At 45.9% G+C, this 143,791-nt stretch overlaps 4 protein-coding genes and 1 long non-coding RNA gene across 8 annotated transcripts in view; 2 read left to right on the top strand and 3 right to left on the bottom strand.

The window, feature by feature from the left end:
- The first annotated feature begins 12,846 nt into the window (after window positions 1-12,846).
- Window positions 12,847-16,048, top strand: SMIM34A (small integral membrane protein 34A). The gene is made up of 2 exons (XM_032302845.1): window positions 12,847-13,389; window positions 14,850-16,048. The coding sequence occupies exons 1-2, from the start codon at window positions 13,383-13,385 to the stop codon at window positions 15,260-15,262; spliced, it is 420 nt and encodes a 139-aa protein (XP_032158736.1). The 5' UTR covers window positions 12,847-13,382; the 3' UTR covers window positions 15,263-16,048.
- Window positions 16,049-34,443: 18,395 nt separating this feature from the next.
- On the top strand, window positions 34,444-35,415 carry FAM243A (family with sequence similarity 243 member A). Its single transcript, XM_032354320.1, has one exon. It carries the CDS (start codon window positions 34,467-34,469, stop codon window positions 35,220-35,222), a length of 756 nt encoding a protein of 251 aa, XP_032210211.1. The 5' UTR covers window positions 34,444-34,466; the 3' UTR covers window positions 35,223-35,415.
- An 8,669-nt stretch (window positions 35,416-44,084) lies between these two features.
- SMIM11A (small integral membrane protein 11A) lies at window positions 44,085-54,514 on the bottom strand. The gene is made up of 4 exons (XM_032354340.1): window positions 54,406-54,514; window positions 50,539-50,634; window positions 46,313-46,490; window positions 44,085-44,278 (listed from the first exon to the last, which is right to left on the bottom strand). The coding sequence occupies exons 2-3, from the start codon at window positions 50,548-50,550 to the stop codon at window positions 46,326-46,328; spliced, it is 177 nt and encodes a 58-aa protein (XP_032210231.1). The 5' UTR covers window positions 50,551-50,634; window positions 54,406-54,514; the 3' UTR covers window positions 44,085-44,278; window positions 46,313-46,325.
- Window positions 54,515-58,126: 3,612 nt separating this feature from the next.
- On the bottom strand, window positions 58,127-134,076 carry KCNE2 (potassium voltage-gated channel subfamily E regulatory subunit 2). Of its 4 annotated transcripts, none has more exons than XM_032354338.1 (2): window positions 134,002-134,076; window positions 58,127-58,804 (listed from the first exon to the last, which is right to left on the bottom strand). In XM_032354338.1, exon 2 carries the CDS (start codon window positions 58,790-58,792, stop codon window positions 58,421-58,423), a length of 372 nt encoding a protein of 123 aa, XP_032210229.1. In that variant the 5' UTR covers window positions 58,793-58,804; window positions 134,002-134,076; the 3' UTR covers window positions 58,127-58,420. The 4 variants fall into 4 exon arrangements, with proteins under 4 accessions (XP_032210229.1, XP_032210220.1, XP_032210218.1 ...); XM_032354329.1 differs by lacking the exon at window positions 134,002-134,076 and adding an exon at window positions 76,242-76,306; XM_032354327.1 differs by lacking the exon at window positions 134,002-134,076 and adding an exon at window positions 64,501-64,658.
- Window positions 134,077-143,290: 9,214 nt separating this feature from the next.
- LOC116597036 overlaps window positions 143,291-143,791 on the bottom strand; it is a 20,867-nt gene continuing 20,366 nt past the window's right edge. The window contains exon 3 of the long non-coding RNA XR_004288451.1: window positions 143,291-143,302. This is a non-coding gene — a long non-coding RNA (uncharacterized LOC116597036). The remainder of the gene's footprint in view (window positions 143,303-143,791) is intronic.

The raw sequence follows: 143,791 nt of genomic DNA, 5'->3' as shown, positions 1-143,791 counted from the left end.
ACTTGGAATGATAGAAATTTATTCTCTCACAGCTCTGGAAGCTAAAAATCTAAAATCTAGGAGCCAGCAAGGGCCGAACGCACTTCCTTGGATGGCTCACAGGGTTGGGGGGGGGGTCCTTCATGCCTCTTCCAGCCTCTGGTGACCCCAGGAACTCCTTGGCTAGTGGCTGCCTCCCTCAAGTCTCTGCGTCTGGCTTCCCTTGGCCTTCTCCGCTGTGTGTGTATTTTTCCTCTTCTTCCGAGGACACGAGTCCTTGGATTGAAGACCACATCCTAATTGAGGCTGATCCCCTGTATATCCTCACCTTAATTACATCTGAAGTGACCCTATTTCTAAATGAGGGCCCACTTGGAGATTCTGGGTGCACATGGATCCCACTCAATCCCCTACTGTGATTCTAGGCTGAGAGTTTAGAAAGGGCCTTTCCCAGAGTGAGTGCGGAATCCTCCGTCAGTGTTTCCTGTTCTCACCGAAGGAAGGTTGCTACTCGATACCCAGCTGTGATTTTTCTCAAGTGACATTTCCCCGGCACGTTCCCATCCAAGAGCAGACGTGCCTTATCACTTCCTCGGTAGCTATCAGTCAGGGTCTGCTCGGGAAAACAGAGGCCTGTTTATTCTGACAGAGAAATTAATGTGAAGCATTCGATATAAATATGAAGAAATGGATGTGAGAAAACAGAAGGGACAAAAAAGGGAACCAGAGATCCTAACTGCAGGGAGTGTGGCCTGCAAACAGGATGACAGGAAAAGGTGTGTGTGTGTGTTGGGGGTGGGGGTCTGGCTAACCCGCTACTGCTATGTAGCCCATTGCCCTGTAAATCCTACACCCCTGCCTGAGCAGGGGCTTGGAAGCAAGACTCTTTGTTTGGTACTGAAGTGTAAATGCACCCATGAGGGCTTACAGGCTGGATGCTGTCTTTGGAGGCGGCATGCGGGCACTCACTGGGTTGATGATCCTGCCTGTTCTACTTTAAGGAGTGGCCTTTCCTGGGGCACCTGGGGGGCTCAGTTGGCTAAACATTCAACTCTGGATTTCCGCTCAGGTCATGATCTCAGGGTCCTCAGATCAAGCCCTCTGCCAGGCTCCACACTCAGTGGGGATGTCTGCTTCCCCTCTCCCCCCCTCCCCCTGTTTGCTTGCCCACCCTCTGTCTCTCTCTTAAATCAATAAATATTTTAGTAACATAAAATAAAATAGGGTGGCCTTTCTGATATTGGGGCAAAAAAAAGAAAAGAAAAACTCCACAGGTTTCAGCTATTAAGGAAGTCCCCAAGAGCTGGGAGCACTGCATGTGGCCCAGTCAAGAATTTGTGATTTCGGGGAGCAGCTGCGTCACACACTCAAGGGCTGGCCCTGCACTGGAAGAGAAAAGGAAAGAGATCTTCATGTGGTCAAGTCAAAGGGAAGGAGAGAGGTCCACATGCACCTGGGAAAACTAAGAAACTGAACCCTCATTTAAAATGGAGTCTGGGGCACCTGGGTGGCTCAGTGGGTTAAGCCACTGCCTTCAGCTCAGGTCATGATCTCAGGGTCCTGGGATCGAGTCCCACATCGGGCTCTTTGCTCAGCAGGGAGCCTGCTTCCCTCTCTCTCTCTCTGCCTGCCTCTCTGCCTACTGTGATCTCTCTCTGTCAAATTAAAAAAAAAAAAATCTAAAATGGAGTCTGAAGGTGGGTAGGGGGACTCACATGCCATACCACTTATGACCAACAGCCAACTAAAGGGAAGACACACAGTTGGCATTCTCAGCACCAAGTCCATACTTCACTACCCCAATAGCAGGAAGAAGGATTTTCTCAGGTCCCAGCAACAGCCCAGCCAATAAGAGACAGACACAGCTCAGCCAATGAGAGATAAGCACAGCCCAGCCAATGAGAAGTCACTGCACTTCAACCTTGCATTTTCCCGCACCAAGGGCTTTGTGTTTACAACAACGTCGCCCAGCCCCATTTTCCTCTATAAAAGACCTCTCCTGTTTTCCAGACTTGTTTATGGTTTTGCCGAAGTTCACTTGCCCGACATTGTAATTCTATGTTATTCTTGAATAAACCCATCTTTTGCTGGTAAAATTGGTAGAGTTTTATTTTTAAGGTTAACGGAGCCATGAAGGTAAAGAGACAGAAGATGTATTTTTTTTGTGCACATGTGGTCCCAGGATCTTTGGGAGAAATTGAAGCAGATGTGTTTTGATGCAACCAAATGAGGATGAAGAGGTGATGACTACCGTTTTGGAGCTGACTTCTTGAGTCAAAGACGTTAGGGCCAACTTCAGCACTGAGGGATTCAAGGCGTTCTCTCCAACTCGCAAAGGTTATACCTTTACTCAGTCACCAGATGTCTGGACATACTGACCTTGGGACACACTCCAAATGGACACGTTAACTCAAAAGAGCAGTCACTTGTCCCACTGCTGAACTGCACTCAATTCTGGGACCGCGGACCGCAAAACATCACGCTGCCAATACGGTAACGTATCATTGGATTTTGAAGACATGGAGGAACATTCTAGACCAGAGTTTGGGCAACAATGGCCCACAGGCCAACTCACTCTGGCCTACTACCTCTTTTTATAAATAAACTTTTATTGGAAATATTTACACAGTGATTTACACATTGTCTAAGGCTGCACTGGTGCAACCGTCAGAGTTGAGTGCTTGTGACAGACACCGCATGGATCACAAATCCAAAATTATCGACTATCTGGCCCTTTAAAAAAAAAAAGTGTGCTTACCCCGTTCTAGAACCATCCTTAATATTTTGATTATGTGGCCCAACTTGGTAACTTTGGCAACATATGGCCCTGCGGATGCCCAGGTTAGAACATGCAACTTCAGGAGTCAAGGGAAGAGGCGCGGTGAGCGCTCTCCCAAGTCAAGCTGAGGCTGATCCGGGCTGAACATGCCCCACGGATCTGCCTAGCAGTTTTGTCTGTTAAGCATAGAATACCAGAATTTAGAATTAAAAAAAAAAAAAAAATCAGTGACTCATTAGGCCCAGAATAATGCACTTCGTAACTTTTTTTGAGTGCTTCTGTGTGTATTAAAGTCCACATATCTGACTATTGTGCTAAGAAAACACGCCCCGCTCCTGCACAGAAACCTGGTTGGTTTATTATCTGCGCCCTCCATTGAAAACCCTTGGACTGGACCCCCAGGGAATCATCGGGAGCAGCTTCTGGTTGTCATAGCAGCCGCTCGCCACGCGGGGGCAGACCATCCCCGGCTACCACCGAGCCCTGCTCCGCAAGAAACCCAGAGCCACAAAGTCTATGCCTTTGGGGCCCCCCCGGGAGAGAGGAGGTCTAGTGGGGTGAGCATCGGGGCAGCTGCCACTGAATTACTGGATCAGTAATTACCGGCGGCACTGAATCAGAGGCAGGATGAATTACTGAATTTCAAAGGGCTTTTTTGGTAAATGTCAGAGCAACCTGCGCGAACGGTTTCCATACTTCATTTGATTCTATTGTGAGGCAAGCTATTTCTCTTGCACAGGGGAAGGTTTCTACAAGAAGCAGCAAATGGAGCTTTAGAGGATCGGATTAAAAAATGTTTGAAAGCAAGTATTTTAAACATGCTGGCATGGAAACAGCTGATCTCCTGTAAAAAGCTAATGTGTTTATTGCAAACTCTTGGCTCTTAAAAAAATAGATTTGTCTTTTTAAAAGGTAAGAGACACACGGTAAAATAAATAGATAAATAAATCATTAAAAAGGATACTGCTTAGAAGCAATGCAAGGACTCTTTCGTCTCTTTTCAGAGACAGTCTGCTTTCATACATGAATAACCAGTTTTTGTGGACAAAGGGTGTTCAACACACCGATCTGCACCATGCTAATTTTTCCCTACTTAGTGATATATTGAAGATTGTTCCACATTAGTGCACGGACATCTTACTTCATTCCTTTGAATGCGCGAATGCTTCAATAGAAACCCGCTGAATGGATTTCCATGCGGCCCTTTTTTTTTTTTTTTTAATATTTTATTTATTTATTTGAGGGAAAGAAAGACGCGGTGGGGGGAGGAACAGAGTGAGAGGGACAAGCAGACTGTCCTGAGTGCGAAGCCTGATCTTAGGACCCTGAGATCATGACCTGAGCTGAAACGAAGAGAGGGTAGGAGGGTGCTGGTGGGGGAGGGGCAGAGGGCGAGGGAGAGAGAAGGAGTCTTAAGCAGGCTCTACGTCCAGTGCGGAGCCACGGTGGGGCTTGATCTCACCATCCTGAGATCATGATCCTGAGAACACAACCTGAGCCAAAACCAAAAGTCAGATGCTTAACAGACTGAGCCACCCAAGTGCCCCATTTCTGTGTTTAAGAGACAACTGTCCTTTTTCTTTGTGACAACTTGTTTACATCTTTTGACCATCTTTCTGTTGAGTTGCTGACCTGTTCATGTTAAAAGCCATGAATATTTAAAAAATGTGACACTATCATACAAGTTGCAGATGCTTGCCTGGTTTATCCTCTCTTGACTCTGCGAATGGTATTTCACTCTTACCCCAGAGAAAAAGTTAATTCTTAGGTAGTTCATTTTATCAGTCTTATCTTTTGTGATTCCTGACTCCGGTGTCATGCTTGGAAAGACTGCCACAATCTGCGATTATAAAAATAAACCTCCCATGTTTGTGCTCACACTTCCATGGCTATATTTTTAAAAATTATAACTTAGCTCCATCTGGAATTTATTTTGGTGTATTAAAGCAGAGATTCAATTTCACTCTTTCCCAGATGTCTCCGCAATTGTCCCATGGCTTCATGAGATAACCCAGCCTTTCTATGCTAATTTGAAACATCCTTTTTGTTTAATACTATTTTCCTGAATGTTTTTGAGTCTATTTTCGAACTTCATTCTATTCCATCGATCTGTCTGCTTGTTTGTATGCTGGATTCGAACCCTTTTAATTTCCGTGGGTTTGTAATACATTTTAATATCTCGCAGGGATGTTTCATTACCACTCCCCCTCCCCCGCAGAATTTTCTTAGCTATTCCTGCATGTTCCATTTCCCATATACTTTTCGACTAACTTGTCTATGTCAATTTGAATGAGGCCAGGCTCTCAAAGCCTTTGTTTTAAATAAGAAATCTAACAGATTTCTTACTTCATGCCTCCCGTCCCTTGAGGGAAGAGAGGAGCCAATGAAAGAAAGTTCACAAATGCTTAAACCTTTGGAAAAACAGAGGGATCGCTTTAAAATATTTCTGTTAGAGCCAACTTCATTATGTAAGAAGACTGGGTGGCATTAAAGCCTTTGGGGGAAGGTAAGGTTACCTCTCTCCGGGCAGAGCAGCAAACTTGAAAAACCAGGGAACTGGCCTACTCCTTTGTTGGAATAACGCTGCAAGGAGGGATGTTGATGCTGGAAAATGCTGTCTGCTCTCCTCTGTGGCTGCTGGGGGAAAGGATCGCTTTCTCCCTTCAATTCTATTGCACTTTTGTTGTGATTTTTCAAGCCTCCAAGCCGGAATTTTCTTCATTGGTACTGAGAGGGGGAAAAAAAAATGGGTCTGAAAAGCATAAAATACGGTCTTGGGAAGGAAAAGAGAGGAATAAGATCATTAATCAATAGAACGTGGGCCAGGATTATTTGACATTCAGTGTGTTTCTGAAATACAAAACAAAACCAGAATGGCGACAAAAACTAAATACTAAATCCACAGATTTATTTTGGGAAGAAATTGTCATCTTTACACAAGTGAGTCTTTCTAGCAAAGCGTAGGAAATTGTTGTATTTAGTCAAATCTTCCTTCTTTTCTGTCTTTTAGATTTTTCTTCGTGTGTGAATCGTATACATTTATTGTGCTCTTGGGTGTTTTATCTTTTTTGGTTCTTATTTTTTTTAAGATTTTATTTATTTATTTGAGAGAGAAAGAGCACGAGCAGGGGGAAGGGCAGAAGGAGAGGGAGAGAGACTCTCAAGCAGACACTTATCTGGCCGAGCCGCCAGGTGCCCCATTTTTGGTTCTTATTGTAAGTAGAATCTTTTGTTTAATTATATTTACAGAGTGTTGTGAATACAGATCCTTGTATATTGTTTTTACTATATATTTTGTACACACTCGGCTTATTGAATTATTCTACCGTTGCTCATGGCTTTGCCATTGACTCTCTGCATTTTTCTAAGCAAACAGTCAAGAATAATTTTTGCTTCCTCCTCTCCAGGCTTCATGCTTCTTGTCTGAGTCAGACGATTCCCCCAGCACCATGTTCAATGGCAGTGGCGGTGACGGGAGATTGCATCTCTCCCCTCAAGCACAAGTCTTGTTTCTGACGTGAGGTTTATTTAACTTGGCATTTTTAGAGACTTAGCTATCTTCTTACTTATCAAGACTTTAAAAATCAGGATGAAATTGGAATTTAACAAATACCTGTCATCTGTGAAGATGAGCGCATTTTCCTTGGACTTCCTCGTGTGGTGAGTCACATTCGTAGGTTCCCTGATATCGGACAACTCTTTGCAACTCTACCAACTGCACGTATTTGTCACATTTATTCTTTGAATGTGCTGTGGGATCTGTCGGCTAATGTTGTATTTGGAATATTTACATCTGTCTCCCTGAGTAAAGGTGGTCTGTGGTTTCCTTTTATCACGGTGGTTTTGTTGGGTTATTGTTGATCTGCTAGCTTCACCAGAAAAAACCTGGAAGCCGTCTTCTTTCTCCAGACTCCACCGCAGTTTAAAAACAGCATTCTCTTATCACTAAAGGTTTAGTAGGTTTCACGTGTTGTGCTGAGCCAGTTGCATCTCTGGATGGATGATTTTTTTTTTTTTAAGAGAGAGCATGTGCACAGGTGGGAGTGGGGCGTGGGGGTAGAGGGAGAGAGAGAATCTCAAGCAGGCTCCACCCCCAGCATGGGGCTCCATCTCATGACCCTGAGATAATGACCTGAGTCGAAATCAAGAGTCAGATGCTTAACCAATTGGGTGGGTGACTCCTTAGCAAGTTTTTTAGCGTAGTCTACGGTAACTGATAATTTCTGATTAAAAAAAAAAATCTTCTTTCAAAACCATTTTGGTTATTTATATTTTCCTAGATAAGCCATTCATTTGGTCAAGACTGTCAGACCGATTTGCACAGAACTGAGCAGAAAGGCATCATTTCTTTGATTTCCTCTATAGCTATGGTTGTTCCATTCACGATCTTTGTTTGGTGTGTTTGTGCTTTCTCCTTTCTTTCTTTATCAGGGTAAAGAATGGTTTCTCCATTTTATTCACTTATTTATTCTTCAAGGAGCCAACTCTTAGGTGCATTATTAGCATTATTGTTTTTTGGGGTTCTAAATTCTGCTCTTATTCCTTTTGATCTTTTTTCTCCCTGCTTTCTTTAGGCTCATTTCGTTATTCCTACCCGCACATCCGGAATTAGGTTACCGATTTAAAATTTAAAGCGACTTTATTGAGATATAAATTATATACCCTAAAATCTGCCCACTCGAAGGCTAATAGCTCGATGGCTCTTCCCACTCAGGCCTGCAAGGGGCAGAACTGCAGTGGGAAATGACCGCGGGCTGGTGATTTTGGCACTACTCCTCTGCTTCCACTCCAGTGACTCCTTAACTGTGCTGTGACTGCGCAACAGGCAAGTGTCTCTAGCTGAAGCTTTGTCTCCTGGGGACGCTCTTGAAACCTTTGAAGACGGCCCCAAGCCAGTGCTCAACAGCGACCCCCCATGGCACCTGGAGGCAACAGCAGCAGAGGGTTACTGGGCTGTCTTCCTACCCGCTCTGGACCAAATCCCAGAGTCCTGCTCAACCTGGAGGCCTTAAAGAGGGGAAATAAATATGAGATTTCCTGCTAGCCAGGCACTGGGAGCTCAGGTGGTTAGTTGGGAGAAGACATGAGGTGTGATTGTATTTGCATCTTGGATTTGTTGGGTGGTTCGTGTTATCACAATTTATTACCCTTGGTTTTTTTTTTTTTTAAGATATTATTTATTTCAATCTCAAGTAGGTGGATAGGCAGGCAGAGAGAGAGAGAGGAGGAGGAATCAGGCTCCCCACTGAGCAGAGAGCCCCATGCGGGGCTTGATCCCAGGACCCTGAGATCATGACCTGAGCCGAAGGCAGAGGTTTAACCCACTGAGCCATCCAGGTGCCCCTATTACCCTTGGTTTTAAAGCTGAGGTTTGGGGTGGGGAAGTGACTTGACCACAATCCTATAGTTAGAAAGTAAGAAAGCCCCAGATAGAACCTGGAACTGCCAATTCCAAAGGCTGGGAGTGTCCCTCTGCACCTCCCTGGAGACAGGATATGACATTAAATGTCCCTAAATGATGGAGACAATGACATTAAAAAGGAAAGGAAAGGGGCACGAGGGCGGGGCACTCAGTTAAGCAACTGACTCTTGGTTTTGTCTCAGGTGAGGATCTCCCGGTCCTGGGATCAAGCCCCACCTAGAACTCCATGCTCGGTTCTGAGTCTGCTTGAGACTCTCTCTGCTCCTCCCCACTGTGAGTGCACTCTCTCTCAAATAAATAAATAAACGTTTATTTATTTTTAAAGATTTTATTTATTTATTTGACAGAGAGAGAGAGAGAGAGCAAGCACAAGCAGGGGGAGTGGCAGGCAGAGGGAGAGGGAGAAGTGGGCAGGGAGCCCGATGCAGGACTCAATCCCAGGACTCCAGGATCATGACCTGCGCAGAAGGCAGACGCTTAACCTACTGAGTCGCCTAGCTAGGCACCCCTCAAATAAATAAATATTTAAAAAAAAATTTTTTTTTTAAAAAGGAAAGGCAAGAATGACGTATAAATTAAAGATTTTTAAAATACGCAAAACATCTTTTAAATGGCCTCTGGAAGTTTGTACATCCCACAAAGGAATCTACACTCCTGGTCGGGAGAGCCTGCAAGTGTGCATTGTCTGAGGCAAGACAAGGGAGAAGTTCGGTTGCCATCCACAGGACTCCCAAACTGTCATTTTTAATGTCCTTCTGCGCTGCAAGGAGTCAGAATTGGTTGGTGAGTTCTGCCTTCCCTAGAAAAATTCCTTAGAAAGAATGTCAAGGGTGGTTATGAGCATGTGTTTATTGACCTTTTCTTAAAAGTGCCAATTCTGACATCCTGAAAGGCGAAGACACTTTGCTTCTTTTCCCGGCTAGTCAAATTTAATCCTCACATCTTCTAAGCTGACTGGTTCTTTAGTAGAGAAACAAAAAGAAGAGAGGAAAAAAAAAAGGAAGGAAAGAAAGACAAGGGAAGGAAGGCGGATGGGAGGGAGAGAGAGAGAGAGAGACAAGCCGTGGTTCTCTGGAAGGGTTTCTTCTCTAATGTCATAGAGGCCAAAGGGTATGGGGGTCCCTTTCTCCCAGAACTGAAGCTCAGAGAAATATTTACCAGGTGAATGGCTTTGCTTGATTGCACTTTGTCTAGACTGAACCAGAAGGTCTGAAAAGACATACACAAATAGGAAGAAAATTCTTGGCCGTTGTGGTGGTACAGGCTGTTCCATTTCACTGTTATGTAAGCATTCGGGAATGACAATAGCGGGCGTCATCCACAAGGCATCATAAGGCAGGCAGCCGCCCCGTCCCTCGGACCGTGACCTCGACCACCCCCTCCCCAGCCCCAGGAAGGGCATTTTTCATCAGATGGTACCATGTGGTGACAGCCATGAGAGACTATAGAATTCTTTTTTTAAAAATAACATTTGTGTTTTCTACATAAACCTTAAACTTTATTTTCCCACGGTCTATCAGGGCTTCCCATGTGAAAGAAACAGGGTACGGTCTACATCGAAGTGAGACATGCATCCCGAAAAGTGAACCGGGCGCCAGTGGACAATTCTACGACCAAGCCCATGGAGTCTTCCTTCCGCTTCCTTTAGTTACTTGTCTTCAGCTGAAGGATACCCGCTCTCCCGACTTTTAACATCACGGTTTCATTTTGGCCAACAGGACGGGTTTCAAGGTCATGGATACGCCCCAGCAAGGACAGCCTGCTGTTCAAGCTGGGAAAATCCGTGGGACCCTGGGTCCAGCCTGCAGGTGACATTCAGGATTTGGGAGGAGAAAGCCTTTGGTTTCAGCGGTCTGCTCGCTGGAATCTGGGATCTGTGCGACACCAGGGCAAGTCACTTCTCTGAGCGTGACAGAATGTCCCTCCCCCCCTTTAAGGGGGAATAACACTGCTGCTTCCCAGGGTTAGAGAAGCCAAAACGGGGCTGAGAGCACCTTGCGCAGAGCTATGCGCGTCTTGTACGGTGGAGACCGGAGGCTGCCTTTCTTTGTCGCCCCCATTTTTCTGGAGCTTCTTGCTCCCCACACCCCATGCCATTGTCCTGCTGGGCCGCATGCTGAAACCTTCTGACCTCAACCTGACACACAGCCTTCCCCTTCAGACACCTCCACAGGGTGGGAGCGGCTCTTCCCCACGCCTCCCCAGGCTTCCTTCCTGCCTTCCTGGGACCAGAGGGGAGCAGGTCCCGCTGCTCCTCCCCGCACAGGCCAGGAAACCGGCTCCAGGCTAGGGAGGGTCTTGCCCAGCATCACAGGGGAGGGCACAGCTGGGACAGAGCCCTGACTCCTGACCCTGTTCTACCCTTTGCTCTCGGTCACCCGGGGTCCTCCTTTCTGCCCCTTCTCACCTCTGCAGGTCAAGGTGACAAATCCCTGTTTGTGTGACAGAGCCCCAAGTGTGGGTCCAGCCACCCCCACCCCCCCAAAAGAGAGAGATGGCAGGAGTCGAAATACAAGTTGAATGAAGAGTTGCGTTTAGTCCATGGATGTTTTCGCTATGCAACAGGGAGCGCACAGACATGGTTAAACTTCTTCAGATTCATAAAGATTATACAGGGAGAATTCTCCCCCGACTCCTGCCCTCCATCTACCGAATTCTCTTCTTCTCCGAGGAACTTCTGCTCTGATTTTCTCCGGCATCCTTAAAGCAGCTTTCCAATGCCTATACACGCAAACTAGGTCTGTGTGACTTCCCCCTACTCTTTTTTTTTTAAAAAAAAGATTGTATTTATTTATTTTAGAGACAGTGAGCTGGGTGGGGGGGTTAAGATGGGGGAGAAGCAGCAGGAGAGGTAGAGATAGTCTCAAGCAAACTCCACGCTAAGCGCAGAGCCCAAAGTGGGACTGGATCCCATCACCCTGAGATCAGGACCTGAGCTGGAATCAAGAGTTGGATGCGCAACCCACTGAGCCCCTAGGCACCCCTCCCCCTCCCCCTTACATGGAGGGTAACTTGCTGTCTTCTTTACAGTTTTCATTGACCCACGCACCAGCACACCAATAGCCTCTGCATTTCTTGGTCTGGGCTCCATAGTATTCCTTCGTACGCCTGTGTGACGTTATTGAAATGGAATCCATAGCCCATAAAGTTCACCCACCTAAAGTGCACAATTCAATGGCTTTTAGTGTATTCACTAAAGAAATGCTGTGGAACCAGCATCACAACAAATTGTTGAACCCTATTTCGTCCCTGAAGGAAACCTTGTACCCTTAGTTATCAGGTCTCAAGCACTACCCCAACTGGAGGAAACCACGAATCTACTTCCTGTCCTTCTAGATTTGTCTGTTCTGGACGTTTCCTACACAAGCAATCACGCACTAGACTGTTCTTTGTGACTGGCTTCCTTCACTTGGCTTAACATTTTCTTTCCTTTTCTTCTTAAGATTTTATTTATTTATTTGAGAGACAGAGAGCATGAAAGGAGAGAAGGAGCAGAGCGCCCGATGCGGGACTCGATCCCAGGACTCCGGATCATGACCTGAGCCGACAGCAGACGCTTAACCAAGTGAGCCTCCCAGGTGCGCCTGGCTTAACGTTTTCAAGCTCCATCCGTGTTGTAGCATGTGTCAGCACTCCATTCCTTTTCACTGTCAAGTAATACTCCATTCTAGGGATCGACGGCATTTTATTCACCCCTTTATCAAGACATCAAGACATTTGGACTGTTTTCTTGTTGTAGCCATGACTAATAGTACCATGAATATCCTTATGCAACTTTTTGTCTGGGTGTATGTGCCATTTCTCCTAGATTTGTGCCCAAGAGTGGAACAGCAGGATCATACGGCCTATTTGATAATTTACTTGTCTAGTCCCGTGTTGATGACAATTTTATTAAATTACATCTTACTTTTTTATTTTGTTAATTTTTAATTTTTATTTGTTTCTTAAAGATTTTATTTATGTATTTGACAGAGAGAGAGCACACACAAGCAAGGGGAGCCGCAGGGGCAGAGGGAGAGGGGGAAGCAGGGTCCCCACTGAGCAGGGAGCTCAATGTGGGGCTCAACCCCAGGACCCTGGGATCATGACCTGAGCTGAAGGCAGAGGCTTAGCTGACTGAGCCACCCAGGCTTAAAGATTTTATTTATTTATTTGAGACAGAAAGTGCGCATGCGAGGTTGGGGGAGTAGCAGAGAGAGACAGGGACAAGCAGACTCCACACTGAGCACGTGGCCCAATGCGGGGCTCGATCTCACAACCCCAAGATCATGAGCCAAGATGAAATCAAGAGTTGGATGTTCAACCGACTGCGCCACCCAGGCTCCCACCAAATTACATCTTAAAAGCCAACAACCCTTACAAGTTTGTCAGGGGCTAGTCTTGGTGAGGATTCAGGAGTGGGGCTGGGAACATTGGCTGCTCACAACCTGCCGAAGATCCCTGCTTTTCTTTTCTCTCAGCCTCTTATTATACTAGCACTTTCTGGTTAAAGGTACTTAGATTCCAGTGTGGGCTGTGACTCAGGAGTGTGGGGAAGGGAAGTGCCACTCGGCACAGCCAGGCCTATCGGCCCACTGATCCCTGAAGGGGTGTGTCCCACCGCCAACCCCATGCCTGTGCCTTCCTGGCTGGATTTCTTCATCCGGGAGACAGTCCAAGAGGAAGCTGGTGACTCCTGACCCTGGCGTTTCCTGACCCTATGACAACAGGTCTCTACCACACCTGACCATCTGGCACTCCCAGGACAGGGGCAGAAGAGCGGAGTTCAGGAACCAGGAACCATCCAGGCTATGAGCAGATGAGCCAGCCTCCAGCAAGCCTCCCAGCCCTGCAGGCCTGGATGGGACCCGGGAGAGCTGGAAACTCCTTGGTACCAGCATGTTTGTAAAAATTCTTTTGCTTTAGACCCTCTCAACACGTGTAAGCCAGGAAGTGTTTTGTATTCTGAGCCAAAAGCAGATAGATCAATTGTGATCCCCTGATGAACTAGAGAAAGATAGTCGGAGTCTTCTCTGCGAAGTTTCTCTTTGGTACTGCCTTAAAACGCTCTGGGTATCATGTTACTCCCTGCTCAGGAACCTCTGGGCAGCCGGGCTTCATTAGAACTGTGACCACCTGCAGGGAAGACTTCTCGTTTTATCCTCTCTGTCCACCGCAGCTGCTTAAATTTGCCTCCCCAAGAGTCAAGGAAAAGACCGCCTCATGGAACGTGAGTAATCGGCGTGGATACAGGGATGGGCTGTTCTAGAAGGTCTGCTGTATTTTCCATCAGTAAATTATTAAGTGCAAAATGCACGGAGGAAAATGTTTGTCTTTCTACAGGGTATGTCTATCCATTAAGATACAACCAACTTATTCTTATTTTTTTTTAAAAGAAAAGAGTAATGGACTGCAATAATTAATATAGTGAGATTCTTTCAAGTGGAAATGGACAGGTTTTAAAATAATGTCATGTCCTGTAGTTCTTGCGTGGGTGTATTCTCTATGTATTCGAACACATCACATCGTTCTATAACAACTCTCGAAAAGGTCTGGGTTTATAAACATGTGTTCTCTTGCTCTAATTGAGATTTATGATGTCCTTGTTGGGTTGACTTTTTTGTAGTTGTTGTTGTTAATAATGATGGGAATTTTCACTTGTCCATACTTCAAGTTGTCAAGCCCCTCCACCAACAGTGGTATAAAACTCCTCGTTATTGTATTGTTTGTTCTGGGTGACCAATTTTATACAATTAAATCTGCTCATGTAGGCTTTGTCACATATGGTTTATAGAGTTATTTTTAAACTGTTTCTCCCTTCATCTCAAAGTAATAAGATCATTCGCTCATTCCAGCAATTAATTGTAATAAAAAAAAAATACCAACCTCTCTGCATCTTGCATTAGTAAAATGAATTAGCAACAAACAAATGCCAGATAGATAGCATTTGTGGAGAAGCTGTGGCCCACGCAGCAGGCTCTGGGCTATATCCCATGACACATCTGAATGCCTCTGTGTTTGCAGAGGGCGAGAAACAGGGATTTGAGCCAGTGAAGTTCAATCAGAAAATGTCTCACAGTTTTATGTACTATTTCTGTGGCTTTCATTTCATGTGCACTGGCTCTTCGAGGAGAGAAAACAGTTTTGAATTAAACAGCAATTAAGATTTTAATCTTCTGGTCTCGGAAGGGCACACAGTGTCACTACCCAGGGGCACTTCTCCAAGGAGACCGAGAAAGTGTCCACTTGTATCGTTTCCTTTTTAAATCAGCTCCTTTTTGAAGATAAACATACATGGTACGAAATGTACACAAGGACGCCAGTGAAAAGTACGTCTCATCCTTCAATTCTCTTCCCCAAGAGCAACTATAGGTACGACTTCTTGTGTATTCTCGCAGAGATATTTTATGCATATATGGGCTTCGAGCAAATACCCTATCCTCCCTTCTTTTATGCACATGATTGCACACTATACCATGGTTAGCTCACTTTTTCATATATTCATATTTAGTATCCGTCCTCCCCCAAAACCTCTCTCTATATATGTGTTGTTAGACTCCTGCCCATTCAACAGAGAGAGCCCCTTGAAGCAGTACCCCCTCTCCCCCATGTTTCCCACTGATCATTGGCTTGGCCAGGCAGCCCTGAGCCCAGGATTCTGGGTCTCATCTGGATCTCTCTGTTTCTCAGTGACCAAGTGGACACCTCAGGGAATCCCCAACCAGACCCAGGCCAGCACTGGTCTCAGCTCCCTGCTGAGGGACCACATGGAGGGGAGGAGCAGCACCAACTCCACCAGGGCCCTGAAACTTCCAGATGGGACCAGCGCTGCCTGGTACATTCTCACCATCATTGGCATCTACGGAGTGATCTTCCTCTTCCGGTTGGCCAGCAACATCCTCAGAAAGAATGACAAATCTTTGGAAGATATTTACTACTCCAATCTGACCTCCGAACTCAAAAAGAAAGGTCTCCAGAGCAAGGTGGCCGAATGCTCTGCACTGACCATCAGCAACAGAGCTGTCCTGCAGCCCGGCCAGGCCAGCCTGGGGCCAAAATATAAAAACAGTGAGTGCCAAACTGAAATCCAGGGGATCCCTTGAAAGTCAAGGCACGCCAGACTCCACAGAAGAGGCCCAACCTTCCTACCAGGGGAGACAGCTTTGAGTTTACCTGTCACGTTGAGAGAGGAGTAAGGTACTTGAATGGGGCTGGAAGAGCATCCCTGGGGCACTTAGACCAGTGGGAGTGTGATCGGAGCCAGTGTCCCATTTCCTTCTCAGGCTTTGTGGCACTTTGAGACAGGACAGCAGGGGCGGCAGCTTCTGGTCATACCCTTCACCGGGAAAGCTTGCATTCTGGGGAAGGACTTGGAGCATTCAGTGTTCTCAGAGAATCTAGGAGATTCCTGAGGGTATATGTGAATGTAGCCTCTTGTCATGGAAAGAAGGCTGAATTTGGAATCGAGCACCCTGGATTCAAGTTTTCAACTTCCAGGGGGTCACATGAACTTTGAATGACTTGTGGCTCTCACCTGGAACACACAGCAGTGGGCTGTATGGTTTCAAAGAGCCATTCATTCTAGACGTTCTCACTTGACTATAGAACCAAGGTTGTTAATAACAGAAGTTAGAAGTTCTTCATTTTCATTGAGGTCATGGCATCTATTGAAAAAGAGCATTGGTTCTGGAGTCAGAAGAATCAAACTCTAGTTAAGGACACTTTGATGTCCTTGAACACACCATCTCATTTCTCTGGACCTTAGTCTGCACACAGATAAAATGAGAATAATAATGTCTGTTCTGCCAATCTTGTAAAATAGATAAGAGCTAATGAAATCATGCACATGAATATATTTTTCAAAGTAAAAATAAATATGTAAAATATAAGTCCTGTGTTCATAGTGGTGATGGTAGTTGATGCTGATGGTGGTATCAGTGTTAGTGGTAATCATAGCGATGGCTGATTCTAGTGGTATTGATGGTAGTGGTTAATGTTCATGGTGGTGTTGGTGGTAGTGCTGATGGTGGCAGTCAATGGTTGATGTTGATGATGGTCATGCTGGTGGTGGTTCATGTTGATGGTGGTGGTAGTGGTAGTGTAGTGGTGGTCAATGTGGATGATGGTGGTGGTGGTTGATGGTTGATTTTGATGGTGGTAGTGTTGGGTTGTGATTTGATAGTGGGGGCTGGTGGTTATACTATTGTGGAAAAGGACATGACTATTCCACTGGCAATTAGTCTGCAAGCAATGGCTACAGTACCTTGTTCTGTAAGAAAACCAATCTGCAAAACAGTTGATGACCTGAGCTCTGAATCAAATCCAGGAGATTGAAGTTTTACATGTAGACAAAACAAAGAGTTACTTTTAGGTTTTGTTATATTAGACATCATATGATTCAACTCAAATGTGTTATAAATATCTGTTACTTATATACTTGTCTCAGACTAAAAAGAGATAAGACCTTGCCTAAATGAGTAATTAATTTAGAGAGAGTGTGATTAGCCAAACTTCTGCAAATGGCTTTCAGCAGGCAAACTGATAAATTATATGTTATACCAACATCTATGAAGTTTATCCAGCTCCGTTTTTGGAGACATTCCCTGGACTACAACTAAAATAATTATTTTTTTCCTGTCTGAAAATAGTGGTCTGCAACCAGCGCCACAATATCATAAAAGTCAGACTTAAACCCCAAGCTTATGTTTTCAGAGGATAGGGTTGACTTCCAAGTATTTTTCTTTTTTACTTTTTTAGGTTATCCAACAAAAGTGTTGGCTTGTTTATATAGTTAGGGCTGGGCATCATCCATATGTTTGAGATGTTTATAGGGCAGGATGAAACAGAAGAAAGAAATAAAGACAAAAATGTAATCCACAGCAAATAGGAACATGGAATGTATTACAATAGGAGTGTAAAGTCAGAACTTCAGTAAATCTGGAGATTCCATCCTCTCCTGTTGGTTGTTTCTCCAGCAGGCATTTCCCCCTTCCTTAACCCAACCACCCTTGATTTGCATTTGGAGATCCATATGGCTGTGAGGAAGCTGAAACTACTCCGAGCTCAAGGGCTGAAATAAGAGACATAGGTTAGTCCAATCAGTACATTCCATTTCCTGGCTTCACTGATTGGGTCCAAGATGGACTCATGACTTAAGGGAGCTGGTCCACCCACTCAGAATGACTGGAAAGATTTTAAAGGGAGATCCTGGAACATTAAAGTTCTGTCTTGCTTAGGATAGTGTTAAATGCAGATCTGAGCCTGTAACTGCTGGAGCCTTTTTGCCAACGTTAGAAAAGCCAACTTGGGGGCAAAAGCTAACATAGGCAAGGAACTGAGAAAATCATAGAGACTAGAGTCCCAATCAAACTGTCCCGAAGCCTTAATTTGCCACAGGACTGTTTCAGTTTGTGAGCCAATAAATTTCCTTTATTAAGCTTTCTGACCCCTCTCAACCAAAAATATCCTATATGATACTACTGGATAAATAATTTCCTGAGGGAAGTGGGTCTTGGAATAGCATTTGAAAAGAGGGGCAATACGATGTGGTAAGTTGGAACCCCTTCTTTCACCAAGTTTTTTGTGTTTCTAGGATTTTTGTGTTTTAGGCAAAAGAAGATTTGGTATGCTTCTTATGTCAGCTCAATGATCACTTTTAAGACTTCACATCACTTGACCTCTCAAGGAGCATTCAATGTAATTCTATTCCATTTAATCCCCAACTCTTGACTCAAGTCCCCAAGGAGGACTTGTCAGGTTAGACATGTGATCAGGAACAGGTTCCTGTAGTGTTCCCTAAGGGGCAAAGCCACCATCTTCCCATTACCACTCAGATATCATTAGTTACATGAGATCCAAGGACATTTTCCCAGGATACCTAACTGTTTCTTGATCCAAATTAACCTGTTTTCTGGGGAGCTGGACTTACAGTTTGCATGGAAGATGTGTTCCTGGATGGGGACAACATCCATGAAGTCCCCATTTTAAGCAAGACTGGTGGGACACAAGTATTATGAATATTTTATGCAAAATGTCTTAAATCTAAAATGCTCAGGCTGAGAGAAGTCCACAACTATCTTGGCAAACCCCACGTAGTTGGACTAGTAAGAAAGGTACTAGGACCACCGTGTGTGGGTGTTCAGTTCAGCAAGTGGGGAAGAGATTTGCACATTCCATCAACCCTTGTGGAGACAGGAGTAGAGAAAGCTGATTCCCAACATTCCAGACACCTTTTCTTTCTTTGTCCCTATTGTAAGTTACCCCCAAGATTAGGGGATCAGGTCAGATAAAGACCTTCCTCTGAAATGGAAATTATTTAAAATCAATGCAGAATGGATCTGGTTAACAGTTTCCAGGAATGGTTCCTCTGGGGATTTGTGGCTGATGGTGCCATGATTTCTACCAAATCAAACCCAGATTACCAGAGTTTTCCTGTGTGTTTGGAACAGTTCTATTCTAAATAGAATTCTAATCAGCTCAGCTGCATTTTCATGTGCGATGTAATTATCACAACATTTTATTTTATTTTGTTTATTTTTTTAAGGTTCATTTTAGAGAGAAAGATACAGACAGTGGTGGGGAGGAGGAGGGACCAAGGGAGAGGGGAGAGAGAATTCCAAGCAGACTTCACACTGAGTACGGAGCCAGAGAGAGGGCTCAATCCTAGGACCCTGAGGTCATGACCTGAGGTGAAACCAAGAGGCAGGTGATTAACTATGCCAGCCAGGCACCCCATCACATTTTTAAAAATTAATTAAAAAATTAAAGACTAAATATTTGTCAGTATTTACCAGCTAGTGGCTGGTGGCTCTGATTCTTTTAACGGATTCTGATTGTCTAGATTTCCACTAGAGCAGAAGAATGTCAACTCACTCTTCAATTAAAGTTAAAGTTCTTCTCTTGGCAACAATAGAAACCGACTGCAGCCAACTTGTGACCTCTCCCCACAAAAAGAGGATTTGTGAGAAGGCAGCTGGGGTAGCTCCCAGAATCAAAAGGACAGCAGCATAACCAGGCCTTGGGAAGGAGAGATGTTAGTCTGCTCAGAGCCTTCCCTCAGAGGCCCCTGCTGGAGAACTGTGTTTCTAACCATGTCTCTATGGTCCTCCCAGAAGATGGCTCACTTTCCATTCTGCCTCTCTGTGCCTCTGCTCAAGTGTCAAATGTCAGAGAGAATATTGCTTTGGATCAGGTACAGTAGGTGTCTACCCCTTAGACCAATCACTGAGGGTGGGCCCAAGGAATAGAGAACTCTGGCTGAGGCCGAGTCATGTGCTCCCTCCTAAGGAAAAGTCTGTGGAGAAAAATACCAATAAAAAGACTGTTGCCCAGGTGTTACCTTCCTTGAAAACATCTTGACCCCTGAGGCAGAACTGGTGTCTCCTCCATGGCTGCTCTAACACTTCGTAAACACTTGGATGAGCCAAAGTAAAAATTTTATTTAACAGAATCTCTCCAAGGCTGGGAACTGCACTTGTTTGCCAAATGTTTGGTACAGGAAGTGAGACCCCAAGGGCTCATGAACGTGGGGGAACCGTTCTATAGGAGAGCAAGAGAAGAATTCCCTTCTCAAGGGAAGGAGAAAAGATACAGAGGGGTGAGTAGTTTAGGGACCTAGCAGTATGGCAGAACACATTGAGAAATGTCTTTCCAGTGACTTGCCCATCACCAGAGAAGGACAATCATAACTTAAGAATAAGGACAAGAGCGTGTGAGGGAGACCTGACTGTGACATCTGTCACCTCACTGATCACCAGGGTTGATTTGGCTGATCTGGCTGGCTAGGTGGGTGTCCCCTTCCTCCCTCCCCACTCCACGTGCCCCCCTCCCGAAGCTGCACACTGGGTCAAAGAGGACAACCTTCCCCGATGGAGGAGGACCATTCTTCGGTCAAGGGTATAGGAGTAGCTGCCCACTCGCCTCCTCAAACCTCAAGATGTCAAGCTCTCAAGATTAAGAGAGAGAATAATTTTGACATTACCAATTCCTTGCAAAACACAGAATCAATATTTGCTGAATGAAGAAGGATGCACTAGTGTGTCAGTTTCATTACTTACAATGAGAGCTATTTCCTTGGGAACAATAGGTCCTAACAATTTTCACTGGGCACTTCTTCTGGTGGAAATGTCCAGTCCCCAGACAAAATCTAATGAACATTGAATTTAAACAAGGAAATTCGTTGTTCTTAAGGAAGAAGGTAGTTCCAGCAAGCAAAAGTAATTGGATCACTATTGTTCACAATCTCTCTGTGCATTTACGAAGTACATTTATCTGTGTGTCTCACTTGGGTCCTTGTAGTGGCCTTAGGAGCCGGGTAAGCTTCCAGCCTTGGCCATAGTAGCTGCCCTGTTGCCCAGATGCCCCATTCATTCGTCTGTCTTCAAATCAGCTCAGATATCATTGCTTCCAGAAAGCCTTCTCCCCTTGCCCAGCCTCCTACAGAAGTGCTTTAAAAAAATAACAATACTCCTGTGAAAATAATAAAAGTTAAAATAAAAGGACTCAGTATGGACCAGGTACTAAGCGTCATTGTACCTTGATTGCTCCTTCTGTCTGTTACCCATCCTCTGTATCCCCACGTGCTGTGCCGCCTCCATGGTAATACCCACAAATAAAGCTGGAGACAAACCATACGGTCATGTGAACAGAGGAAGTTTCATTAAACAGACTATTCAACAATGATAAGAAACTATAAAAATATAAAAAGAACTCTAAAGCATATGGGAGGGCTGAGGGAGAGTGCCCAGAGAAGGACAAACTTGGAAGGGAGTCTCCTCCCCAAGGCTGGGGTTTAGACCCCATTGGTAAAGCTCTAGTTGCAGCCACTGGAGTGTGGAAAAGTTTGTGGGGTTGCCTGGACCTAAGCTGGGCCGTAGTCTCTGGGCAGCAGGAAACAATTTCTCAGGGGACAGGGGAGCCAATGCCGGTGGCCAGGTGCACAGAGAGCACTGGGATGTAGGAGGCCCCCTCACTGGCAGGAAGGCATCTAGTCACCCATGATGGAAGGCAGTGGTAACAGCTGTCCAGGACAGAGGCCAGTGGAGAATGGCACGTAAGGGAGTCAGGATGTTGATGGTGTCCCCTGGGCTGTGTGTCCCCTCCAAATGTGTATGTTGACATCCTAATCCCCATTGTAACGGTATTTAAAGATGTATTTATTTCTTTGAGAGAGAGAGTGTGTGCATGTGCAAGGAGGGGTACAGAGAGAGGGGGAGAGAATCTAAGCTGACTCCACGCCGCGCACAGAGCCTGATGTGGGTCTCCATCACACAACCTTGAGATCACAACCTAAGCTGAAACTAAGAGTTGGACCCTTAACTGACTGCGCCACCCAGGTGCTCCCCCGTCCATTATAGTGGTATTTAGAGGTGAGATCTGTGGGGGGTGTTGGGGTTAGACGAGGTTAAGAGGGTAGAGCCCCCATAATGGGTTTAGGGTCCTTATCTAAAGAAAAACACCAGGGCTCTCTTTCCATTGTGTGAAGCAATAAGGTGGCAATTTCCTCACCAGACACCGAATCTGCCGACACCTTGATCTTGGACTCCTAGACTCCAGAACTGTGGGAAGTAAAAGTCTGCTGTCTAAGCTCCCGGTCTGTGGTATTTTGTTATGGTCATCTGAGCTGACTAAGGCACAGTGTTAAAGAAAAAACAGCAGCAGACCCTTACTAAAGGCAGTAAGACAGATTACGTTAGGATGACCACAGAAGAAGGAGGAGACTGCCGGACAGACTGAGCTCCACTCCAACTGAGACAAAGCTGAAAACAAAAAAGGAGTAAGAAGGGACTGGAGCCAGGGGGACATGGAAGGCTCCAGAAGGGGGTAGGTGGAGGATTGCTGAAAACAGTCCGGCAAGTGGATCGTACACAGGATGCACCTTATGGGACCACGTACATGTTGTGCTTGGGCAGCACTGTGTTTTCTTGATCAAAGACTCAGCACGGGGCTGGGGTCACCTTTATAGAGAGAGCCTAGTGCGGGGGTTGGGGAGAAGCCAGTTTGGTCAAGTCTCTTAACACAGTATGTGGGTGAGTCCTTTGTGCCAGATGGAGTCCAAGGTTCACAGGAGCCCACTCAATGGCAGGGGGAACCTGGCCTGGGCGGTGGGGTGTGTGGCATCCCCATCGGAAGGGCCACAGGAAACACCACTGATGGTGGTGCCCAGCTCCCCTGCACCTGCCCACCAGACTCGGCTCTCTTGCTCCTGCGGAATCACATCCTGCTACTCAGAGACCACAGCTCCAACCCCGGGCCCTGCAGACTTCTCCTTACCCAGAGGCCACAATCCTCCAACGAGGTCTGAACCCCAGCCTGGGGAAGGGGACCCCCTCTCCTCCAAGTCTATCCTTCCCTGGGCACTCTTCTTCTTCAGCCTTGGCTCACCTTTCGAGTTCTCTTTCCATCCATAGAGCTTCTTCCCTGTTTCAGTTTTATAATTCTGTGCGTTAAACACCCACAGCTGATCATGCGACTTCTGTCTCCTGACTGCCCCCAGCAAGGTACAAGGTCTGAGCTGAAGAATGAAAGTTCACGGCCAAGCAAGCTTGACCAGTGGTGAATGAAATGAAGGCCAACAGGCTTCTGGGCCCTGAGGTTACAGGAAGCCTTTAATATAATCTCCAGTGTTACCCAGACAATGGACCACTTCTTCCATTGAAGCAAAAGGTGCCCTTCGACAGCATCGAATGAACTGTAAGATAGGGGATGGCAAGCACTCAGAGGTCAGGAAGGGACCAAATCCCATATTTAATTGCATTGAGGATGCTTCCCAAGGAACAACTTATAACCCATTTTTTCTTTCCCCCCCTCGCTCCTCTGCTCTCAACCTCATCTTTCTAAAGCACCCCCGTGTGACACTCACTGCGCAGGGTTCCGGCAGACCCCACGGGCTGAGAGCTTTGCCCCCGAGGACCGCCACTACTCCAGATACTAGTCGTTCCCAGGTGTCACCAGGGCGATCAGCGGGCTCCACATCCGGGGTTCTCACAAGACTTTCTCAGGCTCAGTAATGTGCTTGAACAGCAGCACTCAGCTTGAACAGAACTCGGGAAAATTCTTCATTACTAGCCTGTCAAGTTTAGACACACCCAGGAATAGCGGGATGGGAGAGTTTATGGGGAGAAGCGTGCAGAAAGGGGTGTGGAGCATCCAGGCTCTCTGAGAGGCAACCCCCCAGCCCCCACATTTATCTGTGTTCACCAATTCAAAAGCTTTCTGAATCCCGTTTTTAGGGGTCCCGATGCCAGCTTCATTAAAATTAAATCCGTCCCCACTGGTGATTTAACTCAATCTCCAGCCCACCTCCCCACCATGAGGCCCGGTGTCCGCCCTCTCGTCACACTAATGGTTCCTATGGCAACGGGCTCCCAACCTGCTAATGCTGGGCTCACCAAGGTCATCTTAGTAGCATAAACTCAGGTCCAGTTGACAGAGACTAGTTACCAACAATAAAAGATGTTTCTCTGACTCAGGATATTTGCAAGGGTTTTGGAAGCTCTGTGCTAGAGGGGCACCTGGGTGGCTGGGTCAACGGTGGGGCGTCAGACTCTTGGTTTCGGCTCAAGTCAGGATCTCAGGGTCCTGGGATGAGGCTCTGCACTCAGCAGGAAGTTCTGCTTGAGATTCTTTCCTTTTGCTCCCCTTGGTCCTCCCCCTAACCCCCTCTGCTTGCTTGCATGCTCTCTTTCTGTTTCTCTAAAATACATACATACATACATACATACATAAAATCTTAAGAAGAAGGAGGAAGAGGAGGAGGAAGAGAAGCTCTGTGCTTGGAACTGAAGCAAAGACCAAATATAGATTTCTTTTTTTTTTTTTTTAGATTTTGTTTATTTATTTGACAGACAGAGGTCACAAGTAGGCAGACAGGCAGGCAGAGAGAGAGGAGGAAGCAGGCTCCCCACTGAGCAGAGAGCCTGATGATGCGGGGCTCCATCCCAGGACCCCAAGATCATGACCTGAGCCGAAGGCAGAGGCTTTAACCTACTGAGCCACCCAGGCACCTCCCAAATACACATTTCTTATATGGCGGGCTGGCAAAGGGCCAGGAACTATGCTAGGAGCAGCAAGACAGAAAAACACAGTCTCCTGGAGAAGGTCAAGGGACCACACATGGCAACACAGTGAAAGCAAAGCTAGAGGAGAGCCAGGATCTTTGGGAGCAGGAAAGGGGCAGGTACCCTTGGTCAGAAATAATCTGTGCTGGGTGGAGGGGGGGATGATGTAAGAAAGGGCTCCGGGAGAAACGTTGCCTGGCGTGTAATAAATGTCTCTCCAGAGGGGCAGATGCTGTGCAGGAGTAAGAAGGTGTCATGGTCTCTCTTAGGTTCTGCATCCTATGGACCGCCGCCCACTTAGGCTCCTCCTCCCAGACCTGGTCAGGTGACCACAGCATCGTGTGACAGAAGGCAAGTTCTCCCCAGCTGGGAACTCTGTGTAAGAAGAGCACAGGCAAAGTGTTGGTGATTTGGGACGATACGTTACAACACGGCTGAGAAATTGTCCAGAAACCTCAGGTCAGGGCAGATTTATGTCCCCCACCATCGGCATAAACCCATATAATTTGACGCACTGGAAAATTCAATATAGTGAAGCCGACAAGCAGGATTGGGTCGATAAGTCTTCAATAAAAGTCGTAAATGTTATTTACGTAAAAGTCATTTCCATGACATGGATTTCTGGTTGCTCTCCCATGCGCACAAATGCTAATGTTCTTTGGAGAGTATTATTATTGTAATTAGTATTTGCCAGGGAGATGCTGAGCTGTCTGCTCTCCAGTCATGTCCTTCCTGCGTGGTTTGAAACCCTGATTATCTCGAAGGTTTTCTGCCCCAACTGTCACCAAGGCCCAGACAAGCACTTGCATGCACGCCCCTTCATTAGCCCGAGGTGTGGAGGAAGCTGTGGCCTCACCAAGCCAGGCGAGGACATTCATCCCACACTCCCTCCCTTGCAAACCCACTAGGCTTTGTTATATTAGGAAGTTTAATTAGCAGAAAACAAGTGGGGGTCCCAGCGGGAGCCCAGGCTGCATCCCTCACTGGGATTGGATGTGTTTGAACAAGTGTTGGGGAGGTTTTTTACATGGAGGACAGATCTATTCCTCGGGAAAGAGAGATGCAGGGAAGCAAGATGAGCCCTCTCTTGGAGCCTGAGTGCCCAGAAATCCAAGCAAGAATCGTGAGATTCCCTGGAGGCTGTTTCCGTCACAGCACAGCCTGAACCACGTGATGGCTGGGGAGTGGAATATGGGGGTTGGCTTGAGTCTGGAACAGGAGTTGTGGCGTCCTCAAGAAGAACCTGAGCTTCATGGGAGTTGGGTGAACTCCTGAATTAAACTCATGGTACTGTCAGGAGGGGGCGGGGGAAATGCAAGCAGGTGTACAAGCAGGTGCAAGAGGAAGAGAAGAAAACCAAGACTGCATGAATGTTACCAAATGCTAGGAGCCCTGATATAGACCCAGGCGGTCCTCTTCTAAATTCTGGAAGGTGGGAACTGAGGCTCAGAGAGATTTAGAATCCTGTCTGTCATTACACAGCTGGGAAGAGGTTCAAAGCTAGACTATCAGATTCAGAAGTCCATGTGATGTTTCTATCAAGTCTTTGTCCAAAATACACTTCTGTTTTCATTCAAGGTAAGGAGTTGTGGAGGCTACTTGTTTGGTTGAGGTTTATTTCTCTGTCTTGCCTCAGATGCACTGCAGGTCAGCTGGGACTCTACTCCCAGTTACTACTGTCTTTACTCTGAGTCCCAGGTTTCTGGAACAGTCCATCTCTGAGCTCTGCTGCTCTCGTTGCTGAAGGGAAGAGCTCAGGAGGGTCTCACCTGGACCATTGAAGGCTCCAGGCTGAAAGGACCCCCCATCATTTCTGCCCACCACTCCCTGGCGAGAATGAACCCATGGCTGCTCCTAACCATGGGGTGGGGGGGGCGGGGAATACTCCTACCTACCATGTGCCTGGAGGGCTAAGAGCCAAAGTCCAGGGAACAACTCTAATGAGCCCACAGAGTTGAACTAGATACGGAGTTCTTAAACCACGTGCTATGGACTGAATGTTTGTGCCCTCCAAAAATTCACGTTGAAATCCTAACCTCCACTGTGATGGTATTAGGAGGTAGAGCTTTGGGAAGGGTGATTGGGTCACAAGGATGGAGGCTGCCTGATGGGACTAGTGACCTCCTAAGAAGAGACGGGAGATCTTGCCATCTCTACTCTCCCCCATGTGGGGATACGATGAGAACCTGGTGGTCTGCACCTAGGGGTGGATCTTCACCAGACACAGGATCTACTGGGAAGTTGATCTCAGACTTCCAGCCCGAGCTGTGAGAAATAAAGGTCTGTTGTTTAAGCTCTTCCCACACCCTGCCACCGCAATCTGTGGTAACTTGTTATAGCAGCTGGAACGGACTAGGATACCGTGCACCATGGGGTTCCTCAGGCCACCAAAGGGAGCAAGGAGAAGCTCAAACCCATACCCTGTTTTCTCTCTTCTGCATTTATATAAAACAAATATTTCTATATTCAAAAGTCATTAAAGGGCACTTGGGTAGCTCAGTTGGTTAAGCATCTGCCTTCGGCTCAGGTCATGATCCCAGTGTCCTGGGATCAAGTTCCGCAAGGGGTTCCCTGCTCAACAGGTAGTCTGCTTCTCTCTCTGCCCCTCCCCCCACTTGTGCGCTCTCTCCTTCTCTCACAGAAATAAATAAAATCTTTTTTTTTTAAAGTCATTAAAAATGGTTCTTTTCCTTTCAAAATTAACCCTGTCAGCTCTAACATTCTGCACCCCCTGGGCTCCCCACTAGGCCCTAATTAAAACTTATTCTAAGACACGAGTTCTCACCTTGGCTTCACTTAAGAATCATGTAGACAGGGCGCCTGGATGGCTCCATCATTAAGCGTCTGCCTTTGGCTCAGCTCATGATCCCAGGGTCTTGGAATGAGTCCCGCATCAGGCTCCCTGCTCAGCAGGAAGCCTGCTTCTCCCTCTCCCACTCCCACTGCTTGTGCCCGCTCTTGCTGCCTCTCTGTCAAATAAATAAACAAAATCTTTAAAAAGAGAGAGAGAGAGAATCATGTAGACACTTGGAAAAATCTTTTTTTTTTTTTTTTAAAGACTTCTATTTATTTACTTGAGAGAGATAGAGTTTGAGCAGGGGGAAAGGCAGAAGTAGAGAGAGAATCTCAAGCAGACTCCTCACTGAGTGTGGAACCCAACATGGGGTTCAATCCCACGACCCTGAGATCATTACCTGAGCCAAAATCAAGAGTCACATGCTTAACTGACTGAGCCACCCAGGCACCCCCACTTGTAAAAATCTTGATGATGCCCAAACCTATCCTAGACCAATTCCATCAGGACCTCTGAGCTTGGGGCCCAGATGGAAACAATTTCATAGAGCTCCCCAGATGATTCTTCCATGTACCCATTGAAGACCAGGCAGACCCTGGAGGAAACTTTAAACTCAGGCAGCTGGTTCTTATCTGCCAGGTGAGGGCTCACAGAGAAGTTAGAAGTGGGAATTTTGTCTCAGCCAATGAGGCAGGAAGTGAGCTAAGGACAGTTGAAGAGAATTCAGTAGTTCCCCTGACTACTAGTTCCAGCTCCTTCCCAGCAGTGAGAACTGGGAATAACGTGGGAAGAGGGCTGTGGGAGGCGTGCACAGTGGGAAGCATTGTCACTCCAGGCCTGGCCTGAGTAAGGCATTCCCTGGGAGCTGGTCACTCAGTTGCCGAGAAAACAGGAAGCATATCCGGAGGTGGGCGTCCCGCACCGGGTCCGGGGTGATTAAAATTCACACACATGTATATACACATGCACACACACACACACTCATGTAAACACACCCCCCATCGACACACACACACACACACACACACACACACACACATATCTCCACACACATACACACACACACACACACACACATACTCTTACATCTACACTCACACACATCTTACATATTCACAAGAAAAACATCAAATTTTAGGGCAAACGAAACTCAGCCTTTGCCTGGTCCAATTCTCTCAATTTACATGTGAGGAAAAGAAGCCCCAGAGAGAATCAAGGAATTTGAGAAGCCCCTATGGACCTTCCCATCAACTCTCCTTAGCTCTCTGAAGAATCCATTTTGTAGGAAGAGAGGCAACTGAGAATTCTTCTCTGGGTCGGGAAGGCAAGGAGCAGGAGCCCCTTTGCCCTCTCTTCCTAAACACTTTGTCCTGACAATGAAGCAAGAATCCTTCCAACACCATGGGCTGCATGGAGGGCTCCCCATGGTGTTTTGCAGAGAGGGCCCAGGGCCGTTTCCAGAGCTCAGTGCCCACAAACATTATCGTTACCACCCCCAGTCACTGGCCAAGCAGGGGCTTTGTGACCTCCCACGCCAGAAGCATTTCACTGGGAGTATCTTCCCAAGAGCAAGCTTGGGGAGGAGGCAGGAAGTCTGACAGGTACCCACTCACACATGTACAGGGACAGATCGCTTGTGAGTTGCAAAGTTGGGTTCGTTCTCAGCCCTTTTCCTTTCCCGCTCTGCCTCCAGTAGGGGATGCCAGGCTCTAGGTCCTGGAGGAGTCTCAGGGGGCCTGGTCAGAGTCTGAGGGCAGCTGCTCCCCCTGTGTATGGGAGACTGTGTTACTGGCCCTGTGGAGGGACAGGCGGCCAGAGCAGAGACAATGGGGCAGAGCTATCCCCCAGCCCAGCCTAGAGCCTCTGTCTTAGGTGAGGGTTCTGGGGGTCTTCAACTTGCTCATTCTTGGTCCCCCTCTGAATGTGACTGGGCCTCCTGGGCAGTGGTTTAGGGCACACCTAGAGGTTCTCAGTCCCAGCAAATCTCCAGGGCCCAGGTGATGGGACCACAAGAATTGGATCTGAGTGTCTCCTGGGGTGCTCATAGCGAGCAGCGTGGATGGGTGACCTCAGTGCCCTGCCAGTGCTCTAAGCTTGGGAATGAGGGGTTAAGGAGCCCCAACAATGCCTGAGTCCAGTGTCATGGATCGAAATAAATAAACATGATGTTTCCTATGCAACTAAGGAAAAGTCAAACTAGCACACATACGCATATCTATTCATATGTGTGCCAACTGTTTTAGTTTTGTTTGTTTGTTTTGGGGTTTGGGGTTTTTTTTTTTTTTTTTTGGTTTTGTTTGTTTTTTGGTACAACCAGTTTCCAGATGTTTTCTTTTTCTTTCCTTCTACTTCTTCCTTTTTTTTAATCCTAAGCATGATTTGTGTCGGGCAGAAATCAATAAAACTATAGCAATCCTCACCAAGTTTAAGATGCCCCTACAACCCCTCCCCTTGTGAATTCGAGTTAGGACTCTGTCACTTTTTGTTTGAATCAAACACACTTGATTTTCCAATTATACGAAATTAATTTAAAGAAATGCACTACAGTGTTCTACCTTAGAATATCAGTTATCCAGGCTATAGGGAAGAAAGAAGAATTTTCTAGAAAAGCAAAGGGTAGTTACTATTAGGACTGAGGGAGAAAGCTGTGATTGGGAAGGGGCATGGGGTGCTTCTGGGGCTGGCAAGGACTCCTCTCCTGAGAGGTGATTATGGTGTTGCTTTTAAGTCATCATGGACACAGATCCAGACTGCCCCCTGGTGGTCCCTCCGTCACCGACCAACATCTCCAAAATGGAAGGTGACTGGTGTGGTCATATCCTCTCTCCCAGGCCCTCAGGAGCTCCCAGTGGAACCTACAGCCAAGGAGGGAAGCGGAGGAAGTGCAGAATCAAGGGAAGAGGAAAAATGGAAGGCTCTCGGGGTTTCTGTGGTTGTGTGTGGTGCAATGCTTTGCTTGATTCCAGGGCCCTTGGCCACCCGGTCAGGCTACTTCCTGGTCCTGCCCAGACACTGGCAAGGTCTCCACCTAGGCCAGTGAAGGTGGGGCACACAAGGATTCTCTGCCAGGGCTGCGGTGGCTTGGCTTTGCCTCCCTCTGTTGATCGCTCTGACTCCAGGACCCCCTCTCCAGTTACCTTCAAGGCCTGGTGGGCACCCCACTGGGAGTCCATCTGGGCCCAGCCCCATAACTCCTCCTTTGGCTGGTTCCTCCACACCCATGGCCCCTGTGCCCTCTCTAAAAATAACCCCTAAGGCCATCTAAATGTGTGTGTTTTGTTCCAAATTCCTCTTGTCATTTTTTTTTTTTTTTCTAAATTCTATGGCCAGGGGTGCCTGGGTGTCTCAGGGGGTTAAGCCTCTGCCTTTGGCTCAGGTCATGGTCTCAGGTCCTGGGATCGAGCCCCGCATCAGGCTCTCTGCTCAGCAGGGAGCCTGCTTCCCCCTCTCCCTCTGCCAGCCTCTCTGCCTACTTGTGATCTCTTTCTCTGTCAAATAAATAAATAAAATCTTTTAAAAAATTCTATGGCCAGATTTACTTATAATTAATGAAGTAAAATAGTGAAGTGCCCTTTTTGCCTATCAGATGGGCGAAAATTAAAGATTACTGATATCAAGTGGTGATAGCAATCCGAGGGGTCCAAACTGGTAGAAACTTTTTAGTGGATGATTTGGCAATATCTACCAATATTTAAACCATTAATGACTTTGAACTCTCCTTTTCCCTGCCATCTATAGATGCATATATCTACATCAGACCTTCGCAACTATGAGGAGATATTCGTCATAGCATTATTTGGGATAGCAAAGACCTTGAAGCTATCTAAATAACCACAAAATAGGGCATTTGCCAAATAGAGTGTGTCACATCCAAACAATGGAATACAATATAACTATTAAAAACAATGAGGTTTTCTATATTAATGACATGGGGAAATGTCTGTGATTTATTGTGAGGTTTACAAAAGCAAATTACAGAATATAGAGTATGATTCTTTTTTTTTTTTTTTTTTTAATCAAACGTCTGTGCCTGGATCTGTATCTATACTACTAAATCCATCTGTGAGACACAGAACAATTCCAACAGCATTCCGGCTGCTGAGTGAAGCAGGTGTGGATATAGTAGGAACGAGTGACTTCTGTGAGGCTGGAAATCATCTACAGTACCTATGCATTGTGTTTAAAAGTCAAAGGTAATAGAACTTTTTTTTTTTTTTTTAAAGAATGCTCCACGCCCAACATGAATCCCAGTGTGGCGCTTGAACTCTTAACCCTGAGATCAAGATCTGAGCTGAGATCAAGAGTCAGAGGCTTAACAGACTGAACCTTCCAGGTGCCCCAACAATTTTTTTTTTTTAATTTCAATTTTGACAGTTAACAGACCCTCCCTTCCCCAATGCCTGCTCTCTTCCCTGCCTCCCCACTTCCGGAAATAACAGGAAGTACTTTCACCTCACCAGTGGGGGTAAAGATTTAATCAACAGTCCACTTAGCAAGCAGGAAGTGTATAGACAAGGTATAAACAAAGAGTGTGCTTCCTAAATAGCCATTGGTCCCCTCCATGCCAATGAATTATATTTGCCTCAATACTCTGCCATAGGTAGTCTCCCATTTCATAGAGAGAGAAATTGAGGCTACTGAGAGTGGAGCTAAGATTTGACCAGTAGGTTTATCTGGTACCAGAGCCTTTGCCCATGACCCCAGTACTCAAATTTATTCCGTGTCCCTATACAGCTCAGTAGGGCCACATTCACACCCATCACCTTGATATGACATCCACTTGGTCTGGCCATCCTGTCATTTCCCAGTCTGAAATGGAATTCACACAAGAAAAGGCAAGATAAGCATTTGATTCTTCTATGTTCTAATTAGCAGAACAGTGTAGTAGTGCTCTGCAATGTCACCCCCAGGCAACTAACAGGTTTTTTGAATATATATTTTTTTAAATTGTCTGTGTGATTTGTTGTTTTGATTGTTTCGGTACTATAAGGTACTCAAAATTTTTTATACATTTATTCTACTTCAATTTCTTGGAGTCATTATTTATTTCCTTATTGACTGATGCTCAAATTCTTCCATTGTTGGTCATGGGAGGCTTTTTAAATGGACTCTTAGGTCCTTCCAACAGATCCTGGGAGTCTTTGATGGCTTCCGTGCTTTCAGGCTGGACAAGATGTCCCAAGCTCATCTTGTATATTTCCTTCCCTTCGAACAGAAGGACTTTTGGTTCCCCTAATAGGAGACAATATTAGCGACTGCAGTCTGAGGGGCAGAAGTACACATTCCAGCTGGATCGAGTGTTTTTGTTGATTGGGTGGGACTGGATTGGGTGTTTTGTTTTGTTACTGACATGATAAGTAGATTTATTCGTTTCAGATTTATTGCATATTTTTGTTTTATCTTTCCTTTTTAACTTTTGTTTTTTAAAAATGCCAAATATTTATATTCTCTGGTTAAAACAATAAAACGGGATATGTTCAGAAAAGTCTGTATTTCTATTCTACTCTGCCACCTGTAGGTAAGCAATTTTAACTCATCCTTGGTTCATTCTTCTGTTTTACCTAAATGAAAATATAAGAAAGTATGCATATTTATTTATTATTTAGTTATGTGTATATATTTACACAAAAGATAATATAACACTTTTTCTTCTATACTTCTGATCACATTTCTCATATCCATACCCAAACACTGGATGAAAGAAGCAAAGAACTGTTGTCTTAGAATTGACTTTATTGCTTTATATAGTGTTTCACACTGCCATTCCAGAGCCCAGGGGACCTTGGGACAGTGGGAAAGGGAATGGCTGAACAGGGTGACTCTGGGGCCACCATGACCACTTCAACCACAGTAGCCACACCTCTGTTCTACATCAAATTTGGTCTGAAAAATGGTCCCCACTATAAAAGAAATCCTAAGAGAAAATAGCCATAAGCTACTGACCAACCCAAACTCACTGATCCTGGCTTCTGAGAGGCTGTTCAGAGAACACATTCTTCATGTGAACCAGTCTGGGGAAATCTTACTGTCCAGGGTTGCCTAAGCTTGAGTCCCAAGAAAATCACGGTGGGAAGAGAAAGGCTCAGCCATTCAACAGTCAAGCGAAGGACCTGTCAAATCACTGACCTTCAAACAGTCCAGTCATCTGGTCCCATTGTCATATGAGGGAATCGGTTTTGCACACTTACGGAACATGTTTTTTGTTTTGTTTTGAAGATTTAATTTATTTACGTGTCAGAGAGAGAGAGCACAAGCAGGAGGAGAAGCAGGCTCCCTGCTGAGCAAGACCATACAGAACTTGATCCCAGGACCTTGAGATCATGACCTGAGTTGAAGGCAGACACTTAACCACCTGAACCACCCATGCCCCCCTATGAAGCATCTTTATCTCTAAGAACAAGAAAATACAAAGGCAATTGAAGAGCCTATTGGGATTTAAAAACAAAACAAGACAAAACTCTCTTTTGCCCGGGAGTATATATAATTAAAAGTGATTTCCAGATAGGTTACTGAATTAGCTCAAGATTTGGCAGTCCAATAAAAGGCATGCAGGCTGAATTCCTTATACTTTTTGTTACACCTTCCTCTGCCACCTGTGAACTCCACGCACGTGCAGACTTAAACCACACACCTGTGCAAGTCTCACTGGACATGTCATAGCTGTACCACTGGTGCCTGGAATAATGCCCAGTGCTTAGTATGTGCTCAATAAATGAATTTGGAATGGATGCATGAATGTAGATATTCTTCTTCATCCTCATGAACCAAATGAAAAGGGGTCATCAATGTAGCTCGTCGCTATTAAAAGATTGTTATGGTAGGTAGGATTGTGTCCCCCTCACCCAAATTATATGTCAAAGCCCTAACCCTGGCCCCAGTACCTCAGAATGTGACTCTATTTGGAAATAGGGTCTTTAAAGAGGTGATTGAAGTAAAATGAGATCCTATGGGGGGGGGGCCTAAACCAAGGTCTAATGACCGTAGGAAGAGATTAGGCTAGAGCCATAGGTACCCACAGAAGGAAGGCCATGTGAGGATACAGCAAGAAGGCAGCCACCTACAAGCCCAGGCGGGAGCCCTCAGAAGGAATCAAAAACCTGCTGACACTTTGATCTTAGACTTCCAGCCTCCAGAAACATGAGAAAATGAATTTGTTGTTTAAGCCACCAATCTGGTATTTTGCTATGACAGCCCTACCAAACTAATACAATTGCCAGTCCCAAACCATGGGAAAAGCGATGTCAAAGAAACATTTTTTACAGTTAGCATTTCCCATACCATATAAACCAGAAGAAAATTGTACTGAGTATGTGTTTCATGGTGCTTTGAAAGCCAAAGTGTATCTCTGTGACTGGGCTAGTTGTAAGAAAGCCCTTTGTGAGGTCATCATGCCACTTTTGCCAGATGGGCACAGAGAGAGACATGCAAGCTTTAAAAAACACTGGAGCAGACACCATGCCTCACTTTGCACACACTCTTTTAAGAAACATCATTACCAGAAATTCATTTGATAGCGTCAGGAGGAAGCAATGTCTCCAATACTTGAAAACCCTGAGAACGCTGCAGTATGATGGATTTAAGACCGTATATTTTGGAGAAACCGATATCGCTGAAAGTCTTGTAACTGGAGAAGACCTAAGTGATGGGTATTTCGTGCAAACTCCAACATGGTGTATTGTGCATGCTGGTGGTAGACACGGATGGGTGCCTTGGAAGTATCAGATGTTCCTAAGAGATGAGTTATGCATCAAACAGGAAGATAGCCTCTTCTTTGAGTTCTGTGATGTGGTGAAGAAGACCTATGGGAAGTGTGCCATTGTGGTCAAAGAGAGAAGGCAGCAGGACAAGATGAGGCCAAAAGAAGATGAAGAGCCAGAGGTCCAGGTCCATGCTCCATCTGTCATTAACTTAACGAGCATTGTGTGTTGCCCTGAGGTGGCCAAGTCCTGTGGCCATGAACTACTCTCTCTGCCTTCCCCTTATAATTACCTAAATCCTTTAGACTCAGCCTGGTCTTCTCTGAAATGGTTTATCATCAATAACAGAAAGGAGTTTTGTTTTCACTACATTGACAGTGTCTATTCTTACCAGTATATACTTCTCAGCGATTTAATTAGCAAAGGGATTGAAAGGATAAACCTAAGCAAATGGAAAACAATAACCAACAAAGTACGGAGATGGGAAAACTACTATCTTGGTACATTTTCTTAAGGGTGATTCCTCTCACAAGCGGTTGGAACCATGCTGTGGGCATAGTCTTTGCCAACTCTGCTGGGCTCGACTCTGGACCACGGCAGCCCAAGATGCTCCAACAGCAATCTCACAGAGATGCTGTGAGGACTGAGGTTTCTAAGGCTGTTGGCAAAGTGCTTTAGGTTAACCAGAGGTTCCATTAAAGCTTGTTGATAAATTAGGGATCTCGACTCCCATCTTGTTAAGGCCATCTTGAGAGCTATGTTAATGGGAGGATTCCAACTAACCCAGCCCAAAGGAGCTCAGTGGTGAGCAGGGGTGAGCAGAGCTAAGGGCTGTGTAGTCAAAATTTAGGTCAGGGGCGCCTGGGTGGCTCAGTGGGTTGGGCCGCTGCCTTCGGCTCAGGTCATGATCTCAGGGTCCTGGGATCGAGGCCCGCATCGGGCTCTCTGCTCAGCAGGGAGCCTGCTTCCCTCTCTCTCTGCCTGCCTCTCTGCCTACTTGTGATCTCTCTCTGTCAAATAAATAAATAAAATCTTAAAAAAAAAATTAAAAAAAAAATTTAGGTCAGAACCAAGTGTGTGGTCACCAAAAGTTGAAAATAGTGTGTCAACCAGTTTCAGCCAACCAAAATAGTCTACAGGGAGACGGTTTGTCATGAGCAGGAGATATGGTCCAGACAGGGGCTGAGAAGGTTCATTGCTTCCCATTGCTTTTCAGAGGCTGAGTGAGAGACATCTGAGGAGAAACTCCATCTAGGTGCTCAAGGCAAGTTGGTGGTCCCAGTAAGGCACCTGGAATGCTGTAGCCATTGGTTGATTCAACTGGGACTTGGTAGGTGAACAGGTGAAGTGATTGGGGGTCTGTGGATCCCACTTATCTAATATTTCATCCCAACTCCAAGAATCCCACCAGGAAGTTGTTAGACTTTGCCACGGAGTTGCATCTTGGGACCCTGAGAGCTGAGACACCTGTGGTTGGTATGGCACACCTGACTCAAGTTTAAGGCCATTGCTAATGCAGGTTGTAGGGAATTGTGGTAGTATGTTTCACCTTTATTGAGTTAGGTATGAAAATCTCTACCTAACTCCTAACAGAAATACCCATATGTAAGATTGTAAGGCCAGGTTCCTGATAGCCAACTGCAGAAAACATCAGATGATTTGCTTGTCTTCCTGCCCTATTTCCTTCCAGGTCCTCCCTGAATTATTCAGAAATAGGTGGTCTGACGAGACTCGATGTTCAATGCTTTTTAGCAGTCAAGTAGCAGACTTCTGCACCATTTTGTGGTCATGCATTTTATCTGGGGATGAACCTGTTGCACCCGCAACCACCAAACCCCCAGAAACAGGCAATCTCAGTTGTTATATTGCCCACTTCCCAGCCAGTGAACTGTGTTTGTCTCCTGTGGCTGCTGTAACAAATACCACAAATTTGGTGGCCCCAAACAACAGACACTGTCTCCCAGTTCTGGAAGCCAGAAGTTTGAAATCAGTTCCACTTCATCAAAATCAAGGTGTGGGCAGGGCCATCCTCCCTCTAGAGGCTCTGAGAACCAGTTCCTTTTCTTCTGGCTTCTGGTGGCTGCTGGCCTTCCTTGGCTGGTGGCCACAAGAATCCAATCCCTGCTTCTCGTGGCCACATTATTTTCTCCACTTCTGAGTCTAATTTCCCCTCTGCCTCCCTCTTGTAAGGACACTCGTGATGGCACATGGGGCCCATCCACATGGAGATGGGAAAACTACTACCTCAAAATCGTTAATGGAACCCCATCAGCAGAGATGCTTTTTCCATATAAGGTAACGTTTCAGTTTCCAAGGATTAGGAGTTTGATACCTTTGGGGACCATTATTTAGTTGGCCACAGATGCTGATGCAAGTTTTCTGCAAACTGGTATACGGCATTGCCCATCAGTGATTAACCTGGTGAAACAGCTCTGATCCTGTGCTACGTTTCTGGGGTCTTCTCCACTATCTGTTTCATGTAAGTTTTAGAATTTAGGTTCCTTGAGAGCAGGGAATACGACTCAAACCTCCTTGGTGACTTCAATGCACTGGCATATGCCAGCTACCCCCGTGTAGCTGACCTGGGTTTGGGGGTATGAGTATGCTTTGTCCCTACTTCACACTTATTATACATCTGCCCAAAATTCTGCATAGTCATAAGCACTGACAGCTATACATCCTCAACTCACTTAGTCCTCCAAACAGACCGCGATGAAGGAACCACTGTTCTCTCAGTGTAAACGGAGTCATAGAGCGATTACGTAACTCACTCCAGTGTAAAGGAGCTAAAGTTCACACCCAGAATCCACACACACGGCCATTTTTCACGCTTCCTCTCTACTAATGGGTAAGCTCATCTGACCCCAGAACTACCCCATCGTGGAGGTTCTCTCACTTCCCCACGTTACAGGTGAGGAAACTGAGATGTTGAGAGATCACGCAAGCCAGTGACCTAAAGACGCTAAAGCCCGTGTGCCTAAGCACCATGCTTGGCTTTGTGGCTGGAGCCCAGCGTTTTGTTCTTTCCCACAGCTCACGTGCCACAAGAGTTGCCTCTGGCAGCCGACGAAGTGGCCATCTCCAAGAGGACCCCACAACAAAGAGAGATTTCAATGCAGAATTGAGCAAGAGGCAGAGCGCCTTGCAAAGACATTATTTTGCAGGGAGGGCTAAGACATGGAAGGTTTTTAAGGTTCTCAGACAAAAAAGCTAAACCAAGAGGAGCTATTTTTGTTTGAAAACCAAAATGTAAGAAGTTTAAGGTTCTTTTCCCTTGGGACCTTGTTTCATCTTTAGGAAGGCAAGGAGGGGAAAGAGATGTCAGGACAACCAGAGAGATCAAAAGGACCTCCTTTAATGTGTGATTTTGTTACATAATACTGTATGCATAATTAAGAAATGCTGCTTAACACTAAACATGGGAACTTCCAGCAGAAAGTAATGGAAAGTACACTGGGCTTTGGGAATCCAGTAGACCTTGCTGGAATCTCAAGTTTCCAACTTATTAACTATGAGACTTTGGCCAAGTTACTTCACTGCCCTGAGGTTCAGTTGACTCATTAGTAAACTAGGGTTGAGGACTTTTTTTTTTTAAGGATTTTTAAAATTTTTCATTAGAGAGTGCACACAAGCAGGGAGAGGGGCAGAATGAGAGGGAGCAGCAGACTCCCCACTAAGCAGGGAGTCCGATGTGGGGTTCAATCCCAGGACCCTGAAATCATGACCTGAGCCAAAGGCAGATGCTTAACAAACTGAGCCACCCAGGTGCCCCGGGATGAGGACTTTAAGACACTTCTCATAAGCTACGCCACTAAACAACATTCGGCACCTTCTGGGTGTCCCATACACTCAAGCTTCTGATGTTATAGTCCAGGCTGAGGGCCAGCAAGTGTGCCCACACTCATACTGATGTCGCTGACCTCATCTCCTTTTCACTCTCTTGGGGAAATTCTTGCTGCTTTTTATCACCAGGACCTAATGTGAGCAGACACATTTTAAGATACTTTGATCAAAGGAACTTTGATCAAACTCTGGCATTTCTTTTAAGACCATCTGTGACAGGTCAGGCAGCTAATGAGAATAAGTTTTGTCTGGTGGGGTGACAGGGAGGATGGTGAGCAGAGCCAAGACTCTTCAAGAGCAAACTTGTGTTGCGTTTATATGAACTGAAGAGTAAGTAATAAGGCACAGCAGTCTTGCATGTGCGGACAAGTCCCCTGGAAGAGCTTTCATGATGTTGGTGGGGCTGTTGTCCTTCTGAAGTTGGCTGATGAGACACCGCACCCTCTCTGGCCCTTTACCTACCAACAACCATATCCTCACTTCCTCTCCATGCACATGGAGTCTCCCAAGTAGGTGGTGTGTCGGAATGATCTGTCCCGAAATGACCTAAAAGTAAATGGGCAAATGGAGCTGGATGCTCAGTGGATCCCACCTTGTCTACCCAAGGAAGGTCCAAGCTCCGCTGGGTTGAAGGAGCTGCACCTGGCCAGTCGGGGGGCTCAGTTGCCTACCCAGGCAGTATTTGTGATTGTTTTATACATATAAACTGATTGTACATACTTGACCTCATTCAGTTTAGACCATCAGTCTGTACACAGGCAGGGCAATGATCATGGAGGTCATTTATAAATGAAGGCAAGTCCAGGCAAGTCACTGACTCACCTGGGGCATGCACAACTGTAGTGATAGGAAGGCCAGAACCAGAAGCCACATCTTCTTCTCAAGGAGTCCTCACACCTGTCTCTAGTCGGCTTCATGGGTTGGTTAGGATCAGGTCAAGCTGTGAGTAGTGGCGACCCAACCACCGAGTTAAGAAGGTAGCCCACCTCCACCGCTACAATCAAGAAGCACTAAAGGGGCAGTTCGAGGCTAATAGGATGGATCAATGGTCATCAGGAATTCAGAGTCCTCTTTTTACTCCAGTGTCCTAATCTGGTCCCTTCTTCATAGTCCCAAATGGCTGCTGAGTTCAAGCCATTGCATTAGCACTCCAGGCAGCAAAGGAGAAAGGAAGGGAGAAGAGTTCATTTCTCCCCTTTTTAAGGGGACTTCCCAGAAGTTCCACATAACACTTCCACTTGAATCTCATTGGCAAGACTTAGTTGCAAGGGAAGCTGGGAAATGTCTTCTGTTTGGGGAGGCAATATGGACAGCTAAAATCATGATTCTATTAGTAGGGAGAAGAGGAGGAATACTGAGGTAGGCAACTGGCAGTCTTGGCCACATTCCCTGCTCCCCTTCCTTTTGGTGTTACCGTCATCCACTCATCAACATTCCAACACCTTCTGAGAAAGAAATACCAAAGAAAATAAGTCCGGGCCCTCAAGACATTCAGAGTCATGGCTTCCAAGGCCTTCAGGGCCGGTCCCTAGATGGCCCCCCAGACCCCCTCCCACTTCCTCCCGCAGCAGGTCACCCTTCCTCTGTGTGTCCTTCAGCCTTGACCATGCCCCAGCTTTCTCCTTCTAGAAAAGCCTTTCCTTCAATCCTGCCTTCCCCGATGGCTACCAAGGTCTCTCTCCGCAGCTCCTTGCAAAGTTGGGAATCACGTGACACTTCTTTCCCAGTTTTCAAGTTCTCAGCTCTGTGTTTCCAGGGGAAGTATCTCCAAATTTAATCTGATGGGCAAACTGAGAATCTGAAAAAAGCACAATCTATACATTAGAGAGGGTCCTAAACATCGGGAAACACACGGAAAATACTGAGCTGGTGATTTGAAAACTAACCAGTTATTTGTAATGAACACATTGTGCAGAAACCTTTCTTTCCTGGCTTTGCAGACACCACACACAGGTGTGTGAGCGCGCGCACACACACACACACACACACACACACGCTTGAAATAACAATGCCAACAGCCCCGTTTCTACTCCCTCGCACCCTCCCTCCTGCTCTGCCGCTCACCTTAGTCTGGCCTCTGTCCCTGCCTTGTTGCTCACACCGTCGCCCAGCGCACTGGCCAACCTACAGCTCCTTCCCACTTCCCCTTCCGCTGTGCAGGAATGAAGGGGGCTGACCCCTGTCTCTGCCTCTGGCCAGCTGGGGGCCTTAGATGGGGCTATTAACCCCTCCATGCCTCTGTTTCCTTATCTGAGAAGGGGATAATGACAGCTGGTGGAGGTAACAGGGGTAAAGCAGGTGGGAGAGTTAGGGCTGAACAGGGAGTCACGCTGCCTCGCTGTCTCCAGATCTTCCTATCCTGGATACTCTCTCCCAGGCTTGGCTTCTGGGGCTCATCTCCCTGTCTAAAGCTCACGAGAAGGTCCAAGCACCACCCCCTTGCAATCCCCTGAGGCTGCTCCCTGCACAGATCCTGGAGTGGGTCTGGGGCCGAGCCCAGGAATCTGCATTTTAAAAGGCCACTCACGTGTGCTCACATTGGAGAATCCGTCCTCAGTTCTCTTTTCCCTCCAGAATCTCTCCATCATCCCCCGGCTTCACCCCAACACACAGGCAACCCACACGGGACAGTGCATGGCAAGGAGCCCCTGTGTCATTGACTCAGGTGTCAAGGCCAGAGATCTGGAAATCGTCAGACCGCGTCATTCAGACAGCTGTGTTTCCCTGGAGACCATCATCTGGACACTGTCTGGGGAGAGGGGACCCTTCCTAAAGCACCCGGGAATTTTTGTTTGTACTATTCGGTTCCTGAAATATGTTGTGTCTCTGCCTCGTGAAGCAGAGTACGTAAACACAGCTGAACCTTTCCTTAGCGACTAAGGTCATCGTTGTGATCATAACGTCCTAATGTGCGGCATTCCCCGTGTGGGGCTGTGACCGCCATGCAGTGAGTTCTCAGGCTGGGGCGGCTTCATAAGGACCACCTCTCTCGCTCTAAGGTATTTCAATATATCATCAGCTTGAAACCAATAAAGAGGTGTTAGGGTGTGGCTAGTTAAAGATTAAAGGGGATCTGTGTAAGGGGATCCTGGGGCTCCTCTGTGGCCAGAGAACGCAGATTGCAGCTGAAACATCTTTCAGCTACCCAGGGGCGGGCTCCTTCTTTGGGATTTGCTCACGACTGTGGTCCAGAGAGGGGCTGTCCAGCTGCAGTCCACGTGGAGTCCCGGTGTGGGCTTTCCCGAGCTCTCTCTCCACCTACATTCGCCCACGCATGCAGGCATCCCACCAATTCTTTAAACTCAAACTATACATCTACTGACTTCGGCATGTGCAGTGGAGCTGTTGAGCCGTTAACTCCGGAAGGAGCTCCTCATCTCCCCCTAGTGGTGGAAGGGAGTGTAAGAAAGGTGACGGGAGCCAAAAACAACGCTGTACCAAAAACCCCAGTGTGGTCAATGGTTTAAGTTCAATCCTTAGGTCACCCTCTACCAAATTTTCCAAGATGACCCCATGTTCCACAAATTCCAAAACCGAGTTTTAAGTCCCCCTAGGAAAGCGCCTGTATTTAAGATAAACGTGACCATCTAGGGCTTGGGCATATTTAGAATCTCCAGGAAAAGTCAACAGCCCCCGTCCTTGGGTTTCTGGGGTGCCCAGCAGGGAAGGGAGGGAAGGTCTGGGGTTGGAGGAGTGGATATGGTGTCGGGTGGCCGCCAAGCATGCTGGGAGCCAGGAACACCCTAGATCCACAGAGAGGGAAAGAACCATCCTAGATGAGGGCGGGCCGGTGGAGGGTCAGGCTGACCAGGGCCCCCTAACAAAGGCAGGATGGTTGGCCCTGGGCCCAGGGTCAGTTCTGAGCCCAATCCGAGCAAGTCAGGGAAGCACTGGGGTCGGAGGGCAGAAATCCTAGGGCATTCCACTTCCGTTCTGGTGTCTGTTCACGAGCCACGAGACCCAGGCCACACTGACTGGGGATTAGCAGCTTGTTGGGTCAAGCTACAGATGTAAACGCTGCCTTCTAAATTGTGATTAAGAGCTTCAGAAATCACAGTAAAATCTGAGAAAGAGAGAATTCCTTGTACATCTCATTTAAAATTCAAAGTTCCACCAACCTGGGCCGGAGTAGGGAGGACACGTTAATATACAGTTGGTCCTTCAACAACGCAGAGGTTAGGGGTGCCAAAGCCTTGGGCAGTCAAAAACCCACATGTTTTGGGGGTGCCTGGGTGGCTCAGTGGTTTAAGCCTCTGCCTTCGGCTCAGGTCATGATCTCAGGGTCCTGGGATCGAGCCCCGCATCGGGCTGTTTGGCGGGGAGCCTGCTTCTCCTTTTCTCTCTGCCTGCCTCTCTGCCTACTTCTGATCTAATAAATAAAATCTTAAAAAAAAAAAAATCCACGTGTTTTAACTTTTGGCTCCCCAAAACTTAATGGCCCTTTGTTGACTGGAAGTCTTACCAACTAACCTAGAATTGATTAACACATATTTGGTACATGTATTATGTGATATATTTTTAAAGTAAGCTAGAGAAGAAATTTAAGAAAATCATAAGGAAAACACAGTACAGTGCTGTACTGTCTTTATGGAAAAAGGCCTGCTTATGAGTAGAGTCCCGCAGTTCAAATCCAGGGGGGTCAAGGGCCAATTGAACACTCATGCAAATTTCCCAGGTGGCCACCAGCAAAGGGACCGGAGCAAACACTGCACCGTATGTTCGGCTTTGGTTCCCGCTTCCTCATCCCCGACCCACTCTGGTATCAACAGAAATGAGACAACAGGAATCTTTTAATAGATCTGAGGCTGTTAGGTGCTGAGTCAAAAAAAATCTTGGTATCACTTCTCTCAGATCTGGAAGTCTCCTTAGCTCAACTCCCTGCTCATCTCTCCTCAGCAAATCCCAACAGGCAAACGGGGGGAGAGGACAGCACACCGGCTTGTCTCACTCTCTCACGACAGGGCTCAGTGACAGGAGTCCTTCCGAGACTCCCACCCAGGGTGGCCGGTGAGTCTCACCCTGTAGCCCACCCCACGAGGACCCTCCTGGCTCAGCAGAGACGCCAGTGCTCCCTGGGGGAGTGAGCGTGCAGCTTCCCTCCACCCCAACAATGGAAACATGGCGGAAAGTGGGCAAGAGAGAGACTGCGGGAGGGCAGCCGCGAAGAGGGCTGAGGGGGACTGGGGAGAACAGGCGCTGAGGCTTCCACCCCTGGAGCATGTGCCACGTCTCCTGCAGACCAGTCCTGCGTCAAGAGCACCTGAGACCTGGCACCCAGAGCTGGGACGGGCTGGGAGGGGTGCGGGCTTGCAAAACACCCCCCGCTCATAACATGGTGGGCGTGTGTCTGTGTGAGACCAAAAGACTGGCTTATTCCAGAGACAGACACTCCCTTTTTTACAAAGCTGTTTTATTTTAATAAACAAAATACAGGTTCTTTTAAGAGCAAGTAGGCCGAGAGGCAGGCAGAGAGTGGGGCTGTGGGGGAGAAGCAGGCTCTCCACTGAGCAGAGAGCCTGATGCGGGACTCAATCCCAGGACCCCGAGACCATGGCCTGAGCTGAAGGCAGAGGCTTAACCCACTGAGCCACTCAGGTGCCCCAAAAGTTCATATAATTTTAAGTTAACCCTACAGGTTGGGAGTTTATCCTCTGACACATCATTCCGTAATTGTCTCCTCTTTCTTCTCGGCCAGAATCCACTCAGGCTGACATGTAAACGTAAATTCTAGAAAGGAAGATCAAAAGGATGAGTAAGAAACGTCTGAATGTTTTACTTGCTTGGCATTACCCCTCATGCTCGGCCATTTCAACTTAGCCAGCAGAAACCACTGAAGTCTATCTACTAAAGAATGTATTTTCACAAACTCCTGATTTTCTGCCCATCTAAAAATCCCCCTTCTTTAAAATGGGGCTTGATAATACATTAATATAAAAATAAAACATTTTAAAAAATAATAAATAAAAATAAACTTTAAAAAGGATGACATGGATGGAACTATGGGGTATTAATACATTAATAAAAAATTAAAAATTTAAAAATAAATAAATAAATAAATAAAATAAAACCGGACTCGAGGCTGGAGGGGAAAGGAAGGGTCAGGCCTGCTGCCACCAGCTCCCTTCACTGGAGCCCTCCGTGGACGCCTGTGGGAGGGGAGAGGCATGTATGACCCACGCCCCACCTTTCCCTTCCTCTTCTCGGTCTCACACACAAAAGGACGACTCTGCCCGGGGCAGAACTTCAACCTGCAACATTTCAGAGGACCGGCCTCCCTTGCCTGTTTTAATTTTGTTCTCCCTTGTGCCGGCTCCTGAGTTTCAGTCAGTAAAACACCTTTTCCCAAAAAAGGGAGGGTCCCTGACAGAAACTTCTTTGGCCTGGTAAAAGCCACCAGCCTGCCAAGGACCCACATGGTGCCAATAGAGGAGGGGGTTCCCGGCCGGGGGGTGAGGACCGGACAGCCACGTGGACTTCCCTGCGTTCGGGAAGGTGACGGGTCAGGGTGAGGCCCCGGGGGCACAGGTCTGACCTGGGTTCAGTTCTGACCCTGCTCTTCACTAAATAGTGTGCCAGCCCTTCCTCCGTCTGAACAGGCCTCACGGAGCCATCAGTAGGGGGACCGCCACCGTCTAAGAAACACTGAGCAGACACTAGGCCCCACAACGGTCGTTCAGCAGAAGTGTTGCTACGAGTGCTCGTTAGTGTGCTGTTCCCCTCCACACCTCTAGAAATCCTCCACGGGAATCCCACTGACAGAAGTGTGGCACCTCAGGGCAGAGAGGGCTTTTGGAGATCGCTGGCCCACTGCCTCCCAGAGCGACAGCAGACAGGGCCGCCTCAGGGTCCCCTCACATAGGATGTTTGCACCCAGCCAGGGGCTGGGGCCTGGAAATCTGCACTTCGACCAATTCTGATCATCAGCCCAGTGTGGGGACCACTGATCGAGAAACCCCTGACACCATTTCTGAATCCTCTAATTTTTAGAGAAGCACAGAATTCAACCTGATCCATGAAGAAATGAGATCAGTGCGGGAGAATGACCGTCATAAGCTCAACCTGTAATGGGGGCTTGAGCCCAGCAGACGTGTTCTGGGCGCCTCCCGTGGGTCCACGACGATGAGTAAGACTTCGTGCCCGGTGAAGACGCTGCGAGCATGGGCCCTCTGGGACTAAGCGGCAAAGGCCGAAGGGCATGAAAGTCTATCATAGCTGAAGAATGGCCTGCGGAGTGTGGGGAGGGGGCGCTAGAGGGGACAGATGGGACCCGGGTGAAGGACACATGTGGGGATTGTGATGCCATTCCTACAACTCAGACTTTATCCTGAAGATACAGCAGGATTTTTAATCTTAGGTGAGGGCATGGGTTTCAAAAGACCTGTGGCCACCACACCACCTCCGCACCCCCGTCTGACTGCCATTTTCTGTACAATGGTGGGTGATTCTAACACGCATCCTTCTGCTGGGAGAAGGTCCCCAGCTTTCATGAAATTCTCAGGAGCCCTGTGACCCAGAAGCGGTTAAGCACCAGGGTCCCTGACTAAGGTCGCCGCAGCACAGGCTTCGGGCAGGTGTGAAGAATGAGCCGTGTGGCCTGGCTGGTCCGCACCAGGGCGCAGGGTCAGGGTCTGCACGCCTCGCCTTCCACAGATGTTCTGCTTCAGACACCAGAGGAGCCCGAGGGCTGAGGGGTTCTCCGACTGCCTCATGTGGGGACCAGTCCAGCCCACCGGACGCTCCGCATGCGCCAAGTCCCCGTACCTCTGACTTCCCTTTAGTTCTCCTTCTTCTCCGACTGCTTCTTTTTCTCAGCTTCCAGTTGTTGCTGTTTTGCTTCCAACCTTTTCCTCTGGTATATTTTGACTCCGGCAAATGCTAGGCAGAGAATTAAGGTTTTGGCTGCCAAGATATACAGTAGCAGGGGCACGTGTTCCAGAACCTTAGAGAACAAAACAAGCATTCTCAATGTTCCATGATTGATAAGAAAGGTTTCTTCGAGTTCCTTCATCTAACAAACCTTTACTGTCCACCTCTTACGTAACAGGCACTAGGGGAGGTGCTGGGGCCGCACCAGTGTCCAGGACAGGCAAGGTCCCCGGCCCTGCGCCAGCCAGCCGAGGTCTACCTCTGCCCCCACTGTGCCCCCCATCACTCCCCCACTGCTGGCTGCACAAGAGAACTGCTCGTGGACTGCGGACCTAACTCTGGTCTCTCACAACCGGACCACATACTTTGCCAGTCCCCCAGGCCCTCTTCTCCTGAGGCAGCGCCACGGTCCAGGAGCCAGAGCTGGGGGCCTGGGTGACAACTCTGCTCTGCCCCCTGCTGACCACGTGACCAGTGCCAGTCACGTGACTTTCTGAGCTTCTGCCTCTTCAGGGGAGGCTGGACCGGACCTCCCTTCTGGATTCTCCAACTTTGGCATGCTACGCTTTCCTCTCGGTTGTGGCTACTCATTAGTTCCGGCACTTGAAGATAAAGTAAACATAAAAAAGAATAAAATTCAAAATACAAGGGGCGCCTGGCGGGGCTCAGTCGGTTAGGCATCTGCCTCTTGATCTCAGCTCAGGTCTGGATCTCAGGGTCGCAAGTTCAAGCCCCATGTTGGGCTCCACACAGCATGGAGCCTACTTAGAAAAAAAAAAAATTTCAGAACATGAAAACTTAGCTACCTATTAACTGTTCCTGTAATTTTCTGTAGGAGGGACGCTTTAGCCCATGGGCTAAAATGATACCCAGGGAACAGCTATGGATTTGAATTACTGTCTGTACTAGTACGGTACACTATTACGATAATCTCGGTAGTACAATAGCATCTCTGGGCAAACACAATACTCGTTTCAGAAACATGAGTAATGGGACCTGAATAACAACGATGAGCTTTTAGTGTGATTAAAAATTCCTTCCCAAATAAAAGCATGCTTTTTCTGAGTGATCACCATTCTAGAGGACTAGGCAGGATTTAGTCCGATGCAATCATTAAATCTCCAAACATCACTTATGCAATCCCTATACAATGGCTTCTAGCACAGGAAGAACGTTTGTCTCTGCTTGTAACACTTGAACTTGACCGGTCAGAGGAAACTTCAGCTGGGAACGACATGCTCACAGAGCTCGAGGCCCGGGGGAGATTTCACAGATGACTTAGTCCCCCACGTTGTTTCACAAACAAGGAGAGCGAAGCTCCTCGTCGGTGGGGAGAGGCCAACCCGAGTCACACAGTGAATAATTCATGAGGAGGCCAGACTCAGAAGGAAACGTTCTAACCTCTATGCCAGCCTTCTTCCCCCTGCGTCCTGATTTCCAAGGAAACGGAATTAACACAGTCATAAATTACGTGCATAGGTGTTCGTCCAGTTTTATTAAAATTCTCGATGACTGAGGCCTACACGCAGATTTCACACGCAGAAGACCGAGCATCAGTTAGGCCCACTGGGAGCTTACTGCGCTCAACGACTCCCCTACATTTTCCCCGGGATTCTCATCAGATCCCCGGGAGACAGGGACACTGCCCTAATTGTGTGGCTGAGAAAGTGTAAAGTCTGGAAAAGTGCTCTGACGGCTCCGAAGCGTGAACTCTCTTCATCATTACACAAAGCTGGAACATCTCCCACATTCTTCCCAGCCCTCCCCAGTTTTACACCTAAATTACGCAAAGAAATGAAGCCTTGGCTACGGAAATTTCCCAAAGGCAACCGGAATCACTCCCTCTGAAATCATTTAGCCAGTTACTTACGGAAATTTGAGGAAGGTTGCCATGTGATATAGCAGGAATGTACCAGAGAGCAAAAGAAGGAACCCGAACACTTAAAACGTCTGAATTTAACCAAAACGGTTAAGATTACAAGGACATGGCGTAACTGGATAATAGTTTCCAACCTCAAAGTCATTTTGAGAGAAAAAAATAAATATAACATACATGCTTCAGAAAGATCACTCTAGTAAGAGCATGAAAGATTAAAAAAAATTGCAGCAGTGAAACTTTTTCTCCTGACAAATATAAGCGGCTTAGAGCACAGACCTTCCGGGGCTCCTGGGTGGCTCAGTCAGTTAAGCATCTGACTCCTGATGGCAGCTCAGGTTGTGATCTCCGGGCTGTGGGATCGAGCCCCCAGGTGGGCGCTGTGCTGGGCGTGGAGTCTGCTTGGGATCCTCTCACTCCCTCCTCCTCCTCTGCCTGCCCCCACCCCCATGTGCATGCTCTCTAAAAAAAAAAAAGAAACTTAAAAAAGAAAATCAGTAAAATAAAAGCCTTCTCTGTGCCCTGCCTTCAACCTGTGTTAACCCCAAGACCTAAGTGGTCAGGAACTGGGGGTGGGCCCACAGCTTGTGTTCTGACAAGTCTTCAGCTGGTTCCGATGCACTGAGGTATGAGAGCCACTGCCTTGGACCATGACGCATAACACTCTGAGCCCTGCTGACGTGGCCCTTCGCACCAGTGACTGCCTTGGACCGTGGTCACCGCAGACTGTGGTCACTGCCCTAAATCCCACTGCCTGCTGCCTTCCGCTTCTTCCCCTCAGACGCCCTCACCACTTGGGCCTTCCGTCCCAGCCGTTCCGCTGTGAGCTCTAGAACCCCAGCGTACGCGCAACAAACATTCCTACGTTTTCGACCCCTTCAAGAAACCCTCACTCTGCCTCTTTTTTTCTTTTCTTTTTTTAATCTTATTTATTTGACAGAGTGAGAGAGAGATCACAAGCAGGCTGAGAGAGAGGGGAAACAGGCTCCCCGCTGAGCAGAGAGCCCGATGCGGGGCTCAATCCCAGGACCCTGAGATCATGACCTGAGCTGAAGGCAGAGGCTTAACCCACTGAGCCACCCAGGCACTCCTCTCACTCTGCCTGTTAACTTCAACCAGGCTCGTCCTGGAGAACAGTCCCCATGGCCTCCCTGCGTGGCCCCGAAACCCCTCCCTAAAGCTGCTGAGGAAGGAGAGGGGTTCTCTATCTCCCAGTTTCCGGGTCCTGCTTCCAGATCTTTCCAGCAAGCCTTGCAATGGAACGCTGGTGGGTGTTCTGAACTAGGAAATGTTCATAATTGAAAAAAAAAATACATACAATGAGATTGTTAAGTTTAAAAATATACACACTACACTTACATGTATGGAAAAAAGACTGGAAAAAAACACACCAAAATTGTTAATAGTAACTATTCCTGGAGGGTGAGATAACACAATTTTTACCGGATTTTAAACTTCCAAAGAATCGACAATAAAATATATTTTGGTGGCTGTTCTCTTAACCTTTAGTGCACCCCATGCACTTTAGGGATTTAACGTGATGACTCTCCTTTCCCTCTGTGAGCCCTGCTGACGGCTGCCCACGGCCCACTAAAGGCCCACAGCTTGCAGGCTACTGTGTGACTGCCCTCGGACCTGTGCTCCTGGAGGCTGAGTCTATCCTACAGAGGACAGCTGGGATTATTCCCCAACCAGTTGAAGTTGTACTTGATGTTATAATGGGTAATTTATCTAAATACAACACTTACGAAATATGGCTGTATCACACAAGGAAAAAATTGTTTCCATGAAAACTAAATTGAATGCTTTCAATGCATTTTCAAATTTGGGTTGGAAAAAAAAAAAAGGTGCTGTTGGCAACACAAATGTAAAAGATTAGGAAGAACATAAAAATCTGGAAATATCTTGTATGTAGACTGTTTCCTAAAATATGAACCCACTTTAAAGAAACCAAAATGTGAAACTGTAGGAAAACTTTAAAAGCATGATTTTTGCAAGACGAGTGAGGCAGATGTGAAGTCTGTAAAGCCAGTCAAAGAAAGGGCCTCGCCTTCCCCCAAAAGTCTGGGGAATAAATGTACTTTATATGTTTGAACTTAAAATAAACTATTAAGTATTATTAGGGTTCCTGCTTTAATCCACTTTTTTCTTTTTAATCAACCTGTATCTATAGAACTGTTATTCTGAATTTTTATAGTGAGGAGAAAGAAGAAACCCAAGCCATAATGGTGAACACTGCTCTCACCTTCCAGTTCATGTTGGGCGGATTCACTCTGGGTCACTGCAGGCCCCCTCAGACAAGCACATGAGGAGAGCAGCTCGAAGGGCAGGTCTTGCTGTTCTGGTGGGAAAGAGAAGAAACGGGTCACTCAGGGTTTTCTGGAGCGGATCACCATAGGAAGACCTCTTTGATGGAGAGAAAGGGTGCACTGAGCAAAGAGAGTGAGGGCTGCACACAGGAGGGGTCAGTGTCCCTAACAATGTGACCCAGAGCCTGATGGAAAGCAGATGGCCTGGCTTAGGGCTGGTGCAGGCCTGGGTCTCGGTGAGCAGAAACGTCCCCCTGGCTGCTCTCTGCCGGGGGTGGGAGCACAGCCCGGGAGCAGAGGTGGCAGTGCTGCTCCTAAGGGGACACACGTTCCCATCCCTTTCATCTGTGCATGTGACAGCGCAAATCCAAAGCTACTTCTCCCCCACCTCCTGGCCTGAGCAAGAGCTGGGTTGTGGATGAGTGTCTTTCTGTTCTTCAGGTCCTCTGAGTGTTAATGAAGCAACATTTGGTTCTTAAAAAATATCTGGAGGGGAGTAAATGATAGGGGGGAAAAACTGTCCTTCGAAAGCAATTCCTATCTAGAATTTCATCTCAGCTGTGAGGGAGACCTAGGGGAAGGCGAAGCAGGGGGTGGCAGGTCAGGGACACGGCCGGGGCGCAGTATGTGCACCAAGCCTGTATGTCACTATTTTTAGAATATGGCACATAGCCCCGAGTCAGAAGACGTGAGCTCTACATGAAGAACCTACACACTCTGGTAAGTGACTTCCCTCTCAGGGCCTTGGTCCCATCTGTCAATGAAGAAAGGGGTGTCAACTAGACGGGCCGCAGGGCCCCGATTTTTTCTGAAACTGGGCAGCTTAGAGCAGAATCACAGCTTCACTTCACGGTGCTGGGCAGCACGAGAGCACATCAGCTAGATAAACTCATGCAGCCCTAGGAGGCAGAGATTATGGTTCCATTTCAGAGATGAGGAGTTAATGGAACGTGTCCAGGGTCGGACGGGGACTGGGATTTGAACCCATCCAGTGTGACTCTCGAGTCTTATCCTGATGCGGGCAGAAAGCTTTGCATTCAAAAACCATGGAGATGCTTGTCTTGACATGTACTTAGAATTAAGAAAAGCCCGAGACAATGTCACAGGCCTTTAGAATGGGGATAATAAAATGGCTTCAGGGAAAAATATTTTACTAAAAAACTTTTACTTACAAAAACATTTAAATATAGAAAATTCAGACCTCATCTAGTCAAGGTCATAGTATCTGGAAAACAGGCTGGTGGTTGGCACAAGATAACCCAGTTTTCCCCATGACTTCTTTCAAAGCCAGGTAAGTTAATGATAGGAAGGTACACCATAAATCTGTTTAAGTGCGATAACGGCGATTCTCTTCATGGATTAAGGGCCTGTTTATCTTCTAGTAGCAGCAGATTCTGACTTGCACCACAGAAATTTGTTCCTAACAGGTTATAACCTATTGCTAGAATTTTCACTTTCAGGAATCTTGGATAGTCTCGGGGATTAGCCATATTGTAGCTTACAACGTTTAAGGTTATGTAAATTTTATTTTTACAACTCTTGCTCTAATTGAGTTGGGTACAAATATAGTAGGTGAGTTTAGCTGTTCCTAATTTTCTGAGGTCTTATTAATGTAATTAATATATTAATTACATGAATTAATCTAAGAATTAATGGCTTAATGTAAGACGCATTAATGGATTAATGTAAGATATTGATTCCCAAGGTCAAGGTTGACAAATAGGTCCAGAAAGCTTATAGGAGGAAATAAATTAAAAAGAACACCCAGTGGGGCGCCTGGTTGGCTCAGTCAGTAAAGCATGCCACTCTTGATCTTGGGGTGGTGAGTTCGAGCTCTGCATTGGGTGAGCAGATTATTTAAGGAAATTAAAAAACAACAACAACAACAACAACACAGGACATGGATTATGACTGGGGTGACCTTGGACAAGTTGGTTGGCCTCTCTGAGCCTCAGGTCCCTCATTTGTGAATTCTTCGGAGGCCTGATTGTAAACACAAAGCAAAGCACCATGCTCAATACACGAAAAACATTATATAAATACCGTTATTATCACGACAAATCTTTCTCTCTCTGCTAATGGACATGCCAAGCTTAGGAACCATGAACAAGAGGCAAGCAGGGCAAAATGCCAGCGATGCAAGACCGCAGGGCCCAAGAGGGCAGGACTCTATTTTTGGTGGCAGCTCTGGCAGGCATGTGACCTGGGGTAAGCCATTCACCTCCCTGAACCAAAATGTTCTCACTTTAAAAACCAGAATCCAAAGAACAACTCTGCAACTCTGGCATCCGTAAGTCAAATGGGATACCACAGAATCGGACTATGAAAATGTACTGGCAGTCTCCACAACTTCATAGAGAGAGGGAGAACATTCAAGCTCTTTAGAAACAGACATATTTAAAGTCAACCTGCAAACAAGGTAGTGGAAGGGAGGCAGGGAGAGAATGAGAGACAAGGCAGCTGATCAATCCAGCTCATTCCTACCCGCTGCCTCCAAATGCTAACTTTCCCCACCCCCCTGCACTAACATACTCCAACTCAGCCATTTCTGTAGCACCCCAGCAGGACTTCAGCAAATGAGAACAACTGAGAAAGCTAAAAATATCAGCAGGCTATTAACTCCAAGCCATAAGCACACACCTGCTGCAGGATCATGCACAGGAGTCAGCTGGTATCTGAGGGCTGAACGGCAAAAGCCAGTCAGATGGGGACACTTCTGAGATATAAAATCTGTGAAGTGCGGGAAGTTTTTAGACTTTCCCTAGGACTTTCCACAAACCTAGCTTAAATCTCAAAAATAACAATGGCTCCGACAGAAATGGTTCTGTCTCCTTTACTGGAAAAATAGTCTCATTTTTCCTTTGCCAGTTTTCTCCCAAAAACCAGAAAAGCTCTCCGCTTATTTGGGTTAGGTCAGTGAACGCAATATGGATGACATATTGTCCGCAACCTACGTTTTCTTCTAAGCACACCTAACTCTAGGACCGTCTGTCTCTTCGTGTCTACACTCTTGGAGCCGCTGAGTATGTCAGCCCGAACGTTCCGAACCTGTTCGCGTTCCCAGTCTCCACCCCTGTCACCCCAACTATTCCCCCCATCCTTGGAAGCTGGAAGGTGCAGGGAGGAGGGAGTTAGTTGCGGGTGGACCTTGGGCATCACTCCGTGGGCCACTGAGCCCCTGTCCTCTATTCCCCCCATCCTTGGAAGCTGGAAGGTGCAGGGAGGAGGGAGTTAGTTGCGGGTGGACCGTGGGCATCACTCCGTGGACCCCTGAGCCGTGTCCTCGGTCACCTGGGATTCCCAGGGCCAGAGACACTGGAGCTCGGTTCCTCCGTAACCGGGGCACCAGGCCAGGGTCCCCTCCGCCCCGACACCTGGGGAACAACACCTATCCCGCTCAGACCCGGAGATGGGGGCCACGGCGGCCGTTGCTTCCCCCACCCATCCACGGAACAGACGGTCCAGAGCACTCGCTCATCCGCCCTAACTCTGTGGCCAGAACAACTCTGGGCCTCGCGCGGACCTCTTGCCAGCTTAAACATTGCGCCCCCGGCGCCGGGTCGGGCGGATTCCGCGGCGACTGGACGCCGGAGCCAGGCAGGGGCGCTCCGCGGGTGGGGACCGCGACGGCCCTCCCCCTCCCGGTCCCGACCCGGAGAGCTGGCGCCGCGCGGCAGGGGGCCGGCTGGCGGACATCCTGGACAAAACGGGCCAACGGCGGGCCGTCCACCCGACTCCCCAGCGCCTCAAAGAGCTGTCGGGCTTCGGGTCAGGATCCCGCTGACCGGACGTCACCCACTTACAGCTCCAGGACGCGGAGGTTCCAGCGCCGGGACTGTACAGGAACCGCAACTCCCACAATGCTGCGGGCAAACTACAGGTCCCGAAATGCACCGCACCGCGCGCCGGCGCAGTGGGTCTGGGCCGCTTTTCAGCGGAGCTGAGCTGGGCGCGCCGGCGCAGTGAGCCACTGTGGGCCGGGCGTTGGGAGACTGCGCAGGGGTCAAGGGTCACGATGGGCCCGGGCGGGTGCGGCTGTCCAGGCCACGGTTCTGAATTCTCCTGGGCTGGGGGAGGAGGCGGCCGGAGTGCTGGGGCTCTCGCGTCCCCTGCTGTCTGCGACTGAGGATCTTTGGCTCCCCAGAAGTTTCCAGATGTGGAGTTCATGTCCTCTGACGACATGCGTGCATGTACATTTGGGAAAGCGCTTGCCCCCATCCTGGGTTCCCAGACTCCCTCGAGGAAGGCGCAGCACGGGCCTAGGGTCTGGGCACGCTCAGTCCCGACCCCACGGGAGGGCGCAAGCCGGACCCCAAACAAAGACGGGGTGACGACAGGGAATGTCCACGGAGTCCTTTCTGTGGACTGAGGAAGCCAGCAAGGGGAGAAGAAGTGGCTGGCGCCAGAAAACGCGCGACTTGGCAGGGGCAGAATCTGGATTCGAACCGAGGCCGACTGACTCCAGATCCCACTGGGACGTTCTGCGTCGATGAAGGACACGACGTTAGGACAGACCGAGGGGGGAGGGTTTAGTTGCGTCGACCAGCGACGTTTTCCCATAGGAAGGAACGAAGAGCGTTGTCCTGAGCGCTGTGAGGCTCTGGTTCGAGGAGGTCTCACCCCGCGCCTGTAGAAGGACGTAAAAGACCCAACGCACAGATGAAGAAGCGGAGAGCTGAGACTTTAAAGCGGTTTCCCAGAGTTTTAAAGCCGGAAAGTGCCCCAGCTGGGACCTGGCTCTCACTGGCGGATGTAAACTCCCATCGGGGCAGCAACGACCATGGGCTCCTTTTCCAACCACCTGTGAACTCTGCTTGTAAGAAGGAAGTGGGGTTCAGATCTTAGGGAGTCAGTCATCCAAGCAGATGGAGCTCTAAAAGCAAACCCCGTCGGGAGTGGCAGGGGGGTGAGCAGGGCGAGTTGTTTGAACAGTGGTCTTTGGTTGCCCAGTTGAAAGTGGCCAGCCTGGAATTTGGGGAATCAGTGCTGAAGTGGCAGGCAGGGGCAAGTGGTTTCAACAACTGTATACCCAACATGCTTCTAAACATCGGCCACTCCTCCCATCCCCCAAAAGTAAAGTTGGCTGATAACCATCTACCTTGACACTACTTTCAGCGGTGATAATAAAATGTACTTTCTTAGAAAAGTCTAAATTTCTTTCCCTTCATTTGGTTTCCTGTGTCAAAGATCAAGCCGGGCACCAGTGAAAGCCTTAAGCACAGACTCGACTTTATTCAGAAACTACTGCAGTAGAGAAGAGGGCCCAGTCTGTTTTGATTTATGTAGTGGTAACAGGGCGTTTTAAAGAAAAAATGAGGGGTAGATTCAGTGGAGCAGAATCAGGGATGTGGATATTTACAAAACCCAGGGGATTACTCATTCTAATCTTGTCAATAGGCACTTATCTGAAATAGAGACTGTCTTTAGACCAGAAGCAATGGTGCAGGTTAGAGCAAAGTCCCCTGAGTTGGTCGGGAGAGTTATCTCCTTGAATGCTGACATTTCAGAGACGAGACAGTTCTGGGTGGTAAAAGGTTTCTATCCCAAAGAGGAAGAGAAAAGATTTATAATTCCAAGTTTTCTAAAATGCCTGCTCTTAGAGGGGATTCAGGAAGCTGATCTGCTTCTCTCTAGGCTTTGGCTGGAACCAAGAGTTAATTCTCCTGGAAACTTGTTCAGTTTTCTCAGGCAGGCACTCCAAAGAGGTTTGGGGTCCTGTTAGGGATGAGACTTTGAGCTGTTAGAAGCTATGCTAGAGTTTGTTCAAGTCTCTTAGCGTGGAGAGGGGGACAAAATCATTTATGCCAAATGCCTGCACTGTTTGTAAGCCAAGGTTGAGGCCTCCTTGAGGGCCCAGAAGAGCCTGGCCAGAGGTTAGTGATGAAGATAGTCTTGGTCATGTGGTGGAAAGCTTGGATCTCTGCCTGGATCCAGACCCAAGGCCAGTATTTTGTAGCCAGGGTGCCTAGTCTGGGCATACTGGGACAAATGTTCTGTGTGCAGTTGCATTTCTGGGTTTCTGATCTGAGAAAGGAGGCCACTCTTGCCCCATCTGCTCTGGGAATATAAATGGCTTTCAGTAACATTCAAAGGAAGGCTTATGTTGGCGTAATTGCAGATTTGTTACTAGGAATCAGATACCTTGTAGATATCGCTCTCTGGAGATAGAATCCTTAGGGTCAATGGGAGACATCCTATAAGCATGCCTTGAAAAAGGGCTTCTTTCTTGAATTTTGTCTTAGTACCCTGACGCTTGAGGTCCTACTCACAATTTCTGTGTTTTGGCTGAGTAGATGGCGGAGGAGAAAGCCAAGCGGCAGGGGGTGGGGAGGGCACAAAGCCACAACTTCATACATCTATCCTGGCTCCGACTTCCTACTCTCAGTGACTCTGACGCTGTAGACTTAGGCCTGCCCTTCCAACTCTGCTCCAGCTCTGCCCGCTCTGTGCTGATCTCCTTTATAACCTGTCATGTTCTATCATCGCGATGTTTCTGTACCTGACCTTCTCTAATGAGTAGGTTGACTCCAGCTAAGGGAGTCTCATTCATCTCCACTCTCCTGGGGTCTGTGCCAGTGGCCCAAGTAGAGTAGACAGGTGCTAAATATTGCTTGATTTAATTAACAGATGAAGTCACCTAATCTGTGGACTGCATCTGTAATGCAATCTCTGGATGTAATGAACTGTTTAGTTTTTCAGCGGACACGGGTAGTTCACTTTCTGTACCGTCAGTCCCTTGAAACATAAGTGAAAACAAGTAATTATAAATGGAAGGAGATAAACAGAGTTGAAAGAATATGTTATTTATAAGGCAATGTTACAACTTTTCCTTATTTTTTCTAAGTAACAAAACAAAAATTTTTTCTAAGTAACAAAACTCTCTTTGGAGAGTTAGTTTTCTGGAAAACTTTAAGTGTTAATTTAAAAATAGGTTTCTGGGGTGTGGGTGGCTCAGCAGTTAAGTGTCTGTCTTTGGCTCAGGTCATGATCTCAGGGTCCTGGAATCCAGCCCTGCATCAGGCTCCCTGCTAAGCAGGACACCTCCTTCTCCCTCTCGCACTCACCCTGCTTGTGTTCCCTCTCTCTGTCAAATAAATAAATAAAATCTTTTTAAAAAAAATAAAAATAAAAATAGGTTTCTGTTGTATTGCGTAGTTCTTAAAGATGCTACGTCTCCGTTGGGGACGATTTGCCCTTGTGAAATGTTTGTTCTGTCTTCAGACTTCCAAAGAAGCAAAAATGTCAGGAAAACAATACCCATAAAGTAACCTGGTGTTTCTGTTCATTCATCACTTCAGACTCTGCATTCCTGAATTAATGAATAAACACTCTGATGTCAAGCCAGCGAGCGAGTGATGCGGTTTTGAACCACAGCTTCTGGATAACACAGCTGGGTTATTTATAAAGTGAATTTATCACATGCAAAGCCGTGTTTTGTAATAAAGAAGGTTTGTGATTTATTAGTCCCCCCCACGCCCCCTGCACTGCCATCACACAGGTCCTTCACTTCAAATTTGACTTTATTTTCACTAACTTGACAACATTTATCACAGTGGACATTGATTAAAATGCCATTAACATTGCCCAGAACTTAAAAGAGGTCTTCCACATAAAATATGGCTCCGATGAGCAAGTATAAATCACCGAGAGTAAAATGTCATCGATCTTGGTTGAGCGGCCATATGATCTCCGTGAAAGTTCTCCACAGCAAGCAAGGAACTGAGTGTCTCCTAACCAATGACAACTTGGGTTTGCTCCACAACAGGGCATCTCTTCAGACCCAGATATCAGATGTTGGCTTTGTGCCTATTCTGTTTCTCAAGGTCCCATTTTGAACCCTGCTGCACCCACGTTCTCGTGGAAGGTGGTCTTTGATTCTTCTAGAGTCAAGATTTGACTTTTGTACTTCTCTTGCCAGTCTTCCACGATGTACTGGTGGTAGGGGTCGTTGGAGTGCTCCCGCCGCTTGGACTTCACCGTGCTCACCAGGATGGCTACGATGATGAACGAGAACATTCCGATCATCACCATGAGGTACAGGATGACGTAGTAGAAGTTCTCAGCATCGAGTTTGGCTTGTAGGGCTTCTTGCTCAGCTGTTGTGTTCCTGCGCCAGTTATCCATATAAGTAATAAACACCCTTTTGAAGACATCTTCCAGGGTCTGTGTCAGATTGGATAAAGTAGGCATAGCTCCCTCCTGCTGCAATTTGAGTGATAAAATAGATGAGCAAGGTGGAGAACACTGACTCTTTCTGCATTTGGCTACTTTAGGGGATAAAGTGAGGGGGAATACAAAGGGAGAGGTAATATTTCTTCTTACCTAGCTGGTGATTGATAGATCGAGTGCATTTTGTTGTTGTTGTTGTTGTTCTTTAAGCATTGCGCATGCAAATTGATACATTTTTTGGATGCGGGTTACCTTACCATAAAAATTTGAGGGAAGGGGTGGCTGGGTGGCTCAGTGTGCTAAGCCTCTGCCTTCTGCTCAGGTCATGGTCTTGGGATCGAGCCAGCATTGGGCTCTCTGCTCAGCAGGGAACCTGCTCCCCCCCCCTCCCTCTGCCTGCCTCTCTGTCTACTTGTGATCTCTCGCTCTCTCTCTCTGTCAAATAAGTAAAATCTTTTAAAAAATTCAATGATCAGTTACTTTAAGAAAATTTAATGGAGGATAAAACTATATATATGTATATGTGTTAATTATGTGTGTGTATTGCTGGTGTGTGTGTGTAATTATTGGCTTAGGGTGTCATCTTTCCTACTCCACTGTCTTCTCCATGAGGACAGGACGCATATCTTCTTTGCCTGCCTTGGGACAGCTAATGTGGGCACAGAGCCCGACACATCAGAGACACGCAATGGATGCTGAATGAATAAATGGCTGTGCTGGGCACATGAGGGGCACTGGAAATGCAGAGATGATTAATGCATATGAGATTTCTGTCTGTGGAAGCTCAGGGTCACGGGAGAACTGCAAACAAACAGCAAGGAGAAGTAACAAAGAATTTTAAGAGGTCTGAACAAAGCAATAAGAGAGCTCAGAGAATGGAGCTGAACATGGTGCATTGATGGAGCAAACAGGTGCCAACACAAGTGGAAGGAATGTAGGCAGGAAGAGAACCTGGGATTATCCAGAACCTACAGGTTTGCCCAGTCAATAAAAGCCTGAACAACCCAATAGTGTGTTTGCCTAATGCCTTTCTGAAAACAATTCCCCTTCTCTTTAACAGTGCTTTTGTTTCCTCTTATGAGAAGAGAGGTTTCCGATCTCCCCACCTGTGGAAAGGGCACAAGTACATACCCAGGTCTTTCTCTGACGCCTTCCCAACATTTCATTCATTGAGAATTATGGTAACTAAGTTAATAGATTTTTTTCAATCGTTGTATTAGTCCTGTTATTCCAAGAGCTCCCAGGTCTTTCTCTCACTCTTCCCTCCACCCAAAGCCTAGAGAGTTGAAAGGAAACTTGACAAATGAATAAGATTGCCCCAAAGTACATGCCAAGCACATGTTCAAAGCAACGTAATAAAGACTGCTTTCTCCTCTCTTAAAATAAAACAGTTTGCTGTGAGGAGTATAGCTAAGGTAGCTTTAATCCTACTCAAGACATCACCGCTGGCTCCTTAACCCTCCCAGAGATGAGATCTGCTTCATTTTGGAGGCGTTCACACTTATTTCATCAATCAAAAGACAACCCACCCCTCTGTGCTATGTCGGGGCTGGTTTTACAGGGATGATTCCTTCACCTGTAAGCGTTCTCACCCTCTTTCTGCCAACCCTTCTCCACTTCTTCATCCAATAAAGAAACTTGTGATTTCACCAGCTTGTTTATCTCCCTGTTTCTGCACCATCTAGAGAAAATCCAGTTTCCTTTTGTGAAGCCAAATGGAAAACTCGACAGAACATAGAGACAAGTTTAAAAAAAAAAAAAAAAAAAACACAGAAGCGCTAAGTGTACAGAAGGAAGGGCTGGTGGAGGGGTGGAGAAGTCCCAGGAATGACTGATGAGGGAAATTTGGTCTGGGGGAGGCTGCTGAGCAGAGGCAGGCAGCAGAAAATTAGCCAGAATAAGGGGGAAATCCCCTTCTGGGCTGAGAATCAGCTCCCCTGCAATGTTTTTGCTAAGGTGCTGTCAAGATTGGAATTGTTCTAGTTATTTTTGCTCATCAGACAGCACTTTTTGGAAACTACTCCAGTAGCACTGGGCTGCACGGGGCCCAGCCTTGGATCCAAGTCTCTCCGCAAAGAGGTGACAGCATTGCAAACTCCTGAGTACTCTGAGCTCATCTTCCCACGCTGCCTCCCACATATCTCCTCTGCGGGCTGTGCCCTGTGCTCGGAATTCCACCAGTGATGACTCTGAACAGAGGAAGGGCAAGAGCAAAGGGCAGGCTCACTGCCAACCCCCTTCTGCAAATGTTTTCATCAAAGCAATGGTACCACCTGTGAAAAATCTAGGCCAGCGCCTGACGATAAGAGTGCTCCCTTGTGAGGCCCATGTCTTTTCAGGGCTCTGAGAGAATGGGGACCTACGAGAGCTGTGTTTCGAGTCTCGGCAAGGCCATCCAGGACAGGGTGCCTCAAGGGAAGCCTCGAGATTCCACAGCTAAAACAGGAATGAGCCACTTTCAGTAAGTATTGAGGGGAAGGGGAGATGGAGCCCAGAGGAGAGAGGAGAGGGCGTCGGAGTAACCTCTGTCTTCTAATGTCCCTGAGTCACCCTGCAGAGGAAGAAAGAAATGCAATTTCTACAGGACAAAGGAGCTGCGTCTCTCCAGGCTCACACATAAAAATGGCGGTACGTTCAAACCCTCCTACCCTGTCTGTGGTCACGTCACCCACGAGCTTTTCCCCCAGGCTTCTGTCTCAGCTGGAGATCCTTTTCTGTGCTGCTTCTGCAAACTGCCACGCTTGTCTATTTGCTTGTTTTCAATTACCCATGTATTGTGAATTATTCATGTGATACTCAAAACCACTCTACGACCCTGGGATTTTCACCTCCCTTTTACAGACCAGGAAACTGGCATTCAAAGAACTAAAGTCATTTGGATCACAATTATATGGGAACTTGAGCTGCTGGGGGGCAGGGATCTACGGTTTTACTCATCTTTGTATCCCAGGGCCCTGCATCGTGGTTGGTACATCGCAGATCTTCGCCAAATGGTGGTGAATCAATGACTGGTCCTCTCTCACGTACTATGGGTTTCGACTGGAAACTACTAGAACGGTGATTCTCAGCTTACTTGCAGGAGAGGAGGGGATTCACGAATTCCTTGAAAAATGAAATTCAACAAACCGATTCTATTCTTCTCCCCAAAAGTATGCATGTGCACATACAAAGCTCCACATTCAGTTTCAGGGGACTCCTGGTCCCCTAGAGCCCAACCGGGTATCCCCTGTGACAGAATATCTTTGAGTTGAGGGACCTCAGTGCCGGATTCCCCTGGAGCTCTTTGGATTTGTTTAAGGTATGAGCATAGCAGCATTTGGCAACTTGCTGCTGGAGCTACTACTGGTTATTTGTTCAGCTTTTCTAACATGGACGAAGGCTCATGGCAAAACTTCTCGGGGCCTCTGGGTGGCTCAGTCGGTTGATTTTAGCTCTGGTCATGATCTCAGGATCGTGGGATCTGGCTCTGGAGTTTCTCTCTCTTTCTTCCTCTCCCTCTGCCCCTACCCACTTACCTCTCTCTGTCTAAAGTAACGAATAAATCTTTTTTTAAAGATTTTATTTATTTATTTGACAGAGATCACAAGGAGGCAGAGAGAGAGGAGGAAGCAGGCTCCCTGCTGAGCAGAGAGCCCGATGCGGGGCTCGATCCCGGAACCCTGGGATCATGACCTGAGCCGAAGGCAGAGGCTTTAACCCACTGAGCCACCCAGGCGCCCCACGAATAAATTTTTTAAAGAGCAGATTGGGAGGTGCTTCTTGATAAGACTTACTTATAGAGTGAAAAGGGCTCAAGTAGATTAAGTACCTGGCCCCTGGTACCAGGGAGATGAAAAAAATTTTCAAAAAAAGTTGAGTCCAAGGGTGATTCATATTTTGAACACTGTTGCATGAGATATGGTTGAATAGTCCTTTGTTTGTTTGTTTCATAACAAAGGAGAAAGCGAATTGTTGTGTGAAAGCAGTTTTACTGATGGACATTATGCTGGACATTTCCAATAGGCTTAAATTCTTGATACTCAGAAAAACTACTTAACTGATAGATACTGATCATATTCGTTACACATAGTATCCCTCTCTGAGTAGAACACCATGGTAGGTGTTTAGTAATGTGAAGACCGTTACTTATGTTCTGTTGAACCATATGAAATTGCCATTTCTGCATGTTAAGTATGGGCAGTGTCGGCAATTTCATATGGTTCAAACTAACATAGGGGAACCTATATTTTTAGGCATTTTCAATAAATAATTCTTAGTCAAAGAACAGGATGGGCCTCTAGAGATTATTTAGGCTGGCCTCCTCATCTGGCAGTTGCCGTAAGTATAGCCCACAGAGCTTGTCACCTGTCGAGCATCACAGGACTTACATGTTGGCCACAGCTCTGGAACTAGAAACCCAAATCACCCAGGTTAGCACCCAGCACCTTCAGTGCCCTAGCAGAGGTCACACATTCCAGTAACGCCCCATTTCCATCGCCTGTGACCAGGCAGCTCAGCTGAGTTAAAGAAGTGAGACCGAGACCCCCGTTTCAGCTCCTGCACACCAAGTAGCTGTGCCCTATCTTCAGGACACAGAATGATCCCCTATTTCCAGCTGTGTTTGTCACAGGTGTGTGTCATTCACAACAGATACAATCTGGACACCGTGAGGAAGGTAACACCCACTTTATCCCAAACCCCAAAGTTCTGAGTTCTTGAAAGATGGTGGTGGGGACCTGGGGTGGGGCCGTCAGTTATGCGACCTGTTCTTGGTTTCAGCTCAGGTCGTGATCTCAGGGTCATGAGGTCAAGTTCCGCATCTCAGGCTCCGTGTTCAGCAGGGAGTCTGCTTAAGACTCTCTCCCTCTCTCTCTGCCCATACCCCCATCAAATAAAATAATAATAATAATAATAATAATAATAAATCTTCCAAAGGAAAGAAGGAAAGATGGTGTACCGTTAGCATCACCTGAGTCTAACAAGGAGCGAAGGCTTTTGTTGTTTATCTTTTTGTTTTTTTAGAGTTTCAGAGAGAGTGGGAGTGCATAGTAGCAGGGAGGGGCGGGGGGAGAGGGAGAGAGAGGATCTTAAGTTGGTTCCACATTCAGCACCAAACCAGACACAGGGCTCGATCCCATGACCCCAAGATACGATCTGAGCCAAAATCAAGAGTCAGACACTTAACCAACTGTACCCCCAAAGTCTTTCATTTTTTATATCAAGAATAGAAAAGGATGTGATTATCTGCATTTACCATGAACATTCCACCAAAATTTTTATCAGAGCGTGAAGAAATGAGGAAGGCAAACAACACCAAGAATTAGAACAAGAATGAGGGGATGAGGAGAAAAAGAAGAGGAAGTAGGAGCGCCTGGGCGGCTCAGTTGTAAGCGTCTGCCTCTGGCTGAGAACATGATCCCAGGGTTCTGGGATGGAGCCCCACATTGGGCTCCCTGCGCAGCAGAAAGTCTGCTTTTCCCCCTTCCGCTCCCCCTGCTTGTGTTTTCTCTCTCATTGTGTGTCTCTCTGTCAAATAAATAAATAAAATCTTAAAAAAAAAAAAAAGAAGAAGAAGAGGAAGTAGAATAAGAAGGAGTAGAAGGAAAAGAACAGAGAGAGAGAGAAAAAAGAAGAAGAGAAGCAAAGGCCATCTTGTACCAGGAAAATCACTCCTTTTATAATTTCTGGGAAGGGAAATCGATCGCTTTGTTACTTAATTTCTCAGAAACTAATTTGCTGTGGAAGCTTACCTAGGCAGTGCGTGGGCAGTACAAAATCCCCTGCTACAAAGCCAGGCTGTTCTAAACCTCCTGGTTGGTGTTGGCAAGCTCTCAGGAACTCTGCATAAATCTCAGCCTGCCAGGCCCCCCTCTGCTTGCAGCCAACCAAGCCTTTGTGAGCCGCGGTCTGCAATCTAGGCTTTTATGAACCCAAATATTTAATCTAATCTCACGTGGAAAATTAAATACAGGCCGGCCTTTGGGAATTAACCTTGGTGCCTGATGGGGTGTACCTACTTGGAGGCTGGCTTTGGGTAGAGGAAAATTCTCTCCTTGGGCCCCGTGATGCCAGCCCCAGCCAGGATACTGCCTGGCCACAGTGAGCCCCCCTCCTCAGGGAAAGGCTTGGTGCACAGCACTGTTCCCTGCAGGACTTGTGCCGAGGGCAAGCATCCCAGAGAGATGAGATAAACACGGCCAACTCTGGGGATGTGGGTTGAGGGGAAGGCCAGTATGCCTCCAGGCCAACACCCCTATTCTAACCACCTACTCATAAACCTAATTTTATTTGTTTTTAAAGTTTTTAAGTTTATTTTTATTGATTTGACAGAGAGAGAGACAGCAAGAGAGGGAACACAAGCAGGGGGAGTGGGAGAGGGAGAGACAGGCTTCCCACTGAGCAGGGAGCCCGATGCGGGGCTCAATCCCAGCAGCCTGGGATCACGACCTGAGCCAAAGGCAGATGCTTAACCGACTCAGCCACCCAGGTGCCCCAAACTTAATTTTCTTTAAATACCCACTCTTTGAGACCATTTTCATGTGGCTTTAGAGCAACATTGTTATCTTACACAATAGAAACTGGCCACAATAAGGGAACTGTACAAAGAACACGGAAGCAAGTCCAGGGAATTATGGAAAGACCCCCAAAAAGCTAAATGCTCTCTGCTTACCAAAAGATCCTTTTCTATCATGGTGGGAGTCCTTGGAATTAGGATGTTATCACGTGTCCGGTCCTTCTCAAATGCTTTCATTGTCTTAGGCTCATGCAGTCATAACAACACAATGTAAGGGACCCTGAGCTTTACAGCTAAGGAATCCAGGCACAAAGAGTTCCAGAGGTCGGGATGACATAGAGGTAGAGCCAGGATTTGAGCCTATCCCTGAATGGTGGCCACAGTAGTGACATACAACCAAAATCACGTCAAGGTCAGAGGGCTGCCCATCCCTCTGTCATATAGCTGTGCAAAGTAAGAGGACCTGTGTTTTACAATGGAATTTTGTCATCAAACGGTGCTCTGAGCGATGTGGTTTGAGGTGCACTGGGTGGCAGGAGAAAGGTGGGTGGGATCTCAAATGATCTACAATTCGTAGTAGTTAACATAGCGGGTGTGAGCTAAAGAAATGCAAGTTTCTCTGTAACTCCACGCCAGCCTCTCATGACGTCATATGTCCTCATAGATTGTCTTCACTGAACACAATTAGGCAACCGCAACCACACAAAAATGGTTGGATGGTCCAGCGGGGTGGAAAGCATCTCCATAGAAACGGAAGCCCTTCCAAGGGCTCCCAGGGACAGTCCACTGGGGCAACTCTGCCACCTGCTGGTGGAAGCGAGGAGCAGAGACCAAAGTCTCCCTCACTCCTGAACAGGTCTTGACCATTTAATTTGGTGTCTTGCCTTCTCCTAGGGCAAAGTTGAGGAGAATCAAAACGGCGTGCAAGTCTACACTTCAGTAATTTGAGGCCGAACTGGAAGGCAGTACATCACAGAGGCTGAGAGCTTGGCTTTGGAGGCTGACAAACCAGGTGAGCAAATTAGTTATATTCCCGATCTCTGGATTTTTTTTTTAGTGTTTTAGAAGTAGGACCTTCTGCTGTTATTTGTAAGAGAAGGATGCAGAAGGACATGGCAGTGAGAAGCAGAGCTTGAGCAGACCTCACCAAGGAAAAGAATATTCAAGCACTGTGTGAAGAGTAGCTCCGTAGTGGTTTATTTTTAGATAGCTCCTACTTGTGCCCTGATACTCAATTCACACAACTGGAATGAGATGAGCACTGACAAAGTGGTTGCAGAAACGGAGTATAAACACAACCCAAGCATCTGCTGCAGGCTGGGGAAGACAACGGGAGGAGGTCAGAGCTGTTTCATGTCTCCCCGTGAAAGGCTTCAGCCCACCTGGCCTCTGCAAAAGGTTCTCGGTAGATCCACTCTGCATTGTCTCCAACAGGAGAGCAAAGTGGTATCTGCCAGAAAGCGAGTTTCATAAAAGCAAATGTTCTCTTTGAAAATCAAATTACAACCCACACCTTTACAGAGCTCCTCTGCCTACATATGGCATATGTTTTTAAAGCCCAGAGAGTTGAGTCTGCTTTGGGTTTAAAATTGGATGTGACTCAGTTCCACATCCAGCACCAATAAACCCAAAATTCCTTCGAAAGATAAGAACAGTGGAAGACTGTCTAGAATTGAACCTGCCTTTCAAGCTACTAGTACTGTTTTTAGGGCACCACTATGATACAAATCAAAAGGCTAGCAACTGCTAGTGGCGAGTAACGGGGAATGTAGGAAGTCGAGTAATTGACTTTGGAGAATTTCAAGTCAGTCAGTGTCACTCTGCTCAAGCCGATCCTAGTAGGAGATAGCCCATGGAGGCTTTACCTACTGACCTACTATTACGATGGGTAACTCTATGTCCACAGCCTCTTAACTTCTCCACACCCTTCCAGTATATCACAATTTACAGTTAAATCTAAATTCAGACTGCATTTCTAAGGTGATGGAAATATTGTTCTTTGATGACCCAATCACCTCTCTCCTATACAAATTTTGGTTTTCAAGGAGTAAATTATGATTTTTTTTTCCTTTAAGCCCTACCCCTCAATGGCTCCCATTCAGTCTACTTTCTTCAAACCACCCTCCTCCCATTATGCACTGCCCAACCTACGCCACAGTACGTGGCATCCCTGCCCAACTCAGACTATAAAAAAGACAAGGAAAATAAAGTAGGGAGACTGGTGACAGATTGGGAGAGCAGGAAAACACCTGTCTGAGAAGATGTCATTTGAAGTGAAGAAGAAGTGATCCGTGTGAAGATCTGGGGAAGAGCATTCCAGGGAAAGGGAACAGCCGATGCCAAGGTGCTGTGGTCAGCTGGATAACGGCCCGTCGTAGATGTCCGCACCTTAATCCCTGGAACCTGTGAACACGTTTCCTTTGTGTGGTAAAAGGGACTTTGTGGTTGTGATTGAATAATAGTCTTGTGATGATGAGAAAATTACCCTGGACTGTCTGGGCAGGTCTAATACAATCACCAAGGTCCTCAGTAGAGGACCGTAGGAGTCAGTTAGAGGTGATGTGAAAGTAGAGGTGGGTGTGGTATGAAGAAGGGCCACCACCCTTTCCAAGGAACTAGGGCAGCCTAATTCCAGAAGAAGCAGGCTCTCCCTCCAGAGCCTCCAGAAGGAGCCATCCTACCCACACTTTGGACTTCTGACCACCGGAACTTCAAGAGAATAAATTTGTGTTGTTTAGGTTACTTAGTTTATGGTATTTTTTTACAGCAACAATCCGAAACTATTACAGATCCTATGGTGGAAATAGAAGAGCAGGGAGACAGGATCCGACTACAAGATGAAGAAGAGGTCAGAGAAGGGGACCAGGGCCTAGGTCCTCTATGGCATCAGGCATTCTGGACTTTATTCTGAAGAAGCTGGGAAACCAGTGGAGAGATTGATACAGGGACGAGCATGTGCTGATTTATGAGGTCCCTCTTAGAAGTGGATGAATGGGGACAAAGAGTGAAAAGTTGCTACACAAGGCAGTGTGGAGGGTCATCCAAAAAATTAAAACTAGAACTACAGTATGATCCAGGAACCGTAGGTCTGGGAATTTATCCCAAAGAACTGAAATCAGGATCTTGAAGGATATCTGTATCGCCATGTTCATTGCGACACTGTGCCCAGCAGCCAAGATATGGATTATCGATAGATAAATGAGTGAAGAACATGCGGTGTACACGTATGATGGAATATTAGTCCACCTTTAAAGAGGAAACTCCTCTGTGACAACACAGAGACACCCAGAGGGCATGATGCTGAGTGAAATCAGCCGGTCACAGAAAAACAAACACTGTCTGTTTGCACTTCTCTGAAATGTCTAAACTAGTTCAGAGAATCAGAGAGTAGAATGGTGGTTGCCGGGAACCAGCAGGACGTGGAGATGGGGAGCGACTGCCCAACAGGCACAAGGTTTCAGTCAGGCAAGATGAGAAATTTCCAGAGGTCTGCTGTCTATCATGGTCCCTGGAGTCAGCAATGCAGTGTCATGCACGTGAAGATCATTGAGAAGGTAGAGCATATGCTAAATGTTCTTACCACAGGAAAATAAAATAAAAAATGAAGGAATTCTCTTCCGGTTAGCAACGTTAAGGAGAAAACACAACTTGAGTATCCAGAAAAGGGATGGCTCAGGGGCACCTGCTGTCCAGTTCTGGAGAATTCCTGATGACCACTTTCTGTTGTATGGTCCTTCAAGCTTGATAGGTTCCCCTCCTCTAGGGCTAGAGAAACAGAGTCTACACCAGAGGCTGCCATGTTCAGAACAACCACACTGTGTCCCCACAATGCTGTCAAGCATGCGTGACTCATAAAGCTACTGAGTCCAGAGGTGTTCAGTTGTACAAAGCTGATAAAAACGGGCTTGTGCTGCTCTGGGTGGGAGAGCACTCCTCCCTGCCTGCCCTCACTGCCAACACCCCTCGGGAAGACTTTGGGTTGACCTCTTTTTTAATTTTGGTTTTAGAACATGATGAATACAACCATGCTATGTCTTTCTTGTTTATTATTTTTATTTTGAAATCATCATAGATTCGGAGGAAGTTGCAAAAATGCTGAGTCCCACCTGCCCTCCAGCCAGCCTTCCCCAGTGGTGACATCATACACAACCAGAATATAATATCAAAACCAGGAAACCAGGGGCCCCTGAGTGACTCAGTCAGTTAAGCCTCCTACTCTTGGGTTCTGCTCAGGTCGTGATCTCAGCATCGTGAGATCAAGCAGAGTCTGCTTAAGACACTCTCTTCCTCTGCCTCTACCCTCCATGTCACAAATAAATAAAGCTTAAAAAAAAAAACAAAACCTGGAAAACGGATATTGATACAGGGCTGTCAACTAGCCCACAGACCAAATCCAGATTTCACCATTTTTAACCTGCACTCATCTGAGTGTGCGCGTGTGTGTAGTTTGATGCGTCTTCAACTGTTACATCATCTGTGGAACCAACACCACCATCGGGGTAAAAGCTTCCCTCATCACCATTAAGAAACTAACCTTTCCATGTCCCCCTTTTCCACTTGCACCCCTTTCTTGTATCCCTATTCCCTGGTTGCCCTCTCTATAAATCTGCCACTTCTAGAATGTTCTATAATAAGTAGGACTGTACACTATAAAACCCTTTGAGATGGGCTTTTCGCCCACTCAGCGTGATTTCCGTGAGATCTGAGTGAGTTGGGTACATCCACGCTGCCCACTGACTTTTACTCCAGTCAACAGATGTTCAACACTCTTCTGCCGAAAGGTATTTGAGTTGTTTTCAGTTTTTTGCTATTGTGAATAGAGCTGCTGTGAACATTTATGTACAGATTTGGGCGTGAATGTAAGTTTTCATTGCTCTGGGGTTAACATTCAAGAGAGCGGTTGCGGGATCAGATCACAGAGGCATGTTTGGTTTGATAAGAAACTGCCGAATTAGTTTCCAGAGATCCTGCACCATTTTACATTCTGACCAGCAACGAATGAAAATTCTCATTGTTCTGTATTCTCACCAGCAAAGCTCTATGTTTTGTACCCAGAGTTATGAACTCTTGGGATTCTAGAAGATTAGAACTATAGGAGATTAGAACTATATTCTTGTGCAGTCTACTCCATTGATTCTGCTCAGGGAGGATCTAGATGTGGGGGAGGGATCTGACCATCCCTTGTCCCTTTGTCCAATTCTTCTGTTACTTGTACCGCCCTCCCTGAGTCCCAGGCTCGGGCAAAACTGCCTCCACTTTACGACATCTCTGGAAACTTGTGAAAGGTCCTGCTCTCAGGGCAGGACCCGAGAGCCTTGTTCAAGCCCCAGGGGGATGTCTTGCCCCGAAAACTTGACCTTGTGCTTTGCTGCCATTGAAGAAACCAGGCTCCGGCTGCACCTTCCAAAGCGCACACAGCTCTCAGTGCATCGTCTTCTTTCAGGAAATTACTAACAGCACCGAAGTTCAAATACAATCTGAAGTTACAGCCCACAGCCCACTTCCCCAGGCTCACCCGGCCTCCTGCCCAGCAGTCATGTCAAGACCCATTGCCTCTAGCTCAGCTACTTCCATCTGTGGCGCACCTTCTGTGTGTCAGGCAATGTGCGAGGCACTTTATGTTTTCCTTCACCCCAAGTCTGCAAGGCGGGGGCAATGAGCCCCATTCGACAGATGAGGAAAAATGGCTGGAAAAGTCATGACCAAACTCAAAAGTTTCAGAATACGAGACCAAGGTATAAGTCGTCATTATACACAGCGTGCATAAAATATTCTTTGGGGTGTAGGCGAAGTGGCCTTCCCCGTCATTGTCTGAGTTTCAATGCGCAGTGCACCTCTCCTTGGGTTCCATGCCTGAAACTCGCATAGCGGACACCAGGTGGCGCCAACGCTAAGCTTTCCCTCCGCGGGGACCAGTCTGACTTCCCTGAAGCCGCTGCTGATTCCATCGCCCGTGCGAGCTTCCAGCCCAACTCCAGCGTTTCTAGCACATTAACCTTTTTTTTTTTTTTTCATAGCAGACATCCTTAAAAATCAAATCATCACATAGTAACATCTGCACATCTTTCTGAAAGGCTTACATTTTACAGCAAAAAGCCAGGAAATGCAACCTCAAGGTGGAACATAGCACCTTCCCACTAAACATCAACTGTTTAAAACTGCTGGTTCTCCTAACTTCAACTTTTCCATATATGGATATTCTTGAGAAACAGATCACTGTTCCAGACCCTTCCTGAATTTTGAATGCTTAAAAGCTATGAATTTCCCTGCAGTTCTCTGCGGAGACAGAGTTCAGACCTATCTGCACTTTTGTTTACTACTGAGCTTGTTTGGGGATATTTTAAGAACTGAAGCCCTCTTGTTTTGCCTCCGATGCCCAGCTCCTTATAATCTCCTAATTGCCCTGTTTCTTCCTGTGTGGATGAATTACGTTCTGGTTCTTTGTTCTCCCGAACGAAAACACGCGGACGGGGCAAGGCGAGTGCTTCTTTCACACCGGCCTCTGGCCCCAGCGCCCCCTTATGTCCCTCCTCCAGAAGCTTCCTATTCAGGAGTTCTCCCTAATTCTCTTCTCTTTGCGGTTTCAACCAGCTGCCCCACTTGTACGGGTTCGTCTGGGCATTCTTTTCCAGTCTGCACCCACGAGAATCCCCTCGATCCCAGGCAAAGTGGGACCGTTTGCGATCCCGGCTGTCAGTTTGAGCAGAAGTGACCCTGCGCTGAATTTTAGGTTAAGATTTGACTTCAGTCCTGGTGACAGGCTTCCCTCTCCGCGGCGTTAGTTGTGACTCATTCATTTGCTCAGCAAATGGGTGCCCAGTAAACCTCAACACTCTGGCATCCCGGATCTCTCACAATGGGTCCTGACGTGCCACCTCTGCTGGACTATGAGGCCAACGATCCGTGTCATATCCCTTCTAAGACTTGCAGTGCCAGACGCAGCATCTAATCTGAACAGATACCTCAATAATGGTTATTAAATGAAAAGAAAAACAAATGAATGCCCCTCTCCCCCTCGAGGTTACTGCTTCTCTGTGGTTCCCAGAATGTCATTACTTTGGAAACTTACAAGCCCTTGCTTGGAGCCAAAGATGTCATGCGGGGTCTCGGCTATGAGAGGGACAGCAGTGTCCAGTAGTGTTCAGAACCTGCCTCCAATTCCAAATTCCTGGTTACCCTTCTGGGAATAAAATCTCCCCGAGTTTGTTTTCCGTGGGGTTTAGATTTAGGTTTATGAGAAGCTAGCATTTAGGAGGGACCCATAACTCAAGAGCCCTCTCCATTTTGCACCAGACCTCAAAATTTCAGAAGAGGAGGTAGTGGTTGCAGGAGTGGGAGAAAGGAATTTGCCGGAGAGATTGTCCTCTATTCCCAAATAAGTTCTGTCTCTCTTTCCCAGCCAGACTCTCTATAAAAGGGAAAACTGGACAACAGGCGGTGGGAAAGGAGCGCGTCCTGGCAACTAGCTTCAAGCCTCGTACACCACGCTGTTTACAAATTCCAGCAGCCAGCCCCGGGATCCAAATGTAGACAACTCTGTTTATGTAACTAAAATAGATGCTTATACCGTGTGATTAAGGTGGCTCGGGGAGCTGGGCCACTGCGAGGCGACGTTCGCTGCAGCCCCGGGCCAGAGGGAAGCACAGAATATGGGAGCCCTGGGACCCTGGCGGGTATGAGGTTGATTAGATTGGTGTTCTGGCCGAGCAGTCTCCCGGGGTAGGCACATGGCAGGTGCATGGGAGAGCAGAGGAGCCACAACCTGGCGTCTTTTGTTGCTGTCGGTCACAGAGGATGGAGTTGTCATCCAAGAGAGACCGGCACTGCACTGTCCCCTCTGGGCTGCCTCTTCTCCCTGCATGGGGTCTGGAATGAACCCCCGCTCCTGCCCCACCAGGAGAGGATTTGTTCCAACAGGCGGTTGCACTTCCTGGGTCCATAAAGAGGCTCAAGTGTTCTAGGGGCAGTAGATGTACAGCTCCGTGAAACGCTCCGTCCGCTCACCATGGCTTTCACATCTCTGCACCCTCCACTTTGTGACTGGGAGGCCTGTTCTTCTAGAAGCAGCGCAAGCTTCCCTTCTGGACATTCCCCAAACCCTCCCCGGCTGGAAGCGGTCACGGTGCCCTCCTCTGGGCACTGAGATCCCCCAGCCCTGGGTCCACCCACTGCACCCCCGGGAGAGCTCTTGGGGGTCAGGGTCTGCATCTTAACATCCTTATACCAGACTTGGCCCCAGCAGAGTGGCCGGTGTGGGCAATCAAGCTGACCAATGGCTTGGGTTATTGAGTCACGGGAAGACGCCATCCAGGGGCCAGGGGACTAGAGAGCAGGAGCAGAAGGGCCACAGGGGTGCTGATCACTGCGTGGACTCCCTGAGGCCCAGAGAGGCCCTCGTTCACACGGCTCCCTGGCTGGGTGTGGCTGCCCATGCTGGGCTCCTCATGGCTCTTCCTTCTCCAGCCTCCATGGTCTTCTCAGCTTTGGAAAGAGCCATGTAGCTTGGGGCCCTTTGCACACTCTTTCTTCTCCCGAGAATTGCTGTCCCACTGACCCAGATCCACTGTCCGACTCATCCTAATCACCGCAAATGCCAAGGGAGTTGAGGCCAACATCCTTGACAGCACCCCTGCTCGGTCTAGACTAAGTTCCCTCCTTATATGTTTGCCCCCCACACCAGGGGCTACTATAATGTCTGATGTGTGCTCACTGCCTTCCTGGGGGCAGGGTTTAATCCCTGGGACTCCCGCCGTGGCTCCCTGTACCTCCCCTCCTAGCATTGTTATGATGCTACTCGATCGTTGTGTAATCATTTGCTTACTGTCTATTTTCCGTCTGGAATCTGGAGGAGAGGAAACCCATCTTCCCTATCTCCCCATGCCCAGCCCAGTTACCTGGCTTCATAGAAGCAAATGAACTAATGAATGGATGAATTAATTAACCAACCAAAGGAGGCCTGGAAAAACTCAGGAGAGAGAACCTGGAGCAGTCAGATTCAAGGTCACCTTGAGCCAGGCAAGAGCAAGCTAGAACTTGGTGGCGGCCCACCACAGAAGGAGCTTCCAGGGAACAAAGGGGCAACTGTCCTCTGCCCCCAGTCAACAGGATCTTCCAAGGCAACATGTCCGAGGAGGAAAGGCAACAGAAAGACCCCACGGTTTTAAGCTGAGTGTCTTGTACTCTTTCTCTTTGGAAAAAAACAATAAAGGGTTCTTCTCGGAGTCCTTAAGGGGGTGGCTGAGGAAGGCAGAAGGAAAAAAAAAGTTCTGGACCGTCCACATCTCTGATCACAGATACAGAGTGAGGGGGAAGGAAGCCCCACTGAAGTCACACTTGGATGCCAGGCTCCCGGGGCAAGGGAGGGCACAGCGGCTGCCAGGCCCGGTGCGGGCACACACGGGGGTATTCACAGCCCAGGGCCTCTGCCGCTCCCGCCCGCCCTGCACAGCCCCCGGCAGCAAACAGAACTCTCTGTCTCGGTTCCCGAGTCAGGCCTGCACAGAATTAACTGTAATAATTGGCAGGTGTGCTGCTGGCTTCTGGGTTTCAATTCACCGGGGGCTCATGAAAACGGGATGTTCTGCAGCAGCCAGTGTTTAGCTTGGGCTCCGAGAAGCTTCAGCTTTCCATGACGAGAGACGAAGTGTGTGGCTGCAGCTGCCCTGGGCTAACGAGAGTTCCAGAACGGCCTTGGAGAAAGAGGCCCCTCTGGCCAGCAATCCAGTTCGCTCCTTGGGGAGAGAGGAGGAAATAGCCCTTGACCTGCCGCCCTTCTCAGGAGCACAAGATGATGGAGAAGAAAGGAGTCTTTCTGGCAGTTGCTTCCCCCCCCACCCCCACAACCGCCCCGGTGATCATCACCTCCAGAAATTTTCTAGCGACACAAATGCTCTTGGACTTCTTTCCGTGAACAACTAGGATGATAAGGAGGTTTATCGCAACCCGCAGCTGAGCCACCATTTCACAGGAGCCAGCCACCTCCGCGGCTATGTGCCCACTGCAGACCTCACTAATCAATCAAGAGCAGTTATCTTTCCTCCTGAGTCTGAGACACGGGCTCGGAATCCTTCTCAGCCCTGCACCCCAGGAAGCCATGACAATGAAGAGGTGTTGGCATGAGAGTATTGGCCACTTCTATTTTAGTGACTCAGAAGAGGCCAAAGTTAGAATCTCATCAGCGAGTTTTTTGCAAGGACAGGAGTCTAGGGACATCCTACCAGGGACTGTGGCTTTGATGCCAGTTACTGGCCAGAGACTCCTTATTGCTGCCCTCCAAAGAGCAGGCTCTGATGATCATCTTCAGAAGGGGGAACACTGTATGGGATTTCACTGGGGACCCAGGCATGGTGGCCCAGGGCTGGGACGGCCAATACCAAGGGTACATCCTTTCTGTTTATCATACCTTCACTTGAAGCTTGTCCTTCAACTGGAGTGCTGGCCACCAGTCTGTTATAGAAGGGACAGAGCTGGCCATCACCCTGAAGTCCTTTCAGGGGACAGCTGGCCATGCATGGTGGCTCCCCTGCCTCGTGTCACCCCCACCACTTTTTCTCAGCTGGCCTGCTTGGGCCCTTTTTTGTAGGAACTAATGTGTAGTGCTGGAGAGGAAGGACTCTGGCCTCCAGGGCTGGGAAACACTAAAGAAGCAGTAACCCTTGGGTTTAGCCCACATGTTCCATGGGGGAGGACCTCTGTTCACAATCCAAGTATCGCCATCTAGTCCTTCAAGGATGATTATCCTTGTGACCTCTGGCTTCCTCCCAGCAGGCTTTGGGAAGGTGTCTCCTTCCAGATGTCCTTTCCCATCGCTGTTTTACCTTTCATCAGAGACCAAAGCCTGAACAGGACCTCCTGATGCTCAGCCTGATGACGTGGGGAGGATCTTCCTCTGTTACCACAAGTTGGTGCTGTGTCCCAAGCTCTTAGCTGATGTCCTAAGGAGGAGGGAGGACTTAGAAGCCTTTCGCTCTTTCTTACCTTGCTGCTTGGGTTCCTGAGTCACACTCCCTGGGATTTGGGCAGTCCCATTAGTTCTGTAGATCTGCGTCCTCTCCTGCAAACAGGAATAATGACATCGCCTCCTAGGATTGCTATGAGGACCAAATTGAGAGAGTCTACACCAAGTACAAGCATGCCGTAAGCACCTAGTGGGTACAAGTTTTAATATGGGGTCAATATTCCATTTCATATAGGGTCAATGTTTAAAATGGGATTGGTATTTGATATGGGGTTGATATAAAGATACACATCATATAAAGTTTACTATTTTGAAGCATATAATTCTGTGGCATTAAATATCTTTACAATGTACAACCATCACCATGATCTCATGCCAGAACTTTCTAGAACCCCAAATGGAAACCCTATACGTACGAAGCAGTCCTTCTGCTTTTCTCCCTCCCTACAAGCCCCTGACAACCACGAATCCGCTTTCTCTGTCTGAGATTTGCCTAGTCTGGACATTTCAAATAAATAGAATCATGCAATATGTGGTCTTTTGTGTCTGGTTTCTTCCACTTAGTGTCATGTTTTCAAGGTTCTTCCATGTTCGAACATATATCAGTACTTCGTTCCTTTTTATGGCTAAATAACACTCTACACTGTGGATAAGACCATATTTCTTTGATGTATTCATCTGTTGATGAACAGCTGGGTTCTTTCAGCTTTTGGCTATTGTTAAAAATGTGCTATGAATACTTGTGAGCAACTATGTGCTTGAACACCTGTTCTCGGTTTTGAGGTGTATATATACCTAGGAGTGGAATTATTGGGTCAGATAGACTCTATGTTTAAGTTATTGAGAAATCACAAACACATTCGCACAGTGGACCTGCCATTTTACATTCCCATCAGCAACGTACAGGGGTTCAAATTTTTCCACAGCCTCAACAAAACTTAATGTTTTCCTTTTTTTTTTTTTTAATCTGGCCATCCTAACCCTCTTACACTGTTGGTGGGAATGCAAGCTGGTGCAGCCACTCTGGAAAACAGTATGGAGGTTCCTCAGAAAGTTGAACATAGAGCTACCCTATGAGCCAGCAACTGCACTACTGGGTATTTACACTAAAGATACCAATGTAGTGATCCGAAGGGGCACATGCACCCCAATGTTTATAGCAGCAGTGTCCACAATAGCCAAACTGTGGAAAGTGCCCAGATGTCCAATGACAGATGAATGGATAAAGAAGATGTGGTATATATACGTATATAGATACACATATACATATATATATACATATATGTATATATACATATATAGATACACATATACATACATGTATATACATGTACATACATGTATATGTGTATCTATATATGTATGTACATATATGTATATGTGTATATATGTGTGGTAAATACATGTACATACATATACATATATATGTATATGTGTATATATATATGGCAAATACACACACACAACAGAATATTATGCAGCCATTAAAAATGAAATCTTGCCATTTGGAATGATGTGGATGGGACTAGAGGGTATTAGGCCAAGTGAAATAAGTCAATCAGAGAAAGACAAGTATCACATGATCTCATACATATGTGGAATTTAAGAAACAAAACAGAGGATCATAGGGGAAGAGAGGAAAAAAATGAAACAAGATGAAATCTAAAGGGAAACAAATCGTAAGAGACTCTTAATCATAGGGAACAAATTGAGGGTTGCTGGAGGGGAGGGGTGGGAGGACGGAGTAGCTGGGTGATGGACATTAAGGAGGGCACGTGATGGAATCATCACTGGGTATTATATAAGACTGATAAATCACTGGATTCTGCCTCTGAAACTAATAATACACTGTATGTTAATTAATTAAATTTAAATTTTAAAAAAATTTTAAATCCGGCCATCCTGGTGGGTTTGAAGTGGTATCTCTTTGTGAGTTTGATTTGCATTTCTCTGATGACTAATGACACTGGACATCTTTTCATGTGTTTGTTAGACATTTGGAAAAATGTCTATTCAAGTCCTTTACTCACTTTTTAATTGGATTGTTTGCCTTCTTGTGGTTTCCCCTATAAATTTAAGGTCATCTTCTAACCAACGGGGTCAGAAAAAATCAAAAGACATAAAAGTGTGTGTGTGGGGGGGGTGGACGGGTGGGTGCACGCACGCGCGAAAGGTTTTCCAAACTCCTTGTATAACCTGGATGAGCAGGGAATAAAGCTAGTTCCTTTATGTTGTCTAGAACTTATTTGTCTTCCTTCTGGTCTTTACTCTGATAAGCTTTATTACCTAGATCCTAAATTTAAAAGGCCCTCTCAATTATGCTCAGTCTTTCTAGAAGAAAAAGAAAACAAAATAAACTCAAATTCTAAATCTCTGAGATTTCTCTTCCCTGGCCCCAAGGTGGTTATGGCCTCTGACAGTATAGGGTGGTGGTTGTGGTGTCGTAACCTTAAGGCAAAGGGGATATCTCATCATTCTTGGTGTGGTGACTTCTGTCTTCTCTAGACTCCTAGGCCATATTCCTTTTCTGCTGGCTGAGCTCACACCCTGGAAATGGAGGCCAAAGGCTGTAGCCATGTGGTCAGTCTCCTTGGCTCCATCAGAGGCCACCTGCTCCTGGGGATTGGTTTCCCCTTTGAGGTCTGGCTGTGAATTCCCCAGGGGTCTTCTTCTCAGCAATCCCACCTTGTCCCCTCCAGAACTTTGGCTCTTCCTGAGTCTCACCTTCAACACAGACAGGTAAACCAAGGACAGCTATAGCCTCAGGCCTTCCTGCCAAACTACCCAGCAACACTGTGTTTGTATGGATGAGCTGCTCCTCCAGGGAAGCACAGAATCCTCCCAGGGACTGGAAGAGGGAACAGGTGGAGTGACAGCATCCTGATGGCTGACAGGAGGGAGAATTCAGGATGTGGCAATCAAATAGATTCTTGAAAGACAGGGAGGTGTCTTGGGGTGGGAACTCTGCCCTCTGAGTCTCTTTCACTCATCAGAGCACCTGACAGTGTTAGAAAAAGAGGAGGTCCTCCAGCCACCAACTTCTTGAGCTGACTGTGACAGATGAAAGCCTTGGGAGATTGAAGGAATGACTTAGTGGCTAATTATTTTTGAATTAGAGGAGACATTGAAATGGCCACCCAAGCCCATCTCCATCACTGACCACAGACTCCCCTAACTTACTGCTCATAAAATGACAAAGGTACAAGGTCTATATTTATTTCCCTTCCCTGCCAGTCTTGCAGGTTAGAAGAAAGAATATTCCCCTCCTCTTGGAAGCTAATTCTTTTACCTGTGTTCGTAATTCCCAACCCACCATCTTCTTTAAGATCTAGACCTTAATCCCAGGAGCTCAAAGAGAGGATGCCCTTCTCAGATCTACAGATCAGTGGTTGACCAGTTGGTTTACAGCCGACTCCTGAAAGCAGAAACTGCTGAACCTCCCATTACCTGATTCTTCTGCCCCTGCTTGATAAATGTGTTTATCCTGATCTGCCTGCCAGTGGACTACAAAATCAGGAACACTTAAGGGTCTGTGATGAGAGGAAGAAAGATCAAGCCTCCAGCCCAAAGTCCCCTGTTGGAGGAGGACTGACAGAAAGGGATTGAAAAAACAAGTAATGAGAATGCTTAAGAGGACACTGTCTAAGAACAGGACTTCTAGGAACTAAAAGAAAATTATTTTTTATCTTAAAAACTTGGGAAATAAACTGAAAGAAAGACAATCCCTGCCTATCAGTGAATTAAAGATCTAGGGGATCAAGTAGAAGAAAATCCCATAATATGAAAACAAAAATTTGGAAAACAGAAGGAAACAGTAAGAGATTTGGAGGACAAAACAGGAGATAGGACGTTCAAATAATAGAAGTTCCAGAAGGAGAGAGAAAGCGAAGAACAGATGGAGGAGAAGTAATATTTAAACAAAAAACAGAAGAAAATTTCTGTGGTCTGATATAAGATTTAACACTGTGGGTTGAAAGGCCCAAGTCTTAGACAGGGTTATTTTTTTAAAGACACACACCTAAATATAACTTGGTGAAATCTTGGAATTCCAAGGACCAAAAAAAAAAAAAAAAATGCTTACCGAGATGAGAGAGAATGAAGAGACGTGAAGGGAGATACAACTTTTTCTTCCTACATCTTTGCATTGTGTCACTAGTAAAAACGAGTACCTGCTATGTTAAAATTGACAAAGAAAAATGTTTTATTTTATTTTTTTAAAGATTTTATTTATTTCTTTGACAGAGGGAGATCACAAGTAGGCAGAGAGGGAGGCAGAGAGAGAGGAGGAAGCCGATTTGCTGCTGAGCAGAGAGCCCAATGCAGGGCTTGATCCCAGGACCCTGGAATCATGACCTGAGCTGAAGGCAGAGGCTTTAACCCACTGAGCCACCCAGGCACTGCCCAAGAAAATTATTTTAATGGGTTTCTAGTGATTCTCATTTTTCTATGGACCTTCTTGACCCAATGTCTCAAGACATGCATGGCTTTGGACTCAATGCCCGATTGTCCTATTTTTCTGATTCTGCCTCTCACATCTGGGTCCTAACCAGCCTGAGCTCCTTCAGACCAACAAGCTCTTCTTGTGCCTTTATTTTGAGACTGGAACTGTGCTTGACATTGATATACAAAGATGGAGAAGCATAGTTCCTACACTCAAGGAGCCTACGTTGAGAGTGAGCTGAATGTGTTCATTGGGAGAGGCATCTTGTCCTTTGCTCTTGGCTGATTATCAGGGTAAGTGGTGACATATAAAAGGTCATGTCCATTTCTTCCATCAGCCTGCCTAGGAACTCCCCCTGACAAAGGAAGGGGGTGAATACGATAGTCCTGTGGTTTCCATCACAATCTCAGGATGGCATTAGCTGTGACACAGTTGTGGTTCTCCAAACTGGGTGGGTGACTTGGTCTTTCCCCACCTCTCCCAGCTCCTTTTCCTTCACTCTGCACCTACTTCCCACATCATCCCAGTAGCAATGTATGTTGGGATTCCCTTATTTCAGGAACACATTCTATTTTTGAAAGTCATCTCACCCCCTGGGTTTGCTTCCCAGGGGCAATGGAAAACAGTCCCCAAGGCAGGCCTCCTGAAGCAGTGTCACCCAGGGGGAACAAGGGACTGGTTGAAGTTAAGAACAAAAGAGAATTAAAAGAGGGGGCCCTCTGAATGGGAGGGCTCCTCCCTTCTTCTCTGGTCAGGGGAGCAAGATGAAGATATAAAAAGCTTAAGGGAAGCTAGCAGGAGAAACAGCAGGGAGTAGTTCTTCTCTATAGGAAGAACCATGGAGGGCCACCCCCCAAAAGAATGACCTCCAGAGCCAGGATCTGCTAAGGGCAGCTCAAGAGGGTTGTAAATGATACCCAATGAAACAGGAACACTGCCATATAGGACAAAGTAGGGTTCCCAGTCACTGCATGTGGCTGCAGAGCCAATGCATTTACATACCCAGGGATGCCTGGCTAGGTAAAGGGGTATGACTTCCCAGGTGTTTAGTGACTCCAAGTAACACCAGATGCATCTTCAGCACAGGTAGGTAATAAATTCACATTCCCTGCTTGTTGGCCATCACCCCTCCCCTTCTCACCATTCCAAAGCCTGCCTCTCTGATTCCCTCTACACCTTCTGGTCAGAAACCGGTCAAGACCCAGTGTTTGGGACTCCTCTTCATCCTAAAGCTTCTTCTCAACCCCAAAGGCCAAGAAAGAAGACCATGGTTACCCCTCCTTTCTTCTCCCTGAGATATGCAGCTTAGCTGGAACAAAGACCCCAGAGGCCCAAATGAGGAAATGTCAAGGCATCCCAGGGCAGCTCAAGGCCACGTTGCCAACCCTGGCCAAGGTCCGAGCCAAAGGACATAAAGAAATAGGCTTTCCATGGAGAGTATCTTCAAGGATTTGCACTCCTGCCCAGTTGACAAAAGCCCCAAAGTGTTGGCCCAGGGAGGGAGTGCCAGCTTTATGTTTAGTCTGGCACTGATCTCACAGGCCTGCAAGGATCAGCAAGCTGCGAGTGTGGGTTTCAAGGCCCCTGAGTACCCATGTTTATCTTCAGGCTCCGATCCAAGAGCTCAGAAATGTGTCCATTTCAAAATAATAATTACAATGGTCTGTCTTCAGTAAGATGCAGACCTTGGAATCCATGTCAAAGTACAGTGGGACAAAACAGCCTAAGGAAACGTGATTTGGGTGCTCGAAGAATGGAATTTAACATAAGAATTCTCAGAATTCATGCGGGCCTCACACACCTTAACAAGAAAAGGGTATGAAGACATTACAATTGGAAGAGATAATTAGGGGGAAAGACGGGAGCATGATGTTTTTGCAAAACTGGGTGTTTCAGCTGGTTCTGGTCATCGGACAATGGAAGGACCAGCATTTGGATATTCAATTACCTCCTGAAGCTGAGGACCAGTTGAATATATTTGGTTCCGGAAATGTCCCAATGAAGCAAGAGAAAAATGGAACAAAAGGCTTTGGCAGGGACCAAGCCATTCTCACAGCTGCAGAAATGGAAGACGGATCCCAGAACACCCTCCACCCCGCCCCAGGCCCAGCCCCCATATGGCCTAAGGGGAGCTCATGAGGCAGAGAGCCTTGCCATAGCTTGGCTCACCACAGCACAAGCCCCCCAGGAAGACTTCCTCTGGTGGCCCACCCAATCCCCAGGACACACCATCTCTGTCTCCGTGAGAATGAGAAATACTGAAATAACCTCTCTGACTGTTGGCCTCGCAGCCCCCAGGCACCCAGGCCCTTACCAGTTGGCCTCCCTGCCTCCTTAGAGAAAAATGCCAACTTCCCAACCACACACTGACATTCCTGGCAGAAAGAGCTTTATTATTCCACCTGAACCAACGAGAAACAAAGCCAGTCCAGAAATTTGCCTATTGGGAGTGCAGAGCTTTGAATGCCATCAGTCATGTGGAAAATGTTGAGCCGAGCCTGGCAGAGTCCTCCAAGGCCTTCATGCAAACAACAAAAGGCTGCAGAGAGCGTTCCGGCCCTCGTGGAGGAGGAATCACTAATCACAAAAGCAGGCCCTGGCCTCCTCCGATGGCCCTAATGAGGACCAGGTGACCACCGATGAATGCGACCACACTGCGTTTGCGTTTGTCAAATCTGACATGTCCACAAAGCCTGGAATGAATGAGCCTACAAACAAGAAAATCTCTCTGTCCGGGAGCTGGAAAGGATAGGATGTGGAAAAGGCAGGGGGGTGTCATCAATTACTTGTGGTTCTCGGAGAGCCAAGAATTATGCTTGGAAGTACAACTTCTGAGCATCTGGAGAAGTCTTTGGTCAGCATCCTAAGTCTTCTGGATAATATCAAAATCATTCCGACCATCCAAGCGAGGCCAGATGGAGGCAATATTGCGTAGTGTGCAAACTTGACTTGGGCGCCTCTCTGCCCTTCCCTTGCTTCTTGCCCATCTTCCTTGGGGTGCGGGGGGGCACACCCCCTCCTCCACCACCACCACCACCAAGAGCAGCTCAGGGTCTCCCCTTCTCACCTGCCAAAATCTGCTTCTAACAAAGGATCTGATACTCTTGCTCTGATCACAGGATAAGTATTAATGTGTTTACATTGTAATGGGAGTAAATGCCTTCAGATAAAGGGTCACAATTCTCACTGTGCAAACTGGGGAATTAGCTGACAGCAACAGGAGGCAGGGTTCACAGGGACAAAGCCAAAGAGGCTTTGGAGGAGGGAGGAGTGACACTCACTTCTTGTGGGGCCTTAGACACTGGCCTCTCTCTTGGTCTCAGTCTTCTTCTGTCTAAAAGGAGGGGTGTGGCTGTGGGCGCTTCCACCAGCACATACATTAAAATTGGAGCTATGCAGAGAAGACTAACATGGTCCCCTGCGCAAGGAGGGACAGGACTTCAGGCACTTGAACGTTCCTTCGATCTTGACCAGTTCAGGGACCGCCAGGTAGCAGGAGCTTTTGTGAGCCCCTGAGAAGTAGGGAGGCATGGTTATGGAGAAGGGGAGAGCCAAGAGGAGGTGCTACAGCATCCCTGTGGAATATTCCAGAAAGACGGCCCATGGGGTCCGCTGGGCCTGGGGGACAGAGCACCAGGGGGGACGCTCTCGGGGCCCATGGGAGCATTTGGGGGTCCTACTGATGGTGTGATAGGACTTGGGCTGGGGCTGCTCCTGAGTCCTCAGGAGGGCCCCTTACCCAGGTGTACCTGGATTTTACTCCCCTGCAGGGTTTCCACTCACACTGAGGCTTCGACAAAAGACTCAGCTCGGCCAGGGTAAAATTTCTACTGTCCCCGAGACCCTGCCACCTTCGTCATGCTTCCCTCTCCTCCCTCACAGCCAGAGCTCGTCCACCTCCTCGTTCTCTCTCTCCGCACATCACCCAGGAGGGCACATCACCCAGGAGGGCACCCCAAAGCACGGCAACATGATTGGACTAGAAGTCCGGGCCCCAGATGACCGTCTTCATTATTCATAAAGGTTGTGGGCTTTTTTTTTTTTTAATTTTTATCTTTTTTTTTTTTAAATGAGAGGTATTTGGGTGTCAGGGCAAGGGATTTTTAAATAACTTTTTACAGCTCATGAAGAATTTTTAAATATCCTTTAAAACAAAAGACCTCTTTGAAGCAGAGCAGGAACACAATGGATGCCCTGTTTACTTGCTACAAATTGTTTACTTTGCTGCAAATTGAATGCAGAGAGAGAGGGCTTTTTGTGCCTAGGGTTGCATACATGTCAGCCTCGAAAAGAATTCAAGTAACTTTAGCCCCATTCCACACACTCCACCTCAACTATGTGCTACGGAATGATGTTGTGTTTGGAGCAGCTTGCCATCGATCGGATTTGGCCCTGGAGTCGGGTGGGGGGTGGCCGGGTCTCTTATTACAACTCTGTATTTAGACCCTAGGGTGAAGAAAATGAATTCAGCAACTCGGTGTTTTTGACCTGTAGAGAAGCCTCAAGATTTCACTGGAGGGGGAAGGGGGGGCGTGCAGGAAGGAGGGAGGGAGAGGTAAGCTCTCCCCTCACACGTCCTTTTGGGGAGATATTCCTCACCCTCTGACCTCCCCCACACGCCCGGCCCACCTTCCGGGGTGGGAGGGTCCAATAGACTCTACAACCAGGCCAATCCCTTTGTTTCCGGTACTCCGTCCTACTTGCTATCTGCTTTGGGCAACATTGTGTCCTCCCCCTCCCCAAATTCATGCATAGAAGCCCTAACCCCCAGAATCTCAGAAGGTATTTGGCAATGGGCTTTGAAAGAGGCGATGAAGTCAAAGTGCTGCTGTGACCCTATCTGATGGGTGTCCTCGTAAGACGAGGAAATTTGGACAGAGACGCCAGGCTGCACATGCACAAAGGAAGGTCCGCGTGGGGACGCAGTGAGAGGATGGCCACCTACAAGCCAAGGAAAGAGGTCTCAGAAGAAACCAACCCCACCGGCACCTTGATCTTGGACATGTAGCTTCCAGAACTTGATTAAATACATTCTGATGTCTAAGCCATCCGGTCTGGGATCGTTTTTATGGAGCCTTCGTGATTTAAAACACTGTCAGAAGGACAAAGCCCCCGGAGCCTTCTTCAGCTTTTGTTCCTTCTCTTGCAGGACTCTTGTAAGAGTTAGGTTTGTAGAGGACAAGGCACCCGGGGACCTTTGCTACGTAATTGCGAATGCTAATATTGTTATTACTTCTAGAGACCAATCAAAGTTTCTATGTCTTTCCTAGAAGCTCTCTCTATTGATTTGATGATTTACTGCAAAAGAATTTAGTTTTGTTGGCCACCTGGAGATCCCCTACTCATTGCACATTTCCAGGGGGCCGAATGGCGGGGTCTGTCGCCCCTACACTAATCCCCTCTTCATGACTTTACCTTCTCACCGACTTCACAGAAAGTCAGTATTTCACAGTAACCATTGACAAGACAAAGGTTTGTTGAAGGTCTACACAATTTATATCCACAAATCTATTCACCTTCATGTCAAACTCTAAGAAATTAGTCAGGTGTGATTTTGCCCTGATATAATCTGTCTTCTTTCCCAAAGAAATAACTTTTTTTTTTTTTAAAGTACTGGTGATTCTGTCTCTGTCTTCTCTCCTACCTACGCTTTGTGACATGCAGGAGGCAAGGCTGGCACACTGAGCCTTCTGTGATGTAGGAGGGGGCTTCTGGGGACACTGTGACCACAGGTAATGATGGATTACATCCTTGACCAACAGTCTCAGCCATTGATCTACATTTAGCTTGCTTGTCTTTGGAAACACTGGACTTTGACCACCTTCGAATTTAAACCTTCAGTCTGATACATTAGCATCTCCCTCAGAGTTCTCCCACCCAACCCTGGCATGGATCCTGGCCGCACACCACTTCTCTCCCTTAATATCTCTAAATGAAAAGACCCTCTTAGCCCTCAGTGTCTGATGGCCATGGAGTCTTTGGGACTAATCTTTCTATAAACACTGCAAAGTTAGCTCACCATGGGAGCTATTTCGGCTTCCCCTCTAACTATGATGGGCACAACAACAACAACAACAAAAATTGGTCAACAGTGCCTGCAGAGATAAATGTACGGTATTTTGTTTAATTAATATTTTTCAACGGTTACGAGCTGCTCTCACTCCTGGCAGATAACGTCACCCTCAGGAGTATAGAGAAGGCGGTGACCATAAAAAGAGAGTGGTCTTCATTTACGGCAGCCTTAGCTCTGCGTCTTTGAGAACTACCTCCCTCTGGATCTGATGTCTCTTCCTTTCCACTGGGGCCCCAGGAAAGCAGTGCGCCCCTCTGCCCGGGGCCACTTCTCCTCCTAAACTCCTGTCTGGTGTCTGTCCTCACCTTCGAGAACCTTTCCATCACCCCTTGCTCGGCCTCTCCCTCCCCACACGCCAACTCCTTACTGACATCACAAAACCATCTTCTCCTGAGCCCCCGGTCTTCCCCAGCAGGCCATTTCTCACAGCCAACATTCTTTTTTAAAAACTTAATTTTTCGATTTGTATTGAGATAGAATAGAAGTGTCCCCTCGTGCAAATCTGAGGTGTGCAGCATGCTTGATTGATACATTTGTATATTGCAATAGGATTACCACCAGAGCGTTAGGTAGGGCTTCTCTTGTGCCATATAATTACCATTTCTCTTTGTGGTGAGAACATTTAAATACCTCCTCTCTCGGCAACTTTGAACTTGACTACACAGTATTGCTAACTATGATCTCTATGCTGTGCATTAGATTTCCAGGAGTTTTTTTATCTGCCACTTGCAAGGTCATACCCTGATACAACATTTCCCAGTTCCCTCCCCCTCCCACACCTACCCTCACTCCAGCCCCTGGTAACCACCATTCTACTCTCCGTTTTTACGAGTTCTGCTGTTTTTCGATTCCGTGTATAAGTGAGATCCTGCAGTTTATGTCTTTCTCTGCCGAATTTCACTTCACCGAATGCCCTCCAGGTCTAGCCATAACGCAAATGGCAAGATACCCTCGGTTCTCCCAGCTGGGTCATGTCCCATTGTATGTGTCTGCCACGTCTTTGTGGCCAAGGTTCCTAATTACAGGCTCATTACCCACCACCACTCCTCAGACCCACGCATTTGCTCCTGAATGTCTGAAACCTAAGGGCCCCATCCGACCATTCACCAAAGGAAACTCTCCCTGTCTCTGACAGCTTCCGCCACCCCGTGTCAGCCCGTCCCTCCGTGCCGGCCTGCCCGCACTCATCTGTCACCCACTCCCAGGCTGCCTCACCCCTCCCCAACCCCTTCCCACACCCATTGGAGACCCCAGAGCCCACTCTACACTGAGAGCCGCTGGGTCAATACTTAACACCCGCCAAGCCATTGCGTATTGTTCTGTCCTCACCGCAAACCTTCAGGTCACACACTGCTGCCGCCCTCCTTCCCATTGCACAGGTGAGAAAACTGGGTTCCAGAAAGACTTTTGAAAAGTAGCAGAGCTAGAACTCAGCTGCGAGGAGTCTGGCTCCCTGGAGCCCATCCTGCCTCATATCTGACTCTGCTTCCCTCTTAATCTGGGTCCTCTCAGTTGCATGGCCCTTGGGCAAAGAAAACTCCCCAACCCAAGGCAACCCTGGACCAGTGGGGCTGTCTTCCTCCAGGGAGCTCTGAGCAGTCTGGAGAAGACCTTGCTGTTGGCGGCTGACCCCTTACTCTTCCTCCTGGATTCGGCTCCAGCCCTACTTCCTCCCCACCCCCAACTCCAAACCAGCTCTGCTACACCCACTTTTCCTGCTGGGTTGCCACTATGGGAGAGTAACCCAATTTTGTCACCAAAATGCAGGAAAGAGGACAGTTATGTCACAGACGTCAAGTGGACTGCCCAGTTTCAACTCTGGCCCCTCAACTTATTTGCTGTGTGGCTTGGGACAAGTTATTGAACCTCTCTGTTCCTAGTACTCCGTGTCTGTAAAATGGGAATGATGATAGCACGTCCCACTCAAGGAGATTGTGAAGATGAAGCAGCGCGGTACGAACACTGAAAAAGCATTTGCTCTCATTGTTTGCACTAAAGGTCTTGGGAAATATCCCTTCTCTTAGAGATAATATTTTGGTGGGAGTCTCTTAAAGAGGGAAAACGCTCAAAGAGCTGGAGAAATACAGCTCTCACTGTAGAATTGCTGGCACCCTGGAAGGCCAAGCGTCCTTCCTTGCACCCCCCCCCCAAGTCATATCACCCCCATGCCCTGACTGTGCCCACAGTGCAGGTAATAACCACCAAGCCAGTTTGCCCAAAGGGGCCAATCGCCTCTTACCCAGCACTGACTCAAAGTTTGCATTTGTTTGATCCGTGCAGGGGAGGTGTCCGTGCTGTTTAAAAGAGCTCTGTGGAGGCCTCACCCCTGCAGGAGTGACCATTACTCCAGAAAGGCAATTGGGGGCACAGGGCCCAGCCCCCATCCACCCCCCTAGCTTGCTCAGCCTTGCATGAATTCTGTCCACAGAGTGGGAGGCTGGGCAGAGGGGACTGTGCAGAGGGAGAGTGAACAGCTCTGGAGCTCTCCCCTCCTTTTTTCTGCTGTGCACTTGGACCTGTTACTGGTCCTGATCACGACGCCTTGTTTATTGATTCCATGGGCTCAGGACCAGAGCATGACGAATATCACTTTTCCACTGGGGCTAAAGCCACAGGGCCAAAAGACTGAGGCAGTCATCCAGAAAACAAAATTGTTTTTGTCTGAATGTGCCGTTGGAGATACTCTGAAAAACAGGCTTTTCAGGTGATTATGGAACTTAAGCAAAGCCAGCCTCTTGCTTGAATTATCCTCATGATTGCCCTTGTCCTCCAGTGCGTCCGTGCAGATGCGACCTCGCAAATCTCCAGTCCTCTAAGGGAGCATCCGAAGTCAGGAAAGGATCCTAATGATGCCATTTTAATAAAGGAAGAGCTAGGCTCAGCCGAGCATCCCTCTGTAGCAACGGTCTGGTGTGTAAGGACTTAGGTATAAGGACTTCCTCTGGCCGAGGTTTGATGGAGGTTTTTATCACTGGTTGTCCACAATAATCCTGGAAGGTGTAGTTCCCACCTGGAGGATCATCTTGGTCCCTCAACGAGTTCATCATCTGGGATATCTTTCCCTGCTGGGAGAACCCCTGCTCCCCTGCTGCTGGGGGGAACACGGCAGGTGGTTCCTGAGGTCAGCCACCGGCACTGTATGGACCAAACTGGCAGCCATCTTGCAAAGTCTGTGTACTTCCTCTGACACGCCCTCCCCGTCCCTGCCTTTGGCTAGCTGGGCAGTTACCCAGCCCTGGGGCATCCAAACTATCCAAGTACATGATCACCCCCACCAAGGCCACAGCCAGGACCCCAACGGGGAAACAAGTCACCTGGCAAGACAGGATCATTCAGGGATGGGGATCATTACGAAGGTGTGGTCTGGCTGAGTGGCACCTCGAGAGGTAGTGCAGGAAGGCAGCGCTGGTGCTGTCTTGGCTCCTCATCCTCACCTGCCTGAACGAGGGAAGGAGCGGTCCTTAGAACATGGAACATGAGGGTCAGGAGGAACAGACCAGCTCGAGAAGAGCTATGGGGGACACATCCTGCCAAGACCACTTCAGTGAAGGGCCAGGGAAGTCAGACCAGGTGCCAGCCCACTGCCGGTCTCTGATCGAAGGTTGAGCGCCCTGCTAGCTGAACCCAGCTGGAAGGCAGAGTCTCCTCCATCGGTCTATGAGCCCATATACGTCAGGCCCTCAGGGCAGACAGCCGGGGTGCAGGAGGGTATAGGGTGGATGCAGCAAAGTATAGAGAGAGATTTTGCAAACATAGATATCAAAATTCCATCATAAAAAAGGAACCCAGTTTGGAAAATTTGGAATTGAATTCCCTTGGGTGTTGTAACCACACTCTTCCTCCCAACAAGGGTGAGTTGGTATAGAACGTAGAACCCTAGGCTAGGCTGAGAGGATACTTTGACTTTGATACAGAGAAATTACTATCTTGTACAGTCACTGAAATCTCAGCAATGGATCAAAATAAAAATAAGTAGAAAAATAATAAAGAAACAAAGAGTTCCATGATACTAGTACTTTTATCCTTGTTTTAAGTGTAACAAGGTATCACTATTATTGTAATAATATACAAATTTTTTGAGGTATGTAAAAGAAGTCAGTATAGTCGAATTATGATTTTTAATTGGATGATTAGGCAAATTTGATTAAAGAACTTTGTCATCAATGTTTAAATATCAGGGAATTTTTTCATTTGGATATTCCTAAGTTTTAGGTTATTGGTTGGGTAAGTAGTGTTTGGATCTTTAGAAGAACAATATTTAATAGGCTTATGAGGTTAATAAATTGTGCATTAGATTAAGCACACATAGTGTTGAGTGTTTCTCTTTATGCTTAAAGCCATTGGACGTTCACAAGGCTGTCCTCATGTGACTATGGACCTCGTCACATAAGGTCCTTTCATGTCTGTGACATGTTCATTGATTCTTCTAGGGATTTCTCGTCTCCTGATTCCTGAGCTACTACACCCTCTTTTTGGTCTCTGTTGTGTAACCTAATTCTTGCCCTCTTATTATGTGGGATATGTACTCCCCAACTAGACTGTAACCTCTGGGAAACAAGTCCTTCTCCAGAAGCAATCTTCATCATTTCTTTTCCTTTTTCCATTTATCCAAGCCCAGCTAGACACATATTAGGTACTCACTACATGTGTATTATTTGGTTGGTTGTTTTTAAGACATGTGTGGAATGATGTTATTATGCTACCGATACCCCAGTTAACAAAATCAAAGTTTTTGTCAAGGGAGGAGTTAATATAGAGGACCAAGATGTGGTTGGCTTGAGCATTTTTTTTGAAGATTTTATTTATTTATTTGACTGACAGAGATCACAAGTAGGCAGAGAGGCAGGCAGAGAGAGAGAGAGAGGAGGAAGCAGGCTCCCCGCTGAGCAGAGAGCCCGACTTGGGACTCGATCCCAGGATCCTGGGATCATGACCCGAGCCGAAGGCAGAGGCTTTAACCCACTGAGCCACCCAGGCGTCCCTGGCTTGAACATTTAATCATGAGAATGTTTTATTGGTATTTCCATAACTTCCATAAAAATACTTTGTCAGTTTCCATAAAAATACTTTCTCTGTATCCTTTCCCCACATCATCATCACCATCATGTACAAACACCCCCTCAGCACCATGGATTTTTTAGATTCTGGGGTTCCCTAAAGGTGTAAGGCACAACTTCTTTTTTTTTTTTTTTTTTTTTTGAGGATGCTCAAACATTGTTAGCAGAATTTATCTATTAAGAAAATGTCTGATGAGTATCTACTGTGTGTCTGGCACTGTGCTAGGTCCTGGGAATACAGCTGTGAAAGAGGCAGAGTCCTTGTCCCCTTAGAAAGTCATGATCTAGTCAATAGCTTACAAAATAATATCAAGCAGCCCATGTTTGGTGACATGTGGGTGACGATAAGTGCTCTAGGACTTGAGAACGAAGCCATGGCGGACTGACAAAGTAGTTGGGCAAGTTCCACAAAAGAGGTGGCAATGTGGTAGGGTAGAGCTTCGCAGATGGAGGGGATATGGAGGTGGGAGATGTCCTCTAACTCTACAGGGGTTAACAAGGTAATAAGCGAGGTAGAAGTGATTTTCATTCTGGCCATGCTACATTGGAGGCACCTTCGCCTCAGGGAAACCGCTGAGAGTGAAACTCCTCAGAAGTGATAAGAGCACACCAGAACTGACTGAGAGCCATCTTGGAAAGGATGTCAGGGGGTCAAGTCCCTGTCAAGGGTTGGGAGTAGATCTACGGGGAACCCAAGGACAGGGTGACGTGTTAAAAGCAGTGTTTTTAGTATCAGACACTCCTTTATGCTCACCAGCTCCGTAAATTGGATCATCCCAAAGTGAGGATTTGAAAACCTGACCCAGCCAAGGTGGGGGTGGGGTGTGGGGTAGGATGGGAAAGACAGAAACGCCCAATGCTTGGGGAATCGGTGAGCGAAGTGCCTTTTCTTTAGGGAGAATTATTTCCCGTGAACATTCCTGAAAGGGGGCAAAATGGGGGTGGGGTACCTCCACGCCAAACATGAGTTCCTGGAGAAGCAAAAGCTGGGTGGCACGTCACCAGACAAATGGCCCAGTCACATGTCACAGTTTCCCTGGATCTGAGTCTATGCCGAGAGTAGCTGGATGTTTCCCACGTGTCCCAGAGTAGCACAGAAGTAACAGAGAAGAGAGAGCGAGCCAACTCTGACAAGAGCTCAGGGGGACCCAGGAGGCCACTGTGGTGACATACATTGCTAAGGACAGGGACCTGACAGGAATGACAGAAGCCCCAGGGTGTGCCAGTGTGTGAGTGCCAGAGGAGACTGAGTGCGAACCGGATACACGCCCCCTCCACCCCGCCCGTCAGCATAAGAATCCCAGGGGAAGGGGAGACCAGCAGGGCCGAAGGATCTGAGATGACCCTGAGTTCACCGCAGTTCAGTTTCCACTCCCTGGCAAAATGAGAGCCTGAATAGAGTGCAAAAGGGGCTATTTTGAAAATTAAAATAATGAACATCTCTGAGTTTGTGATCTGAGGTCTGTGCCACACATTTAAGACCAAAAGGAAAAGTAGAGACACTGAAATAGACACCAGAAAGTAGGACAAAAACCAAAAGAGACAGTCGATGTCACAGAAGTCAGGAGAGGGAAGAGAGCCACCGACTCTGGGGTCAGTGTGAAGCACCTCAGGAGTGAATGCCTGAAGAGCGGGGGGTGGGTGGGGTGGGGGGTGGGGGGAGCCCCAATTTCCCTAAGTCTGTTGTGAGAAATGGGGAGTGAGCTTCCAGGGCACAGAGGCCACACATAGCATGCTTCTCCTGACTCTACCAGCTGTCTCCGTGTGCAGCAAGTCACACATCTTGACCTTGAGACCCCGTCGCTTGCGCACGTGCTCTCCCGCGGGGAGGTTCGCACACTCCTGCTCAGACCCGTTAGCCTTTATCTGAGCCTGATACAAATCTCACTGTGCGCGGGTTTGATCAGACTCAGACTACATATTGGAAAGCCACCATGAAGAGGATTAGGTCCAGTTTTAATGTCATAGAGAAGTTTCTAGACATCATGACATCTCATGACCAGGAGGAGTGGCTGCCCAAATATAAGGCTTCAGTGACAGGAGGCAAGGGGAGTCAGGTGAGCTTGGGACAACTGTTCACGATCCAACATTGTGACTGGGATTGGTCACTGTGTTGCAGGCCAGTGACTACGCTCAAGTCCAGTGTCAATGAGACTCCAGCTGCTTATTTGTGTAACTTTGAGCAAATCACTTACTTCTCTGGGTCTCACTCTCCTCCTTGTGAAAGAGCCATTCTGTATTCGCAGAGTTTTCCTCTGTTCTCCCCACCATTTTCAGTGTCTGGTTCTTGTCTACTGGCATATCATTGTTAAATGCAGAATACTACAGTTGTCACTTGGCCAAACTATAAGGACATGTTTTCCAGTTAGTGTGGATTTGGTGAAATGTGCACTCCTATACTCTGATGGTGAGAATACAATTCTAGAGCAGAATTTGACGATAATATAAAAAGTCTTGAAAAAAAAACCCAATTGTATCTGTGACTCAGCGATCACATTTCTAGACATTTATCCAGCAAATAATCATGGACATGGAAAAAGATATACAGGCAAAGACGGATGTTCATAGTTAAGAAAAAAAAAAATTGGAAACAAATGTCAAACAATAGAAGATGATTACCTAAATTGTGATACATTCACCAACAGAGTACAAAATATAAAATTATCCATAAAAATTATAATGTAGGTGAATATTTGGTAACAGGAGGAAATGTGTATGATATGATACAGGACAGGGGTTACCATAAGATCTGATCTTTGGAACATTATCTATTCCATTCATAAGAATAAAAAATGAAGAAGTGTGTATTCTCTAGGTGTGAGGGTCGAGGTGGTTTTGATTTTCTTCTTTGTGCTCTTCTGGGTTTCTCGAGTTTTCTGCAACGAATGTGAGCTATGTTTGTAATCAGGTTTTTAAAGACATCTTTTATAGAGGACATTTTTCACCCAGCTCCTCTTCATGTTCCAATGCCAATTAGTCTCAGAAATATGTCAGGCAATCCTTCCTCGACAAAGCGTCTTTGTCTCTGTTGGCTCTGAATCTTTTAGAGTGTGGTTTCTCTGGATGGCGGGGAAATTCAGGGGGGTTTTGGTCAGATGGTTGGGATGTTTTTGTAGAGAAAGGTGAGAGGAGTTGGAGGTGGTCCTAGTTGATTGAAGGACAGAGTTGAAAGAGTTCGGTCGTAACTCCTGTCTTGTCTCCGCCAGTCATGCGAACAGCTCGCTGCCAAGTCCAGCATAAGAACCTCCAGCTCTATAAACAGGGACCAGCGTGGGTGTCTGTCCATCAAGATTATGTAGCCAGTGATATTTTTGTAAACAAAATTAAAACGCATTATTTCTACATGCCAACCATGGAAGCAGTTGCCCTCTCTGGCAGACCGCCAGGTTTCCTAGCTTCAGAAATCCTGAAGCATCTCTCCCGCTGCCTTATATCAGTTGCAAGCAAATCACCAGTCAAAATCCAAAGAGGGAGGAATTAGACCCCATCTCTTGGTGACAGAGCGACATGGCCACATGACAGAAGAGTATGCAGGAGGTGACATCTCTAGCATCTCTCTGGTGCAAGGCCTCTGGAAAGGGACAGCTGATGCCTATGGCTATGAGCTTCTATGGGTCTGGCATTGCCAGGCCTTCTAATTTTTCAGGAGAAGCCTGCAAACATCTCGATTTTTAAATCTGAAATATTTATTTTTTATTTTCCCCTTATCTCCTCGTGAGAGCACCTGTCCTTCTTGAAGTGGTAGCACTTCTCTTTACCCTGATTAAAACAAAACAAAACAAAACAAAACAAAACAAGTTTTCAACTTTTGGGAGAAAAAGGAACAGAAAGAGAATGCTGCTTAGAAAGGGGATGGTGCTGAGGGTAAGAGAAAGATCCAGATGTAAATCCTGGACAGGAAACCAGGGAGGACCAGGCTTCTGGAGGAGAGATGGACAAGGCAGGTTGAGGTCTTCCTTGATGAAGAGAGAGGCCATGTCTTCTTTTCTGGAGGGAAGGAAGGAGGAAAAGAGGGGGAGGAGTCTTCCAAGTTGTTGCAGCACTTTGTGGAGTGCAGATGAAGTCCGAGGCATTGCTTGGGGACTCTTCCCAGGACCGGGGGCATCAGTGAGCCCAGTCATGGTCCTCTGTGGCACTTACCTTCTAGCAGGTGGCTCTGTCTTCCCTGTGGGGGCCAGGGATGTGCTGAGAATGTGGCGTGAGTGGGTGAGGATCTTGAGGGCCCAGAGAAACCCCAATGGTAAGAGGAGTCACTGTGGGCAGTGGACTGGGCGGCTCTCTGCTATCGCTCATTGGCCCTATCTTGAGCAAGACCTTGCAAGCAGGTACCCATGAACAGGGACCTTTTTGAAGCTTGGGAGTAGGGACACAGGAACACTTACCATGATTCTGGGTTGAAGATTAGGGCAGAAGAAGGCCAATGGGGTGAGGTATAAGTGGTTTTTATTATTTTTATCTTATTTTGTTTTCATGTTTATTTTATTTTTATTATTATTATATTTATGAGTGGCTTTTAAACAGTGGCCCCAGGAGATAACCAGTGGAGCCCAGGGTGAGGACATGCTCAGGACACAGGCTCCTCTCAAGGGCCTGTGGAAACAGCTATGACTGAGCCCAGAGGCCATGCCCACCTGCCGGTCTTCCAGCGGGCCGGCATTGCGCCTACACCCTTGGTTGGCTGGGTGATGAGACCCCCTGGTCAAAAGAACACATGGGCCTGTCCCTCTGGGAAAAAGTCAGGACCACAAGCAGTCAAATCCCACTTTAAGGAAGTGGTACAGTATTGATGATGCTAACTAGCTCTTCATTTAAAGAGAGAAATACAATATGTGACTTTTGTATTTATTTCAGTTATCAAGGGCCTGAAGGAAAATTAACAGCCGCAGCTTAACTGAGCAGAACACATGATTTGATGTTCCATCGCCATATAACAGGCAAGGACTTTATGGAAACTCCTGTTTTTTTAAGAGCCTGCTGTGAGAACCAGGCTTTGACAGGACATGCCAAGATTCACAGGGAAGACTATTAGGATGCATCAGGAAGTGAACAAAACAGGCTAACCGTATGCTAAAAAGCTGGAGAACAATTTTTCGGAGCCTACAGATACGAGATAATCCAATCATCTCTCAACTGGATACCTTATGTAAGAGTATTCAGGAAGTTGCTTAGTTTCTGTGAAATGAGGCATACCTACCCAAATTTCATTTCCAAACTTAAATTTGAACCTGGAATAAAATTTAATTCCTCAACCACCATGCTATGCATCTGTTGGAAGAAAATTTGAAACAAATTTTCTATTGTACAGCAAAATCAATGCCAACTCATCCTGGTGTTTCTAATCAGCATGTCTTATTTTCTTCTCTGTTCCCATAACTTATAATTATTTGTGGTACATTCCAAACAAACCCTTCTGTTCTTCTCCTTAGTGTCTCCTTCTGGCTTGCAATTTATATATGTGGAAGTCATTTGAGGCTGGAGAACACTGATCTATTACTAAGACATCTTGGGGGTCTTCAAGACCCCCAGCCATTTTAAAATATGAAGCTCTACCTCTTGGCTTTTCATAGTTCAGGTAGAATATCTTAGTGATTAAGTTTTTAATGAGAAGGTAAACATGGAGCCATACAGTTTCTCAACTTGGACTTTAAGAAAACAGATCATTGTCTTGGTGCCACTGCTGCTCCCTGTTAAAATAATTTTCACAAATGCTGGAGGACTAAAATATTTGATTCTTGCTCAGAAATCTCATCCAATAATTTGACATTGGCACCATCCCACCTGGGCCTTCAGCACAAGGCTGCCTCTTACCCAGCCCTGACATTCTCCCATTCTTAATCCCTTTGGGGTTGTTTAAAATATATAGGCATATTTTCAGCTTGAAAATATTAAAAACATTTCCAATACGTTTTTATAATTATTGAGGTTTGAATTTTGGAGAACAAACTTCTCAAGCAGGCATCAGACCAGGGAAGTTCTTGAGAAACTAGCCAGACCTCATGCACCTGAAATGCTGGGGGCAGAGTTGGGATTGACGCTGAAGTTTCTGTCCACAGCCATCCCAACCCCGAACCTTCCTGCTTGGTTTCATTTCTTCCTTAATCTAAACGATGCAAGTTCAAGGGAGTAGCAGCCCAAGAGCTAAGGAGCCAGGCACTCTCCCCTGCTTAATTTAGGCAGTTCAGTGGTTGAATCAAAAGACAACAGAAAGACCCAGAAGAACACTCACAGCAAGTTAATCCACTGCATATTAGTGACTGGGTTGGAATCTCTTTTTCTCTGGCTGTAATGGACGCAGGTGATGTGAACTGGTAATATATTTTCCCATTACAATTATTCCCAGTGCTGAGTGGAGAAATGTGATTTTGTGGTCTCTCAAGCCATTCAACACCACTGCCTTTTGGCAAAGAGAAAAATGCTTTCCTGCAGCACTTATTTCTATATCCCACTGGACTGAGTTTGCACAACTAAGGGGAAAAGCCCCACAAACTCGTGAGATGCTCACGGTGGTTAGGTTTTCATTGTCTTCAATCTTTCTCCACTGTATCTCCAAAAATGTCAAAGAGTGTTGTGAAATCTTCCAAACAAAACTGATTTTAATTCACTCTAGTCAAAAACAAATAAACATACAGCAATATGTGGGGTGTGGGGGTGGAGGAGACAGTAAGGGAAAGATTGTGAAATAATTGTTTTCCATTGTAGGTGGTCGCAACACCCCCAAAGTTGGGGACGCTGCCTGGGAACCACCATCTGAAGATTTATTTACCCGCTTGGACCGTGTCAGGATTAGAAAACAGACTTGAAACTGAAAGGAGGGGCTGATAGAATCTGGTAAGGAGAAAAGGAAGACTGCGAGGAAGAAGCTATATTGGAAAGAGCTCTGAGGTAAGATGGCAACAGGTGGAGGTGGGGACTGGGGTTTTAAGAAGACACCATCCTCCAAAGAGGGACCTATGACGGTGGGGAGCTGTTCAAGGATTCCTACACCTCTCTTTCAATTCAGGCCGCCCAAACACCTTTGAGAAGGATCGCCCTTTGTCAGTCATCTCACAATGGAGAAAAATTAAGCCATCCCTTCCCCATTCCGTCCTCCTTTATTTTCGTCTGCATTCAAAAATAAATTGATTTTTAAAGAGAAGTTTTAAAAAGAAGTGGTTTAATGCATCAAATACAACTTTAGAGAGATCAAATGTGAACTAAACCATTTTCTAAAACTAAGGCAACCCAGTTAGCTTTATGAGAGCAACGCTTCCTGGGTTTCGCCTTAGAAGCCTTAGAAAGGGCTTCTCCGAGCCTGATTGGTCAGAGCCACCGGCGGGCGGATATCCGGCCAGGAAGTACCCAAAATGCATAGCAACAAGAGTCTGTTTTGATTGGTTGATACCAGCCATTAAATATTTCTTCTTATTGCTACGGATGCCTTCCGTAGCTGCCTGAGAGTGGCGAGGTTTAAAACAAAACAAAGTGAAGGACATTTGAGTTCCGGGAAGCTGAGTTGAAACCCCTGTCGCTTTACTCGCAGCAGGAACTTGAGCTTCACGTTCCTTCCTTCCCCCGTCCTTCTGCCCACAAGGATACAGAACATCTCAGGAAACTCGAACAGCGTCAGCCAATAGCCTCTCAGACTGGAGTGCCAACAGCCTGTCCTGTCCATTGGTCACTTTTCAAGCTGGTGAAAAAGCAACTAACCAATAAACATCGATACAGGAGGGTCCATGTCTCCAGAGGCCTTTACCTTTAAGATAAACTTTCCTAAGTCAGTATTTGGATCCCTTTGTTAGCCCACTTTGGCACTGAAATTAGCAAGGCATAGCTCCTCTCTTATAAAATATACAATGCCATTAATAAGGAGATAATGTAGCTTCCTCTTATGTCTCTTGAGGTATCAGTTCGTAACCAGGCATCCGGTTCCCCTTTGTATCTTTGTCCTTTCAAGTCTGATAAGGATTGCTCATCAATTATGTACTTCTCCCTCCTGGGGTGGGGACTAGGGTTGGGGCGGGTGGGCTCCCTTGCCTTCAAGCCCAGAGAAAAACTCACTACCTGAGAGAGACTGAGCTGTCTGTGTTGTCAGGTTAGTTTCTTCCATATTATCAAAGAGAATTTTAAAAGCTCAATTTCACAGCCTGTTAGAGTTTTTTGGTGATGTCAACATGTGATGTTCACATGTTTGTGTTTGCATAAAAAGCCTTTTATATTTTTAGGTATAAAAAATTATAAATGCATGATAGCTTTCTTCATGTTTTGAAGGATATTCCTTGTAAAGGGGCACTGGATTTCATTTCTGTTGCTCCAGAAAGAGGAAATGGAACCAAGGAGTGGAGTCCGCAGGAACAGATATCTTCTCAAAATTAGGAAGCATTTTCCTTAATAGTTTGAGCTGTTGAAAAATGAATGGAACCACTTGCTTCAGAACAGGATGGCTAGTTACTGGTACTGGAAGAAGGCACCCTTACCACAATATTTTCAAGAGACTGGAGGCCATTCATAAGGGAAGTAAAAAAAGGGGGGTTCAGCAGCAAATGATCATTATGGTTCCTTCCACCTCAAAAACCAGTGGGCACTCCCAACTTTGAGGAGCTGGTTTATGCTATTGGGAAGCTGGCCCACTCTCTAGAACACAGCAAACTTACTGTAATACTTTTCTTCTTTTGTTCAAGTCTTCCCTTATTTCTTTTAATAGAGTTTTACAGTTTATGATTTTATTTATATAAATATTAGGTTCTTTGGTTTTGTTGATTTCTGCTTTCTAAATATAAAAGTTATAATAAAATTTAAAAATCACTTAAAATTCCATATTTCCACAACTGAGAATTAATAAATCTTAACTTTTTTTCCCTCTTTGCTTCTTGTCAGTTTTTTGGAGGAAAGAAGGAAGGAAAAAAGGAAGAAAAGTAGGGAAGGAGGGAGGAGAGAGGAAGGCAAGCCAAGGAGAGATAATGTTCCTTAAAACAACAACCCCCACCCATCCCTCTTCACATCCCCCTATAGACACAAATGTTCACGTGCTATTCCATTTCTTTGAAGTTTTTTTTCTAGATAGTTGTGCATCCATTAAAACACAAACACACAACACATGTACACACTGTATGGTTTGGTTTTTAAAAACAAGTACATTATCTATATATATACCTATCACTCTGCATCTTGCATTACATTCTACCTTGTTTTTGGCATCTACTAATGGAACTATATATCAATTTTAATTATTATTTTTAATTGTGGTATGGTAGTTCATCATAGAGAATACCACATTTTTAAAATTCTTATATTGAGGGATGTTTCAGTCAATCCTTTTTCTCCCTCAAATACAAAAAATGGTGCACCAGACACTGTTGTCTACAAAATGCTCATGAGTCCACGCAGAGGCCTGTCTAGTATGTATTCCAAAGTAGAATTTCTAGCACACGGGGTAAACACATTGTCCTACATACCACCATTTTTTTCTCCAAGATGCCTCTACCAATTCACATTTCCAGCAATGATTATCATTTCTTCTACAACAGTGCCAACCGTTGAGATAGCCTGACTATTAAATTGTGCAAATACAATGAGTGAGAAATAGTTTATCTTTATTGTTTCTATTTGCCTTCTTGGAGTCTGAGCATCTTTTTGTTTGTTTGTTTTCTTATTTGTTGAACATTCACATTTCCTTTTCAGACCATTAATTCATTTTTTCTACTTTATTATGTGTTTTGTGTACTAATTCCTAGTCTATTAAATATGTCTCCCAATCTGTTCTGTTTTTAATATTTTGCTGATAGATGTATGTTTTTCTCTACAGAATTTTAAAATTTGAAATAGTTAAATATATCTACCTTTTTCTTTATTGTTGGGGCTTTGCAAATTCTTATTTTTTTTTTTAAGGTTTCCTCTACTCTAAGATCTTGTAGCTATTGTCCTTTAGTTTTTTACCAGTTTTTGAAATGTATTTTCATGTGTAGATCTACAACTCATCTGGTGTATGTATAAAGTATATGGTGTGAAGTAGGGATCTAACTGCATTTGTAGAGCCCCCCTCCTCCAATGCCAACTTCCCAACTCCATGAGATTTTGGGGGGGATTTTTTTCCACCCCCTCAGAGCTGGCCTGTTATCGTCTTAGTTGAATGGTCTCTGCAACACATTTCCTTGTATGCCAGAAGATGACAAAGTGATACAGTTCCAATTGACTTATACCATGGTTCACTTACTTATACCAAAGTAGAAAGAATATGGAATTATTGTGAATTATCCTGACATGTCACTTCAATGTTATGCCTCAGCTGGCGTTGACTCTCTCCTACCTGTCCCTAGTGTAGACATTATGTGTTGAAATGTGTTCTTCCCCCCACCCCAATTCATATGTTGAAGCCCTAACCCCTAGGACCTAGCAAAGTTACCAGAAACCAGGCCCTTAAAAAGATTATTAAGTTCAAATTGTCCTTTGGTAATTTTAGGGTGGTCCCTAATCCCATATGACTGGTGTCCATAGAAGAGGGAATTTGGACACAGACATGGCAGGTACAGAGGAAAGATTGTGTGAGGACACAGCAGGAAGGCAGCCACATGCCAGCCAAGCCAAGAGGCCTCAGAAGAAACCAACCCTGCAGATACCTTGCTCTTGGATGTCCAGCCTCCAGAACTGTGAGAAAATAAATTGCTGTTGTTTAAGCTTGCAATCTGTGACACTTTGTACAGGCAGTACTAGAAAACTCATGCAGTAGGAAAATCCCCAACAGAGATGGATGAAGATGATTGTAATTAGACAGTAAGAGTTAAGGCTCTCAATAGGCATTTTTCACATAGCATATATATGTGAAAAATATGTGAGCAATCCTACTCTAAGCTCACCTAAACAAAAGAAGGCAGTCAAGAAAACTGTATGAAGATCCTCATGGACCCCAAAAAAATCATTCCTTTTTTAAGCTAGCAGGCATGATCTGACCATTCAAAATAGGTTGGATTAGTTGCTTTTTTTAAAAAAGATTTTATTTATTTATTTGACAGACAGAGATTACAAGTAGGCAGAGAGGCAGGCAGAGAGATGGGGGGAGGCAGGCTCCCCCTGAGCAGAGAACCCAATGCGGGGCTTGATCCCAGGACCCCGAGATCATGACTTGAGCTGAAGGCAGAGGCTTCCCACTGAACCACCCAGATGCAGCGGTTGTATTCATTTCTTATGGCTACAGAAACCAATTCATGTAAACTTAGTAGCTTAAAACAAATTTATTATCTTACAGTGGTGGGGAGGGGGCAAAAAATCCCAAAATAGAAGTGTTGGCAAGGCTGTGTTCCACATTTCTAGAGGCTATAGAAGGAAACTCATTTCCTTGCCTTTTCCAAGTATCTAGAGGCCACCTGCATTCCTTGGCTTGTTGCCTCTTTCTCCATATTTATAGATAGCTCCCCAACCTTTGACACTGCCCTCACATCTCCTTTTTTAGATTCTGACCCTCTTGCCTCCCTCTTTGGAGGACCTTTGTAATTCATTGGGCCCACCTGAATAAAATAGGATAATCTCCTCATTTTAAATTCTTAAACTGAAACACAGCTGATTTTTGCTACGGTTGGTACCTTATTCACAGGTTCAAGGGATTAGGATATGAACATCCTTGGGGGCGTTATTCTGGCTGCCACAGGTGCAAAACCACTCTATAAAGTAATTTTATAAGGAAATAATTCTATTGCGTTCAGAAGTCGAGAATTTTTAAAGAATGGAAACACTGAAAGTCTACCTGCTTCTTAACTCGACAGAAGAGTCTTTAAGTTAAATTTTTTGTTAAAATTATCTATGAGTCCCAGAAGCTTTTCGAACTCATTTTTCGGTCCTTGCTAAACTTGAAAGGTGTTGTTTGGTGAGTTTTTGTTTGTTTTGAACCCTCTGTTGAGCTTTTTTCAACACTCAGTTGGATTCCATTTACCAATGTGCAAATGGGGCTGTTTCTACTTAGGACATCTTCCATGTGCAGCCTCGAGGCAGAAGTGTCCCAAACTCCCACTGATCTCTCCAGCTTATGCAACTCTGGGAGTCAGGCTCCAAGTTAGAGGGGCCAAGCTTTCGGGTCCGGAGGGGGACCAACGCTCCTCTGGCCCAACATGACTCCATTGTTTCACCACTCCTGTCACTGACCCTCTTGGGCAGCTGCTGGCAGCACGTTCTTGCCCCCACAGCCTAGCAGTGTCACATGAGGAAGTGAGTGTAATCAGCCGACCACGCTAAATTACAACCTGCCTGGGACATTGAAGATGTGTGCGTGGGAAAGCCGCCTGCAGGCAGACGGAGATGAACACACATGTACAATTGCCAGAAACCATCCTGGGAGTTTCGAATACAGATAGAGACCCACCACTTGCCGCTGACCGATGGAGGAGGGAGGGCTGATTGTTCTGGAAGGCTGTTGCCTTCTCAGGGGACATGTGTTAGAACAATTAACTCCCCAAGCTATCAAGAGACCATGTTTATCAGCAGCTACTGCTTGTATTCCAGAATGGCAAGCTGCCTTGATCATCTGGCTGTGTGTATCTGTAATAGACATGAACACACAATGTGTACGCACATGTATTTCTGCAAGCGGAGGCTGGGCTTGTGTGCATCAATATAGGTATGCCTGTCCATCTGTCTTCATCTGTGCATTCACTCTTGCACCTGTTAGTGTGTGCTGTGTCTAAGTCCTGCTTTTCACTAAGAAGCAAGAAAGACCAAAGGTGGGATCTTCCAGCTGCCCATCCAGCCTCACCTCACTCACTGGGATGCTCCCCGAGGTATGGATTTCTGCCCAACACACCAGCCTTCCCAGAAAGCACCGTGTCCATTCTTGGGAAGGCAGGAAATGCCCTATGGCCCGAGTTCCTTTCTTGTCCCCTCTCTGGACCACGTCCCAGGCTTGTAGGAGAAGATCCTCATTTCATCTTGCACTCTCCAAGCCCCAAGGAGTCATGGCTCATTGCTCCCTCTGGGCACCTGAGATCATGTCCCCAGCCTGACAGAGACACAGAGAGGAGAAGACACTCCGGCCAAGGCTCTGTGTATGGCTTCAGGTGGGGTTTTTTTTCTCAGAGGATAACAGCTACGTTGAAGAAACAGGCGAGGTACAAATGCATTCTGTTCTGCAGTTTCATTTTTACGTTTTTAACTATTTTTAGAGTGATTTTAAGTTCACAGCAAAACTGAGCAGAAAGTTCAGTGAATTTTCATATGCCCCCCATCCCTGCATAGGCACAGCCCCCTGCCCCCACTGCCATATCTGGCACCAGATAGGACACTTGTTACAATCAATGAACCTACATGGACACATCATCATCACCCAAAAGCAATGGTTTCCATTAGGGTTCACACTTGGTGTTACACACTCTATGAGTTTTGACAAATATATACATGTATTCCCCATTATAGTAGTTTCACTGCCCTAAAAATCCTCAGTGCTCCCCTATTCATCCCCTCCCTGATCCAAGCCCTGGCATCCCCTGATCTTTTTCCAGTCTCCATAGTTTTCCTTCTCCAGAACATCATATTGTTGGAATCATACAGTACATAGCCTTTTGAGACTGGCTTCTTTCATGTAATAGTATGCATCTAAGTTTCCTCCATGCCTTTTCATGGCTTAATATGGATCATTTCTTTTTATTGCTGAATAATATTCCATTGTCTGGATGTGCCATAGTTTATCCATTCACCTACTGAAGAACATCATAGTTTGGGCAATTATGCATAAAGTTGCTATAAATCTTCACACGCAGATATGTGTCCAGACAGAAATTTTAACCTCATTCAGGTCAACACCAAGAAACTTGGTTGCTGGATCTGTATGTTAAGAGTATGTTTAGTTTTGGAATAAACTGCTGAAGTGTACAGATTCTTTTCAAACTTAGAATTTCTGCTTAACTTTATTTTCCACAAAGCTATTTATTAATATGCAATAGGCACTTGAAATCCTCATGGGATGGCACTCTTGCTTCTTCCAGAATTCCCCAACTCAAGAATGTGGAAAATTTGTACAGGCTCCTGGCGTCTTCCTGAATCACATTTCCATCAGGAGTTAAGGGTTTCCCGCACATCCAGGCACACCACAATCTAACTGCCTGTCGACTTTCACAAAACTTCTAGCTTTTACTTGGTGGCTACTTTTCACATACACAAAAATGATTTGTTGTTGCTTAGTAATTTCAACAGACTGACTTTGTAGTGTAAGTCAAGGAGAGGTGGTCAGCACACTGCCCTGGGATGAGGGGTGAGCTAGGCACCCCCATGAAGCCAAAAGTTTTGTACCCAGTGCAAATCTTATGTGTTGCTGGTTCATATTGATGCCTCAGCAAAAGGACAAATTACAGCCTGATGTGGACCTTCTGAATCACACAGGGAAACTCAGACATACAAATGGTAAGTGCACAAATTTCATACAGTACCTCCTAAAAAAAAATCTATGAAATAGATTCATATTGTTAACCTGGTCTGATCTGAGAAACGTTTCATTAGTCTGCCCACAGATTGCACAGTAGCATGAGAGCTACATAACCCTGAGAATTCATAGAACAATATAAAAATTACTGATTCATTCATTTTAAAAAATGCATTGAGTCCTGGTTCTGTTGATCTTTCCATGGAGAGATAAGGAAGTTACCTACTGATGTCTCTGGTAATATGATAACACCTTCCCTAACCAGGCCACTTAAAATGCTGGAGAGGATATTAACTAAAGTAATTATTTTAAAGCACTACTGAACCAGCATCAGAAGAAGGCCTTCCTAAGAGATCAGAAACTTTGAAAAAGTCTGAATCCAGAAAGGAGAACTAATGCCAGAGGCAGCATTTATCTATGGGAGGCATGGTCATTTCTTGGTGGACTAGCCTGGGCTTTAATGGGTCATGCAGGCACCAGGTACAGGAAAGGTAAGGAGGTGACTGGGAGACACCTCACAATAAAGCCAGGACCACCAAAGAGCGATACCCTAAACAACTGAACCAGAGAAAAAGAGCCAGACCCTCTGAGGTGCCCTTTGGGTGCAGCAGGAAAGAGAAAGTTTTCCTGAGAATTTTTCATGGGGAGACAAAATTCATACTAACTGACTAGTTCTTAAAGCCAGCTATTTATTTCATGTGAGAACCCACACACCTGGTAGAAACAAACAACAATGCCTCAAAGAATGATCACAAATAAGGTTTTAAGGACTATGATCTTAGGATCAAAATTCACCAAACTCATGAAGAAATAAGCCACCATTAGTGAAATTCAAGAAATATCATAAATCACAAAATCAGACCTGCAGAGGAAGCGGATGATGGAAATACCAACAGACAGTGTGAATTCAGTTTATGTAAAAATACTTAAAGAAAGGATTGAATGTATGATGAGGATATAATAGGCATCAAAACACATCAGGCGTATTTGATAAGGAGCCAAAAAGTATGGTCAGAAATGAAAAGCAGATGTGGATACTGTGGAGAGAAACAGAGGTAAACAATATAAACAGGGTTAAGAGGCATGGAGGATGAAGAGGGAAGGTCTGACATATTAACAGATAAGCGTGGCATGAAGAGATACGAGAAACAAAGTGGAAGAGGCAGTGTTTTAAAAGGTAATGTCCATGAATTTTATAGAACCAATGAGAGATGTCAGTCTCTAGATCCAGAAAGCTTGAGGAACACCAAATTGGACTTTTTTTTTTTTTTTTTTAAATCTCACTTAGTGGTCTGTAGTTCCTTGAGTACAGGTCTTTTACCTCTTTGGTTAGGTTTATTACCAGGTATCTTATGGTTCTTGGTGCTATAGTAAACGGAACCAATTCTCTAATTTCCCTTTCTATACTTTCATTGTTAGTATATAAGAAAGCAACTGATTTCTGTGCATTGGTTTTGTATCCTGTCACATTATTGAATTGCCGTATGAGTTCTAGTAGTTTGGGGGTGGAATCTTTTGGGTTTTCCATATAAAGTATCATGTCATCTGCAAAGAGAGACAGTTTGACTTCTTCTTTGCCAATTTGAATACCTTTTCTTTCTTTTTGTTGTCTGATTGCTGTTGTTAGGACTTCTAGTACTATGTTGAACAACAGTGGCAAGAGTGGGCATCTTTGTCATGTTCCTGATCTCAAAGGGAAGGCTGTAAGTTTTACCCCACTGAGAATGATATTCACTGTGAGTTTTTCATAGATAGATTCTATAAAGTTGAGGAATTGTCCTCTATCCCTATACTTTAAAGAGTTTTAATCAGGAACAAATGTGGTATTTTGTCAAATGCTTTTTCTGCATCAATTAAGAGGACCATGTGGTTCATCTCTCTTCTCTTACTGATTTGTTCTATCATGTTGATTGATTTATGAATGTTGAACCATACTTGCATCCCATGGATAAATCCCACCTGGTCATGGTGGATAATCTTTTTAATGTACTGCTGGATCCTATTAGCCAGGATCTTGTTGAGAATCTTGGCATCCATATTCATCAGGGATATTGGTCTGAAATTCTCCTTTTGATGGGGTTTTTGCCTGGTTTGGGGATCAAGGTAATGCTGGCTTCATAGAAAGAGACTAGAAGTTTTTCTTCTGTTTCTATATTTTGAAATAGCTTCAGGAGACTAGGTATTATTTCTTCTTTGAAAGTTTGGTAGAATTCCCCAGGGTATCTGTCAGATCCTGGACTCTTGTTTTTTGGGAGGTACAGAACATTCATGAAAGAAATTGAAGAAGACACAAGATGATGCAAAGCATTCCATGCTCATGGATCGGAATAAACCTTGTTAAAATGTCTATACTGCCCAGAGAAATCTATACTTTCAACACTATCCCCATCAAAATTCCACCGACATTTTTCAAAGTGCTGGAACAAACAATCCTAAAATTTGTATGGAACCAGAAAAGACCCCAAATTGCTAAGAAAATGTAGAAAAAGAGAAACAAAGCTGGGGGCATCACATTGCCTGATTTCAAGCTTTATTACAAAGCTGTGATCACCAAGACAGCATGGTACTGGCACAAAAACAGACATATAGACCAGTGAAACAGAGTAGAGAGTCCAGATATGGATCCTCAACTCTGTGGTCAAATAATCTTTGACAGAGTAGGAAAAAATATATAGTGGAAAAACACAGTCTCTTCAATAAATGGCTGATGGGAAAATTGGACAGTTGTGTATAGAAGAGTGAAACTCAACCATTCTCTTACACTATACAAAAAGATAAACTTGAAATGGATAAAAGACCTCAACATGAGGCAGGAATCCATCAGAATCATAGAGGAGAACATAGGCAGTAACCTCTTTGACATCGGCCACAGCAACTTCTTTCAAGACATGTCTCCAAAGGCAAAGGAAACAAGTGAAAATGAACTTTTGGGACTTCATCAAGATAAAAAGCTTCTGCACAGCAAAGGAAACAGTCAACAAAACAAAGAGGCAACCCACGGAATGGGAGAAGATATTCACAAACAACATTACAGACAAAGGGATGATATCCAAGATCTATAAAGAACTCCTCAAACCCAACACCAGAAAACAGATAATCATGTCAAAAAATGGGCAGAAGACATGAACAGACATTCCTTCAAAGAAGACATACAAACAGCTGACAGACACATGAAAAAATGCTCATCATCATTGATTAGCCATCAGGGAAATTCAAATCAAAACCACATTGAGATACCACTTTAGGCCAGTTAGAATGGCCAAAATCAACAAGACAGTAAACAACAAGTGTTGGAGAGGATGTGGAGAAAGGGGAACGCTCTTACACTGTTGGTGAGAATGTAGGTTGATGCAGCCACTTTGGAAAACAGTGTGGAGATTCCTTAAGAAATTAAAAATAGAGCTGCCCTATGACCTTGCAATTGCACTACTGGGTATTTACCCCAAAGATACAGATGTAGTGAAAAGAAAGGCCATATGTGCCCCAATGTTTAGTTGAGCAGGTAAACAGAAACCATATGGCTGAAAGAGCTAGAAATATTTATTATATGGTATGGCCCTTACCTGAAGATGCTTGCCTACCCCTGTTGTAGAACATCAAAGAGAAGACTATTAGTGATTATTCATATTTATCATGAATTGGCAGCATAGCTAGGATTTTCGCTTAGATCTCTTGACCAGTAGTTCTCAAACTTGGTCCCACTACAAGGACCAGCAGCCTCAGTATCACCTGACAGCTTATTAAAAATGCACCTTCCTGAGCCCACAGTCTTCCAAACAATTCAGATGCATGTTGAAGTTTGAGAACCATCACTCTTGACTATAGTACTAGACCAGAGGTTCTCAAAGCTGACTGTCTATTAAAAGCATATAGGGACCTTGTAAAAAAATGCCACTGTCTGGCCTCACCACCCCCTCTCACCTAACAGGTCTATAAGGAGCCTGGACATTGCTATTTTAACAATCTCCTCCCTCATTCAAGTGAGAACCACTGTGCCTTGTTTGATCACAGATATAGAGGAATGGAAAAAATCTGATGAACTATAAAAGCTTTATCCACATTGTGTACAATATTATTTTTTTTAAGATTTTATTTATTTATTTGACGGACAGAGATCACAAGTAGGCATAGAGGCAGGCAGAGAGAGAGAGAAGGAAGCAGACTCCCCACTGAGCAGAGAGCCCGATGCGGGGCTCGATCCCAGGACCCTGAGATCATGACCTGAGCTGAAGGCAGAGGCTTTAACCCACTAAGCCACCCAGGTGCCCTACAGTATTCTTGATTATGCAAACTAAATAAGAACAAGGGCCAGTTAGGCTGTGGGGTGACTGTTTTGTTGACTTATCTAAATTAGCCAAATAAGCCAAATCTAAGTCTTACCCTTCTTTGTCCCTTCCTCACCCTGTCTACCACTGTCTCTCTCTCTCTCCTACAAGAGGAACTAACTACTGAGGAGTTAAATAACCAAATGTCAGCCATTTAAAGGAGTGGAGAAGCAAGTTTTGTGAATAGTCAGTTTTGTTGCAAACAATTCTGGGGTAATGTGGGTTTTGGTAATGCCCACTACACCAACAGGGGAAGAAGGAACTAAGCAGAAGGAACTGAGACTTGTTAAGAAACCTTGGTCCAGAGACCTCTGCACAGCAGGTGCAAGGGACAGGGGCAAGCGGGGACAGAGCATTCATGCCAAAATTCTCCCAAATGTGGGGCACTAGAATAGGGGGGCTATATCTTCCCTATTCACCCCTGATGACATTGACCTCTGCTAAAGGACAAACCTTCTGGGAATACCTACCGAAGGTCTGCCCTACCTGCACCCACCCTCTGTACAGAGTAGCTCTCTTGGCAGTCAGGTCCACAACCTGAGAACCAAGTGACATCACATCACTACTGTCTTCTTAGCTTGTAGATGAAAGGGGTTATTTGGAGCCAAATGCTCCTTTGGCAGAGGGGAGTAAAATTCAGAGGGAGAGAGAGAAAGGGCCAAGAGAAGCCTGAGAACACCGCTTCTCAGGTTATAAATGTGCATGCAAGCCTCCTGGGGATCTTGTTAACCTGCTGATTCAGGCTCTGTGCATCTGTGTGGAACCCGAGATTCTGCATTTCTAACAATCTCCCAGGTGAAGCTGATATGACTGGTCTCCAGCCCACATTCTGAGTAGAAACAATCGGAGGTATGTTCCCAGGATCAGGAACCCTGAAAATCCTTCCCCATACAGTGTCTAGACTTCCTGCAGCCTCTATAGCTGCTAGCAACAAAAAGGTGCAGCAGTGGACAGCAAGAGGTACTCAAGAGAAGTTCTGTACAGTTTGTTCAAGTGTAGGGATTGACTGGTGTTCCCAAGCTTGGCAAAATTCCACTCCCATCAAACAGAATCCTGGTAATTTATCGAGTTTCTCACCTAAAATTTCAAAATAACATCATGTTGAACCATCATGAAAAAAAGTGGTTTTTATAATAGGAAAGCCCACAAAATGGCCACAGTAATTTACATCTTCATTGTTTATAGGCAAAAAGTCTTCAACTTGAGATGAGGGAGAAGTAAAATAAATAAAGATTTCTTTTTACCACTCACCAAGATACTTATGCACTTAAAAGACTGATGCTGGAAACCACATTCTCATCTACTCAGAGTTCCCACCCATTCCCTTGGAGCTGTCTCTGGTGGACGTTATTGTAATGCCACTCCGAATATTTGTTTAAAGCTCACCACACATTTATGGGGACCAGATTTGGTTCCCCGCGGAAACCTTACATGAGTCAAATGAGAAAAATAATTGTCACAAGCAAGGTTTGGGCAGCAGGGGGAATTAGAGGGTTGTAGACAATCGGAACTAGAAGACTGGCAGCTCCCCAGGGTCAGGGGACTCCCCACAAGGAGGCAAACTCAGGTCCAGAATTGAGGAACCCTGAGTCCAGAAAGCCTATCTGAATCTGAGTCTTTTTGTCTAAGGTAGAGCCCAAAACGGCTGCAGGAGATGTAGGGGTCACAGAGGGTGAGTACTCACTGGGTCAGGGCTGGGAAATGGTCACTGTGGGAAACAGGGTGAAGAGAAAAGGCATTAGGTGGGTGAGGAGGCCCCTTAAACAAGCCTGGTCAGGCAGAGTCTGGAGCTGATCCCCAAAGATCACTGATATCAGAGAAGGCCAGCTTCCCATCCCTGGGAAGCTAAGTGCTTCCTTTGACAACTCCACCAGGAGTCCATCCTCTCTGACCATCATGGTCATGGACCTGGAGTCTCCTAGGTTGTTCCTCAAGCACTGGTACACCCTCAAAGCATGTGATGAAGACCTAACAGGGAAGAAACAGAGGGAGCCTGGATGTGTCTGCCTGGTGGGTTGGACCAAGCAGTAAGCGTCATGGAGATGTGGCCCCTAGGGACTGGGAATTTAATTCTGGAAGTTCATTCCCTGGGAGGCTGGAGTACAAGGATCAGTGTTCTCACCCCTGGCCAGACAACGATTCCAGGGAGCTTTATAATAAAATCTCAATGCCGTGGCTACTGCCCAGAGATTCCGACTGAATTGGTCTTGGGAACATCCCTGGCACTGTATTTTTTAAACATTCTTGGGGTGATAATAAGACTCACTCAAGGCTGGCTTAGAGGAACGTGAAGAGGGGAGATAAGCGACTGTTTCCGCACTTGTCACCACCCCGCCTTCTATGGAAAGGTCATCCTATGAATGTTTAGTGTTTGACAGTTTGAGTTTTATTCATACTATCTCTTTGAAGAATAATAACCGTTGGGTTCATTTTTTTTCCCACTAAATTACTTTTAAATCCTAATTTTTAAAGAAGTCTTTCAAGTTATTTCACAATGACTAATCTCTATATACAAAGCACTGTTCTCCAAGGGAGAGGCACGAAGTGACGGGAGCTGACAGGAGGGGGAGGAGAAATGTTCCCGGCCCACGCGGGGATGTGTGTTCTCACCTGCCCACAGCTGGGCCCACCCTCACCCATGGTGCCGCCCCTCTGCTGGAGGTGGATGTCGCCCCCCCAGGGGACTGAGCTGCAGGCTAATAAGCCACAAGAAAGGGGCACCATCTGAAATGCTGTGGCTGGAGAGCCAAACTGGAACAGCAAAGCAAGGAATGCACAACACTGTCCAGGGCTTGAGCCTCTCCAAGAGACCTCCTTTCAGACCACTAGGTTGCAAACCAATGACTTTTCCTTTCCCAAGCAGCCATCCTCCCCTGATGTATTTGCTTTTTCAGAGACCACCAAGCACAGACCGAAATGTTTGTGATTTTTGTCTTCCACCAGGTGCTCCCAAACTGGGTCAGAATACAGCAGTGTTCCCACAATGACCTCTCCAGCTGGCAAACCTACGCTCACCATTACCAAGTCTTTGGGTTCCCTGAAGTCTTCTCTGTTGACCAGAGATAGCCACTGACTCCTAAGTCATGCTAAATGAAATAAGCCAGGCAGGGAGGACAACTACTGTATGATCTCACTTAGATGTGGAATCTAAAAGAGCCAATCCTGCAGAAAGAGAGAGTAGTATGGATGTTACCAGGAGTTGGGAGTTAGAGTGCATGAGCTTCTAGTTAGAAGATGACCAAGCTCTGGAAATTGAATGTACAGCATGGAATTAGTATTACCGTATTCTATACTGGAAAGTTGCTAAGAGAGAGATCTTAAATGGTCTAACGACCAAAATGTAATACTAATGATGTGCCATGATGGGAGTATTAATGCTATGGTGGCAATCATTTGCAATACACATGTATCAAATCAACTCATTGATACCTTAAATTTCCATAATGCTACCTGTCAAGAATATCTCAATAAACCTGGAAATAAATTTTTATTTTTAAAGATTTTATTTATTTTTATTTGAGAGAGAGACAGAGACAGAGAGACCAAGCATGAGCATGGGGGAGGAGCAGAGGGAGAAGCAGACCCCCCCACTGAGCAGGGAACCTTACATGGGGCTCAATCCCAGGACCTTGAGATCATGACTTGAGCCAAATGCAGACTCTTAACTGACTGAGCCACTCAGGTGCCCCTGGAAATAAATTTTTAAACTAAAAAGGTATGTTTTTGAAATACCAGGAAATATTCTTGAGAATGCTCCTATTGTGTGTTTCATCATACCTAGTATATTTGCTGTCATTCTGGTCCAGTTGTGAAGTTGGCTAGACCCTGTACATTTTTGTGTGCATCTTCTGACTTTCGAGTCAATTGGATATGCATTTTTATTTTTTTATTAGTGCAATTAAACCATAATAGGGTTGAAGAAATGAAATTATTTTTTATTCCTTGCATGGTTTTAAAATTTCTCATGTTTAACAGTTGGGGAAATAAGTACTAGTATGTGGTTTCAGTAGAAAATCTAGGATCAGGGAAATGAAAGAAGTCACCCAAGGTCACAGCTAGTCAGTGAAAAAGTTGCAGTTCAACCAAAGTTAATTTTGTTATTTATACATTAAGTCAATTTTTCTCTGTTTTGCTCAAAAGTAAGCCAAAATAAATATTTAACTGATTTGTTTTCTTTTATATTGAGTGCTGTATTCATTTTGTTAGTCTGTTCTTCCTTTTTGCTTTACAAAAAAAAAAAAAAAAATAGTTACTTGGGGAACTGGAACTCAAATTCCTGAACCTACCCATGTGATTGGCAAAATAATGGTCCCTCAAAGATGTCCACATCCTGATCCCAGGAACCTAAAAAAATGTTGCCTACATGGTAAAGGGGATTTGCATATGTGATTACATTGAGCATCTTACGATAGGGAGATTCTCCAAGGTAATATCAGTGAGCCCAATATGATCACAGAGATCCTAATAAGAGAAAGGTAGAAGGATCAGAATAGGAGAGAATATGTAAGGTTAGAAGCAGAGAAGAGGTGATAAATTTGAAAATTGAGAAGGGACCATGAGCCAAGGAATGTGGGTGGCCTCTAGAAGCTGGAAAGGGGAAGGAAACCAATTCTACCCTAGAGCCTGCAGAAGGAAACATAGCCCTGCCAACAGCTTGAGTTTAGTTTAGTGAAACTGACTTCAGAGTCTTGAACTCCAGAACTGGAAGGCAATATATTTATGTTCTGTTAAGCCACTGAGGTTGCAATAATTTGTTACAGCAGCAGTAGGAACCTAATACTCCCCACTCCCTGCACCGTTGATGGTTCTTACCCACAGTATTTTGCTCTAAGAGCAAACAGCTCCCCATTCCACCCCAGGCAACTGTTACTTGTAGGTGTGTAATCAGCTCACTTTTCCCCTGTATTTTTTCCCAGTGTCTTAGATCCTAAAAACAACAGTCTTGTTTTGAGCTGAATCCACATAGAGTGGACTAGGATGCTTTTGGGAATTCCCGGACTTGGGTTGAACTTGATGGATCAAGACAAGTTGTGTGTGTGTGTGTGGGGATGGTTCTCAACACTGGTGGATACTTGGAGATCTTTCTCCTCTTCTTCCCCTGCTCCAAGACACGCCACATACCCTGGCCAGCTGACTTACACTTGAGTGTCTGTGCCAAGTTCTGGAACACACATTACAGTTACAACCTCAGTTACAGAGGTTGCCAGGAGACTTCCCGGAGTCTTCCATCCCTGCCCTCATTCCATACTTTCTATTCATTCACTCCTTCATTCATTTGTTCATTCATTCACTTAACTGCCACTAATTAACTACCTCTTGGGACCAGATGCCATGCTAGGCACTGGGGATGAAACACTGAACAGACACAGACTGTCTCTGTGTAGCAGGACAATGGACAATGTGTTCTAATAGAGATGTGGGGTTGCAGAGGAGGGCAGGCCACTCTGCTGAAAGCTGGGAGGAGTTAGGTTCCAGAACAATCTCTGAGAGGATGGTGGTGACAATCTCTGAGAGGATGGTGTCCTTGAGATGGGTCTTGAGGCTTCAAGAAACAGGCAAGGAAGAAAGCAGAGCTTACTGGAGACAGTAAGTGCTGCAGCCATAGAGGCTGGATATCAGGAAGTGGCTTGGCCTAACTCAGCAGTGGAAATCGTTCGGTGTGACCACAGCAAAGGGTAGACAGTGAAATGGGAGAAAGTAGGTAGAGAGTGGGGCACAGACACTTGGGGTCTAACAGGAATGTCAAGGACAGAGTTTAAAAAACTGAAACCTATTTTCCTTCACATTTTACTTGCAAAACTGTGACCAGGAGTCTGGAAGCACTTTATCACTGAGAACCTCTATTGGCTGGTTTAGCTAAAATAAGTATTATATGGAGGGTTGTTGTGTTTAAAGGGGAAAGATGGATATATAGTAGTTAGATTGTGGACTTTGGAGTCCCACAAACATAGGCGATGAGTTTCCAGGTGCATGACTTTGGGCCAAGAGGGTCAATAGATAACACTCTCCGTGGACACTGAGGTTCACAGGTGGAAGTGAGGACTAATTTAACCCTGTAACTAAAGTGCTCAGCTCACTACATAGAACGCAATCAATGCTCATCAATCACAGTTGTTTATTATCATGGCCTTTTATGCCTATTTAACATGTCACCCTGTTCTGCTACCAGAGGAAGATAAGAGGGGAGCTGTCAACAGCTTCCAGATGGGATTTTAATAAGAAGCTGTGAGCAAAATGACAAAAGAACAAGGAAATACAAATCTCTAGATCATAAAAAGATTCAGGTTGAGAACAGAAGGGATTCATTGAACTGTTAGAAGATCCTTAATTAGTTGGGGCGAAGTTTCAAGATTCTAGAATGACAAACTGTTCTCTAGCTGCTCCCAGGAAATCTAGAGCACAGCAGAAGGAACTGGAAGAATATCTGGAGGAATCTACACTGAGAAAAGGCAGGTGGGGCAGAGTGGGGGGAAATGGGAAGTGGGAACGATGCTTAGTCACCAGCATGGTGGCAGGAATGTCGCATTTGGTCACCAGTGGAACCTGGATTCTCTGTTCTTTGAGGGCAAGGACACCGTTGTCAGAGGTGTCTTTGTACCTGCAGTGTCCGCCAGGTGGTAGAGAACTAAGAGATGTTGAATGGTTGAAGGCAACCCTGCTGAGTATTTCCCCTTAACCAGGTCATCTACCAACTCAAGCATTATTCAAGTGCTAATTCAGCACAGGTAAGCCAGTGGGTGCCTATTTTTAAACGACACCTTCTTATCTCGATTTGAGACCTATCTATCATTCAAACTCCTCAAATCACTCAGAAACCTTGTAATTGTTCTCAACCGGATGTCACCCGGGGAGTGATGCCAAGAAGATGTGTGGTTGCATCCTTGGAAGAATTCTATAAACTGAATTAAGCATTGCCCCTGGTCTCCCATAGAATATGGACCGATAATGAAAGCATACTCGAAAATAAATCTTTAATGAGAGAGAGGTGGGTAACATACCTTTTTAAAAATTTCTTTTCAGCATAACAGTATTCATTGTTTTTGCACCACACCCGGTGCTCCATGCAATCCGTGCCCTCTCTAATACCCACCACCTGGTTCCACCAACCTCCCACCCCTCCCCGCCCCTTCAAAACCCTCAGATTGTTTTTCAGAGTCCATAGTCTCTCATGGTTCACCTCCCCTTCCAATTTCCCTCAACTCCCTTCTCCTCTCCATCTCCCCTTGTCCTCCATGCTATTTGTTATGCTCCACAAATAAGTGAAACCATATGATAATTGACTCTCTCTGCTTGACTTAGTTCACTCAGCATAATCTCTTCCAGTCCCGTCCATGTTGCTACAGAAGTTGGGTATTCATCCTTTCTGATGGAGGCATAATACTCCATAGTGTATATGGACCACATCTTCCTTATCCATTCGTCCGTTGAAGGGCATCTTGGTTCTTTCCACAGTTTGGCGACCGTGACCATTGCTGCTATAAACATTGGGGTACAGATGGCCCTTCTTTTCACTACATCTATATCTTTGGGGTAAATACCCAGTAGTGCAATTGCAGGGTCATAGGGAAGCTCTATTTTTAATTTCTTGAGGAATCTCCACGCTGTTTTCCAAAGTGGCTGCACCAACTTGCATTCCCACCAACGGTGGAAGAGGGTTACCCTTTCTCCACATCCTCTCCAACACATGTTTTTTCCTGTCTTGCTAATTTTGGCCATTCTAACTGGTGTAAGGTGGTATCTCGATATGGTTTTAATTTGAATCTCCCTGATGGCTAGTGATGATGCACATTTCTTCATGTGTCTGATAGCCATTTGTATGTCTTCATTGGAGAAGTGTCTGTTCATATCTTCTGCCCATTTTTTTTTATATGATTGTCTGTTTTGTGTGTGTTATTTGAGGAGTACTTTATAGATCCTGGATATCAACCTTTTGTCTGTACTGTCATTTGCAAATATCTTCTCCCATTCTGTGGGTTGCCTCTTTGTTTTGTTGACTGTTTCCTTTGCTGTGCAGAAGCTTTTGATCTTGATGAAGTCCCAAAATACTTTGTTATTTTTGCAAGTCTTAGCTTTATACTTTGCGAAACAACAGAGCCTGTTTTTAGAGACAAGTGTCACTGTCTGGCATGGCTAAAAAAAGTTACTGCCCCAGTAGCAGAGAACCAAATAGAAGATGCCCGTGTGCAGTGTCCGGACACTCACTGTTCCATTCTTTCTACCAACCATGACGTTTTTCTTGAAATGGCACTAGGACGTTTCTTTTTTCCTCGTACCACCGAATTTTCTTGCAATCTAAACAGAAGGCATTGGCTCTTTAATATTTTTAACCAAGAGATTAAAAACTCACTAAAATACTTCCTCTGGAAGATTGTGGACCAGATTTTTTAAAAAGTTTCCATTATTAAAAAATGTGCAGATATTAGTTTTTATAGGTAACACATCATTTTTGACAACAATACTATGTAATCATGGAATATTTCCAAACATCTGTTTTCAAAATGCTTTCTCCGTAGCCTGATTTGCTCTTGAGAATCGGTAACTCTCTTGCTTGAAGGTAAAATATCATCTTTACCTTTGCAGATTACTTGGATTTATTACTTCAGAAATCTCTGCCAGCTAGCAAGACATGGACACCCAGGGGTAGCAGAAAGTATCTGAACTTGCAATACTAAACTTACTGTAAAAATAATGGATGCCTCCTCTTTAAGTGGGACAAATATTTTAAGTATTTTATAAAAGATAATCAGTAAACCTCTGCAGGATATCAAATGTGTTCATGATACTTCCCCTTCCATTACGGAATACTCTAGAGACCCACATAGTTTACAGGCTTTTTGGTATTTGTTTTATTGCAAAATTTTGTTTTGAAAATCAGCCTCGAGGCACCAAGGTGGCTCAGTCTTTGAGCCTTAAGCATCTGCCTTTTGTTCAGGTCATGATCCCAGAGTCCTGGGATCAAGTCCCGCATTGGGCTCCCTGCTCAGTGGGGAGCCTGCTTCTCCCTCTCCTTCTACCACTCCCTGTAGTTGTGTGTGCTCTCTCTCTCAAATAAATAAATAAATAAATTTTTAAAAAAGAAAAAAAATCAGCCTCATCAGTGTCGTCCTCTAGAACTCTGTATCTTCTAAAACAATCTCTTTGTAGCGCTAGCTTGCTTGAGAAGGAAGTAGTAAATGAAAATCACCTTTGGATCTGTCTCTGTAAGGCTACCCTGGGATTCCCTTTATGTTTGGGTCGAATTGGCTGCCACATCAAGGGTTACACTAATACTGTAGTCTCATAAAACATTGTTCTTATTACAGAAGTCACTTTGCATTAAAAATATCTTCCCCAGGCCACCTTTCTCTAGAGGTTCCCGAAGGAAGTCAGCCTGGATGCATTTCAACTGTACTTCAATCCAGCTGTATCGTAAGCCTCCCACACAGTCTAATTTCTTCTTGTACTTGTTTCTTTAAGGCTTCAGTGATGTTTCCAAGGCACCTTTGAACAGTGTGTGCCCATAAAGGAACACGTTTTCACTCAGTCACTGGATCTGTGTCTGCTGCCTTATTTTCCCCGCTGTTGGACCCACAACAGGATTAACAAGGGTCTCCTCCAGAGCATGTAGCTTTTCCCATTTGCTCTTGAGTAAGAAACTCACTATTAAATAAGAAATTTAAATAAGTCCTGAAGGTCTTCCAAACATTTATCATCAAATTAATCGTGATTTTTGTAAAGCACTGGATTGAGTGAGTAACTTTAAACATTAAAAAAATTGTAAATATTGACCTTGATATTCCAGATAATAAGTTTTTCAGTATTTTGCACATAAGTTTGGCTCCATAACCAAACATAGGTTTGGCAGCTTTAGCTGATACATCCATTACAATATCCACTTAGCTTGGGTTTCATTGTTAATGGTAGGTGACGTAAATCCTATTTCAAGCAGTTTTTGCAGCCATTTCAATTTTTTTTCTCTTTATTTCCTTTTTTTTTTTTTTTTTGAGGGGGGTCACTTGTTGCCAGAACTGACTACATTATCTTTGTTTTGCCTCCTGATGTGGCCAGCAAAGAGTCTGCATCAGAGGGTCGGCCTTGACGTTTTTCTAATGGTTCGCCACTGCTTTAGTTACTAGTATTCTCTGCAACCAGCAGTCTCTCTATAGGGACATTTAAAGCCGTTTGATCCCTTTGCAAGGGTTGATTTTGTTAAAAACAAGATAATATCAACCATAAACTCACTTGACGAAGCTCACATGATTAGCATTTGCCAAGTCTCCCTGAACTAAAATGAATGAATGAGTCTGCACACTGAGGATGCCGGCTCTCCCCTCAAGATGACTCACATGCTGGATGAGACATGGGAAGATCTGACCTAAAGACCAAATGTAGGCTCCGATGTTATCTCCTATGCCGAATGCTGGCAACCCGGAAGTTCTTTCTTATTATCTTAGATTTTTAAAAAGATGCTCTGATATATCTTTTATTGTGCCATTAGATCAGCTCGTACACCATGGAGCGTGTGTGTCCTACTTGGGAGATAATCATTCTTCACCCACTTCCCTGATAAATCAATAGCAACATATTACTTATTCCTTCCACAAATATACACTATTTAGCTATTCACCATCTCCATTTCCTCTCCTTTCTAGCACACGATGCTTCCATTTCTTATTTTCTTCATGGCTTCTTTGGCCATGAGACTGAGTTCTAGCCAGTGGAATATGTCACTTCCTGGCCCAAGCCATGAGAGCACCCCCATGTCATCTTTCTCCCTTTCTTCTCTGTTACTACATCTGCTCTCGGGCTGTCAATGCCCAAAGCAAAGCTGGAAGCCACATGTTGGAAAAGGAAGAGTCTCTTTCCGTTCGGGTTCCTGAATGACTGTATTGAGCAGAGCACCACTCTCACCCCTCCATCATCAACTACATTTTACAAGATTTAGAAATAAATGTTCTTTGTGTCAGGCCACCAATATCTGGAGAGTACCGATCACAGCAGCCAGTATGACCTTAATGAATACCCTTCCTTTGTGTACGACATTTTGACAGATGTTGTAGGGGTTGCAAAAATAAACAGACATAACCCTGACCTCAAGAATATAATAAGACAGGTAGGCAAATCATCATATTATAAATCACTTCAGACCACAAGCACCATGAGGGGGGCCCAAATTAAGCACAAGGTGAGTTCAAGCAAAGAGAACAACAGTTTCAGTGAGTGTGGTCAGAAATGTTCCATGGAGGGGATCACATTTGCACTGAACTTTGGAAAACAGAGATTTCAGTAAAAAGAGCTGAAAAGGAGAGAAGGAGAACCATAAAGCTCCAGGTGGGGCTAGAACTTTGAATAACAAGTGAATATGTTTGGACTTTATCCTGCAGGCAATGAAGAGCCAATAAGATACTGTCAGTTGCAGAAGATGCGGTCCTATTGGTGCATTAGGGAGATTGTTCTGGTAAGCGGTGAAGAAGGTAGACTAGAGGATGACCAGGAGGCCCTGTGTGTTTGAGACCAGTGAAGAAGCAACCACAGTTCTGAGCCTAGCATCACAGTTTAAAACTTAGACTATGGGGTCAGCAGACCTGCTTGTAAATCCTGACTCCTCCACTTGTCAGCTGTAAACAGCCATTACTATTTCTACGCCTGGGCTGACACAGTAGGGATCTGAACTGGGTTTGTCACAGTGATAATGGAAAAGAAGGGCTGAATGCAAGAGTTACACAAGGAAGGCAGATGAATAAAAAATGACTCCAAAATTTGGTCTCAGTTGCTTGGAAGAATCTTCTCCCACTGGAAGGATGGGCTGGTTTTGTAAAATACAAAATAACCACACTTTTAGACAAGCCAAGTTTAAGGTGTGAAGGGAAATCCAGAGACATTTGTAGACAAAGATGAGGAAGGCAGGCATGCTTGTGTGGCTCAGTTGGTTGAGCATCTGACTCTTGATTTGGCTCAGTCATGATCTCATGGGTGGTGGGATCAAGCCCCACCATATCAGGCTCTGTTCAGTGCAGTTTGCTTGAAGGTTCTCTTCCTCTGTCCCTTCCCCCACTCACATACTCTTAGTTGGTTTCTCTCAAATAAATAAATAAACAAACAAACAAATATTTTTAAGAATGAAGAAGGCAGCAGAGAAGGAGAATTTAAGAAGTAAAATAAACTGTTGGAGAAAGATTCCAAATAAGAAAGGAGTAAATGTGACTAAGACAGAACCTAGGGTCTCATGGGCAGAGAGATGAAGACATACACCCTTCTCACCTTCCTCTGAGATAAAAGAATGAGGGGAAGGGGGAAGGAAGGACAACTTTTGAAAAACCATGATACATGGAACAGAAAAGTTGATGTTGCTGGTGGTACATGGCGTAGGCTTTTTCTGAAAAGCTGGGAGTATAGTCTCTATGAGTGGCAGCAGGGACAGAGATCTCTGCACAGAAGCAAACCTCACTTACCACTCACCATCTGCAAATCCTGTTCATTGAAGATCCAAGCCCATAAGACCCCTGTCTTGGTGCTTTGGAGAGAGAATTTTAGAAAGACATTGCTCTTATGAGCAATGTCAAATGACCAGATTTTTTGGTCCTTCTGGAGGTTTACAAGGTTAGCTACAAGGTAACAAGAGCAAACACTCTCGCCATTTTAAAGCTAAATCAATTTTAAAGTTAAAGTTCCAAATCTACTTTCTTTGCTCTGATGTTGGGCAGCATCAACCCGAAGGTCATGGCACGTTACTGTGTTTGCCAACTGGGCCCATGCTGTAATTTGCTCTCAAGGATCCCAGGAAAGCCTTTGGGGATCTGGCAGGTGGTTAGCTTAACTGGGGCTAAAAACAATAGGAAGCTGGTGTGGGCACTCAGAGAGTAAGCTCCCACCTTCCTACCAACTGGCCAAGGCCTTTACGGGTTCCTCATCTTCCAGGCTCCCCAGATGCTCCCTTTAACCTGATTTCATCTTTGGACAATGTGATTGAGCAGAGAGTCAGATGCCCAGTGCACTAGATCCGCCACCCCCACCCCCCAGAGATGGCCCTATCTGGGAGCTAGAGCCAAGTTTCAGCCAAGTTGTCTCAGCAACTGAACTTGGAAGCTCATAATGTTGAAGACCACCAGAAGGTACCGGTCACGTGAGAAGCTTCCTAATGAAGTGAAGCCTTGTTTATTTTTCCCTGGCGGAGGTAATTGCATATGACATTTCTCTGAATCACATATTTATATTTTTTCTTCTTTTTTCAGCATGAGAAACTAAACAGATGGAGAAAGCTCGCTTAAAGGGTTTTCTTATTACTCCTGGCAGTCTTTGGCTCCAGACAACTGCTTAGCCTCTTTCCCTGGCTAGAAATAATGCCTGGAAGTGTTTCTGCTGCCTTCAGACTCACAGAGGGTGAGCAGGGACCACATTTTTCCCATTTGTTCCCTTCATCATTCCTTCATCAAAGTCTTCTTCTGAGCTCCAGCACAAAGATGTTTTACTGAGGCTCTGGACCCCACTCAGAAGCCTTTTTTGTTTAATTTAATTCTTGTTACCATTAGGACTGTATTTAAGCATGTCTCTGTCCCCACATTCTAGCCGGAATCCAGAGCTCCTTCTTGGAAGGTTGGACATGGAAGAAAACATGCATGATGGCGAACTCAGCTGGGAGCATGGACAAATGAGACGAGGATAGATGGGAAGGGGGTGGGCAGCAGAGGATAGAGTAGACTGTACCAGCACCTTTATAGGTAGGATCTTCAGAAAGATGGGCCTAAGGGACTGTCTTGGGGGCAGAGGCCAGGAGCCGTTGCTACTCCCAAAAGGAGTGGCTTCTTCAACCTGGCCTAAACCAGACAGAGCCCCCAAGATCCACCCCTTCTGAATATTTGTTCTCCTCTACCCAGGACACAGTTTACACCCAGAACACAGAGTTAGGAAGAGCGACAAATGAAGAGGAAAGAGGGTATAATTGGAGGGAGGAGGATCTGAGAGCTCCAGGCATGGGCTGAAATGTGGGGGAACCAGGACCTATAATGACGTACAAGTGGCACACCCAGCTCCATACCCCATAACCTAGCTTCTGTCTGCAAAACTGGGGTTCCCCCTTTTCTTCCCCACTATCTTCCATCCCCACTAGGAAGAAAAATAGTAGCTCAACAGCACATCACTCCTTGGGGCACCCTCTGTCACCCCTGATAACTACTAGAATTCTCTTATCCCATCTCTCACCCCAACCTAGGTGGAGTGCCCCTCTTTTCATGTTCCCATTGTACCCAACACTTTCCTGTCACTGTATTGGAATGGACCTGCATATGGGTCTCTCTCCCTCATTAGATTGCACACTCTACAATCAAAGACTATCTCTTGCTGATGGGTTTTTCCAGGAATTAGCACAATGTCAACTCATAGTTCAATAACTTTCAAAGGAATATGTAAGGGAACAAACAAATGCACTTTCTCATGTCAACTCATCCAACCCCACTTTAACACTGCCATTCAACACCACCAAACAAACATTGGGTGCTTGCTATGCACCCAACACTAGGCTGGGCCCTGGACCCACCACTGTGATAAGGGACTTTCATGTTGCACTCAGGCATAGGAAATAACAAATAGGAGAGCACTGGTGGTTGTCTTCTGTCTTTCCCTTCTTAATCAGGGATGCCAGTGTCTAGCTGGAAGCAGACATGGTCCCTTCAGCTGGGAGCATGGTGCACCCCATTGCTTCTCATCCCTTATCCTGGCAGTTGCTCTCCTTGGGCTGTTTGATTCTTCTCTCCTTCCCCCATAGTTCTCAATGGGTCAGAACCATTGGGAAAATCTGTATGGTATTTTTGTCTCAAGGAGCAGGGGTATCCTGCTGATATTTATTTGGTGGAAGCCAAGAATGCTCAACATTCTGCAAAGCCCGGGACAGTCCCCTGTTGTAAAGAGTTATCCCACATCCTGCCAACTTCCAAATGTTCCACCAGAGCTTCCCATAGATAAAAACTCTGTTTGCTTCACATTCAGCTACAAAGTACTTCTTGCAAGTTTAAAATACACTGAATTCCCCAGGAATGAGACTCCCATATAAATTGAGGGAAGACTGTACATTATAAAGAGTCAGCCCCTATTTTGGATACCATATTACCACTTCCAGTGCCCCATGGTGTCTGAGTTGCAGGTAGCAGGCTGCATTCTTATCTGCTGTTTTCATAGAGAGGCTGCACAGACCCAAATATCTGACTTGGGCATTACATTTTCTACCTCACTCCTGCCTGAGCATTTACCTTTGGAAACACACTATTTTGTTGTAAATTTCTTTTCATTTCTTTTTAGGTCAAAGCATTACCTTGATCCTTTAAACTATAATAATGCATGTATAGAGATTAGATTCATTTCCATTATGGGTTGAATTGTGTCACCTCCTCCTACAAGCATACAAATTCATATGTGGAAGTTCTAACCTTCAGCACCTCAGAATGCATATTATTTGGAAATAGGGTCTTTCCAGAAATAATCAAATTATAATTAGGTCATCAAGGTCAGTTCTAATCCCAATATGACCAGTGCCCTTATATTGGAAGCAGAAATTTGGACACAGTCTCACATAGAGGGAATAAAGAGTATAAATAAAGAGTATAAAGAGAAACAGAAGAAGGTGGCCATCTACAAGCCAAGGAGGAAGGCCTGGAATAGACCCACCCCTCGAGGTCCTCAGAAGGAGCCAACCATGCCAACATCTTGATCTTTGACTTCTAGTGTCCAGAACTGTGAGACAACACATTTCTGATATTTAAATTGTAAGATCTATGGTAACCCTAGCAAACTAATACAATTTCATTCCAGAAAGTTACAGAGTATGAGAGCTAGTACAAAAAGAGGGCATTGGATGTTATGGGTTGAAAATAACTGTTTGATTCAGACTCTCAAGCAGCACTGCTGAGTATGGCCCCAAACAGCAATAATAATATGAAAATTAGGCTTGGTTTGGCAAAGGCAAACCATGGGTAATTTCAGTGTCAGAAATAATCAAAGTATTAAATATCTAGCAAAAGAAAAGTAAACCTCTAACTATGGAGATTTCCTGCACTTGAGAGAAATTGACCACAAAGTAATTAAAGTAAAGCTAAAAAAGAAAGAAAACCTTCTATTTCATACTTGGAAAAAAGCTCTTGAAACTCTTCCTGCTATAGACAAATAACCCCACTTATATTTGTATGGTTTTTCAGGTTTTTTTAAAGTGCTTTGGGTGTTTTATTCCATTTAATAGTCCTGAGAGATAGGCACGGCAGATAAAATTATCTTCAATTTATAAATGAGAAATCTGTGGCTGTTAAAGTGATTTGTCCAAGATAAACACTAAATTCCTTTACTGATTAAAATTATTTTGGTTGCAAGAAATAGCCACCAATTTGAACAACTTAGACATAAAATAACTTGGTAGTAGAGATCCCCCAAGCCAAGGAAGCCATGAGCAACCAGCCATGGGAAGGCCAGGGCCCAGGTCCCTCCAGGGCCTTCCCTGCAGGGAGTTGAGGGTTTTCATCCACAAGGCTTCAGGAAGATTACTTGACAGCCAACCTCCAAGACTGAGTCTCTGATCTAATTTCAATTTCCCAAATGAGAGGATCTTTTTGGCCATTTGGGTATCTAATCCTATATCAACCAACTGGGGCCAGGATGACCTGGTCATGTAGTATCAGCAAGAAAAATGGAGACCCAATCTTACAGACCAGGGGGACATTTTGAGAAAGAAGGAGCTCATCAGGTCCCCAGAAGTTCCACACCTTGGCTGCCCAACACCAACACATACCCACTTTCCTGAGCATCCAGGTATGTTCCCCTGGGTAGCACAGAGCAGAACGCAGACACATAAGCATTCATCCACTGCCCAGGAGAAACAACCAAAAGTCATGTCCAGGCAACAGTTAGTAGATGGAGTAGCAGCTTCTCAAACTGGATTCCCTTCCTTTCTGGGCTCGCAGACTCACTCCATTCCCCAGCCTCCCTTGAAATAAGATGTGGCGTGTGACTCAGTTCTAGCCCGTTGATTGTGAGGAGGAGTGTTGGGCACCATTTCCAGGTTCGATCCTCCCCACTTTTCCCATTCCACTGACTTGTTGCAAATACTCAGTGACCTTGGCAAGCTTCTATAAATGGAATAGGGAAAAACCACAACATGGAAGGAGACTGGGTCCCTGAGTCACTACTTGGAGAAGAGGCACCAGCAGATCAGGAACATATTTAAGATTTTAGGAGAGCAAGAAAGAACTGTGTCTTATATGACACAGAAAGGGATGTTAAAGGTGCACTCTTCAGAGTGTTCCCAAACTCTAACTGATGTTCATCCCTCCCCTCCATTCCATCATGGTCATTTCTCCCAATCCCATACCCTGTGGACTCTGCTACCAACAATATACATTATATAAAGAAATGGGGAGAAGGAGAGAGGAAACAATATTAGATATGAGTCAGAAGACCAAGTTGCACCTTGGCTCAGTAATTCTGTCTTTTGCTCATGGTGAACTCTTCTCTCTGGGAACTCCAAGAATGGGCTATGGGCAGCCCTGTTTCTACTGCATGAACTTGCTTCCTTAGGGCTGACTAGGGCAGGGAACCCGTGTCTCCTCTAATTGAGCCAATCAGCTTCTTTCCTCTGGGAATCTGGACTTTGAATGAAGGCAATAGATACCAGGAGATAAGAACCATGCACATTAATAGCAAAGTTCTGGAGAGAAAAGGCCTATTAACTACTGAGGTTGACATCAGCTGAGCAAACTAGGTCCCATCTTCCTTGAGCTGACTTTTCAACCCCTCCCTGAATAACATGATGTGCCAAGTAACCTTCCAATAAATCTTCCTTTATGTTTAGACTTTAAAAAAAAAAAAAAAAAAGAACTCTAATAAAGAAGGAGGTTCCATAAGAAGGGGGTTCCAAAAAAAGGGATTTGCTGATCCCCTTAGTACTTAAACAAGGAATGCTTCAGCTATTCATTCATTTGCTTGCTCATTCATTTAAAGAGCTCCTACTATGTGCCAGGCATAATGTGTTACCTCCTGAGGATTCAATGACAAATCTGATAACTTCCCTCTTGACACTTACAGTCTAGAGGGGAAGGCATACTGGTAGGGTATCTTACTCATGAACATGCAGTTATAGAGATAGGGACCCTTAAGGAAAGATTCAGGTCTATGAAAGAGCATAGCAAAGGAACAAACCTTACTTCAACCAGGGGATTTGAAGAAATGACATTTGGGCTGAGTTCTGAATACAAGAAGGTATTAGCTTAGGGAGAAAATACTGCTAAACTAAGTATTTACATAACCTTCTGGTTGGCTATCAGACACATGAAAAAATATTCATCATCACTAGCCCTCAGGGAGATTCAAATTAAAACCACATTGAGATATCACCTTACACCAGTAGAATGGTGGGGGCTTAACTAGAAGTACACATTGAGTACCACAGAAGCTGGGAAAAAAATAGTATTTTAATTTCTTTGAAGGGAATGGAAAAGGATTCTCATAGTAGGTGACATTTCAGTTGAGTGCTCAAGTAAAGGGGGGGGCAGTTTGCCAAGAAGAAAAAGGAAGAACCCTCGATCCAGAAGTAAAAGAGGATGTGCAGAAGCATGAAGGCATTGAAAGGTGAGAGCAAGTAGTTCTCCACGGCCATAGCATTTAGGGTCAGGATATTTCTGAGGGCAACGGCCAGTGAGGAAGCCATAAAGGACCTCATCTTGGTCATGCTAATGGGGGTGGATTTTACTTGGAAATCAGTGGGCAGCTGAGACTCCAAGGAAGACTATTGCAGGGAAGTGTTCCAGTAAGATTTTGGCTTCTGAAGTTTATTCTAGATTTTATGAAGAACAGATTGAATCCCGCGGAGAATGGAAGCTGAGATGATTTGGAGCCATGAAATGCTTCTGTATTACCCATTATCATCTACTAAATGATCCACCAGAGGCCTGAGGCCTACAGGCCTACCATAACCTGAGCATTTACAGGAGAAGGATTAGTTTGAAGTGTCTTTCCAAAGCCCTGCATGGTCACCTGGCTCTGTGCTGCCTTCTTGGTTGGCCCTTGTTGCCTCTGTGGGGCTTGTTGTCATAGCAACAACCAGTCTCTCTCTCTCTCTCTCTCTCTCTTTCTTTCCATAGCCTGCCCCTCCGGTCCCTTCTCCACACTGCCAACTGGTCATCCTCTCAGGACTCACAATAGACAGCATCCTCCAGCTCAGAGTAACTCTTGGCCTGCAGGGTTATGCCATAGACATCTCTCCACCACCTCTAGCCTCCTCTCTCTGCTCATCACCAGTGGCTGTGTGCTTAGCTCTGTACCTACAATATCCTTTATTCCCACCTCACCCCAGGGTGAGCATCACTGTCCTCCTTTTACAGCCACAGAGAGGCCGGGTCACAGGTCACGGGTCTAGTGAACTGCGGAATCACATTTTGAGTTCAGGGATATCTAAACCCAAAGCCCACAACACTCCCCATTCAGGCATGTCAACTCAAAATCAAGTAGCCTGGGTTAGTTAGGCCCCAAACTAGACACCCCAGATTTGTACAACCTCAAGAACAAGGCCCAAGTGCTGCTCATGTCACATGGAAAAAAGGTCAATACTAGTCTTTTCCCAAACCATGGTAAAGAATTGAATTTTCCTAGGTGTCCTCTATAATAAAAAAATTTTTAAAAACCAACCAACAAAACAAACAAACAAAAAATACTTTAGTCCCTGCTTCCAATTCTGTGAATTAGAATTTCATCAAGAATAGTGACTCCGCACTAATTACTTAGTTATTTTAATTGATTCTGTCTCTTAAATAAGTTTGAAATCCACTGAGCTTGACTACACAGTAGGTAGAAGTGGGAAGCGAGGCCAGGAATTTTGCTGGTGCCTGTACATGGGAGGCTCTGAAAGCCTGACCCAGTAGCCTGTGCACAAGGCAATGGGCATTTTAAGTGGCTTTGAGTGGAGGAGGGGCCCAATGACAGTTAGGCCAAAGGAAGACCTCCCTGACCAAAGGGGCCACAAAAGTAAAAACAGAACTTCTCAAAACGTGGTCCCCTATGCACTGGATCAGAATCCCCCAGGAACATGTGTGAATGCATGTTAAGATTCCCAGGCCACGTCCCACACCCTCAGATAGACTTTCTAGGAAAGGGGCCCAGGAATAAACACTTCAACAACCTGCAAGATGTTCCTGTATACCGAATCCAAGAATCAGCAGATTCGGGGGAGAAATTAGAGACGCAGAAACCAGGGAGGCACTGCAGAGCGTCTCCAGAAGCAAGTCAGTAGGGAAGAAGCTAGAAGGGAGGAGAGGAAATAGGAGAGTGGGATCTGGAATGGGACAGTGGTTAAAGGAGATGGGGAATGGAGAGATGGGGGAGCTGCCCAGGGATTCTGAGCAGGCAGCCAGGAGGTTGGTGGGTCATTGATAGAGTGAGGGAATGCAGGAGAAAAAGCCACTGGGGAGAAGAGAATATATGTTCAAGTTTGGTGATGTTGAAATTGAGGTGCAGACAGGGCATTGTCGCTAGTGTGTGAAGAAACGTACCCCATGCAGATCTCTATGTGGCACTGAAAATCTCTGGCTGACTTGCATGTTTGGAAACCACAAGACACTAATGAGGCTCAGGTCAGGGGGAGAGTCTTCAGGGAGTCTCTTAGCTGTCATCGCTCATGGCCACAGACAACACCTCTTGCCCGCCAGCCGTCTGCAGATACAGGTAATAAGAGTCAAAGGTACAGGAAGGTGTGGGGGTGGGGAGAGGAGCATGAATGACCTGGCCTGGCTGTGTGGAGCCAGCTCCAGGCTCCTGTGCTACAGGGCTGCCTCATGACAGCGTCTTCCAAAGTGCACCCCCTTATCCTCCCTCTAGTGCTCTGGTTGGTGTCTGTATACGGGCCATCCTTGAGATCACTCACCAGCATGAACCCTCAAAGGCAAGCTTCAAAATCCGCAAAGCTATGCTCTAAACTCGGCCAATTAGATTTGACTGGGAGGTCAGTTGGGGCCAAAACCTGGGAGTAATTTCAAGGATACCTTTTAGGACCAAAAGAAGGCCTTTCAGACTTGACAGTTTCTGTAGATCCAAATCACACAGGGCCTTTCATCTGCACATTAACACGTGCAGAACTCCGGGCGGGGGCTTGTCTGAAACTCAAATCATCAGGTTTTCTGAAACCCACACATTTTCTTGTTTAGCTTCCAGTCCACCAAGGGGGTCATCTGGGGAATATCAGTGCCAGAAATGCATCTAGAGGCTTCCAATTAAAATAAATTGCCTCCATCTTTGCAACTGCAATCTTTGAAACTCGGTGTTGTCCTAGGACCACAAACCTCACTCTCAGCTGAGCTCGAGGCTGAGCTCCTACAGAAACCACCGACAGGAAAGAAGTATCAGTAAGATCCACTGCCTCCTCCCCCCAACCCCCACTCTTGGACCTCATGAATGGAGTCACAACGCCTGGTTCTCAGCCTCAGGAAGCTTTCAGCAGAAGCCTTGAGAAATGAACGCTGGTGATCAGCGCCCAGGGCTGCTTTCCTCCAGGGATGCCCAAGTTTTTCCCATCTGTGGGGACTCCTGAAGCTGTGCAGGTTTTGGTGGCCTCCCAGATGCCCTCGCTCTACCACCAGCCAAATCAGCTCATCTCAAGGACTAAATGGTCCAACATCCCCAGCACCGGCCAGTTCCAAGCCTCTCCTGGGCTCTGATCTTTGTCCTCAGTCAGGGTCTCCCAGGCACATAGAACAGGACCCCACACTAGATCAGAAACCCTTGGCGGTAGATGTCTTTTTGGGAATTCCCCTCCTGGCAGCCCAGCCTCCGGGAGGCCAGAAGGAGCGTGGGGTTGAGGCAAAAGGCACTTGTGTCTACAGACCTTTCAGGATGCAATTGTTGAAGACACTTGAGGATGGTTCACCTTGGCACACACATATGTCACTGTCTCCATCTTCTAGGGCTGCCCTAACAAAGTACCTTAGATAATGACAAAGTAGATTTTCACATGTTCTGGAGGGTGGAAGCCCAAGGTCAAGGTGCTGAAAAGATTGGTTTCTTCTGAGGCCTCACCCCTTGGCTTGTAGGCAGTTGTCTTCTGGTATCTTCGCCTAGTCTTCCCTCAGTGTTTCCAGGTCCCATTCTCCTCATAGAAGGACACCAGGCAGATCAGATCAGGGCCCCCCCCCCATAGGACCTCTTTACCTGAATCACCCCTTTTTTGGACTCGTCTCCAATACAGCCGCATTCTGAGGTCCTGATTGTTAGAACTTCCACATGTGACTTCTGGAGGAGATGTATATAGTCTAAAAAGCCACACAGCACAGAGGGCACCCAACACACATCTACCCTCCCATTCCCTGCCCATTAGCTAGGCTGTCCTTGCAAGCTGCTGTGTCTGGAGACAATGGAAGTCCAACAAAGTCAGCTGCTTCTGGGTCACAGTTGTGGCAGAAAGGTCATTTGGAGGAAGTGTCTGAAATGAATATTGGAGAGCTCCCTCTCCTCACCTGTGTAGACACACATCCCCCTTGGTCATGGGTGGTCACCAGGGGCCTCTCCCTGTGAGGGCAGATCAACTACTCTGGTTTGTAGCCAGGCCCCTCCACTCCACAGAGAAGATTCTTTCCCACAGGATTCACACACCCCAGGCCACAGATATCACCTTAATGCCTGTGGCACTCCAGTTTCTGGTAGGGGTCTACGCACCAGGCGCAGGCCAGTCCTAAGGGTCTCTGATTCCACAGGAGAGAGGAGGCCCAGTGGAGGCATCCACGTGGAGAAGGGTCAAGGCAGCAGCCAGAGCCTACAGGAGGCTTCACACAGCTGTTTGACACCAACTATTTTGATCCTCATCACAGGTGAGCTGAAACGTCACAGGAAATCTACTCTATAAGGACAAGGAGACACCAACATCTACAGAAGCACCCCTGTCTGAGACCAGACCCACAAGGCTGACAGGGGTCCAGTGCAGCTCGAGGAGGGGAAGGCCAGAGGCCTGGAGGGGGAAGGCCTGTGGAGAAGGCCAGCCTGGAAGGGAACACCTGCCCGACCGGGCTGAGAGCAGGCTGGAGGAAGGCCCCAGCTGCAGAGGGCACAGGCTAAAGCAGGCCCAGACAGACGCAGGTGGGAGCCAGCTGTGCCTCGGGTGGAGAGGGGAAGGCAGGGCCCCCTTCCCACCGGAGCAGAGGGCAGGCTTTCGAAATGCAGATATGGGGATGCTGCGTGAACAGGGTCCTTTCCAGAAAGAACAGGGAGCTGACAGCAGTGCCCGTGGCCGAAGGGGGCCTGCAGACAGCGGGAGAGGCCAGGCTGTTCTCAGACCCGGCACCTCTTCGGCCTCTAAACCGGAGCTGGGCTCCACTCTCTGGCAGGCCCCGCACTCGCTCTCCGCTGTCAGCATTATTGCTTTCCAGGAATCTCCTGTTTTTCAAAGTATTTTTGCCAAGATGTGATGTTTTGCAAGCCCCACGGCCCATCTCCCTCCTCCCCTGTCAAACTGATGAAACCATTCATCTCCCAGCCCCGCGCCGGCCGCCCCACCCCGCCCACGCTCCCCAGCTCACCCCAGGATCTGGCTGAGACCCAGGAGTCCCGGAGGCAGAAGACAGGCCCGTCTTGTCTGAGCCAGAGCTGGCGACACGGAGGGGCCATGGTATTCTCACTGCCCAGTCCAGACAACCGTGCTGGCAGGTTCTCCCAAAGGGCAGAAATATCTCCGAGGCAGCCCTTGAGTTTTGGCAAGAGACAGGGTAGGAGGGTTTCTGAATCTATTTTGACATGAATTAAGGGCAAGGGGCCCTTTCTAAAATATTAGCTTGAGGACTGGGTTTTACACTCATTCCACTGTTGAGTGACCCCTGTCCCACATAGACTAATCCATGCAGCAATCTGTTTCTTGAGATTCCCATTTATAAGGCCGGGAAAACATAAGTCCCCTCTGGAGAAGGTACATCAGGCTTGTCCATTCCCATACCAGGAAATCATTTTAGCCCAGCCTTGGAAATGAACACTGAATTCTACCAGCCCACCGCTATACTTCATCAACCTAGACAAAAACATCTTAAGGTTGGAGAATATGTTGTTAACATTTCTTGAGCTATGGATCAGGCACTGTTCTGAAAGTTTCATGTGTGTAAATGTACATAATCCAGGAAAAATCTAAATCCAACATTAAAACCACCTGTGACTCTTTATTCTTTGCATCCCTGGTGATATCCCACGGAAGTGCATTTCCGCCAGGAATTCTGAAAGGATAGCAAACTGTACCTTCAATCCCAGGCTTAAGGGCCAAATCCAGGTTGTTCTACCCCAGCTTTCTCAGGAGGCCTATTGCAAGCTTTCAACTAACCCGGGACTCCTTTTTCCTCACCTATATACTATCCTAGATACATACATTAGAGAGAATTTCCAGCTGCTGGAGGAGCTTTTGGTGAGGAGTCACCCTGGAAATGACCCTAGACCTTTCTGGAAGTGCAGCCAGGGTCTAGGAAGGCAAGCAGATGGACAGGCTATTTGACTCCCGAGCTAGTCCCGGGTTATGGACTCCCCAGCTCCCATCATGTGGCTTGGGGAGAACAGAAAAGTAACTCAGGAAGAAAACTCTTTAGGAGTTTCGAGGGGCAAAATGGCTGCCACAAGCTGTAAATAGCATTAGAGTGCTTTTCAGAGAAGCTACTCTGTCCATGACAGCTGGTGCACTGGAGACTCATAGAATCATAACGTGATACCATGTCGCAGATGGAAAAATATTGTAGAGGTTATGTCAGTTTGTGGTTTTAAAACTTTAAAATTGTTTTTCCTATGGAAACCTTCTCCAAACCCAGTGTTCCATGGAAATCCAGTATATCAAATCGCAACTAGAAGGCTCTCTCACCCTTCTCCCCAACCCCAGACACCGCTGGCATAGGGGAACCCTCTCGGTGGCCACCTTCGCCATGGCTTGACTCCCTGATGTCCCTCAAGTGCCAGCATTGGAAGTAGAGAGGAGGTCACCCAGCCTTCTAACATGGAAAGTCCATTGAAGAAAGGTGCCCTTGAAGTGGGAGTCTCACAGTGGCCCTCAACGACTAGACAGGAATCTCACCTGCCTGCAGCTGGGATTCACAGTGTCTTGAGTAAAGTGACCCTGCCTGGTCCCTCCGACTACTCCCCAGTCAGCCCCTTTGGCCAGGGCTTCCTTGGCAGGGTAGCCTGCTCCAAATGGTTGATACACATAGTGCAGTAAAAATCACACCAATTGCTCATGTAGGTTCAACAGTCATAACAAATGTGTCACCAACACCAAATATGTACTTTATTCCATTTTTGCATAACTATTATGTGTAAAGAAGATATGCAATAACAGAACTCTTCTCTCTTCACTGTGGCTTAGAGAGGGAATACGCCCTCATTAGGTGAGGCCTCTAGGAAGTAGCAAAGTCAAGCTACAAATTAGGGTGCCCCCTCAGTTTTTCCCCTTCCTCTGTCTTACATATTTACCAAGACTACCTCCCCAATCCCACTTCCCAACACCTATGTCCGTCCCTCTGTCTCTCGACACATTAATTCAATAATATTTCTTGATTACCAACTGTATGCCTGACTGGGCTCCAGTTGCTCATAGTTTAAGTAAACAAATAAACAAATAATGAAGTCACAGCTCATGATAATTGCAGTGAATGAAATAAGTAGGATGCCAGGATAGAAAATGACTGACTTCCCTCATATAATTTTAGGACCACACCCCAAACCTGAGACCATCAGACTCCTGATAGGTTTCTTGACAGCTGGAGCATTTGGCCCTGGTTTACTCCTCCTTCCAACCTCTGAGAAGAGATGTCCATGCTCCATGGAGGCCCTTGGTCCAACCACCCATCCAGCCATGTGGAGTGGGACAAAAGACAATGGTAGACCTGTCCAGAGGAAGTGTGGATGGGAAACAGGAAGTGCCTAACAGGAAAAGAAGTCCAAGAAACAGGAAGTATAGATCTCATGGACCCTCAAGTCTTTAGCTAGTAAAGGCTTGACTCTCAAATCCTCTGAGTGTTAACTAAACACATCAGGAAGATGGTAAAAGGGACAGACAGAAGGGCATAGTCATGGGGATTCCCTCACTTATGACCTGAGGGGGAACTGTGGGGAAGCTGTGTGGGAAGTCCTCCCTGTCTTTCACCCTGAGGGAACATGTGACTCTAATTTAGTAAGTTCAGGCACCCTCGCTAACCTTTGCCAGCTAGGAGAAAATGAGGCCTCAAATACAAAACAGTAAACAGGCCATCTCTTCACCTTATCTCAGGACAGTACTAACTATGCATAAAACACCAGTCAGGTCTCTGAGATCTTTCATTGAAATTTGCAGGAGGCTGGGATCTCTGTCAGAAATACTTGCTAGTGGAGAAGGGGCAGAGAAGGCAAATATATTGAGGCCATGAATTTATCCACATTACAACTCAGAGGTTCAAACACACAATCCTTTATTTTCTCTATAACTTCATCTGCCTCATAAGCCTCCACCCTGCTGGGCAATGGAGGCAACCAAGCCTGGCCATTAACAATAGTTCAGACTTTTCCAACTTAAACAGTCTCCTTTCAATGTAACTATTGGGTCAGCTTATTCAAAGTTCAAATCCCTGTAAGGCTGGTCTTAATAGTCTCTTCAGGATGATTCAGATTTCCTCCACTGTTGCTCTGCTACGTTCCAATATGGCAGCTAAGTGTTTGGTAAGGGTTTTCCTGACTTTGAGGAGACAGGGAAAGGCATCTCTGAACCTCCCTACTAGAAAGCATTCCCTAGCCAGATTTTTTTTGTCTGGCTTCTGCCTGTATCTTCAAAGGCATCCAGGCCCATCTGCTGTCCATTCCACACTGGAGGTGAAGACAGCTGAGGAGGGCCGATCTCTGTTCATCCTTCTGACCCCACTCCATTGATGTCTTTCCCAGGCTGGCACAGGAAAAGTCTGTGATAGAGTCCTCTCCCAAGGTCATGAATTGTGTCCCCTCAGCTTACTCTGCGGGGCCCTCACAGCCCCACAGAGTATTGTGTATATTATGTATTGAGTATATTGTGATTGTGAGAGTATATCAGGACTGAGGTTTGGTCTCTTGCCTCTCCTCTGTCAGCCTGCTGCCAGTCCTCCCCTGTCATTTTGGAAATGGCCAAGAGCAGGGTTCCTCCTGGAGGTCAGAAGCCTCCCTTTAACACACTCGGGAAAACATACCATAAGCCTTGAGGTTTGGGGCTTCCCTGTTTCTGGAAACCCCGTAGGATAGAGGTGTATGAGGAAGATCCTTGGTACTTGATCCAGTCCTTTTTCCTTCTCATTTCTTTTCTGCACCCACAAGACCCGGCCCAGCTATGGTGGGCTCGAGCTCTCCCTTCTTATCTTTCCCTACCCTGGAACAGCAAGCCCCAAGGCCTAGTTATCACTGGCTGAAGTCCATCTCTCCCATAATTATGGAAAATTTTTAGGATATGAGTCCTCTAGCCTTGGTTGTGGTATGTTAAAGAATTTTGAAAGTCCTGTCCCTTTCTGCAAAGTCTGTTTTTCAAAACTATTGTTTGGCTACAAAATCCTATTTTGGGTATCAGAGACTGCCTTCTCTTTGCATCCTGACAGGGCAATTCTGACTCTTTCCCAACTTCTTCCCCTGGCGGGGAACGGATGGTTCAGACAGCAGAAGAGAACCGGGAGAATTTTCTCCCCACAAAAATGCAAAAGGTAAAAGAACATTAGTAGTTTGCAAAAACGAAAAACAGTCACAAAATAAACAAACAAAAAACCCCTATCCCCATGTCATAAATCTAGTACTGGGACTCAATCAAATGCTTGGCCTCCGTCTGATTTGCTCCTATTCTCAGAAGATTAATGCAGATACTTCAGTGGATAAGAATGGACCCCCCAGAAGCCCAAGCCTGTCCCACTTCATGTCTCCACTGGACATTTACTCACCCCTGCTTCCTACCCTTCAAATTGTCCCATGAGGGACTGCAACCATCCTATGACCCCCCCAAAAGAACGGGCCCTGCTAACTCTGACAGGAACTCAAGGGACAAGTTGGTGTCTTTTCAATGTCAGAAAGAGGCAGAAAAGGACAGACGAGGCTTAGTAGTTTTATCAAGTGACCAACCTTATGGCCGATCTCTTTTGCCAAGTGATGGAAAGGTTTCCAGACTACTGCCACAACTCTTAGAGACTCTGTAAAGAAAGGAAACAATGGTATGGTTTCCTCAGTGCCCTCTGTAAGGAGGATGCAGTCAGGGAAAACCAAAGAAAGAGCACAAATGCTGGCATAGGAATGGCTTTCCTTTACCAACTTCTCCAGGAGCCACTTTAAAGAGACGGAACTATCATTACATTTGATGATGTCCTGATTCATGCAGCTTTAACTCTCCAAGCATGATCACATCCACCATCTCCTTCTATCCTCTCAAAGCCATGTGAAGAGGGTACAATGAGCAGAAGCCTGATCATTGCCTGTGACAGATGGCATCGACCTCTGGGGCACAAAGATGTTGAGATGCTCAAAGAGATTTGCTTCAACTAACTCCCCCAACCCTGACCCCAAGGGCAGATTCCTTCCCTTGTGTCACAAAGAGACATTAGGCAGAAATCTTCATGAAAAGGCACGAAATTGAGTGTAGCTGCTGAACAGCTGAGAGAGACGGTGGGTGCTCATAAATTCATGCTAAACTTGGAAACAGGAAACCTGGCTTCTCATCCTGGCTCAGCCACTGACTGGCCATGTGGCTTTGGGGAAGACCAGAAAATGGGAATCATCAATCATCGTCATTGTTATCATCCTGCTCTACTCCCTTCACAGGATGCTCAAAAGCATCAAAAACAAGCTGTATCTATATGGACGGATCTATGCATTTATAGAGGGATGTTTTACGACACCACCAAAACCTTTGGAGATGGCACCATGACTACTTGATAATGACAGTGTGCCTGTGCTGTTGCTTTTTCTAATCTCATTTTGGACATCAATCCTGGCATCTCTGCCTCCTTACCTTAGGAAAGAAAGAGGAAAAAAATTGTGTGCAATCAGGAAGATAGAGATTAATCCTTTTGCTCTTGCTTACAGATGGCCAGAGGAAGGAACATGGCATGAATATGGTAAAGGGTGGGTGGGGGTTGTAAGAGTTCTTGGTTTGTACATTAGAAGAACACTTTGCAAAAGCATTTTTGCATACTTTTCTCTTTTTGTCCTCACAGCGACCAAGTAAGTAGGTAAATAAGATGAATAATATTATCTGGTTACAGAAACTGAACAGTGGTGTGACCATAGTCACATGGTCCTGAACTTAAGCCTCTTAATCACCTCATAATCCCCCCCTCCCCTGATATAAGATTTTGGGCTGTAGCTTTCAGCACTTGAAACAAAAGATTTGAGCAACTTGAGCCATGACATTTTCCCCCCTGAAATTCAGCAATAGTCACCATCAAGAATCCTTGAACATCTAGTACTTACAGAGTGTTGTATCAACTTATAGATATATGTTGAACCCCATTAGGCTCTGCTTCATAATGGTTGTGTGTAACTGGCTCAAAAACTTCCTGAAAATTTCACACCAGCTCTTGTGAGCCAGTACCAGACAGTTCCAACACACTGTTATATAGATAAAACAAAGAAATCAGGAACATGAGAATGGTTCATGTTGGAGGGTAGAGGGAAAGAAAACTTGCTTCTTGGAGCCAGATTATACAGATCAGAAAGGATACAGAAGAAGGTCTAGACTTAATAGAGACATAGGGAGGCACTGACGGTACTCAAGGAAGGGAGCAGCTGCCATGATGTTTGAGGAAAGTCTGAGAAGGATGCGCAGGATGGAGGGATGTGGGAAGAGATGGGCAGGGCAGTGTTCAACTCACAAGCTGTGAAGGTGAGGGGAGCAGAAAATAAGGGTAGCAAATTGGACAAAGATGGGGAAACTAATGTGAAAGAGATTTTGAGGTACATCCAAGCACAGCTTGGTGTCTGCATTTGAGGATAAGGCAAAGGGCCAAAGATGCTTAAGGTAGGTCTAGGTGATTGAGAGGAGTTAAAGCTAAGAGAAGTAGCTGATCAGAGTATACTGGGGGTGGAAGGTGGTTTCTTGTGCCTGCCAAATGGAAGGCACAGCCCGAAAGATGTGGTGGTAGATATGTCTAATGAGCACCTCTAAGGAGTTATGGGACTGGAGCTTGGGGAGATGCTACTAGGAGATGCTGATTCAGGAGTCTTAGTCCGGAGATGGCAGAAGAAGCCTTGAGATGGATGAACTCTCTGGAGAAATACGCACGGAAAAGAAGGCCTGAGTGTTGGTGCACACTGTCAGTTGGAGGGTGGAGTGAGGAGGAAGAAGAGCCGCAAAAGATCTCAGATAAGAAGTCACTGGAGAGTAGGAAAGCCAGAGAAAAAGGTCAGAGATACCAAGGTGGGGCACTTGATACCCAAGATGGAACATTTGATACACACTTCCCTTTCCAACAGGGAAGTGTGTATCAAATGCATTGTTGAGTAAGCTGAAACAGAGAAAAGTAAGTTCTCAGGAAGAAAGGAAATCAATAACGAAATTTAATTCCATCCCATCAAGAGAACAAATTTCTCTATTTCAGTCAGAAGCTGTTCTCTTGAGTGGGTCATCTGGAATGTATCCCAATATGGTACCTCATGTTGTTTTGTAGACACAAGCTCTTTATTTCCAAGATGGAGGATCTCAGTCAACCGGTGTAAATGTGTGTGGAAATCTCACTGTGCTAAATGAATTCTAAAAATAACAGATAACTTCTCAGTAGTCAACAACGATGAAAGAGCTGAGATTATAGATGTTAAAACTTAAATAAGCAGCCTCTAGAGACATTTTTCTCTCGTAGTGATATGACATTGCAATTTGTGAAATAATCTGGTGGCTGCATTGAATCCAGTTGTTTCCTTTGAGAAGATGCTCCACGAAACTGAAAACACAAGTCATGTCCCTTTGGAGGAAATCGGTTTTAAATGTCCAAAAATAATAAAGTATAAATACAAACGTCTTCTTAAAAGAATGTGCTGTATATGTCCGTTGTTTGTTATGAATGCCAGAGATAGCCACATGCACCTGTAGGGACTGCTGTGTAAATAATGAGCACTCTTGAAAATGCAAAAGCCAATTTAGTAGCATTTTCGTTGTTCTTATTTTGCATTATGGCTACCGAGAGAGAAAACAGATCTCAAGCCGAGGAAAAAGATGATAACCCACGTATTGGCTTGAATTTAACATTTTAAAAGTGATAGCAAAAACAAAGCTTAATCTACAGGTTTGTTCCCCAAATTTAGTAATTCCAGCAATTCTTTTGCTTTGTAAAGTGCTGAAAATAATAGCAAGAATATTTACCTTCTCATTGGTTCTACAATGCCCCTCATCATTTGCCCTTGGGTGCTATCTTATGCATTTGTTCTCTCCTTTGTCTCTACCGCCTTAAAAGGGGATCCCATGTCCCTACCTCTTTTTTTCATTTTTGTACTTGAATGATAAACATCTTTCTTAACTCTTTACGATATATATTAAAACTTACTACATCTAACTGCAGCAGGGTTTAATTAGGGAAAAATTATTTTCTGATCCCATCTCCTTAACTATGTGGAATTGTGCTGCAACCAGAACAACAGGAAAAATGAATAAAAACAGCAAAATCATTTGTTGGCAGGGCTTTGGGGGAAGCAGGCACACTAAACTTTGCTGGTGGCACCATAAACTGAAAAAAAAAAGTAAGTCTTCAAGAGCAATTTTGCAATAAGTGACAAGTCATAAAAATTATTCTACTCTTTGACCTGGTGCAGCCTCTTGGGAAAAAATGTCCCCAGGAACAACTCCAAGGAAACAAACACATGTGTAAAAAGATGATTCAAGTCCTGCCGTGTATTAAAATGAATAATTGGAAACAACCCAAGTACCCAACTGTGAGGAAATGGTTTAGGCAGACTGCGTTCTATTAATATAATGGAATTGTTAATGGTCACCAGGAAGGACAATTGGGAGAGATGATTATGAAATCTGGCAAGTATCAAGCAAAAGCATCCTAAGTGGGAAAGAGGAGAAATAGACCAGCGCACAGTAACAGGTGAAGTTGTGTGCTTCTATGGGAGGGTATATTAGGTAAAGAACTAGTGATGTCGGGCTTCAGTTGTTGGAGCCTTTATTTCACCTTGCCTTTTTAATGGGCGTGCTTGACCTCATTGTTAGGGTACTAACACCTGGAGCTCTCAGCTGGCAGGTTGTGTACTCCCCTCCCAGAGGAAAGGCCATATGAGAAGACACAGTTAAGGGGGAGTCACATATAGTTATAAACAGTGGGGGTTTCATCTAATTTTTTTCATGGGGTGGGGGAGATAATGCTTAATTTGAACCTCAAGTAATATTTTTATTTTTAACTAGGCTCCATGCCCAACATGAAGCTTGAACTCACAACACTGAGATCAAGAACTGAGCTGAGATCAAGAGTCAGACATTTAACCAACTGAGCCACCCAGGTGCCCCTCAAGTAATCTTTTTAAAGAGCATGAACTTTGCATTTATCAAAAATCAAATCAAGGTTTAAAAAGATCAAGAAATTCTAAGTTCCCTCCAGCAATTTGTTCTAGATACTCACTTCACCAATTTAAGGGAGGCATTTGAACTGGAGCTCCAGCAATTCCACTGGAACTGTCCATACTGAAGCAGTCCATTACACAAAATCACTGTCTTTCTAGCAATTTACCAAGGAATAGTGTTTATACAAATAAAGAGGCAGTACACTTCAGGCAAATTTTTAAGTGCTCAAAGGTGAACTCTAGAAGGAGAAGTAGACTAAATGGAACACCCAACAGTCTTCTTGAGGATATGGCTGAAAAAGTCTCATTATTTTGTTATAGATTTAAATGGAACTTAGGCCATCTCAGTGGACAAGAGGCCCTCCCCATACGCAGGCTCTGGGACCCAGTCCACCACCCACGCAGAGTCATGCTTCAGCCAAGCACCATTGTTTCCAGCATCTCTACCACCATCTCCAGTGGCTTCTTACTCCCATCCTCCCTAGTCTAAATGAAACTCACACTAACTCCTTTTCCCCCCATTTTAAGCAGTGGTAGACCCTGTGTATGCTAAATGTTTAACAACCAGCTCTCTAAGGAGAAGAGTCTCACTTTATGGCTTCTGACAATTGCCATGGTGTAAATACTCCTATGGTGGCTAACATCACACTACCAACATAACATCATTGACTGCGAAGCTGAGAAGGGACAGTCACTATCATCCCACTATGTAACAGTTAAACCACACAGACACAACAGATACAAGTAACCTCAAGAACACAGATGGTAGTAAAATGTAATAAAATAATTAGCAAGCGAAGAGTTTTGAATATTTATTATCTT

The sequence above is a fragment of the Mustela erminea genome, chromosome 1 (assembly GCF_009829155.1).
Source record: "Mustela erminea isolate mMusErm1 chromosome 1, mMusErm1.Pri, whole genome shotgun sequence".
In the NCBI taxonomy this organism is placed as follows: Eukaryota; Metazoa; Chordata; class Mammalia; order Carnivora; family Mustelidae; genus Mustela; species Mustela erminea.
This window is presented reverse-complemented; position numbering and strand designations above follow the sequence as displayed.

Excerpts from the sequence above, each read along its gene's own strand:
- FAM243A (XM_032354320.1), top strand. The coding sequence starts at position 34,467 with ATGCCTCACTTTGCACACACTCTTTTAAGAAACATCATTACCAGAAAT.
- KCNE2 (XM_032354338.1), bottom strand. The coding sequence starts at position 58,792 with ATGCCTACTTTATCCAATCTGACACAGACCCTGGAAGATGTCTTCAAA.